We start from the raw sequence: 134654 nt of genomic DNA, 5'->3' as shown, positions 1-134654 counted from the left end.
TCTCTCATGCCGCCATATAAAGAACGCGGTCTGCTTAACACCAAGGGTAACACAATCACCAACTCAGCTTTAATCTCCACATTAACTGAGGCATCCCATTTACCTTGTAAATTAGGAGTCATTCATTGCAGATCCCACCAGAGGGACAATTCCCCAATCACTCGCGGGAATTGTAAGGCTGACCTCGCCGCACGCACTGCGGCATGGCACCCACAGACACAAAACCAACTTCCCATTCTTCCATACGGCTCCCAAGGTTCACAGACACCCTCTCAGCCTCAACCACCTAATGATGATAAGTCCTCTCTCTTTCGCTTGCTCCATGACCTGTTTCACTCTAGCCCCCAAGCTTTATCCCAGTTTTCACAAGCCTTCTTCTCAGTCACCCCATCTGACAAAGCCCTCTTACAAAAAATTTCCTCCTCATGCACAATCTGCCAGCGTACCAATCCTAACACCCCTCTCAAACCTGGGCCATACCCCTCCCACCAGGCCAAAGGTCTCACACTTGCGGCTGACTGGCAAGTCGATTTTACGCACATGCCTTCCGTCTGGCGCCTCAAATACCTCTTGGTGTTTGTTGATACCTTTTCAGGATGGGTAGAGGCATTCCCATCATCCAATAAAAGGGCCTCCACCGTAGCCCAGACTCTCCTTTCCCAAATCATCCCACGATTTGGGATGCCCACTTCCATTCAATCTGACAATGGCCCAGATAATACAAAAACTCTCCCAGTCACTCTCTCTCCCCTGGCACCTACATTGCCCTTACCGACCTCAGGCATCTGGAAAGGTAGAGAGAACCATACTAACTAAATTGTCTCTGGAATTACACCTTGATTGGGTCCGTCTTCTACCTCTCGCTCTACTCAAGACCAGAGCTCTCCCAAAAAAGCCCTCCAATCTTTCCCCTTTTGAAGTCATGTATGGTAGGCCCCTCCTACCCCCCGGGGATCACAGCAACTAAAGGACCCATACCACCCACCATGGCCTTACCCTTGCTCTCCCACCTTCGCACCGAATTATGGAAGTACCAGGACTGGCTACTTCCAGATCCGTCACTTTCCAAAAATAACCTTTCACTCAGATTCTACACTTCCCGGAACACAAAACCCCCCTAACCCCTAACTGGGAAGGCCCATGTCCTGTCATCCTTTGCACTCCAACTGCTGCTAAACTTGCCCTGCCAGGTAATCATGTTACTCCATGGATTCATATTTCCAGGCTGAAGCCTTACACTCAGGATCCGCCCTCGGCCACCAAGAACTCCAATAACAAGCTGCAAAAGAACTTAACACACCATTCTTTTAAGTGTATCCCTCATCCTACCGACCCTTTCAAACTCCGCCTATCCCGGACCTCAGCCTTACCCCCAATTCTGGAGACATGAACCTTCTCCTTGGCCTTCTCCTATTCTTTTCATTTCACCCAGGGAGCTTTCAGGCCCCTCTGCTAGCTCCCCAGGGTCACCCATTTACACCTGGCAACAGATCATTTCTGAAACACTCATCTTTCTCTCTCTCCCGGAAATTGTTTTCTTTCATGCGACCACTCCTGGCGGCCGTCCCCTTAAACGCTTCCCTTCCTCAACCATTTATAACCACACCGTCGCCCCACCAGGCTCTTTCTTCTGGTGCAATGGAACCCTCTCTACCTCCATCCTGCCTAATCTTACTGCCCCATGCCTTCTTGTCACCATCGTCCCTCAACTCACTCTGTACACCAGTTCAGAACTGTTCCATCTTCTTCATCCCCCCTCAAGGCAAAAAAAGGGCCGCCTTCCTCCCAATCATGGTTGGTATTTCCCTAACAACAGCAGCTGTCGGAGCCGGCCTGTCGGGAGGAGCCTTAGGACACAGTTTATGGGCGGTCGAAGACATCAATGCTAAACTTGAAGGGGCTCTGACCTCCACTGCCGAATCTCTTTCCTCTCTACAGAGACAGATCACCTCTTTAGCTCAGGTCACCCTCCAAAACCGTAGCACAACTAGACCTCCTCACCGCGGAAAAAGGAGGTACTTGCATCTTCCTTGGGGAAGAATGCTGTTATTATATCAATGAATCTGGTCTAGAAGAAACAAACATCATCAAACTCACCGACTTGGCTTCCAGCCTACGAACCACATCCAGTTCTTAATCCCTGTCCTAACTTGGATTTGGCCCACTTTGGGACCTCTAATCATTATCCTCATAACCTGCCTTTTCTTGCCCTGCATCATTAGGTTTCTTCAAACCCAAGTGGGAAAAATCTCTAATCAGGCCTTTAACCAGCTTTTGCTTAGAAACTACCAGCTCCTAGATACCGATGAACCCCCCGCCTCATCTCGTGAGCGCCTCAGCTGATGCTGAAGAGACACCACCTTACAGAGGAAATGCATCCTACATGCCCTCGCCACCGACGCCTGGCCGCTCCCTCCAGTCTCCAACTACGAACAATGGAACCGGTGCATGTGCGACTTGTGGCTTCAAGGAACGTTTATGGACTTTTCCCCTTTTGAAATTACTTGTTTCTCCACCCTCCTTTGGGGTTTCATAATGGGTATTTATGTACCTTCCTCCCTTTGCCCCCCCCACAACGCCCCAGTTCAGCAGGAAGTAGCTCGATGACTTCAACGTCCCTTTTCCTAAAACAAGAAAAAGGGAGGAATGTAGGGACCCAAATGCCCCAAGGGATCACACCAAGGAATGTAAGAACCCAAATGCCCCAAGGGATCACACCCCTATCACATAAGCCCTTCTCGGCCACACCCCATCATGGCGCTGGTTGCCCTTCTCTTCCGTATTCTCCTTCCCTCCGGCGCGAATCACACCAATCAGCTCCCCCCAAGCCAATCAGCCTTCCCTAAAAGCCCTATATATATGTGTGTGTGCCGCCTAATAAACGAGCTCTCTCCGGTGGATCCTCAACTGGTGTCGACTCATCCTTTCAGATTCCATTTTGGAAAATATAGAAAATAAGAAAAAAAAAAAAATGAACCGTAAACCCAACACCAGGAGGTTACTACTATTAATGTTTTACCGTATTTCCTTCTAACCTTTTTTCTATGGCTTTAAAAAATACACCTGAGGTCATACTGTATTGCATGTGAAGGTAAGTTAAGTCAGCTGCTGGAAGGAGCTTCCCAGGTATAGAGGAAATAGGCAAGGATTGGGGTGGGCTGGGGCTTCTCTGTGGGACAAATATTTCACAGTGAGAATTTATCCTTATCGGGGGACTGGGCAGAGTCTATCCCTTCAATCCTCAAGGGCTTTCATAAAAATCAAACACACCAAATGGACCTTGAAGTTGGGCAGATAGATAACCCTATTTGGGGGAGGAGGGGTCCCTGGACCTATTCTCACAGTACCAGCTGCTGGGATCATGGCAGAAACCTTGACCGCATTGACTCATTCATTCATTCAGTTAATACTCACCGAGTCTATTAAATGTCAGATACTTGGGATACAAGTGTGGTGAGCTTGTCCCATAGTTGGGAAGGGGTAGATAATCAGATAATAAACAAACATATAATTTCGGTCTGTATGCTCAGGCCAGTGCCAGGCTGTCTACCATCTGTGACTGAATAGACTTATGAATGACAGTTGGTGTGACAGTAGGAGAAGCACCCGGAGGAGATGCCTGAGGGATCTTTTGTGATTTTGACCTTGCTTCAGAGAAGCTAAGGAAAAGAAGGTGGAGATGGAGGAGAATGAAACTGGCATGGTTCTGGGCCTGGAGGAAAAACCCTACCCCAAAGTCCTCCCCACCCCCGACTCCCAGATGCCTTGCTGAACCCGGGTGCTAGGGAATGAAGTTAAAAGTTTTCTTAGGAACTGGACCAAGGTGGTAGGGAATAGGGCTGGGGACAGAATGTAGACCAGCTCAGAGAGGAAGGAAGCTCAATGAGCCAACTAACTAAAGACTAAAGAGCATTCATTGTGACCATTCATTTGCTCGGCATTCACTCTCCAGGTGGTAACTGAGGCTCCCTCTGTGCCAGGCAACTGTGGAGCAGAGTGATCGGCCCCCTGCAGGGAACGTGGGTGCTGATGAGCACCGAGGTGGGACCAAACCCAGTCTGGAAGCCTGGCAGGCCTTCTGGCAGGGGAGACACCAGAGCTGAGGAACCTGAAGAAGAACTGGCTCTCAGTAAAGTGAGGGAGGGTCTGGAAGCTGTGCGTGAGAGAGATAAAGAAGCATTAGCTGGGTATCCACCTTTCTTGGCTGGTCTAGACTCATGAAAAGAATACCTCAGGTTGCAAGAGAGGAGGTGAAGGGTAGATGACGTTTGCGTTCAGAAAAGAAAGAGCCAAAGGGCAGGTTGGGTCCTGGACATGTGGGCCAGATTCAGGGTCTGACCCCACTCCTCTCCAGCCCTGGATGAACCCTCGCATCCACATACTGGGTGCCCTTACTGCGTCCTGGGTCCCGGCCCTTGCACCTGCCTAGAATCACTTGTTCACTCCTAATCTTGTTCCAGCCACCCTCCTTCACCTGGCCAGCCCTCAAGTGCCTTTCAGAACTGGGGTCTGGCTTCACCTCCTACTGATGCTGTCCCTGACACTCCCAGGCTGACTTGGGTGGCAACTTTTCTGCCTCACCATCCCTGTGCTCATCCTACCAGCACTTATCCTATAGACACACCTGTCTATCTACCCCACCAGACAGTAGCTCTGTGATAGCAGGATCTTTTACGTCCCCAGCACCCACCTCAGAGCCTGACATGTGGTTGACTCTAAATGCTTATAGAATGGGGGCTGGCCAGTTATATCAGTTGGTTAGTGCATGGTGCTGATAACAGCAAGGTCCAGGGTTTGATCCCTGTACCAACTGCTGCCAACAAAACCCTGTCAAAATTGTAAATGCTTATAGAATGAATGAAGGGTGGGTGGGCAATCTGTGCAACAGAAACTGCCTAATGCTGGGAGGGAATCATGAAGGAAGAGTGTTGTGAAATAGTGAGATATGAGTTTGAAGTTAGAGACGAGCACCCTTCAGGGACACCTTGTCCTGACTGGCCAGGAGGAAGGCCTGAGACCTGTATGCCCTTCTCTCTCCCTAGCTCACCTCCTCTCCTCTTCAGGATGCTTGGTCCAACTTAGAATATCTGATTCTTCTTGGCACTGTTGCCCCCAATTTGCCCTTTGAAGAAAAAGGGGTCTGGACAGCTCAGAGATGAGTGGGACTCACCAAATCCTAATCTCCACAAAGGGGAAACCACCTTAGAGATGGAACTTGGACTAGAAGAGAATTCCTACTGCATGCAGCCCCAGGCCTTCTTTATTTATTTATTTAATTTAAAAAATGTTTTGGGGGGCTGGTCTGTGGCTCACTCGGGAGAGTGTGGTGCTGATAACCCAAGGTCACGGGTTCAGATCCCATATAGGGATGGCCGGTTAGCTCACTTGGGAGAGTGTGGTGCTGACAACACCAAGTCAAGGGTTAAGATCCCCTTACTGGTCTTCTTTAAAAAAAAAAAAAAATGTCTTTGGCAGCTGGCCAGTACAGAGATCAAACCTTGGACCTTTGTGTTATCAGCACCATGTTCCAACCAACTGAGCTAACCAGCCAGTCCCCCAGTCTCCTTTAGAGAGGTGGGAGTCTCCCCTCCTGCCAATCCCAAAGGAAAAAGAAGTCCTCCAAGTCAGCCACATGGTTCATCTGAGCAGTCCACCTTAGGGGCTATCTTGGATCTCTAGACTGAGCTGTAAATGTCAGAGTTTGATCTGAGAAGCCCCAAAGACCCTCTGTCCAGAAAATCATCTTACCCTCACTGTCTGCTGGAGCCTGCCAGGGAGGCTTAAGTCCTCACCAGTGGTTTCAGTCCTCTGGGATGATTCAGTTCAACCAAAATGAACCCAGTAAAGGGCTTTAGACAACTACTCAGTGGCCACTCAGTTCAGGACAAGTTTCCACTTGGATTCAAGTCCTGCCAGAATTCAGCCTCAACCTCTCTATCCCAATTGTTCCCCTACAGACTGCCCGTAGTTCCCAAACACATTCACAGCTTTCCTAGTTCTAGGGCACCCTCTATTCATTTAACCTTTGCCTAGTTATGAGCCTCTCTGGGACTCAGTTTCCTCATCTTTGAGAACAGAGATCAACACTTACTTCACAGAGAGCTCACCCAACCCTAGGGCTTTAAATGCCATCCGTGTTCATAACTCTAAATGTGTGACTTCATCCCCTGCTTTTCTACTGAGCTGCAGACTCACCCCTCCCTCTGTCTATTTGAGTTCTCCTTCAAGATGTTTCAAACAAGCCCCAAACCAAGCTCCTATGTTCCTCCTCTAGAGTTCCTCATTGAAATAATAGCATCATTATCATCCACCCAAGGGTGCTCAAGCTAGAAACCTAAGTTTCTCCACTCCCCATGTCCCATTCCCTATTGTCACCCCCATGTCCAGGCCACCACCAAGTCCTGCAGACACTATTTTCAAAACATACTTCAAACTGGTCCACTTCTCTCCATCCTCAAGGCACTCACACTAATCCACACCCCCTCACTTCTATCTCCCTCCAATTTATTTTCCACAATGCAGCCCAGGGATGTTGTAAAACTATAAATCAAGTGGGGGAGACTGTGTTTCTGTGGGGGTAGGGAAGTCTATAAGAAATTTCTGTACCTTCTCAATTTTGCTGTGAACCTAAAAACTGCTCAAAAAATAAAGGCTATTTAAAAAAACAAAAAACAAACAAAAAAACCCACCACATAAATCAGGCCATATCACTACTGTCAGGGATCCGAACCTTTGATCCTGGTGTTATAACACCACACTCTAACCAACTGAGCTAACCGGCCAGACCTCTTGTGTGTTTTATTCACTACTATACCTCAGTACTTTTTACAGCACCTGTCAAACAGCAGGTGTTCAATAAATGTTTGTCGAAGAAATAAATGAATATGCATATTATATTATAAACTATGTGAAATGTTTTTAGAAGGAGACTCACAGAGTTGCTAACCAGCACTATGATTATCATTACAGTTACTGGTGTACTTGTCTGCCTGGCAAGATGGTCAGAGAAAGGTACTTAAAAAACATCAGTGAAGGTAATTGAGGTAGGGAATCCCAGGAACTTTGAGAACACAAGATTTAATATCATGAAAGTTAGATTTAAAGAGATGGTTGTATAGCAGCACTGTCTGTTAGAACTTTCCACAATGATGGAAGTGTTCTCTGTCTGTGCTAATACAGTTTCCATTGGCCACATGCAGCTATTGAGCTCTGGAGATGTGGCTAATGAGACTGAGGAACTGAATTTTAAATTTATTTTAATTAAACTGAAGTAGCCATATGTAGCTATGTCAGGAAGACCAGTCAGGAGGGAGTGCTTGGGGCCTGGATGGGTAGTGCGGCAATGGAAAGAGAAAAGGCTGGATCTTTGGCCTTTAGTGCTAAGCTAAGGGGTTTGAACTTTACCTAAGAGCCTTCAATGGGAAGCTTTAAGTAGAATATAGCATTACAAGGAGTTGGCCAGTTAGCTCAGTTGGTTAGAGCGCAGCCTTATAACACCAAGGCTATGGGTTTGGACCCCCTTACCGGCCAGCTGCATTGCTCCCCTCAACCCCCCCAAATAGAGCGTTTCATTCATTCACTCACAAATTTGCTTAATTCACTAATTTTTTTCTTTTTTAACCCTTCATCTCTTTTCCACCCTTCTCCTTCACAGGCAATCATGCTGTTGTATATCTTTTTGTTTTTGTACATTCTGATGATGGGTACTACTGGAGGCAAGGAAACCAAGCAGGCAGGAGGCTGTCTCAGTGATGCTGATGGCATGACCCAGCTGGGGCAGTGGGGATGGGGAGAAGTAAATGGAGGTAAGAATGTAGAAGTGACAGGACCTAGAGATGGTCAGACGCAGGAGGTGAAGGAGGAGAGGCAGGTGTCAAGGAAGATTCACAGGTCTCTGCATCCAGACATGGTGGTGCCCTTCACCGAGACAGGAGACCCTGGAGATCTGCAGCTGGCAGCTGCCTACCTGTATAATTGGTTTCCTGGGGTTTCCATAACAAAGTACCACAAACTTGGTGCTTAAAATAACAGAAATTTATTCTCACAGTTATGGAGGATAGAAATCCGGTATCGAGATGTTGACAGGGCTATTCTCCCTCCGAAACCTCTAGAGAACGATCTTTCCTTGCCTCTTCCAGCTTCTGGTAGCCCCAGGCACTCCTTGGCTTGCAACTGCAGAATTTCAATCTCAGGCTCATGGAGCTCTCCCTGTGCATCTCTGTTTTCACTTGGAGGTTTCCAGTATGACAACAGTCATACTGGATTAAGGGCCCTCCCTGATGACCTCATCTTAACCTGATCACATCTGTGAAGACCCTATTTCCAAATAAGATCACATTCACAGGTACCAGAGGTTAAAGACCTCAACATATATTTTGGGGGGACAAAATCCAACCCATAACAGGTCAATCTGAGGCAGTGAGAGTGGAGGAGGTCCCCAAGAGAGAGGTTATAGAGTTAGAAGAATAGAAGAACTGGATCCCTGTGCTGGCCAGCCACCAAAGGAAAAAAAAAAAAAAAAAAAAGAACTGGTGACTGGCCTTTAGGAAAGGGCGAGTAAAAAACTCAGGAGCCTGTGAAGAAGTCTGAGAAGGAAATGGTCTCCGGTTGCATCTGCCACATAGACAGAGGTGGAGGAACAAGGGCAAAAACGTGTCCATTGAACTAGGTAATGAGGCAGGTATCAGCATCTTCCTGAACGTTGGGGCCAAGGAAAGAAGCAGAGGAGGGGTGATGGCAGACAGTCTTTCAAGACATTTACTTTAGGAGCAAAAGCCTACCATATGGAAAGATCTAGAGGGAATGTGGGGCCAAGGAGTTTTTGGGATGATGACAAAACAGAATCCCAGCACAGTGGAAGGAGGCTGGTGACTCAGAAAATGGGCTCTGGGGTTAGACTGTTTTGCATGTGAGTCCCAGCTTGGCTTGTTCCCAACTGTGACTTTAGGCCTGTTGCTTAATTTCACTATACCTCAGTTTCCTTCTCTGTAAAATGGGGATGATTTTAATAGTATCTTCCTTTCAGGATTGTTGTAGGTTCTAAATGACCTAATGTATCTAAAGCACTTAGCATAGTGTGTTGCACACAGCGAGTGCTCAATAAATATTAATTCTTATTATTACTATGAGATAAAAAGAAAAAGACAATATGGAGGTTTCAAGGAGGAGGTAGTAGGTTATGACATCAGATATAGCAGGTGGTGGGCTGGTGGGTTAGCTCAGTTGGTTCGAGCACCACTTTGTAACATCAAAGTTAAGGGTTCAGATCCCCATGCTAACCAGCTGCAAAAAAAATTAAAAAATAAAAATAAAAAAGATAGCAGATGGGACAAGGAGGCAGAGCGGGAAGAAAAGGTCAAGCAACTGGGCAAAGCGCTAGCAGAGCCTGCAGAGGGAAGGACAGAGGCAAGAGCAGCTAAGGAGTAAATGCAAGAAAAGACAGAGGCTGTAGGTATGGAACACTCTGTAGCAGCTGAGAAATAAGACAGTAGGGGCCGGCCCGTGGCTCACTCGGTAGAGTGCGGTGCTGATAGCGCCAAGGCCCCGGGTTCGGATCCCATATACGGATGGCCGGTTCGCTCACTGGCTGAGCGTGGTGCTGACAACACCAAGTCAAGGGTTAAGATCCCCTTACCGGTCATCTTTAAAAAAAAAAAAAAAAAAAAAAAAAAAAAAAAAAAAAAGAAATAAGACAGTAGTTATTAAAATTAAAGAAAACAAAGGGCCGGCCCATGGCTCACTCAGGAGAGTGTGGGGCTGATAACACCAAGGCCACGGGTTCGGATCCCATATAGGGATGGCCGGTTTGCTCACTGGGAGAATGTGGTGCTGACAACACCAAGTCAAGGGTTAAGATCCCCTTACCGGTCATCTTTATTAAAAAAAAAAAAAAAAAAAAAAAGACAAAGACAGTAGTTATTAGAGGAGAGAAGAGGTAAATTCTGATTTGGGATGCCACAAGGAAGTTGGAGGGGAAAGTTGCTGGGAGCATATGGGGCACTAGGGGACAGAGATGATGCCATCTTTTAAATCTTTCAACTATTATCTCAGTTTGATACCACAATCTTCACCTTTGCTGTGCCAAGCCTGGGCATCCAGGGGAGACTATCCTGCAAATGAGAAACAGGCTAAAGGGTGACTGTGGGCAAGGAGTGATAACTCAGTGAGGAGGGGGGTGGGAAGGAGGAAAAAGAGGAGCTTGGGCTTGTCAAGGTTCAGAAGCTCGAGAAGCAACTGGCTAGAGAGTACGTGACTCAGAGTCTAGTAAAAGCAACACAAGTTTGAGAGCCATCAGAAAGTTGTCACCAGGGCCGGCCCATGGCTCACTCGGGAGAGTGCGGTGCTGATAACACCAAGGCCCCGGGTTCGGATCCCATATACGGATGGCCGGTTCGCTCACTGGCTGAGCGTGGTGCTGACAACACCAAGTCAAGGGTTAAGATCCCCTTACCGGTCATCTTTAAAAAAAAAAAAAAAAAAAGAAAGTTGTCACCAAAGAGAAGCCAGTTAGCTCAGTTGGTTAGAGTGCAGCCTTATAACACCAAGGGCACAGGTTTGGATCCCCATATAGGCCAGCTGCAGAAAAAAAAAAAAAGAAGAAAGTGGTCACCTAAGCGAGGGCAATGAATAAAATGACATACGAAAGGCAGGGGGCAGGAGAACATGGTCTGGAAGATACGGGGTTGGTGGAGAATAAGCCACAAAAAGAGAGGTGTGAGGGGAGAGGGGAAGGTTGGGTTTTGGAAGCGGAGGCAGGAACACTTCACTTGGTAAAGTCAAAAGAGAACCAAAAGCCATCCACTGAATGTCTCGAATAAGAAGGGACAGTGGGCCACTGCAAAGCAGTCTCAGTAGAGTGGTGGCCACAGAAACCAGATTTGGGTTGATGGGGTGTGAAAGAAAGGTGAGGAAGTAGAGACAGCGAAGACTACTTTTGGGAAGTTTGGTATTAAAATAATGGAGATGTACAGTTGCTCCTCAACCTACAGTGGGGTTACTTCCCAATAAACCCATGGTAAGTTGAAAATTTCCTAAGTTGAAAGTGCATTTACTACACGTAACCTACCGAACATCGTAGCTTAGCCTAGCATATCTTAAACGTGCTCAGAACGCTTATATTAGCCTACAGTTGGGAAAAATCATCTAACACAAAGCCTATTTTACAATAAAGTGTTGAATATGTAATTTATTAAATACTGCACTGAAAGTGAAAAACAGAATGGATACTCAAAGGATATTTTCTACTGAATGCATATGGCTTTCAAACGGTCTTGAAGTTGAAAAATTATAAGTTGACCCATCATAAGCCAGGGGCCGTCTGCATAAGGCGAGACTCGAGGAGGCAGGCCTTCTGTTTTTAAATACTGAACAAGACACACAGGTGGGAGACAACTTTGGGTGGGCAGGAGCAAATGTTAAGAGAGTGCCAGAAAAAGGAGGAAGTCTTTTCACTAGAATGCCTGGAGCTCTTGCTATCTAAAGTACTTAAAATATTTAAGTAACCAGAAACTTCCCTGTGCAAACCCTTCACCTGAACAGGGCAATTAATTGCATCTCTCTGTGGCATCTGCTAATTCTTCTCCGTGGGGATAGAGAGCGTGTGACTGTTGTAGGTACAGGTGTTGTTTCATGCCTCCCAGTCGCCTGCCAGGGATACTTTTCCCTGCAACGTCCCCACCCCCGGTCTTCTGAAATTTTCTTACTCTTATTACAAAAAGGCCTCCCTTCTTATGAGCTTCCTCTTATCTCACTGTCTAATCTAACCGGTCCACACCTGAGCTCCCGCTGCTCCTTGCATGTGGTTCTTCTGCTGCCTCGGTCACACCGTCAGGTATCTTGCTTGCCTTCCCCCAGCCTTACTTTCAGGCTTCCTGTGCTCAGGGCTCTCCGCAGGTAAATCGGTCCTTAACAGTCGGGGGGGGGGGGGGAGGGGGGTAAACTCTGTACCCTTCACGGCCTCGCATGGCGATTTAGTTGTTTTCTTTTTTCTTTTTTTTTTCTGTCCACTGTACCCGATGCCCTGGAAATCAGAATCCTGGTATGGGGGACAGAGGGGTGTCGCTCCTGGAAAGACAGCGAGGAAGCCCGACTCGGCGGCCTCTGGGAGCGGCCGGCAGAGGGCGCGCCGGGACCGAGAAAGGCGGCAGCTGCGCCCGCGGGCTGTGGAGGGGACGCGGGGACTGGCACTGGGGAAGCGCACGTGGGGCGGGCCGAGCGGCGCGTGGGGGCATGTGTGCTGCCCCGGGGCGCGCTGTCCTGGCTAAAAATAAGCACTGTCCAGCGCCTCCCGCGTCCTCCCGGGTGAGGGAGGGGGGCCTCCGGAGGGGCAACTTCCGGAGCTTCATTATTCTGGGAGGGAGCTTGTGGCTTCGGGGCTGGACTTCCCGGGCTCTCTGGGACTGGACAAGCCTCGCACCCGGGACAAGCCTCGCACCCGGCCTCAGTCTTCTCATCTGTGGAATAGGGCCCCTTCATTTAGTCAGCGACTACTGAGCGCCTACATTGTGCCAGACAGGCACTGTTCCAAGCGTCAGGCTACAAGGTTCTTATTGCCTAGTGTGCGGGAGAAATAGAAAAAGCAAGCAAATGGTCAAGGTCATTTCATATTTTCAAAAGTGCCGTGAGAAAAATGAGAAACGATGTGATGTTGAGGAGCGATACGTCAGCCGGTACTGGGAGAAGTGAGCCACCCTAGGAGACACGGAGGGCGCGTTCTAGGCCGGGGAAAGTGCATGTGCAAAGGGCTTGAGACCCACCGAGCCTGGCGCCTGGTGGGAGACCACAGCACCCGGCGCGTAGACGTGAGACCCTGAACTAGTCTAGGGTGGCAGACATCGGAACTGCAGTAACCTGTGGGGAGGCTGGGATTGCCTGGAAGAGGCTAGAGGCAACTTCCCGGGGCGAGGGAAAACACCTGGACCGGGGCGTTGGCTACATGGATGGACACCCACCAAAACACCAACAGATGTGCTTCGTTCCATGTGTAAGCTTTGTCCCTGAAACAAGATAAAAGTGAAGGGCCCGGCTTGTGGGCTTGTGAGAGCAACTGAGCTGGGAAAATTGTTCTGCTCCGCTTTCCAGCCTGCCCCGTGGGCAGATCCCGCAGCTCCGGGGTGTGCGGGGCATCCTCCAGGGAGAGGGTACCGAGAGGGATGGTGGCCCGGAGGAGGCGGCTATACCCAGCAGGTCTCGAGGGCGGAGGTGAGCAGTGCCGCTCACTGCCAGGATGGAGAGTGCTGACTCCCGTCCCTCACCCAGGTCGTCAGGGGCAACCTTGGGGCTGCGCCCCGGCCCCGCCCGTCGCGCAGAGGCCAGGTGGCGGTTGGGGCGCGACCAGCCCGTTTGATTTCCCGCGGCCGGTGGAAAGGGGCGGAGGGGGGAGGGGCAAGGGGCCGTCGGCCAATGGGTTGGGCTGGGAGTGGCCACGTGACGGCCTGGGGGCGGGGCCCAGGTGTACTTAGGGGCGCCGCGCGGGGGCCTGGGCCTCGGTGCGAAGTCCGGGAGGCGGGGCCGGCGCGCGGGCCGGGGGGAGCTGTGGGCTTAGGATTGGCCGGTGGCCGGGAGGCGGGGTCTGCGCGCGCTGCTGCAGCGGGCTGCTATTGGCCTCGGCTCAGGGCCCGCTGCCGGCGTGCGGGCGAGGCTCGGGGCGCGAGGACCGAGTCGGGCGAAGGGTTCGCGAGCCGGGGGGAGGGGCCGGGGCGGTGGAGGTGGCGGTGGCGGCGGGGGCCGGTACTGGACCCGGCGGGATGAGCGAGGCGGAGGCGGTAGCGACAGCGGCCCCTGCGGCGACGGCGCCCGCGACGGCGGCAGGGGTGGTAGCGGTGGTGGTGCCGGTGCCCGCGGGGGAGCCGCAGAAAACAGGCGGCGGGGTGGGCGGCTGCGGAGGTGGAGCCGCTTCGGGCCCCGCTGCTGGTACCCCATCAGCGCCGGGCCCCCGCACCCCCGGCAACCCGGCGACGGCGGCCTCAGGGACCCCCGCACCCCCGGCCCGGAGTCAGGCAGACAAGCCGGTGCTGGGTGAGGGGGGGCGCGCGCCAGGGCGGCTCTAAGGGGTCGGAGGGCGGGGGAGGGGCAGCATGGAGCCTGGCAGGGTCTGGAAAGCTGAAGGCAGGCCTGGCCCGGAGGCCCAAAGGACTCACTGGCCTGGGAGCTACGAACCAAAGTGGATTCCCCTGGTGGGAGATCCGGCCGTGCCTTCCAAGGCGGGAAGGCGGGGCCAGCAGGTCCAGCTAAGGCCTTGGGGTGGAGAGAATAAAGCCTCAGGATCCGGCCACGCCCCTGGGGCGGGAGAGTTGGCCTAGTTGACTGGAGTTAGATAAACCTCTGAGCCAGGGAAGCAGGTGCACTGGGGACCCTTTGGGAGGGCTAGAAAAGCCCTCAATTATGACCTGAGGGTGGCGCTTCGTGGACCAGGTGAGTACCCGGTTCCAGGTGTAAGGCCTGGATTTGTAACATGCCTTGGACTTGGAAGGGCTTTAAGAGTCTGAGCCCCTGCCCATCCCCCACCCCCAGTGTGGGTGATAACATTTGGTGGATCTGGGGTTGAGAACATCTTGAAACTACTAGTGAAACCTGGTTGGCTTGAAGGTAAGCCTAACAGGTAATAGGTAGGTAGGTTAGTTTTTGGAGTGTCTCAAAACTGAGTCCAACTCCATCTCTTCCCCCATCTTACTGTCCCCACTGCATCTCTGCCTGGCAGCAATCCAAGTCCTGGGCACTGTCAAATGGTTCAACGTCCGGAATGGTTACGGATTCATCAACAGGTATCCAAGTAACCCAGGGAGGGGTGGAATGGGTGTCTTCCGAACTGGCCTATGGGACTGGACACCTTCCCAACCACATCTCTATCCTGGCCAAGGCACATGGTTGCAATGTCCAGCTGAAGCTGGTTGAAAGTATTTAACAATAGCACAAATGTGTGCTTAGTAGTGGCAAGATGAAGCCACCTCCACATCTTCAAGGGCAGCAGAGGATTAATGATCCAGGAACTTGGCAAACCTGGCTCTGAGTCTCCCAGCTTCTGTCTCACCTTCTGGAATCGCCTCATTATTTTTAGTTTGCCGTGCCTTTGGGGCAGAATGTACAGGGCTCTCTGCTCCTCAGGGCTTGGGGCTGGAATCCTCACTGATTTCCTGTTAAGGGCAGCACTCACAGCACCCTCACAACTCGTCTCCCTGAAAGGGCTGTGACTCATTTGACTCTCCCACCTGATGGGACTGAGGCTGCGGGGAGGGAGGAGGAGCTAGGCCAACCAGAAGCTGCTACTTTCCTTGAGTTGGCAGCCCCACCCCTTCCAGCATTGGGAGAGGCAGTAGTGGTGGATTCTGAGCAGAGCCAGGTCTCCCCCAGTGGGCCCATCCCCAGCCTGGGCACCCTGCCCAGCCTAGCCCTCTTGGAAGGCCTTAGTTCCCTCTTAGCAGGCTGACCTTTGTGCAGATCCAAGTGATTTAAAGCTAGAACGTTTGTTCTGGGGAATGGTCCCTTTCTAGTTCTGCAAACGGTGGAATCCTAGGGGGAGTTCCTCCAGGAAAACTCCCCACCTCCCAGCTCATTGGGGTTCTAGGATAAACCAGGGTGAATAGGCAAGGTAGCGGTAGAGAATGGGTGAGTATTTTCTTCTCTGTCACCCTTGGTGAGGGGGCCTGACCCTGGGTTCATCTCCAGGCTGAGGGTGAGAATAAGGTTCTGTGGCTGTTTGGAACGAATTCCTGATAACTTGTCCCCTTCTCAAGTTTGTCCTGCATCTCTGGCCCCATTCTCACTTTGTCCCTCCTTGAGTGTTAAAGGAAGGAGACAGTGGAATTTTCCAACCCGGATGGGGGTTGAGGGAGGAAGGGGTGTTGGCCAGGGGCAGTTCCACCCAGCACCAGCAGGTTCTAAGGTGCCCCTGGGGTAGAAGGTGGAGCACTCAGCAGGTAAAGGGCTCTCCCAGCTCCTTCAAGGTGCCTTTGCCCTCCTCCTCAGCCCTTTCCTCATGAAGCCCAGGTTTTTCACTAGGGTTTTAGGTGTACTTTTTACACCTGCTTCTGGGGGCCCTGTCTGCCCCCAAGTAACTATGGAATGCTAGAGAGGATGGATCCACTGATCTTAAGAATGGGCAGCTAGGGCGGCCTCGGTGGAGCCAAGCACCTTACCAAAGTCACTTCTTTAACGACCCATCCTGTTCTGCAGGAATGACACCAAGGAGGATGTCTTTGTTCACCAGGTAAGAGCTAGGTTGGCTTTCTGAGGGGAGGGACTGGCCCTTTCTTTGAAGGCCTTTGCCATGATCCTTAGTAGCATGCTCATTTTTCAGCTTTTCCTTCACAATGGCCTGCCCACCAGGAAATAGCTCCCCTCCCCATCTGCTCCAGGTGCCCATATCAACCTCCATTAATCCCACTTATGTTGGGTTACTGAACAGCTGTCAAAATTGTGCAAAGTTGCCTTTTGAGTATGGCACGCTCACTACCTACTGGGACCTGTGAACACTGCAGGAAGGAATCAGGCAGTTTTCAAAGAGAAAGGATGCAGGCTAGAGATACTTGGGTGCAGTGGTTCTCAAAGTGTGGCCCCTGCACCAGCAGTAGCAGCAGCATCACCTGACATCCAAATCCTCAGGCCCCACTCCAGACCTACTGAATCAATCAGACCTGGGGCTGGGGCCCAGCAGTCTGTTTTAACAAGCTCTCCAGGTGATTCTGATGCACGCTACAGTTTGAGAACCACTGCTGTGGTGAAAGAGCTCTCAGTGGGACTGAGGTAAGAGGCACAGTACATTTTACCCACTTTGTAACTTAAGACTGTCTGCTTTTTGTTTTGCTTTTGAGTTCAAATTTCTTTCCTCCCTTTTTAGAAATCCCTGAGGGGTAAAGGTGGGAGGGAGTGTGTCCTGGGGACAGTGTTAACTGCAGCACAGTTGTTCCAGAGGCCCCTAATTTCCCCCACTAAACTTTGACTACCTTCTCCTTGTTCCTTCCTCCAGCCCCAGACCCCAAGTAAAATGTTGAAAAGAATGAGATCGGGTGGCGGCCCCAGCAGGGGTGAGAGACTAATGTCTTGCCACCCTCACCTTTTCATGGCCTTTCCCCCAATCAGACAGCTATTAAAAGAAACAACCCCAGGAAGTTTCTGCGCAGCGTTGGAGATGGAGAGACTGTGGAGTTTGATGTCGTGGAAGGAGAGAAGGTTTGGGGACTGCTGTGGGGTGTAGACTTGGCCAGACTTGTGGGAGAGTGGCCTGGAGATCATCCCAGGCTTTGACCCTCTTGGGGCCAGCTCTGCCTTTGGCCATGGGAATGGGACTGTGTTCTCTCATCCAGATGTCTTCCTTAATGCTAGGGCTGCTCTAAGGGATGTCCTAAAGAACATGTCCTTGTCATCGGTCAGTATCTGAGTTTCTTCTCTGTAGTTCCCTAAGCACTTCCATGTCTGTTCTCCGTATGGGGCCCTGTCCCCAGCAGGAATCTTCTCAGAGTCAGCCCTCTGCCAGACATTCTGCACCCCTCTCCCCACTCTTAAACTCGGGAGGGTGCAGTTATTTCAAAAGGGCAAGTGGTTCCTTCTCAGATGGGTACAAACACTGCCTTTGGGGGAGGGTAAGAAGAAACTGAAGTTAGCAGAGCTAAAGGAAAGCTGGAGAGGGGACTTTAGCTGGAAGAAGGGGAAGACTCCAGTGATTCAAGCCAGGCTGGGAATGCTGTGCATCTATCGTTAGAGCAAGTCATGACTTCCCTCTCCACCTTCCCAGGGCGCAGAAGCTGCTAATGTAACTGGGCCCGGGGGGGTGCCAGTGAAGGGCAGCCGCTATGCCCCCAATCGACGTAGGTTCCGCCGGTTCATCCCCCGGCCTCGCCCGGCCGCCCCACCACCCATGGTGGCTGAGTCTCCCTCGGGTGGGGCAGAACCTGGCAGTGAAGGGGAGCGGGCAGAAGATTCCGGGCAGCGGCCCAGACGACGGCGCCCGCCACCCTTTTTCTACCGTCGGCGGTTTGTGCGAGGCCCTCGGCCCCCCAACCAGCAGCAGCCTATAGAGGTGAGCTTCTGGAAAAGGAAATGGAAGCGAGGGTTGGGAAGAGCTGTGGCAAACCTGGCTCCTGAGCAGTTGGGTTCCCACAGCTCACCCAGGTCTCTGCATGTTCCCAGGGCACTGATGGGGTAGAACCCAAAGAGATAGCCCCATTGGAGGGGGACCAACAGCAGGGAGATGAGCGGGTCCCCCCACCCAGATTCCGGCCCAGGTACCGAAGGTAAGGTTCCCTTTCTAGGGTTCTGTTTTCCCCTTCTCCACCCAGTGTTGGTCCATGGGGAGAGGGCAGGAGGATGGGAAGGGGAAGAGTTGCCTTCTAAGCAGAGCCTGAAGCTGAAGGTGAGAGAGGTGCCTGGAGGGAAGCAGGCACTCATGGGGCTGGAATCCTGGCTCTTGGAGGTGGGGATGGGGAAGCTGTGGGAGTCCTGGGGAGGGAGGGAAGGTGGCAGTTTGTCCTGGGTTCCCTGGCTGCTTCAGGGTCCCTGCTTTTCTCCCTAGGCCTTTCCGTCCCAGGCCACCCCAGCAGCCTACCACAGAAGGTGGGGATGGCGAGACCAAGCCTAGCCAAGGTCCCACCGATGGTTCCCGGCCTGAGCCCCAGCGCCCACGAAACCGCCCCTACTTCCAGCGGCGACGGCAGCAGCCCCCTGGACCCCGGCAGCCCACAGCCCCGGAGGTGAGGACCTTGGTGTAGGATGAAAGATGAGCTTGGGACCGACTTCCTCCTCTCTCTCCTCTCTGTCCTTTTCTTTTCCCTTCCTTTCTTACTCTGTCCCTTTCTTCATCTCCCTCCCCCGGTCCTCCCCCCACCCTTCCCCTATCCATGCAGCCTGCTGGACCCACCCCTGGTAGGCACCCCCATCCACCAGGAAACCCTAGTAGAGGCAATCAAGCCTAGGCCACCCCCTGCAGACTCTCTCAGCTCTGCTTGGGGCCACAGCACCAGCTTGTGGATGTAAATTGGGGGAATTGGTTGGGGAGAGGAAAGGGAAGATAAAAGGTGGAAGATTGAAGCTGTGTGCTCTGAAGACCAAGAGTCTCAATTGGCCACTGCTGCTCTATCTAGACCTCAGCCCCTATCAACAGTGGGGACCCCCCCCTCACCATACTGGAGTGATTCCAACTCAAAAGGACACCCAGAGCTACCATCTGGTGAGTGGCTGCCACACTTAGGCCAGGTGGCCAAGAAGGCAGGGGACTGGGTCATGATGATAAGTTGCTGTATTCATGATTTGTCCGTTTCTTTTTCTCTCCCAGGTATCTGCCAGTTTTTCCAACTGACCTGTACCCTACGCAGCAACCCCCTCCCCCTTAACCATAATTCTTGACATCAAAACACTGGCTTTTCCCCTTTTCCTTGAGACTCAGGAGGGCCAAAGCAACAGCCTTTTGCTTTTTTTCCCTCCCCTACCAAGGGTTGAAGGAAGGGATCAACTTACTGTTCAGAGGCACCAACTCCCTTCCCTAAATCAGGCTGCGAAGGAACCAGCCAGCTCTTACCTCCTCCTGGTTGTTTTTCTTTCCCACCCCAGTTTATTTTTTGTTTCCCCTCGACCCCCTACCTGTGAAGCCATTTCATGAACTGTCATGTGCCACCTGAGCCTCCAGTAAAAAAACAAAAACAGGCTTTCCTGTTGTCTTGGTTTCTACCTCTTTTCTGTTTGGGAGAATGGAGAATGGCTGACAACTCACTGCTGGCCGAGGAGGAGGATGTGGGCAGCCAGTGGGGCCTGGCCCTGAGTCCTTGCTCCAGTGTCTCTAGCTGTGCAGCTCTGAACAAGTGCTTTCATTGCTGGGACTCACGGTCCCCATCTGTAAAATGGGTGATGCTTCCCTTGCAGAGTGTTTTGTAGAGTGCCGAGAGCAGTGTCTGGCACGTGCAGCTATAATTGAGCACTTACTACTTAAAGCAATAAAGAGAAGCGTAAGTTGGGGCATGAGTGACAGCACCCAGAGGATTTTGAGGCCTTGAGTTGAAGCAGGACAAAGGGGGTGATGGGGGAATCATGGTCCCCGTCTCAGCCATTCTTCGAGTGCCTCCATGACAGGACGCTCATTTTCATACGGTGACTTTATAGACGTATCTATATATACACATTTAGTACAACAGACCTTTGCTTTCTCTCTACCCCTTTTTCAAACATATACAAATATATCCCAAGGCTCCTCCCAGCCCAGTGTTTACAGGCAACCTTTCAAACCCCCTTTCCCTTAGTTGGTCAACAGCCTGTGGGGTACAGCACACTTCCAGAATGGGGGAAGAAAGAGCTGGGGTCCCTACTTAGCAGCCTTGGGGAGCAATTGGGGTACGGCCCCAAGTCCTAAGTCTACAGGCAGGAGCCTGCTGTCCCTCTTGCCACATCGGGACACGTACTTTTGTGTTCCCTCTCACCCTGGAAGGCTGAGCCTGCAGTGAGAGAGTTTAGACTTTGGGAGGGTGCGTCCTTTGCCCTGGAGGGGTCGAGACAGAACCCCCTTCACCCAGAGTCTATGTGGCAAGAATTCAGTGGAAGTCCCAGTCCATGGGAGGAGTCCAAGGTGGAGGGAAACTCGATTTCTTGGTTCATATCCTGCTCTCTCCTTCAGTTTGTCCCATTGTAAAAGTTCAGAGCTTTTCCTCCCTCCAATCCCCCTTCTCTAGCAGGAGACAAAAGTATTCTGGAGCTGAGTCGCGGTGGGGGTGGGGAGGAAAGGGTTGGGCTAGGGAGGAAGGAAGGGGGCGGGGGGAATGGCCCACCCTGATGTCCACAGCCTAACCACAGCACATAAATAATCCAAGAGAGTCACACAAGGGGAACGACGGGGTGCTCAGACCACCCTTCCCTCCAGCTTCCCCACTCTGCCAGGCTGCAGGGGTCGTCCCCACCCTGGAAGTAATGGGGAGGAGAGGGCTACAGTGCAGCAGAGGAAAGGAGGGGTCTCTGGGAGGAAGAGAAGCTGGCTCTCCCACCCCTGCTTTGCCCCTCAGTCATTCTCATCTGGCCCTAAGTACTCAAGTTCCGTGCTGGGTTTCACCTCCTGCTCTAAAAGAGAGGGCGTCCGGCGGAAGGTGGCCGAGATCTGGTCGAACGTGCGGCCGCGGGTCTCAGGCACTCTTAAGAAGGTGAAGATGAAGAAGGCCAGCAGGAGGGCCGCAAACAGAAGGAAGACGTAAGGGCCCATGGCGTCCTGGGATGGGTGGAGAAGGCGTGTTGACAGGGCGGGGTGGAGAGGGAAGGGTGGTCTCAGGCAAGCCAGGAACTAAAGACCCTCACAGGGAGCTGGGGATACTGCAGACGGCAGACAGCTCCTTCAAGGAGCAAGGGAAATGACCAGGAACAAGAATTTACACTGAAGAAAGGATTCTCCGAATCCCAACTCTTCTTTAGTTTTCCGCTCTCCTCACCATCCTGAGTTACCGCACTCAGAGGAGATTCCCAGCCATTTGTAGTACTATTTTGAGGTTTATAAGTTGTGCCACTGGTGTGTTTTGAAGACATCTCTGTTGCTATCTGATCTAGTTCAGCTCTTCTTTCCTTTGATTCTGGTGGTCCACCAAAGTGACTCAAAAAGCAATTGTTTCTGTGGCTGGGGTGGGGGGTCCCTGGCGAGTGAGGGAGTAGCCTAGGTGAAGGAGGAGGTTGGGGCAGGGGTGGGGGACCTACCGCAACATACTGGAAACCCATGCCAATGATGAAGTTGCAGGCCCAGTTGCAGAAGCTAGCCACAGCCATGGCTGCTGGGCGAGGACCCTGGTTGAAGAGCTCGGCCACGATGAACCAGGGGATGGGGCCAGGCCCGATCTCAAAGAATGCCACAAAGCCAAAGATGGCCACGATGGAGACATAGCTCATGGCCGGAACCCGCTCCTAAGGGCAGGCAGGGAGGGTGGAGAATCCAGTTCAGGTCTTTCTGCCTCTTCCCTTGCCCTCAACCAGAAGAACTGAAATCTACCTCCTCCTAGCTTGGGGGGGGGGGGGTCTGCCTCCTGGGTTAGAAAAGGCCCCTGAGCATTTCTGAGCACTGACATTCTGCTAGCTGCACCAAGCTTATTCAAGGCAGAGGGAATTTTATGGCCTCTCAGCTCTTATGATGGTCAATCCCCCCTTGGCTCTGAAGCTGGGTTCTTAGCAATGATCATTCATTTGTGAGGCTTGACAGGGGCTCTCTGTCCTGGCTGCCAGAGTTGTGCAACAGCTGCCTCCTGGAGCAGGCCCCAGTGCAGCCTAGGTCCCTGAGGAGCACACACAATAGTCCCAGCAGACTGGAGCCAAGTACCCACAGTGCTGGCACACGGGCTTGCCCCAGGATTAAAGGTGCATATGTTAAGGAGTGGCCCTGGCTGGCCACAGAGGCTCTTGGGCCCGTTCCCGTGGGTTGGGCTGCTGGCCTCCTCCCAGCCCCCAGGCCTCACCAGCAGAAGCAGAGCCACTGTCATCAGGATGGCACAGCCACACATGCCCGCCAGGCCCAGGAGATGGAGTGTCCGACGCCCTGCCCGCTCCACGAAGAACACCTGTGGGGAGAGTCAGGGCTTGGCAAGGGGTCTTCAGAACACAGCAAGTGGGACACCTTGGGTGGGTGTGGGCCATAGCAGAGGCGAGCAGTTACCGAGACCAAGGTGAAGACTGTATTGACCACACCAGCTCCTATGGTCGCATAGGCTGGCTGCCCTACCCCTGCCGTCTCGAAGATGCTGGTCGAATAATAGAAAATCTAGAGACGGGGGAGAAGAAAAGGTGATGGCAGGGATGTCCCTTCCTCCACTCCAGCCACACCAAGCTGGACCGACCCTGAGTTTTAACAGAGGGGCTTGCTCCCTTCTCCCTCCGCTTGGACTGTTGCCTGCCCCATGCCCTGGCTGGAGACTGCTGCGTACGTACAGCATTGATGCCTGAGAGCTGCTGGCTCAGTTGCAGCACAACGGCAATGATCAGGGGCTGCCGGTGGGTATGGCTGCCCAGGAGCTGGAGTAGGGACAGTGGCCGCTCGCGCTCCAGTTTCCGCTTTTCATCCTTCAGCTCAGCCAGTGCTCCAGACACATCAGCCCAGCCTGTCAGGCGTTTCAGACCTGGGGGTGCGGAGGGTCAGGCCTGAGGGGGCCTGAGAGGAGGCCAGGTGCTAGTCCGATGGGATGGAGGCATGGGCCTGGGCTAGACTGCAGGGAGAGAGCTCACTCTTTCTGGCTGGCCCCTCCAAATTCCGGATGATGTAGAGGTAGCGAGGGCTCTCAGGACAGAAGGGCAGCAGGACTAGCTGGAGGAGGGCGGGTAGTACTGTGATGCCCAGGAGCAATGGCCATAGGGTGGCAGTGCCCAGCATGGACTCCAAGCCCAGAACCTATGGGAGAAGGGTGAGAGGAAAGGCAGGTCACTCAGCCCTCCTGCCTTACCCTGGAAGCCCAGCCCGTTTTCCAGAGCCAGATCCCAAACCCTGCTTAGCCTCCCATGAGGCCAGGTGCAGTCACCTGGGCGATCAGGATGCCAGTGACGATGGCCAGTTGGTTGAGTGTCCCCAAAGCACCCCTCAGGTGAGTGGGGGCAATCTCCCCCACATACATGGGCACCAGCCCCGACGTCAGCCCTGGGCAGAGGGAAGAAGAGAGGGCTGAGGGCAGCTGCCCACTTGCATCCGAAAGCCCAGGCATGGCGAAGGAGAGTAGTGCTCTCGGCAGGGCCATGGTGCCTGTGGGTACCTGAGTAGGCGCCAATGAGGAACCGTCCAAGAATGAGCATCTCATAGGAGGCAGCAGCGTTGGCCAGGCCCATGAGGGTGCCCCCCAGTACTGCCAAGGCATTGTTGACCAGCATAGCCCTTTTCCTGGAAGGCAGGCAGAGTGGGGCTGTGACAGTTCAGGCACCCATGCTGTAGCTCCCCTCCTGTTCCCCCACCCCTGCCCTCCAGCTCCATACCTTCCGAGCCACTGAGAGACGATGCCAATGAGGAAGGAGGAAACCATGCCGCCCACAGAAAAGATGGCCACTGAGAGAGCCCAGAGGGTGGTGAGGGTGCCTGGTGGGATGGAGCTGGGTCCCTCAGGCCCCTGCCTCCCCAGCCATGTCTCATTGTAGCTCTGCTCAATCACCTGGGAAGACACAGGAGTGATTCCCTGCAGACCCTTCTCTTTCAACCACCCCTGAGGTCCCCTGTCCTCCTTGTTTGGGCACTCCCACCCTGCCAGCTGCAGGCCCCTCACCTTTTGCGGGGCATTGATGACCCCAATGTTGTAGCCAAACTGCAGGGAGCCAAGCACAGCAGAGAATACAGCGAGGACCAGGGTCCCAGTCACTTGTTGCCGAGGGGGCTCCCCATCCTGCACAGGCAGAAGCAGACGGGGGCATGCCACATGGAACATTTCTTTCCTTCCTCCAGGGGCCCAGGCCCAGCTGGAGTCTGAAGATGCTGGGTTCCATCCAACATGTTGGGTGAGGGAAACTGGACCATATTAGGAACTGCACAGAGTTCTCAATATAAACAGGAGTACACAGAATCCAACAGCAACGGGGCATGGAGAACAAACTGGATGTTTGAGTCCACAAGGCAGAGAAATGTTTGAGGACCTAAGACTCATAATACGTCTGTGACCTTGGGACTGGCTTGACCTTAAGAGCTCAGATTTGTGTGACCTTGGGCGAGTCACTTCCCCACTCTGAACCTAGGTTTCCTCTTCAGTGAGATGGAGGTGATGTTGCCTGCCTTGCCTACCTATCAGTGAAAGTGTTGTGAAAATCAAAATCAAGTTTTAGCGGTTTCCCTGACAGTGCTGGTTTTATAAACTGACAAGTGCATTGTTATCATCAACCACTGTCCTCTTCCCTCCCCTCTGGGTTTCTCTCAGCCAGCGCCAGGAGTCCCTCACCAGGCCCAAGAAGTGCAATTTCTAAAAGGACGACCAGGTCATTCCTCTGGGGGTGGCCTTCTGTCTCCGCTCGGCCTCCCTTCCCCCTCTAAGCTCCAACCAAGGGCGGGGGGCAGTGCCGGGTTTTGCCTGGGAGAGCCATGCCCAGGGGAGGAGGGTGGGAAGGTGGTGTGAGGGGCGGTGGCAGTGGTGGCCGCTCGCTGGCGGCACAGACTGTCTCCAAACGGAAACCTGAGCTGGGGGAGAGGGGGGGCTGACGCTCCCCTCTGTCCGTCCACCAACCGTGGGGACAAGGGAAAGTTCAGAGTCTGGAGGGCAGCCAGGTTTGGGGGTGGGGGCCATGGAGAGTCTCCGGTCCTCGAAACACTGCCCATGAGCCGGACAGACAGACAGCTCCCTGAGGGCAAGACCCGTCTGGATCTGCTTTCCCAAGACGGATAAAGGCCAAAGTATTCCCAATTCCGGCATAACTCGCGTCGTGCTAGGGAAGGGGACGAACCCTGGACTCGCAGAATCCAGCTGTGTCCTGCGCCCCGGAAACGTCCTCCAGACCCACTCTGCCTCTAGGCGGGACTGGAATCCGACAGTCATGGGTTATCCAGGCCGGGTATAAATAGCCAGGCCCCCACCTCCACCCCCTGCGCCACCTCCACCGCCCCCTAGATGACCCCAACCGCGACCCCAGCCCTGGAAAAGCGGGACTTGTGCCCCCGCCCTGCTCCGCCCCCGCACGCTGAACCCTACTTCGGAGCAGATCTGTTGGAAGCCCGACGGCATGTCGTCTTAGAAGAGCTGGAGATGCAGCGGCAGCAGTGACGAGAGAGGCGACTGGGGGGCTGTGGCCCCGGCCTGGTGGGCAGAGGGTGCGGGGCCCACGGAGGTCTCGGAGCGATGTGCGGAGGGCGGGCCTGGTGGGACCCACAGCCACAAGCCAAGGAGCCAGAGAGCAGCGGGGCTCCCGGGGATCTGCAGAAGCCCGGCTGGGAAAAAAGACGCGAGGAGACCCCCCGCGGCTCACTCCCGCCTGCCCGCGGGCCACGCCCCTCACAACACCCATTGGCCAGGAGCCCGCACACCCCAGAAGGCCACGCCCCCTTCCTAAACCGGGGCTTAGAGTTTGGCCAGAGTGAGTGGGGCTGGCAAGGGAGGCCACGCGGTTCGGCCCGGCCAGCGAGACACGCCCCTCGGCTGGCAGTGCTGAGAAGAGGGTCCTTGGAACAGAAGGCCCCGCCCACCCACGTGTCAGGACTCCTCCCACCAGCCGAGATCTGGCTGGAGAAGATCCTTAAAGTCTAGCGCCGCGGGTCTGGACAGTGGGGTCCGAGAGGAGGGAATGGGGCAGGTATGCTTGGCCGGGGGGACCTCCAGCGCTGGGAGACAGAGCGCACTGGCGCATGGGGTAGATGAGGAGCAATGTCCCCAAGTAACCCGAAGCAGCTATTTTTAGCTCCCACGTCTGGAGCCGCCAAATGTCAGGTCCCGGGTGTCCCGACCTCTCCCGGGCGGGGGAGGGCAGTGAGATAGAACCTTAAAGAGTCCGCGACACCCTTCCCACGCGGGGTGGCCCTGGGGGCAGGAAATTCCGTTCCTAGCGGGTCCGGTGGCCGGGCTCTGTGGTCCTGTCTCTCCTTACATCCCTCCTCCGAACACTGCCTGTCCGGCCCTTTCCCTACACACATTTCCCACGTTTGTTCCTGGAGGCGGCCCGAGGGACAGGTGGTCACGCCGACCACGCCACCAGCTCTGAGGTCCCGGAGCCGCCACGCATGAGCTGGGCGCGTGGACCCTGCGCTGTCCGGAGGCTGCCCCCGGTGTGGATCACCAGCTGAATCCTGCCCAGCCGCGAGGGAGCGACCTGAGGTCGGCGCGTCCAGAGACGAAAGCGGGACACCTCGAGAGCTTAGGGAGCGCGCGGCGCTGGAAACCGGGCTGGAAACTTCAGACGTGCGGGGCTGCAGTGCCACCTGGAGGGAGGGCGAGGAGCCGCAGCGGACTGGACCGGGGTGGTCTCCAGCCCGCCGTCCCTAGCCATTCTACCTCCCTGAAAGCTTCAGTTGCATCCAACCCACGCCTCTCTCTGGAGCTCCACGTCCGGGTGTCCAGTTACAACCTGCATGGGAAAGCTCACAGATCAGCATGTCCGAACCTGCTCCTGTTCCTAACTTCCTTATTCTAGTGAATTAGCCACCCAGTCACCCCTATGGCGGAAGTCATGCATGCTTGATGCCTCCTGTCCTGCACCGTCCCCGCCCACCCTTATCCAGTTAGTTACCAACACTGCTGTTTTGACCTCCTAAACTCTCTCACGTTCATCTGCTTTTCTCCACCCGTACTGCTGCCACTTTAGTCCAGACCACCATCACACTGACTGGTCTTCCTGCTCCTCCTCTTCCCTTAAAAGGAGGGCAGAGTACAATTTTCAAAAGTCCAACTTCATCACTCTCGCCCAAAACGTCACTGACTCTTTGTGCCACCCCTGTCAAGTTCAAACACGCTTTCAGAGTGAGCAAAGCCCCCTGCCTTTCCTCTCCATCTCTGCCTTATCTGTCTTCCTTGCCTCACCTTCTATACTTGTCCTAGGTGTTCCAGTAAATGCCTAACTACTTTTTGTACCCAGAACACACTGTGCTGTCTCACCCCTTCTTGGTGCCTTTGCTACACTAATCCTCACAGCCTGGAATGCCAGAGGACTCCTATTCATCCTCCCCCCAAAATCTCCCCCCTCTGTGGAGCTTTTCTCCAGAAAGCCATGTGTCCTTATACATAGTATATCATTATGATTTCTTCTCCTCTCTGTATTCCAGCCTCAAGGGCAGAAGGTCATCTTGTCTACCTCTGTGTCCCCAGCACCTGGACTGGGACCAGGCACTCAGTAAATGTTTGTCGAATAAATGAAATGAGGGTCTGCTGCTTATGGCTGAGAACACAGACTGGGGAGCAATAAAACAAAACAAAAAACGAGGGAACCATTTAGTGGCTGGTTCCACCGACCTGTCTAATGGGGCGTAGATGAAGAAGTAAGGTCTGAATGTTGAGAAGAAACAATTGTTTAGAAGCAGAATGGGAGAGAAGAGATTGATGCGAGCAGAGAAGGACTGCTCAGGAAGGTAAAAGGACAAGGGATGTTGGAGTACTACAAAGGGAGAAGGGCAGGGAGAAGGGGAAAGAGCAGAGAAAAATGCCAAGAGGGAAAAGGGAACAGGAGGGAGGCACAGGTTGGGGGCAGATGAACAGGCAGCGCGCTAGGCAGCGTGCATGGCGAGGGCCCAGTGGCCTGGCTTCTGTCCTGCCGCTTGTGGCAAGGCACATTCCTGCTCTCCTTAGGATGCTTCTTTTCTGGTGCTTCTCAGGGACCCTTCTAGGTGTTTGAGCCCCAGTGAAAGTGGAATGGGAAGAGCAAGTCAGGGCTAGATATAGGAGAGAGGGTAGGTTAAAAAGTGTGGAGAAAGTGACGGGGAAGTAGAAGAGGAGACATGAAAGGAGAGAGAGAGTTGGGAGGGAGAGAGAAAAAATGGCAGGGAAGGTGGGAGAAAGAGGTGGTAGAGGTTGAAAAGGAAGGAGAGAGACACATGGCTCAAGGAGCTTTGCATTGGAGCGTGTGCATGTGTTTGTTGATGTTGTACAGTTGGCCCTCCCTATCTGCGGATTCCACATTCACGGAGTCAACCAACTGCTGTTCAAAAATATTCAGGAAAGCAACAATATAAAATAACATTACAACAATAGAAAATATAAATTTAAAAAACATTATAGTGTAACAACTATTAGCACAGCATTTACATTGTATTAGGTATTACAAGTAATCTAGAGATGGTTTAAAGTATAAGGGAGGATATGTGTAGGTTATATTTTGCCTCTGCAGATTTTGGTATTGGAGGAATGGGAGGGCTGGGGTGGGGAGGTTTCTTAGAACCCAAAGCCGCTGCACATAATGAGGCAGGACTATACAGTGATCCTTGGTGCATTTGGTCTTAGAACAAATTGTAACCTTTCTTAAACTCTGCCCTGTATGTTGGGGAGCTAATCCCTGCAGACTTTTATTTTCTCAGCTCCTGTGACTACTGGCTTCTGGTAGGTAAGGGATCGGAAGGTAGGAGAAAGCCGGGATATTGCCCCCTCACCCCCCACCCCCAGCTCCTGCTCTACAGTCCACTTTGCTTCTAGCTTCTGTGGGAACTTTCACCCCTGAGTTCCAGCAACTCTATCTATCTCCTCCCTTTGTCCTTTCCCTGTATTTTTGCTTATATATTTGGGTCTCAGTTGCAGAAGATTGAATTAATGACACAGTTCTTAGCATATTGTCTTCATTGAGCTAAGTCTTATTTTTATTTTTTAAATTATTTACATACCCATCTCTCATTTTTCTTCCTTCAAAAAGCAACCATTCCAATGTGTTTAATGTTCATTTTTTTATTTGTGCTGTTGCAAAATATGAGTAGTTTTGTGTGCAAACATTTATTTTTGTTTTTGGTGGCTGGCCAGTACAGGGATTGCAAACATTTAAAATTTATGTTAATAGCATTTTGTAACAGATTTCATTCTGATCTTACTGTAAAATGAGAAGGGAGATAATAATAGTATTTACATCTTAGGGTTTTACTGAAGGTGAATAATATAATATTCATAGGGTACTTAGAATTGTATAAAGTTTTTTGTTTTTGTTTTTTAAACAACTTTATGAGGTGTAATTGACATACAATAAACAACACATATTTAAAGCATACAGTGTGATGAGTTTTGACATATGTAAACACCTGTGAAACCATCCACACAATCAAGATAATGAGCGTATCCAACACCCCAAAGGTTTCCTTCTACCCCTTCATAATCCTTCCCTCTGGCCCTTTCCCCTACAGCCTAGGTAAGCACTGATCCACTTTCTGTCATTATAGACTAGTTTGCATTTTCTAGAATTTTATGTAAAAGGAATCAAACAGAATGTACTTTTTGTCCAGCTTCTTTCACTTCACATAATAATTTTGAGATTCATCTAAGATGTTGCCTGTATGGAGAGTTCATTCCAAGGTGCTGGCCTGTTAGATCCTAGAGTATGGTGTTATAACACCAAGGTCAAAGGTTCGGATCCCTGGAACTGGCCAACTGCCAAAAAAAAAAGAAAAAAGAAAAAAGAATTCATTCCTTTTTATTGTTGAATAATCTTCCATTGTATGACTATACCACAGTTTGTTTATCCATTTACCTGTTGGTGGACATTTGGGTTATTTCTAGTTTTGGGCTTTACAAATAAAGCTGCTAAGAACATTCATATGTAAGTCTTTGTATGGATGTATGCTTTCATTTCTCTTGGAAAATATCTGGGAGTGGAATGACTGGATTATGTGATAGATGTATGTGAAACTTTTTATGAAACTGCCAAACTGTTTTCCACAGTGGTTGTACATTTTACATTCCCACCATCAGTGTATGAGAGTTCCAGTTTCTCCACACTCAGTGGGTCAGTCTTTTAAATTTTAGCCAGAATGGTCTAAATGAGATTATATTTTTAAAAATAAGAAATTGTTTGGATTTCTTTTTTTTTTTTTAAAGATGACTGGTAAGGGAATCTTAATCCTTGGCTTTGTGTTGTCAGCACCATGGTCTCCTAACCGGCCATCCCTATACAGGATCCGAACCCAAGGCCTGAGTGTTATCAGCACCACACTCTCCCAAGTGAGCCATGGGCTGGCCCTGAAATTGTTTGGATTTTTTTTTTTTTTTTTTAAAAGATGACCGGTAAGGGGATCTTAACCCTTGACTTGGTGTTGTCAGCACCATGCTCACCAGTGAGCTAACCAGCCATCCCTGTATGGGATCCGAACCCGTGGCATTGGTGTTATCAACACCATATTCTCCCGAGTGACCCACGGGCCGGTCCCGAAATTGTTTGGATTTCTAATACTTGTCAGTACAATAGGTGAAGGGTGATATCTTACTGGAATTTTCTCCTAATAAGTGATTGCTTACTTAATTGGAGTAATTGGAGTAATTACTTAGTTGGAGAAAACTGAGAGAACTTAATTGGAGAAATAAAATTGGAGTATCCATTTAAACACTTGTTAGCAATTGGCTTCCTTTTTTTTCTATAAATTTCCTTCTTATATTCTTTGCCTGTTTGCTCTTGGAGTATTTTTCTCGCTGATTGGCAAGACTTTTTAAAAAATTATATCAGTTCCTTATCATACTTGGACATTGTAAATATTTTCTCCCACCATGTCATCTGCCTATTAATTTTTCCTTGGTGAATTTCATTGAATAGAAATACTTAATTTGGGTGTAATGAAAATGACTATTTTTCTCCCCATGGTTTGGTATTTTGAAAATTTGTATATATTCGTTTTCCATCTCTGCACCACAAAAATATTCTTTTACATTTTCTTCCAGAAACTTTATGGTTTTTCTTTTCACCTTTAGGTCTTTTTTGATCCCGTTAGACTTCATTTTTGTTTTGGGTGTTCGGGAATCCAATTTATTTTTCTCTTTAGTGAACCACATTTACCATGTATCAAATTCTAATATATACAGGTGTCTGCCTCTGAGCTTGTCTTCTGTTCCATTGGTGTATTTGTCTGTTCCTGCATGAATACTACACTGTTGTTGATGCTTTGTAGCAAGTTAAAACTTCTGCAAGGGTGAGACCCTTCTTTGTTACTCTTCCATTTTCTTGTCAATTTAACATTTGTGGTCTTCCACTGCTCCTTAAAAACTTGGGGATAAACTTATCAAGATCTGTAAAAAACAAAACATCAGTTGGATTTTTATTGGTAATATTGCAAATTATAGATAATTCTGGGGACAATATCTTTATAATATTAAGACGTCCCACTCAAGAGCATGGACTATTTCTCTGTTTATTCAGGTTATCTTCTATATCCTTTGTAAGAATTAAAATTTTTTTCCCACTGAGATCTTATAAATACTTGGTTAATTCCTAGATACTTTATAGTTTTGGTCCCTGATGCAAATTGAATGCTATTTTTATTACTTCTTTTTAAAAATTTTGTAAAGTTTATTGGGAGCCAAATGTGAGGACTGACCCAGGAAACACCATCCAACAGAGTCAGAGAAGTGCTTCCTATTTTTACCACATTTTCTAGTTGGTTATCGTTGGTGTAGTAAAATACTAAAGATTTTTTGTTTTTGTTTTTGTTTTTTGGTAGGTTGATCTTGTGTATAGCAACCTTGCTGCACACCCTTGCTGGTTCTGATAGTTTTTCTGTTGATTCTATTGTTTTTTTCTAAGTAGATAATTATTATCACCTGTGAATAATCAGTTTTATTTTGTCTCTTCCATTCTTTGCACTACTTATTTCTTTTGCTTCCTTTTAGAATTGGTCAAGACTTCCAGGACTTTTTCGAACAAGAGTGGTAAACAGTGGACATCTTTGTCCTTTTCCCAGTCACAAAAGATATGAGCCTAACATTTCTTCATCAAGTATAAGAATTTTCTTTCTAATCTTTGTTTGCTAAGAGTTCTTACCATAAGCATTTTGAACCATATCAAATGCTTTTTAAAATTATCCATTGTGGGCCAGCCCCGTGGCTCACTTGGGAGAGTGTGGTGCTGATAACACCAAGGCCACGGGTTCGGATCCCGTATAGGGATGGCCGGTTTGCTCACTGGGTGAGCGTGGTGCTGACAACACCAAGTCAAGGGTTAAGATCCCCTTACCGGTCATCTTTTTAAAAAAATAAATAAAAAATAAAAAAATAAAATTATCCATTGTGAGCTGGCTAGTTAGCTCAGTTGGTTACAGCACAGCGTTATAGCACCAAGGTCAGGGGTTTGGATCCTCATACCAGCCAGCCACCAAGAAAGAAAAAAACTTATCAATTGAGGTAGCAACATAATTTTTTCTTTAGTCTATTAATGTGATGGATTACATTGGTGGATTTTGTAATATTGAAACACCTGAGATAAACTGTCCTTGTTTGTACTGTGATGTATGACTCCTTAAATACACTTTTACATTTGGTTAAGTAATACTTTATTAAGGATTTTTGCATCTATATTTACAGACGAAATGGTTGTACAATACTTTTCTTGTATTATCCTTGGCTGATTTCAGAGGCAAGATTACTCCAGCCTCATAAAATGAGCTGGTCACTTTTTCACTCCTTCATTCCAAATCTATACCTCAAATATTCACTCCAGAATAAACCACAGGGCTCAGCCTCTAGTTTCCTAAGCAGACAAAAATATTATCATTCCTATTTTATAGATGAGACAATTGAAGCCCAAGAATGAAATCGTAAATGAGATGTAATTAGAACCTGAAATATTCTATCTGCCTTGAGTCTGGCCAGTATGATAATCAGTGACCAATTAGTTTATAAATAATACTGCATAATATTAAAATAATACTGCAAGTTTCCACAGTTCATTTATGTATCAGTTTTTCAGAACTCAGAACATTTTCCCATAGAAACAAAAAAGTTAATTGGGTTCCTATACCAGATTGTTTAACTCATAATATCATCATCTGTCATCCCCGTACTGTGGTGTATATCCGCTAATCTGACCCAATCTTCCAACCAGACTTGATCTTTCAAATTCTTCCACTGTGACCTCTGGACTCAATGTCTGTCATCATCCTTATACGCCCAGCCGCTTCTCTGAACGTTCCTTTCTTAGGCCTTACTGAAACTGGCTTTCTGGAGGATGCACTTCCCTGGCACTCCTCCTTATAGAGCTTGTTTGTTAATCTTCACACACCTCGGAGTCTGGAGTTGGGAGTATTGCTCCTCAATGCTACATCTAGACTATTATTCTTCCTTCATCCTTCAAAATCCCTGCACCTTTGAAGTTCATGTTTTGAAGTATATCCACTACTTGTTGCTACGGTCTTCAAGCCTGGTCATTCACCCATATTCACTGATAACTGTAGCTGATAAACTGATTCCTCTTTACACCTGCTTTCCTATCATCATTGTTTTTGACTTCAAAATCCACCAGGGTAATCCATCTACTTGAAGCCTCTCAGCTCCTCAGTCTCATTTTCAGTGATCTTTCTCTTCAACCCATCCTCAGGCCCCTACTCTAGGCTTTATCTCCCAAAACAACCTCTTCCAATTTATTGAATTCATGCCGCCCACATCTCATGATCACTTGCTAGACTTCCAGTTCATTTACTTATGGATCCCCACTCCTTTCACCTCAGGACCTCGAAACCACTGGCCCTACCAGTTTTTCACTATCCACCAATCCCCTTTTGTGCTTACTCCCCTTCTTACACAATTTATATGCATGATATAACACATAATCAGTCTTGTGCAAATACTCCAAAACTGCTTTTCTCTCTTTTTAGCAAAACCCCAACCCTGCTTAATTTCAACCATCCATCTACTTGGGTCGTTGCACCCAACTGTTTACTTCAAGGCTATCAGAGAAAAAATCACAGTGCTGCTCACTGGTCATGTTTTAAATCAGTGGTTCTTAGCTGGGACTGATTTTGTCTCTCCCCTCCCTGGAACATTTGGCAATGCCAAGAGACATTTTGATTGTCACACTGAGGTGCAGGGGAGGGTTCTACTGGCATCTGATCGATAAAAATCAGGGATGCTGCTAAATATCCTGTAATGCACAAGACAACAAAGAACTATCTTGCACCAAATGTCAATAGTGCCAAGGGTGAGAAATCCTGCTATAAATAAATGGGTACAAAGCTGGCTGGTTAGTTTAGTTGATTAGTGTGGTGCTGATAATGCCAAGGTCTGGGTCTGATCCATATACTGGCCAGCCACCAAAAGGTAAAAACATGATTACAAGTCTCAAGGGGGCAATGGACACGGGGCCTTTGCACTTGCTTTTCCTTCTGCCTCCTCAGAAAGCTCTCCTTGAACTCACGCTGTAGTGGACCCAACCTCATCACATTACCCTGTTTTATTGTCTACAAAACATGCACCATTTCGTGTCTTAGTTGCCTGCTTCCTCTCTCTAGAAAATATGAGGATACTTCAAATAGTTCATGGGAAAATAGAATTGGAAGATAATACAAATATTTCCATGAACTTTTTGAAGTACTCTTGTAAGTGACATGAGCATAGTGTCCTTATCTGTTTTGTTCACTGCTATATCTCCAGGGTCAAGTACAGTAGCTGGCATGTTATAGACACTCAGAAAATATTTGTTGAACAGTGGATGAAAATATGGTTTGGGGGGCTGGTTAGCTCACTTGGCTAGAGCATGGTGCTGATAACACCAAGGTCAAGGGTTCAGATCCCTGCACTGGCCAGCTGCCAAAAAAATACCACCACCACCACAACAAAGAACGGAAAACAACAACAACCCCCACCCCCCAAAAAACAAAATATTGTTTACTTATAATTTATTCATTCACTCACTAATATTTATTGGTGATAAAACCCAGACACATCTCTTCCCACTTGGAACTTATAGTACAATGGGAAGACTGATATTGAATAAATAACCACACAAAGTAAACAGTTTCAAACTGTGATAAAAGCTTTGAAAGAACAATACAAAAAATGATCTGACTCAGTCTGTGGTAAGGTGGTCAGGCCAGGCTTTAGAAGAAGTGATAGCTGAGCTGATAGTTTACTGAGTGATGAGTAGGTTAGCTGGGTAGAGGAAGGTGGGTGGGGGAGCTAGGGAAGAGCATCCAGGCATGGAGAACAGAGTGTGCAAAGGCATGTGAGTGGGAAGAAATGTAGTATGTTTCATGAACAGAGAGAAGGCCAGTGTGGCTGAGGCACAGAGAATCAGGAAAGCCACGGTATGGCATTTACCTGCAGTAGCACAAGAGAGCCAGTGAAAGATTTTCAGCAGGAAATGACAAGATCTATGTTTGGAAAAAGAGGTCACTCCAGAGAATGGATTTAGAGGGACAAGGGTGGAAGCAGGGAGATTGGTTTGGAGGTAGTGTCAGTGTCCAGGCAGGAGATGATGATGGCTTGGTTTGAAGGATGGCAGTGGGCTTGGAGAGAAGTTGGATATACTTAAGTAAGGAAACATTGAATTTTAGAGCTGGAAGGCACCTTTTTAAAAATTGTCACCATTAATCCAAAAGTACAACAATAAAAATGAATAACAAAGAGTTTATTGAAGTCTGTATTTTATGCAAAAGCAGGTTAATTAGCTTAGCATGAGGGGCTTTCAATGTGTTTACTGAATAATGGGGGCTGGCCCGTGGCTCACTTGGGTGAGTGTGGTGCTGATACCACCAAGTCAAGGGTTAAGATCCCCTTACTGGTCATCTTGAAAAAAAAAACATGTTTACCAAGTAAATGAAGAAAAGATGTACAGAGAATGTTTGAGAGGGAAGACTAAAGACGGGAAATGTGAGAGTTGAGGAAAAAAATGAAGAGAGGAAAATGAAATGAGAGAGCCAGAGTAAGAAAGATGTGTGAATCTGAGAGGAGTGAAGCGGGTAGAGGAGAGGGGCAAGAAGGGGGGCAGTGACGTGCACCCGTGGAAGATGAAGGCAGTGAAGCTGGGCTCCAAGGGGGCTGGAAATAGGGTACAAAGGTAGACTAAAAGAGAGGGAGTGCAATAGGAAGCTACAAAGCGGAAAAGGCAGGACGGGAAGATGCTCAAAGACAAGGGAGGAATGAGCAGACGGATGCTTGGAAAACATGCGGAGGAAAGATGTGGCAAGCTTGGGAAGACAGGAATGTGAGGGTGAGGTGGGAGTCAGGGCCGAATCAGAGGCCACCTTGGAGAGCCAGATGTGCCAGATGTTCGGGAGGACAGAACGGTGAGGGGACCAGGACGGAACAGCGAACACACATAGGCCAGGCCAGACTCAGAGTGAGGGGAAGAGAAATGTGTGTGGCTGGGGGAGGGTGTGGGAAAAGTGGTGGGTGGGTTTGAAAAGACTGGAAGGGAAAGGGAGGGGAATGACGGGTGTGGCCAAGACTGCCCTAGGCCTTACCCTGCTCCCCACCCTCTGCTGGCTTCTAGCCTCAGTGGTTTCTTCCCTCTGCTAGAGGGATCCTTGATGCTGGAGGTGATAGTGACAGGCAGGGAGGTAGGGTGTGAGGAACGCAGGCATTAAATCACGCCAGGGATTGGCACGGGGGCCCAGAAGATGGCAGTTGTTGGGGAGCCAGGCCCAGAAGCCCGGTGTCTGTTGGAGAGCAGAACCCGAGACCCTAGACAGTGAAGGAGTTAGGGTGCTGGGAAGGTGTTTCTTGGAGTGGAAACTCCAAGAGGGCTGCTGAAAGGGATGACTCTCAGGGATTGGGCCAGAGCCCCTGAGCGTGGGATCGGCTAGGGTAGGAGACAGAAGAGAAACGGCAGAGGAAGGGGGCGAAAGTAGAGCCGGACAAAGAGCACTTAGGTCAGAAACTGTCGAGGGCAGGGCGGCGCCCAGGCCGGGTAGGGGCTTTTCCCATCTCTGGCTCTGCAGCGTCCCAGGCGCACCTGTTGGGAAGAGAGGAAGGGGCACCCTGGTGCCCGGGGGAAGTCCAGTCCGGAGGGGCTGACTCAGAGTTTGGGACTCCTCCCTACCGGCGGTCAAAATCGGGAAAGTAAGGGGTGTGACCCTGGTGCTCAGGTTTCTTCCTCTTCACCTGGGCAAGGAGGGGTGGGGGCCAGGACTTCCGGTTCAGGTGAGTGTCCCTTCGGTGACGTCAGGTCACCTTCGGCCGCCTCTCCGGTCCCGCCCTCCTTCCCGCGCTCCCGTTGCCCGCGGGGGAGGGGGCGCGCCCCCGACGCCCTACATATATACTCAGGTGCGCTGCACCTGTCCGCCCGCACCTGCCGGCTCACCGCCCAGCAACCTCTCCCGCACACCGCAGCCTCGGGCCGACAGGACCGCGCCCCTTCGGCCCCCCCACCTTTTGTGGGGGTAGGGTCGCGGAAAGCGCGGGGGTAACCGCCCGGCCTTCGGGGACCGCTTTTGTTGGAAGCCCTCCTCCGGGCGTAGCTGTTCTCTGCTGTGAGGCCATCGCTCGCTCCACCGGAGGGGTCGATTTGTGTTAGTTATTTCGGGTGACAAGAAGATTTGCAGTCACCTGTCCAAAAACTTTTTTGGGGGGGTGATTTAAAACTCCACTCCAAGTTGTTTTCGTGGGTCTGACCCCCAAGTTTTGTTTGCTCTACTGTAGGGTCGCCCGCCCGGCGCCCCCAGTCTTTTCTGAGGGCGGAAATGGCCAATTCGGGCTTGCAGTTGCTGGGCTTTGCCATGGCTGTGCTGGGCTGGGTGGGCCTGATAGCCTGCACCGCCATCCCGCAGTGGCAGATGAGCTCGTACGCGGGCGACAACATCATCACGGCCCAGGCGATGTACAAGGGGCTGTGGATGGACTGCGTCACGCAGAGCACGGGCATGATGAGCTGCAAGACGTACGACTCGGTGCTCTCCTTGTCCGGTAAGGCCGCGGGACCGACGGGGCGGACGCGCCCCAGGCCAAGGTGGCGGGCCGGGGTGAGGGGCCGGGCCAAGGGGGGCGCCCTGAGTGGCCGGGGAGCAGGAGGAAGCGGAAGCGGTCGGGCCGGGGCAGAGGGGCCGGGGTTCTGGCGGCTGCACGCGGGCCCGCACCCCGGCCGCCTGAGCTCCTCTTTCGCCCGCAGCCGAGCCTCCTCTGGAGCTTGGGGAAGCCGAGTCCTAGGCCGGGGTCGTCCCCTCCCCCACCGCCCTGTGCTTGAATGGCCTCCGTCATCTCCCGCCCTTTTCTCTCGACAAAAGGGGGCGCGGGGCAGAGGAGGCGCCGAGGACCTTTGGGCCGTGCCGTCTGTCAGACGTGGGTCGCCGCCTGCGGCCTCTAATCTTATCGGCCGATTAGCCGAAGCCACAAACCCCGTGGCCTCGATAGCGGAGTCAGCGCTGGGACGCGGGCCGGGATGTGCGGCCAGTCCGGGGACTCCGGCCGCTGCCTCCGCGCCTCTTCGCGGCCCCCTTTCACCCTTCCCCCGCTTCGGGACAGTTTCATCGAAACCCTGGCGCCCCGGGCGGGTCCTTGAGCAGAGGGCGGGGCGGGAGCAGGACGGCCGCGGTGTCGCGAGGGGCGGGAACTGCCGCCTCAGGGCCGGGCCTTGGACACACAGGGGGCCCCAGGCCGATCGCGCAGCCCAGCGCCCGGCAGACGAGGGTCCGGGGGGTTAATGGGCGCGGCCGGCGGCGCGAAGGCTAAAGCAATGACGGCGTCCTTTCCCCTTCCCCGCAGCGGCCTTGCAGGCCACTCGAGCCCTCATGGTGATATCCCTGGTGCTGGGCTTCCTGGCTATGTTTGTGGCCACGATGGGCATGAAGTGCACGCGCTGTGGGGGAGACGACAAAGTGAAGAAGGCCCGTATAGCCATGACCGGGGGCATCATTTTCATCGTAGCAGGTGAGCCACAGGTCCAAGGCGGGACCGGAGGCTCTCCTCTCCTACCCCAGAGTGAAGGTGGGCAAGGTGCTGGTTGGGGGGCTCACAATATTGGAATCCTTACTCTCTCTCCAGGTCTTGCTGCCTTGATAGCTTGCTCCTGGTATGGGAATCAGATTGTCACAGACTTTTATAGCTCCTCCGTCCCCACAAATTTGAAGTAAGTCTGGGAGTCTTGCCTCCTGAGGGAACAGGTCTGGAGTCCTGGAATAGGGAGGAGGTAGCGGCAGACCAGCATTTCTGACCCCAATCCCTTCTCTCCACAGGTACGAGTTTGGTCCTGCCATCTTTATTGGCTGGGCAGGGTCTGCTCTGGTCCTCCTGGGAGGTGCATTGCTGTCTTGGTCCTGTCCTGGCACTGAGAGCAAAGCTGGGTACCGTGCACCCCGCTCCTACCCTAAGCCCAACTCTGCCAAGGAGTATGTGTGATCTGGGACCCACTTGCCTCAGCCTGACAGGTTAAAGGTGTGCTCAGATGCCTGAAAGGACCTGGGGCCGAGAACTCAGCCTAAGGGTGTGATGCAGGACAAAGGCCTCCTGTACACTCTATCCCTGAACACCATGTACAGTTCTCTGGGTTGTTGGGTGGGGGAAACAAAAAGAAAGGGTGTGCTTTTTGTATAGTAATAAAAAACAACTTTTGGAAGGTAGGTTTTTTCTTCCCTTCAGGGCCTCTGCTTGCTTTCTGTTCAAATCCTTGCAGGGAATTTGAAAACTAAAGTGTACCTACTTCAGTTCAGGAAACACAGAGCACCAGTGGTTTGCACAGCCGTCCCTGCCCATTTCATTTTGTTATTCAGGCCCCAACACCTTAACTCTAAAAGACTCAGGTGCTTGGCCTCCCTCATCCATTGTAAGCCCCCCCCCCCATTTAAATAGCTACCAGGTTTTTTTTTTTTTAATAAAAAAATAAGCATTTTATTTGGCACGAGTGGGGTTCTATTCTCTTACCTTACCCTATGCCCTCACCCCACTTTGTTCTGAACAGCTGCTGCACAATAGCTCCCAAGGCAGGGTCTCCATAGACACAGGGAACAAAGGAGGGGCAGGGACAAGGTAAGGCTAATACAAATAACAGATGGATGTGCCCAAGGTCTTCCCCCTCCCCTCTAATTATAGTCCAGTCACATCTGGCCAGTCAAATATCTAGGTCATCATCTGGGTCTTCTTGGTCCAGGTCATCGTAAGCATCTGGCTCATAGAAGATGTGGCTGGTAGCCTGGCCTGGCCTAGAGTGCAGGAGAGCCTGCTGTCTGAGGGGGGAAGAATTGGTGCTGGTGAGGGTGGTTAACGGGTCAGGTTTGGATACCCTGTTCCAAGTGACTGTGTCATTCAGCAATTTCTCTTAGAACTCTGTGTCACTTTCTTTGTCCAAGTCCCTTTCTTTGACCTCCATGTTTAGTTAGTGCTGAAGCACCATCTCGTACTGGGAAAGATACTTTTGTATTGCTCTCCTAACAATACCATAAGTTCTTAGCAGCTCGAGGGCAAAGATCTTGCTGTAGTCTTGCTTCAACCACCCACACACTGGCACAGAACACCAGGCACCTAAGCCCTGTTAAACAGCCTTTGCCACGCCTTTATAGCTTCCTGTCCTACCACTGTTGCCTGGAGATAGGGTCACCTCCCCAGGGTCTGGTCTGGCTAAGTCCAGGCCCAGAGTTCTCTGGGGACAAGCACAGAGCTGGGACTCCAGGCTTTAATGGAGAGAAAGAAACATAAAGGCCCTCTGCCACTGGGGGGGTGGGGGGTTACGGGTAAGTAGAGAACCACTCCCTGGATTTGTTTCTGGAGGTGGACTTCAGCCCCTATAAAGTCTGAGAGGTTAATCAATAACCTGCTGTCGCCCCACCTCTCTATGGCCCAGGTACTGGGCTCTACTCAAGGATCCAAGCACATACACCCCAACCTTACTTTTCAGAGCTGAATTGGAAGGGCAAGGTCAGGCTATCTCTGGCTTCTCTTTCTTTCTTGGACAGGTGAAGGTTAAAGGTCAAATGACTTGTAGGGTCCACCTGTAAGTACAAAGGATGCTGCTGCTCTGCCCCATCCATCCATGGAATCCCCAGCCCCACCCTCAACCTCTGCAGTTTTTATTCTTTCTCTTTTTTTTTTTCATTCTTTCTCCTTTTGCCAGACCCTAAGCTCTGTTCCCTTGTCCTGGCTCTGCTACTCTTAGATACCAGAGATGTGTGAGGATCTGGGTTGGCCTTGAGCTCTAGGGGAGGCCCCTCTTGAAGAACCAGGCTGAAGTCAGGAAGGATGGAGAACCAATGAGTCTGGGGAGAAGAAGCAGAATTAAAAAGGTTTTTTCCACCTTACTGAATAAACCATAGAGAATTCAGGACCTCACAACCTCAGCCCACAATCACCTATGTAACTGGCTGCTTTCAGCTCTTGCCCTCAACTTCTAACCCCTCCTTTAAAGTTTTTCTACATGGGCTTGTTCCTTCTTCTCCCTAGTAACCACACCCAGTCTTTTCAAAATTCTTTTCCATTTCCGGGAAGACAGTATCTTTCATTGTTTTTTTTTTTTTTTTTTTTTTGTCTTTTTTTCGTGACCGGCACTCAGCCAGTGAGTGCACCGGCCAGTCCTATGTAGGATCCGAACCCGCGGCGGGAGCGTCGCCGCGCTCCCAGAGCTGCACTCTCGCGAGTGCGCCATGGGCTCGGCCCAGTATCTTTCATTGTTTAAGCTCACAGGTTAAGCTCTATGTCAGGCAATCTTGAATTCATACCACCTCTACCACTTACTCTTTATAACCTTGGGTAAGTAACTTAAATTCAAACCTCCCTAAACTTGGTTCCCAGTCTGCAAAATGGGAATAATAAAACAATAAAACAGGGTAGCTGTGAAGATGAAATGAGGTAAGTAACAGAAAACACAGGGAAGTACTCAAACATATCAGCTTTTTTATTGCTCTTCCCATCATGCTACACCTCTCTTTGACCCCAATCTCCAGTCCTCCCCCATTGCTTCTCCTGACCTGATGAGTTGGACATTGTTGAGGCCTCCGACAGAGGATGTGGGCTGAGGCCCGGTCCATTGCACCGCCCAGGGTCACCTCAGTCTGAGCAAGGCTGCTCAGTGCTCCAACAGGGCCTGGGCCATGAAGTTCTTCATGTAGCAGACCCAACACATGCACCTGCCCCACTGGGGAGCTGTCACCTGGAGAGGGACAAGAAATGTAGGGCACAAAGGACAGTAGGAAGCATTCAGGGTGGAGGCCTGGGAGCAAAAAGTAAAGAGGAGAAAGGGAAGAAGAGGCTCCCATTCCATCACAGCTTTGTCACAATCCTGGCTTACCTCGGCCAATCTCACTGCCCTGCTCTGAGCCTCTTCTAGCCCACACCTTAATACACTTTATTATTCCAATGTAAATCTTTTTTTTTTAAAAAAGATGACCAGTAAGGGGATCTTAAGCCTTGACTTGGTGTTGTCAGCACCATGCTTTCCCAAGTGAGCAACCGGCCATCCCAATATAGGGATCCAAACCCGCAGCTTTGGTGTTATCAGCACCACACTCTCCCAAGTGAGCCATGGGCTGGCCCCCTCCAATGTAAATCTGACCAAGGCACCACTCTGACTTCAATCCTTCAGAAGCTCCTCAAAGCCTTCAGGATGAAATAAACACTTTCAGCATCTGGTGTCCACTTAGTTTTCAGCCACATCTCTTACACACTGAACTACCTGCAGATTTTGGAACTTGCCAAGATCTCAATCAGTGTCTTTAATTCCCTCCCTTTCTCCTTCTCTTTTTGGGAGCATTTACAGAGTGTCAGGCACTAAACACTTTTACATGACATTTTAATCCTTATAAAGGTCAGTATTTTTATGTCAAAGCATTGAAATTACTGATATTTGACAATTTTTAATCTACAAAAGTGGCAATTTTAAGTGGCTCATCCTAATACTATCACCAACACCCCTCCCCTTTTTTTGGCAGCTGGCTGGTACAGGGATAGAACCCTGAACCTTGGTGTTAGCACCATGCTCTAACCAACTGAACTAAACCAGCCAGATCCCCTCACCCCACTTTTTTTTTTTTTTTAACAGAGGAAACTGAAGCACTGAGAGATCAAGCACCTTAACATAAAGCAGGGTGTGTCTGACTCCAAAGCCATTCTGGTATCCACAGTGCACCTCAGGGCTAGTCCCATTGCCCCTGCCTGGGACAAATTTGCCTGGCTGACCCCTTGCTCTTCAAAACAGTTCCTTCCTTAAGGTACCCTATGCATATTCCTATATATTCATGGCCTGTTTGCCTGTATCTTTTATGGACTTTTAGATCCTGAGAGCAGGAACCTAACTACAAAGTTAGTCTTTATTTTTCCATTATCTAGAATAGTATCTGACACACTGTATGTATTTAATGTTTGTTGAATGAATGAATGAATCAAATGAGTGAGTAAAAAAGAAATTGGGGAATAAAAAAAGCCATCATAGACGGCATTAAGGAGAAGTCAAAAACCAGAAAATATAAGTCAAAGAGATGAGAGAAGGTCTGACTGGAGATTCTTGATGTTTCTTCTTAGGGTAGAAAGAAAACGGGACACATCCCTTGGCAGGGGGAGATGTATGAGGGGAAGTAACAAAGGAGGGGTCTCACCCAGGCAGGAGTCCTGATGGCTCAGAGCATGCAGGGTCTGGCAGAGTGTGGTGCAGGGAAGGTGAAGCAACAGCCAGCTGAGTGAATCGAGAGCAATGGTGACAGGACCAGGATCTGTCCTCCTACACATGGCTCTCAAGGCTCCCAGGGGTCCCCCAGGATGGGCCTCCCCAGTTTTTGACCAGTTGAGAGGGTCTCTGAAGAGGTCATGATAAACAAGCCTGCAAAAAGAAAATAGAAGACATCATAATATTGCCCTTTCCCTGCAATATCAACTTCCTCTGATTTTTGTGGCTATGTTTTCTCCATTTTCATTAATATCCTAAATATTAGTGAAAGGTTATTACTCAGAGATAGCATACAATGACTGAGAGCACAAACATTGTTTTCAAACAGCCTGAGCTCCAAGCTTGGCTTTGCTCCTTGCCCAAGGTCACCTAAATGGTAAATTACTTAATCTCTCTAAGACTCAGTTTCTCCATTCCAGAAATGGGATGCTAATCTCTTGGCCTTTAGCACAGTCCTTGACATACTAAATCATTCTCCGGATGGATAAGGAGAAAGTAATAGACATGAGACTGATTCCTGTCTATAGAACAGCTTAGAGAAAGTGAAGAATCAAGTCATGGGGTACTAACTACAGATAAAAATAACAGCTCAGGAAATGTAGATAAGCACGGGCTAGAAACCCTGGAAAAGCTTTATTGTAGAACTTTTCCCCAGACACCTCCTTTCTATCTTTGATTCTCTTGTGAATGAGATCTTAACACATGCACCACCCCCATCACAATGGCTGATACAAAATTAGAGCTCAACAGACAGATACAAACTATCATCTCCTGGGCTGCCCAGACCAGGAAGTAGAAAGCATTCTATTAATGGTTCTCAATCTATCCTGACCACGCACATAGGTGGGTTCAGGGACTTCTTTATCTGGATACTTTCCTCTACTCCATATCAGTCAATAAGTCTTGAGAATTCTACTCACTAAAATCTTTTCACATTTGTTTTATTATTTTTTTCTCTTACGATTTAAACTGTCCATCCCTACTGCGGCTGCCTTAAGCCAGGCCTCTGCCACCTCCTACCATTATTCTCTAAGATTCTTTAGGGCAGGAAACAGGTCTGTCTTACTCACTGCTGTGTCTGCAGTGCCTAGCACAGCACCTGGTTTATGGTTGGTGCTCACTACATACACACCCAATGAGTGAAACTGGATTACTATCATAGCCTTCCCACCTAGTCTGCCTGTCTCCAGGCTGTCCCCTTCCAATCTGCTCTCTAGAGGGCGGTCACTGGACTAGTGTTTCTAACAGATGATGTTATCCCTCTCTTCCTAAATTTTCAAATGACTCCCCACTGCACCTAAACTCCTTTTCATGCTCCGTAAGACCTTTTACAATCAGGTATCTCTTTATTTACCTGATTTCAGGTATTGCAGGAAGCTCCACTTCCCATGAACAGATATGCTTTATCACACCTCCTTAATTTTGCACATGCTGTTCTCTTTATCTCTAGGACAAATCCCTCAGTAGTTTGCAGTCAGTATTGATGCAAGTTTGGAATCCACGCGTGAATTAAGTACCACCAGATTCTCAATAACTCAAAGAGCAGAGCATGTTTATTCTCATCCTCCAGTACTGCCTCTAGTGCTAAATTGTACTATCTGCCTTTTATTACATTTCTTTCTCAACTTCTAAGGTCTCTGCTTCAGGTTCCCCAAATACCATTCCTCATCATTCCTCTTACTAATTCTTAGCTCCTGGAAGACCCATATCCATTCCTTCAATGAATATTTAAGTAACTGGTACTACATACCAGATTCTACGCTTGTCGTTGTAAAGGAAGTCTCTTAGCAACAGAGGTCAGAGAAAGAAAAGTGACTTAGACCAATCTAAGGAACACGAGGTTTGCTAAAACAGGCACGGAGATCAGCATGAGGCTTCAGTCACGTCTCCTTCACATTTGTCTGAGCACACATACAGAGAATTTTTCTAAAAAGCACATTCTGGCAGCGATTTCCAGGCCAGGTGCCACCACCAACAAGTATACATGTTAGCACTAGTTGTACAGTATAACCCTCACTTTCTTGTTGCAATGTTCCTGGAATTTATGATACACAGAGCCATGTATAGGCAATTAGTAGCTCATGTTATTTTAGTGGAGCAATGTAAATTCTTGGCAAACAACTTTAGAACTGACCCTTAACTTCTCCCTTTAAAATCTGTTATTGTTGCCAGTGGAGCACATATCCAAGGCAGCTGGGATTTGTGTTTCCCAGGCTGCAGACTTCAACCTTGGCCCAAATAAGCACAGTGTCTTATAATTTTTGTCACGGTTTCTTCTTTTAGGTTGATAGGTCCCACATCTAATGAAGTCCGTTCCAATTTGTACTCACCGGCTGTTAATATAAGAATCAAAGCCTTCACGAAACTCTTCCTCGCTCACTTCACAGCTCAGGATGTGGACTTGCTCCCCACTGAGGCAGAGATGAGGAAGGAATATCAAAGAGTGAGGCACAGGGCAGGACCAGGAGACGCTGCAGGATACTCACCACAGTGCAGATTTCTTGATAAGCGCCTTCAGGAGGCTGCGCCCCTCCCACTCCACGGAATCTGGGGACAAACAGTGTGAGAGCACTGAGGCTTCCCCATCACAAACCCGTCGCAACTTCCAGCCCTAGCCTGTGACCCATGGCCCTTCCTCCCTCCGTGAGCCAGGCCCGGAACCCCATGTGCCTCTAGCCCTCACCCCGAAGCAGCACCAGGCCGCCAAGGGCCAACAGCGACTCTAACATCTCCGACTCGAGTCCCAACCCTCCTCCGGCGCCTTCTGATGGCGTCACAGTCCACTGCCAGCTCCCTCCGGGCGAAAGGGGCGGGGTATTTATGATTCCTCCCACTAAGACCAGGCAGTCTGGAATGAGAGGTGATTAAGTTCAGTATTCCCAGGGGAGCTCATGCGCAGGAGCCCCTCCAGAGATCCAGTGCACAGACGTAGGGATGATGCCCCCGTATCTGCCTTTTCACCGTGGCTGGGGCGGGAAGAGCCGTTGGGGTACTCGTCGCTGGGAGGGGGAGGAGGCCGCGCGAGCCCCCTTACCGGACTAGCTACGGAGGAAACGACGTCATTCCGTCCCGCTTACGCCGTCCGAGGCGGGGCCTGCTACGGCCAAGACCCGGTCCCGCAGTCACCTTCCGCGCGTGCGTGATTGTGCAGCCTTATTCGGCGCACTCTCGGCTTTCCTTATCCCTACCCCCATAGACCGAGTAGGGGAACATTAGTGCCGGTTACGTGAACACACGTCACTACCGGAAGTAGTGTCAGAGGGGAAGAGGAGGGAGGAAGAGAGGAGGAGGGAGCCCTCTGGGCGGTAAAATGGCGCCTGTCAGAGTGGGAAATCCAGCTGCAGAGGCTGCAACCCCGCTCCCCAGCGGCTAGGGACCCCCCGACTTCGGGGAGGGGGAGGCCGCTCCAGCTCAGCGCTCTGCACCCTTCGGCTCCCCCTCCCCTTCCCCTCTCTTTCGCTTAGCCGGCGTCTTCGCCGCCACAGCCCTTCGCGCGCTGCTGCCCCCGCCCGCCCCTTCCCCGCGGGCAGCCCCCTAGCGCGCCTGCGCAGCAGGTCACTCTCTGCTTCCCCCCTTCCCCTCCCCCTCCCTTCTCCCTCCCTCCCTTTCCCTAGCCCCCTCCCCCACTACCCCTCCCCCAATTCTCCATCCCTTTCCCTCCGGGTCTCGGAGGACCCCGTCCTAGGCCGACCTGTCTCGGCCCACAACCTCCGCGAAACGGTCGGTGCCACTCCCCGCCCATGTGGGCCCCTGCGGGCTGCCCACGCCTGTCCCCCAGCTCCCCGTTCCGCTGGGCTTTCCCCTTGCCGGGGGTGGCTTTTTGAGCTGCCTGCTCCGTCCCCCTCTCTGCAGTTTTTCCTACCACTCGGGGCCCCCGTTCCCCCTCCCGGAGGCGGGGGGCTGCCCCCGGGGGGCTGGCGGAGCTGGGCCGCGGGGGCCCCGGGGCCGGCGGTGCCGGGGTCATCGGGATGATGCGGACGCAGTGTCTGCTGGGGCTGCGCACGTTCGTGGCCTTCGCCGCCAAGCTCTGGAGCTTCTTCATTTACCTTTTGCGGAGGCAGATCCGCACGGTGAGATTGGTGGGCGCTGGCGGTGGTGGGGACCACTGGCCGCGATGCTCACGGGTTTTTGGAAAGTGTTGGGCCTCTGTTTGTGTCTAGGAAGGAAGTCCTGGTGGGGGCTTTTCCTGATAGAGTTAGGACACCCTGAACGAGGCGTGGGGTGGGGAGGAGGGAGACCCTTGGAGTAGAGCCGAGATCTGGGGGGTTTTGATGGGCCTAGATGAGCTAGGATTTGGCAACTCTTGGGGGCTGGGTGGTGGGTGGGCGCTCTTCGAGAAAGCTGGAGTTGCTAAAGAAACCGAGAGGCAGGAGACACCTGTTTGATGGCAGCCAGATCTGTTGGTGTTGATTATGAAAGACCCTCTTATTGGAACCTCTGTATGTGTTTGGTGCCATAACAAGGGAGAGACACACTTATGTGTCAAGGGTGGGGGGTGAGTGGGAGGACAAATGTGAGAAACAAGTATGGGAACTTGGGAAAAGCCCTGGATGTGAAGGAGAAACCCCTGTGGTTCGCTTTAAGGGAACTCCTCCAAAAAGGCCCTGAAAACTTATTTCTTAGTGTGAGTGTGGGTAGCTGGATTTATTGAGACCCTGGGACTAAAAAATATGCTTTTATGATGGGCTTCTCTACTTGTGGGAGGGAGCACATTAAAGTTCGAGTGTCCCTGTCGGAAGATGGCTCTGATCAGTTGCAGGGCATTAATCTGAGGGCACACTTGTTTCCCTAGGAGACTCTAGCATTGTGAGGAATATTGTGGGGAACAGAGACTGTGGATGTACCTGAGCATCTCTGGGTTTCCTCCCCCATAGCTTTTCTACAAGTCAAAGCTACTTTAGCTAACATAGTTTAATGAACGTCCCCCTGTGTTATCACCACTGAGGAGAATCCTCTGAAGGAGTCTGGGAAGAATTCAGTGACCTAGGATACAGAGGTTCTCCAGTCTGTACTCTGCATATCTCAATAAAATTTGAAAGAATAAAACAAGGTAGAGGCAGCCTAGGTCAAGGGAATTTCCAGAAAGCCCTGGGTTGTAATGATGGTTGACCTAATGGATTTGGGGGAATGGTCCTGGCCTTGGATTCATTCTCTCCTTTTTCAGTCTACTCCTTCCACTTCCTGATTCAGGGTGAGGACTGTTCTGGATGGTTGTGGTTGTAGGCAGGTCTATACCCCTGAGACAAGAGCTAGGAGCCAAGAAAAATTTGGGGTCAGAGATGCTGAGACGTGTGGGGCTATCTCCTGGGGTTTTCTTTATGTGTTGACTGCCCTTGTTCTGAGCATATGCCCTAACACATCAGTTTTGCGAGTGTACTTCCAAAATTGCTCTCCTTTGGGTAGCACTGACCCCACAGCCTTTTATCCTCCCTTCCCTACCAATCTGTTTTTTTTCCCCCGTCGGCTTCTGGCAGATGCTTGGAGCATTCCCTACATGCCCAGCATGTGCAACCTGAGATAGCAGGACAGGACACCCGAGCTGTTTCAGCCCTCAGCACGACCCAGGGAGAAAAGAAGGGCAGATGCCTTGGGATTAGGGGGAGAGGGCCCTTTGGTTGCAGGCAGGGAGCCTGGTTCTGGTGTGGCTTGGGGCCTAGGGATGGACTGAAGTGCGTTTGTGCCTTAGAAGAAAAGAGCAGAAGAGGGAATTGCCAGATTTTGCTTGGGAAGATCTGAGTATTAAGAAATAGAAGCCTCTAGGGAAAGCCTGAAGAAGCAGAGTTGGAAGGCTTAGGTGGTGACGTCCTTGTCCCTTCTTCACCTCTCACTCACAGCCCTTACTTCACTCTGAATTTCTCCATGCCCTGTCAGTCAGCCTGGCAGGTGGGGCTTTCCAGTGTTCTCTGCCTTGCCCTGGGTACCAGGATAAGGAGCCTGTTCAGAGGGCTGAGGTCTCTGCAACTTGTGACTTGGCTAGTAGAGACAGAAGTGGACAGGTGGTTGGTTAAAATAGGCCTGGTGGCCCCCAGCCAGAGGAACTTAGCTGACCTGACAACCTCTGGATTCCCTCCTCTAATCTCCTTAATAACCCGAGGACCTCCTCTCCTGATGCCTACTCCTTGTCCACTGAGGAATCAGGCTCTCAGTTCCCGGTGTGAGATGATGGGAGTTGCCTCAGAATAATCTGTTTATTTTTAAAATTTATTTTTTATTGGAACATAGTTGATTGTACATACCTGTGGGGTACAGCATCGAACATCAATACCTGTAATATGTGATGTCCAAATCAAGATAATTGGTCTGTTCTTATATGTCTCAAAGTATTCTTGGGATGAAGGTGGGGGCCCATGTGTTTCTTTGCTCAGTTTAGCAGGATGATGTCTTGGTTAAGAGCGCAGGTTCTTGGGTCAGACTCGATGGGGGCAATCCTGGTTCCACTGCTTCATTGATTCTACTAATATTAACTGACCACCCTTGCTACAGTGTTCTAGGCACTGGGAATACAGCCGTGATCGAGACAAAATCCATGTTCTCATGGAGTTTTCATTCTAATTGGGGAGGCAAATAAGATAATTCCTAGCTACGTGGCCTCAGGCAAGGTATTTAATCTCTCCAAACCTCAGTTTTTTTCATCCTTAAAACAGGGATAGTAATATTATTAGGGTTGTTTTGAGGTTTAGATGAAATAATCATAAATCACATACATGTGCATATGGTAAATTTTCAATACGTGTTATCTGTTACTGGGGAAGATTTTCTTATCAAGGGTTCTAATCCACTCTCTTCCTATTCTTAGATAATTCAGTACCAAACTGTGCGATATGATATCCTTCCCTTATCTCCTGTGTCCCGGAATCGGCTAGGTGAGTATGCGGCTGGGAAGACTCCTTTAAAGTGAAGTAGGGTTCCATCTCTGGGCTGGAATCAGTTGGTGTTATTCCTTCCCATTGTGGTTCAGCCCAGGTGAAGAGGAAGATCCTGGTGCTGGATCTGGATGAGACACTTATTCATTCCCACCATGATGGGGTCCTGAGGCCCACAGTCCGGCCTGGAACGCCTCCTGACTTCATCCTCAAGGTGTGTGGGGGTGGGGAGTGATGAAATGGTTACATCTGTTTCTCTGCCCAGACCTGGACTCCCTTTTCCAGTCCATAGCATCTAGTCCCCATCCCTTGGCCCCAGTGTCAGCCTGAAGTAGGGAAGCAGGTGGTGGGAGGTGGGTGGGTGGGGTGTCTTCTAGGCCTGTGTTACGTTGCTAAGGACTTCCCCCAGCCCTTCCCTGTTCCTCTACAGGTGGTAATAGACAAACATCCTGTCCGGTTTTTTGTACATAAAAGGCCCCATGTGGATTTCTTCTTAGAAGTGGTGAGTTTGCGGGAGCTAAAGGGAGCTCTGTGATGAAGGAATGGTTTTAGGGCCCTGGGAAGTTAGGGGATTTGGAAGAAGGGGTGAGGAGAATGGATGAGGGCAGTTTTGGAGAGGGGAGGCTACAGGATGGTAGGAGAATGGTTTTTAGGAGTTGAAGTTCATTTGTTGTACTGATGTAATTCTTTTTTTGGGGGGTGAGGGGTAGCTGGCCAGTGCTGGGGTCTGAACCCTTGACCTTGGTGTTACTGTTATCAGTGTATTCTTCCACAGGCATCCAGCTCTTTTGTTTTTGCATCTCTGAATCTTAAGGGTGTAGGGTGTCTCAGACGCTGAGTTTGGAGGTTTGGGGAGGTTCAGAATTGTGTTCCCAGAGACATTTGATGTTGCTGGAAGGCCTGAAGGACAGGCTGGGTTCGTAGTGAAAGAGAACTGAATGTCTAAATGTATGATCACCTCGTGTGACACTTCCTTCTCCCCCAATCTAATTTCAGGTAAGCCAGTGGTACGAGCTGGTGGTATTTACAGCAAGCATGGAGATTTATGGCTCTGCTGTGGCAGATAAACTGGATAATAGCAGAAGCATTCTCAAGAGGAGATACTACAGACAGGTAAGAGCCTAGAATCCAGGCATGGGAGGCTTGGGAGGCAGACCATCAGGGAGGGAGCTGCGTTTGAGGCAATTGCCCCAGAAGGGGTGTGGGGGAGGTATACTGCATAATCCCCTGCCTTTCAGCACTGCACTTTGGAGTTGGGCAGCTACATCAAGGACCTTTCTGTGGTCCACAGTGACCTCTCCAGCATTGTGATCCTGGATAACTCACCAGGGGCTTACAGGAGCCATCCAGGTATGGGGGAAGGTATGGGGGAAGGTGGTGAGTCTGGCAGGACCAGGACATGGTCCTGAGAAAGTATTTTTTTGTTTGTTTGTTTTTTTTTGTTTTTGTTTTTGTCTTTTTCGTGACCGGCACTCAGCCAGTGAGTGCACCGGCCATTCCTATATAGGATCTGAACCCGTGGCGGGAGCGTCGCCGCGCTCCCAGCGCCGCACTCTCCCGAGTGCGCCACGGGCTCGGCCTCTGAGAAAGTATTTTGAAAGTAGGGAACTAGGAGGCAGGAGATCTGGGCCTTGGTCCTTGAGAGCTGGGATTCCCTGGTTTACTTTAGGTCCAAATGCAAAACATTCTCCACCCTATATGTCCATTTCATAAATCAGATTTTTCATATCAAATTTTTTTCAAGTGATGCACAATGGCAATGACTTTGACTAGAAGCTCCATACTAATATGAAACCTGGTGATTAAATTTTATTTGAGGATAAATCAGGAAGGTTTTACTTAGCTTGTTGACTTTGGGCTGGGGGAGGTGATATTTTTAAGTAATAATTCCTGCTCCATTTCCCCAGTAACGGAAAAGCACCCAATATCTCTTGAATTATTTGTTTCTTCTCATGTGCATTTTTCCCACCCTAGACAATGCCATCCCCATCAAATCCTGGTTCAGTGACCCCAGTGACACAGCCCTTCTCAACCTGCTCCCCATGCTGGATGCCCTCAGGTAAGGAAAGTGGGCTCTAGACACTCAGATTTCTTTTTCTTTTTATGGCAGCTGGTGGGTAGGGGATCTGAACTCTTGATTTTGGTTATCAACACTGTGCTGTGACCAACTGACCTAACCGGCCAGCCTAGACACTTGCATTTCTGAGGAAAGGAGATGGGGAATCCCAAGAGGGAATAAAAAAAGTTGGTCCTGTTGTACTTACTTATCTCTTCTCTTAAGAACTTAGCATGCATTTGGACTCAGATATCCTTACTCCAGAGCTCATCACTTTTAGGCATTGGGTTTTGGGCAAATTGAATCTGTCTCAGCATATGAAAATGGTGATAATTTCTGCCTCATATCTCTAGTTAGGAAACTTAACACTAGTGTTGTGAGGATATCAACTATAAGGTACCCTACCAATGCAAGTTATTGTCATCCCAGGTTCACCGCTGATGTTCGTTCCGTGCTGAGCCGAAACCTTCACCAACATAGGCTCTGGTGACAGCCGCTCCCCCTCCACCTGAGTTGGGGTGGGGGGGAAAGGGAGGGCAAGGCCTTGGGATGCCATCTTATGCCCTGTCCAATGTGAGGACTGCCTGGGCAGGGGCTGCCCCTCCCACCCCTCTCTGCCCTGGGAGCCCTACACTCCACTTGGAGTCTGGATGGACACATGGGTCAGACTCTGAAGCAGCCTCACTTTAACTTCGTGTTCACACTCCATGGAAACTGGGACACAAACGGAGGCCTAGGAGAGCTGAAACAGTGTCTGTGGTGGAGAGGCAAGACTGGCCAGAGGGAGACAGACAGATGTACGGTGATCTGGAAGGCTCAAAGAGAAGCCAAGTCAGCTTTGTTGTGATTTGATTTTTTTAAAAAACTCTTGTACAAAACAGATCTAATTCTTCACTCCTGCTCCATGGGCTGGGCTGTGGGTGGGAGACTGGGATTTTGGGCCACCGGATTTTCCCTTAACTTGTTCCCTCCCCTTACTTTCCCTCTATTTTTCTCTCCCTAGATTCCCTCAGACCTGTAACGAGCTTTCTCTCCTTTTTTTCTTTTCCTCTTTTAAACCATGTATTATAACTTTGAAACCAAAGCTGTCCTAGGTCCTTCTCTGGGGTTTTGGGAAATGAAGGGAAGGGACTTTGTTCACGTCCATCCTGTCCCCGAGGCAGAGGGGGAAGAGACTGCTGTTGGGCCTGAGTGGTAGGGCGAAAAGTGGTGATGAGTATGGGGGTAGGGTAGTGAACGTCATCAAAGCCAGATGCTTTGGCGGGAAGGGTCTGAGTGAGAGGATGGGCGCCGTGGCGGGGAGTGAAAGGACAGATTCAGAGCAGTAGGATACGGGAGGATGAAAAGAGAAACTCGGACTCCCGAAAGGGCCTGTAGGTGGAGGAGGCTGGGCTTCGCCTGGGGGACTGACATGGACGGGCTGAGCGGGCACTGCCCCCAGGCGGCTGGCGCCCAGGACTCGGCTGTCCCGGGCGGGGCCGGCCTCCCGCTCTCGCCCGGGCGGGCTCCACCTCCCAGCGCCCTCTTTCCCGCAGCCGGCGCTACTTCCTCGCACCCGCCACGTGACGCTCCGCCCTCTGAGTCACAGGATCTCGCAGAAACCTTAGAAGTGTTCCTCCGCGCCAGCGGAGGCCCTGCCTTTTGGATCGTCTCAAGTCCGTATTGGTCCCCTCATTCCTGGAACATAAACGTTCTGTACGTCTCTCCAAACATCTTCTTGTCTTTTTTACCTCTTTCTGGAGACAGTTTCCGCCACTTGGGTACTACTTTGTTTTGGTGTCAGCGGCCGCCTTCAACGTAGCAACACATTTCGTGAATAGCTATCTTTGTAATTGTCTCGGCTCTTCCTCTGTTATTTCCGAAAGTAACTTTTGGAGAACCAATCTTCATATTATGATTACTATCTCCTACTCCTTTTCATATCCAACTTCGTGAGGGAGGGTGGGGAAAGTCGGAAAATTGGTTTTTAGTTGTTTTCGACGATAGCGAAACCTAACAACCTTTGATAGGTCGTCTGCGTAGCCCATAAATTGATTCCAAAGCGATTACGCCGGTGGCGTGAGGGGGGCGGTCAGTGGGTGGTGCTGCGCTAGTGGCGTTAGCGCCGCTGAGCTAGTGGCGTATGTCAGCAGGCGCAGCAGCCCTCGAAGGTCGGGGGCGGGGTTGGTGAATAGGGAAGTGGCGCAAATTCGTGGATCGCTCCGCTGAATCCGCCTGCGCGTCGCTACCGTCGCCGCCGCCGCCCCCTGTCCCGGCCCCCCCGGGTTACCTCAGCCCAGCCCGGTCCAGCCCGGTTCCCGGGAGGATGAAGTTCGTGTACAAAGAGGAGCATCCGTTCGAGAAGCGCCGCTCTGAGGGCGAGAAGATCCGAAAGAAATATCCAGACCGGGTCCCGGTGAGGACAGTAGCCAGGGCCGAGGGCGCGGGCGCTGACGCCACAGCCTGGGCTTGGGTCTGGGACCGGCAGCACGGGGATCAGGCTGCCTCCTATAGCAGGGTTGGGAGCGAACCTGAAACTACTGACCATAGGACCATAGGACCAGAGGTGAAAGGACTGGGGTAGCGGTGGAGCTGAGGGTGAGGGTATGTGGACGGGAGAGAGAAACCTTGGCATTCGTGTGCGTGGAGGCCTTAGGGAGTTTGACAGCCTGAATTTCACATGGTCATCCCCCTAGCCAGCTAGGTTTGCGAGACTGAAGCTCCAGGGCCCAGACAGTCGTCCCTGTCTGATTAAGACAGTTTTTTATTAGTACACCCTATTCAGGGATCAATCTTGGATACTTAGATGAGCTCTAGTCATTTGGGTCAGGATTTCTGGACTCAGTCAGTGCTGCACCGCGTGTGCAGACAAAGAGAAGTGAGTCTGGGGTAGGTTTAAGTGCTAGGAATATTGTCGTTTGAGTTCTTGACAAGTGGAACTATAGGGCTGTGTTCCTTATGTTTCCTGATTTTAATCTTCCCTTTATCAGGTGATAGTAGAAAAAGCTCCCAAAGCTCGGATAGGAGACCTGGACAAAAAGAAATACCTGGTGCCTTCTGATCTCACAGGTAGGAACCTGACCCAAGACCTAGGTATGCTTCCTGTGGGTGGGAGTATAATCTCTGTGGGAGTAGGCTTCATCTAGCAGCTGTTCTTGAGGGCATTTATGACCTCTGTGACTTTTTTGCACCTTGTATCTTTGGCAGTTGGTCAGTTCTACTTCTTGATCCGGAAGCGAATTCATCTCCGAGCTGAGGATGCCTTGTTTTTCTTTGTCAACAATGTCATTCCACCCACCAGTGCCACGATGGGTCAACTGTACCAGGTATAGCGATTGGGAAGCAGTGGAGGCTTTGGAGAGGAGTCTAGGAAAAGCTTGAGGGGAAGAAAGTATTAGGTCATCAGTTCTTGGACTACTTGGCTTGTTTCCCTTGAATTTCATGATAGTCCTGGGTGGGGGTTTTGATGGAGCAGTGTGAGTTAGAGAGAAGGAAAGAGAACAGTGAGTTGGACAAACTGTTTCTGATTGGGACTCTCCCTAGTCCACCTCCCCATTCCAAGGCAGCAGAGAATAGTTTGAGATCTTTTTGCCCAGGATTGTTGAAGGTATGATATTGTTGGAATCAATACCAGAGAGAGGTGGAGAGAGTTTTGTGAGTCTTCAAAAAGAATGGTTCTCGGGCCGGCCTGTGGCTCACTTGGGAGAGTGTGGTGCTGACAACACCAAGTCAAGGGTTGAGATCTCCTTACAGGTCATCTTTTAAAAGAAAAAAAAAAAAAACCAAAAAGAATGGTTCTTGAAGGATGTATTTGGGTGGTGGGCAGTTCAAGTAACTGAGTCCACGTTTCTGCTTTCACCTCAGGAACACCACGAAGAAGACTTCTTTCTATACATTGCCTACAGTGATGAAAGTGTCTACGGTCTGTGAAGCTGCTGCCCCTGAGGTGGGGGGGAGGGTCTCATTCTACGAAGAGAGAGGTGGCCCCCTTCCTTGACTTCCTCCTCCTCCTTCAGGCTCAGATACCACCTCCCTTCTTCAGGACCTACACTTCTTAATGTTTGAGGTTTTCTCCCAGCCCCTCTTAGCAGGACGGGTGATGGTGGAAATGGCCTCTTATATCTCTCCTTTCTCCTTTCTTCCCCTTTCTCTGCTGGCCTTTCCCACTCTGCTTTAGACTTCTTGATTGTCAATCTTGGTCACATCCAGTGATTGTTTTGGTTTCTGTTCCCTTTCTAATTGCCCAAGGGGCTCAGAACCCCAACAATCCCTTCCTTTCACTACCTTCTTTTTTGGGGGTAGATGGAAGAGACTGAAATTGTGGGGGGAAGGTAGGAGGCACATCAATAAAGAGGAAACCACCAAGCTGAACTGAATTTTGCTTTGTGTTGCTCCCCTTCCCTTTTTGTTGTTTAGTCTTTCCAAGGCGTCATGGGCTTCAGCGGTGGGGAAAGGGGAATGGGTACAGGTTGGAGGAACAGAAGTTTATTTTGGTTTATTCTGTTGATGTTGGTCTTTTCCTTGCTTGCATAAAGAGCCTGCTTTTGTTGTGATGGAATGGAATACTCATGAAACATGTATATGAAATTAAGTATAAAAAATACCGTTTCGTACTATGGGTTCTTGTGGGGAAAGTTTGAAAGTACCTGCATTAGATAAACACATCCAAATTTTTTACATTCTGGATTAAGGAAGAAGAGATTTTCGTGTGTGAGAACTGGTAAAAGGAACTGTCCTCAGTTGCATGTCACTTGGCTAGACTTTGGGCCAGTGTGTTGGATCCAGGGAGTGGAATCCGAGGGACGGAGAACACTGGGAGGAGGGAACCATTATGACCAGGAGAACTTCATCTCCCAGCAGTCATTTCTCCGCCTGGCCGGAAGTGGGGCGGTTCCTGGTGGGATAAAGAAGTTGCAGAATGAGGCAGTATGGTGGCCGAGAGTTCTAATCCCTTCTTCCTCTTTTTTCTCGGTCCTTGAAAGCCTACATTTCCCAGGAGCCTGCGCGCGCTCTTCCGCTCTACCTTCTTGCTCCCAATCTCCCCGCCACTCCCGGGGGAGGGGAGCAACTTAGTGCGCCTGCGCTAGCCCATGGCTTGCTGGGAATTGAAGTTCTGGATGCTCATGCAGTCCCCTTTCCGCTGCCCAAGAACGGACTACAAGCCCCTTGGTGCATTGCGCTTCGGCGCCGGCGGAGGGAGGAGGAGGGAGGGAGAAGAGAGGAGGAGGAGGGAGCAGGCGGCCGGCGGCGCGGGGGGAGGGGGCCCGGTCCGGGAGTGCGGGAGGCAGTGGTAAAGGGAGGTGGCGGCAGCGGCTAGCGGACTCGAGTCTCAACGGGGCGAGGCGGACACTTCTGCGCAGCGAAGCAGTAGGAGCACCGAGCACCAGAGGCGGCACCGGGATCCCCGGCTCAGGGGAGGGGGGCGCCGGGCCGGGAGGAGGGGAGGGGGCGATGCTGGAAGCCATGGCGGAGCCCAGTCCCGAAGGTGAGCTCTCGACCAGCACTGAGCGCTGAGCCGGCGGGGGGCGGGCGAGGAATCAATTGGCAAACTTGGAGGTCGAGCCCGAGAGCCCGGCGGGGGAGTGCGGGGAGGGGGTCGGGGGCCTGGCTCTGGAGGTGGGGAGGGCGATGAGTTGAGACACCTTGGAGAAAGAGTGGGAGACTGGGCTGGGGTAGTTGGAGACCGGACTGTGTGTGTGTGTGTGGCGGGGGAAGGTGGAGGAGCGGGAGCTAGGAGCTGGGAACCCCGAGCTTCGGGGGTTCGGGGCCGAAAGGGCCAGCGGCAGGTTGGGGCCTCGGAGCTGGGAGGCTGAGGGAGTGTGGGGGCCGGGGAGTTGTAGGACTGAGCGAGGGGCCCGGTGGCTCGCCGGGGTGGGGGAGTTTGTGGCGGTGGTGCTGGAGCTCCTAGTAGTTGCTGCCGGAGAAAGCCCGGTGATTGTTGGAGGGGGGGCAGGTAGTTGTGGGGAGAAGAGGGGTCTGGGTATTGTCTGCGGTAGAGAGGTCTGTGCCGGGGGTGTAGTTGTTGGGAGAGAGTCGGGAAGCGAGGCGAGCTGGGTAGTTGTGGGGAGCGGTGGGGCGGGGTGGGGGGGTCAGGACCGGCCACTTGGGGGGGTGGTGGTCGGCGAGGGTTACAGCCTGGGAGCTGCAGAGGGTGAGGGGAGCAGTGGCGGCAGCCGCGGGGACTGCTGTGGAGAGGGAGAGAGTAGCTGGTTGGGGGAAGGGGCTAGAGTTTAAGGGTCCGGAGCGTAATGACTTGATGGTGAGTACGGGGGCGGGGGGGGGCGGCGGCCGGAGAGAGCTCGGAACAGGGCCCGGGGGCCCGGCAGGGAGCCCGAGGAGCTCGAGACGGGGAGGGGCCAAAGCCCCGGATGGGGGCGGAGGGACGGCGAAATTGTGGGGAGCGCGGTATGGAGGGGCAGGTGGGGCCGCGTCCGGGCTAGAGCTCTGGTCTGTCCCGGACACCAAGTAGCGTCGGACGTGTGTGCCTGTGTGTGTTTGCGGCGGGGCTGAGGGGCGCGCCGGGCCTCGTGCTCGAGTAGAAGGGGCCGGAGGGCGGGGAGCGGTTCAGCGTGGTCATCCTGGACCCTGGGTGCCGGCAGGCGGCGTGTGTGCGTTCTTGGAGGGCCTGGGAAGGTAGAGCACGGCCGGGTAGGAACTCGGGGCTTTGGGCGCGTGTGAAGGCCGGAGGCGGGCGGCGGCCCGGGCTCGGCCCCGGGAGCGGTACGGCGGGGTGGGGCGCTGAGAGAGCCGAGTAGACCTAGGCAAACCGTGAGGGGGGGCGGGGCGCCTGGCCTCCGGTTGGGGGGAGGGGGAGCGGTATAGCGAGGCTGGAGAGGTGCCGCGCCCAGGCTCCGCCCCTCGTGGGGCGGAAGGGGGAGCAGAGGTGGGTCCAGCACAGCTGGGGGCCTGCTGGTCTGGCCGAGGGACCTGGCCCAGGAGGGGATTCGCTTGGGTCCTCCAGGGTTTTTAGAGGTGAAGTTTTACACAGACGGTTTCTTAGTACCTTGACTCAGCTTTCATTGCCTCTACAGATCCACCTCCAACTCTTAAGCCAGAGACTCAGGTGAGGTTTCCCTTACCTTTGCAGCCTAATATCACTGCCTAACAACGACCTCCCACCCCCCACTTTTCTAAATTCCGCACTTTAGGGACTGTGGCTTTGGGAATGCCCTTAAACTCGTCTGGCTTCATGTGATCCATTTCCTTCCTTTCAGCCACCAGAAAAACGGCGGAGAACAATTGAGGATTTCAACAAATTCTGCAGTTTTGTCTTGGCGTATGCTGGTTACATCCCGCCCAGCAAAGAGGTAGGGACAGGGGAACAAGTGACTTGAGGCTGGTATCCCACGACTGTTGTGCATATGGGACTGTATTATTTCATAAGAGGAGCCTACCAGAAATCAAATGATGTAAAACTAGGAAAATTGAAAACCCTTTTGGCTGGGATGGGAAACGAGTGTGGAAAGGGGCTTAATAGAGATGGCTGGTCTAAGCAGCAGTGAGTGAGAGAGAGGATTTGGAGGCATGGTTCAAGGTTTTGGAATGGTTTTAGGGTTCTGTTAATGGAAGGTGTTCTTGGATAAGTTTTAGGGAACTGAAAATGGGAACAAAAAAGGCTGTACAGAAACAGCTAAAAAAAAATGTCTCTGGTCTGGGCGATACAGTGTTCCAAAGGCCCGGGGCAGGAGGCAGTGGGGAAATGGCTAAAACCTGAAGACAAAGATAACATGGAAGTAGTCAAGAGGAGATTCTGATGGGAATTGAAGTGGGGATAAGTTTTCTGAGTATAGTGTGAAATTTGGTGGTTGGGGTAGGATATTTGGGAGTAGATCTAAGTTCCTGGTTTTCAGGCTGGATTTGTAGAGGGGCTGAGATGACACTCAGCTCTTGCTGACCCTGGACTTTTCCCCTTTTTAAGGAAAACGACTGGCCAGCTTCCGGCTCCAGCTCTCCATTGAGAGGTGAGAGTGCTGCAGACAGTGATGGCTGGGACTCAGCTCCCTCAGATCTTCGAACCATTCAGACGTTTGTTAAGAAAGCAAAGTCATCCAAGAGAAGGGCGGCTCAGGCAGCTCCTACCCAGCCAGGACCCCCAAGGTCCACTTTCTCTCGTCTGCAGGCCCCTGACAGTGCTACCTTGCTTGAGAAGATGAAACTCAAGGACTCTCTTTTTGATCTGGATGGGCCCAAAATGGCGTCTCCACTGTCCCCCGCATCCCTGACACATACCTCCCGGCCTCCTGCTGCTCTCACTCCCATGACCCTTTCCCAGGGTGACCTCTCCCAGCCTCCTCGAAAGAAGGACCGAAAGAACCGAAAATTGGGACCAGGAGGTGGGGCTGGCTTTGGGGTGCTTCGGCGGCCTCGGCCAGCTCCTGGGGATGGGGAAAAGAGGTCTCGAATCAAGAAGAGCAAGAAGCGGAAGTTGAAAAAGGCAGAGCGGGGGGATAGACTCCCACCCCCTGGTCCTCCCCGGGCACCCCCCAGTGACACAGACTCTGAAGAGGAGGAAGAGGAAGAGGAAGAGGAGGAGGAGGAAGACATGGCAGCAGTGGTAGGGGGTGAAGTCCCAGCCCCTGTTCTCCCAACACCCCCTGAGGCTCCTAGGCCTCCTGCCTTGGTGCACCCTGAAGGAGTCCCTCCCACTGACAGTGAAAGTAAGGAGGTAGGAAGCACTGAAACAAGCCAGGATGGAGATGCCAGCTCCAGTGAAGGCGAGACGCGGGTCATGGATGAGGACATCATGGTAGAATCAGGTGAGAGGTTTGGGACTGCCCAGGGGCACCTGGGATGATGGGTTTGGGGGTGTTGTGGATCTAAGAGCTCAGGCAGAACACCAAACAAACCTTCTTTTCCCCAGGTGATGACTCATGGGATCTGATCACGTGTTACTGTCGAAAGCCCTTTGCAGGGCGGCCCATGATTGAGTGCAGCTTGTGTGGGACATGGATCCACCTCTCCTGTGCTAAGATTAAGAAGACCAATGTCCCTGACATCTTTTATTGCCAGAAATGCAAGGAACTGCGGCCAGAGGCCCGGCGGTTAGGAGGGCCTCCCAAATCTGGAGAGCCCTGACATCACCAACTCTAGGCTGGAACTTCCAAATGACAACATGACTTGGGAACTGAGTCTCAGGGCCCTCAGCCTATCCTCTGGAGCTTGGATACTGTCTCTACTGCAAGGCAGGAATTCCCAAGGGAGACTTGTTTGGAATTGAGTGTCTCACGTTCCTATCCTATCCTTCCTCCCCACTCTCTGGACTTGAAATTGGACCCCTTACAGTTGGGAGTGGGAGGATGTCTGGGTCCCTAGACACACAATCTATCCCTTGGACTTGCCACTCCTCACTTTCTGGGCCAGGGTTGGAATTGGGATGGAACGGGACAGTTGTCTATAAAACTCTAGTGTAAATATAGCACTCCCCTCATCCCCCATCTTTTCTTCTATTTCACTCCCTGTTTATTTTCTTCTACACCGGTTGTATTTTTAATTTTGGACTTCCCCTTTTGGGCATGGCAGCTCAAAGGTGGAGTACCAGAGCCTAGCTGAGCGAGGAAGGAAAGCAGAAAGGTGACGATTCTCACTCACGTCTTTTGTTTTTAATAATATTGGCCAGCTGTTTGTACAGACAGCCTGCGTGTTGTAAATAAAGCAGAGTGGGCTCTTTTGTGTTCATAGCCCTCACTGACTGTCGTGCTTCTGAGGGAGGCTTTGGAAAAGCTATCAGAACACTGACCGGAGATGGGACTGACACCCACCTTTCCAACTCCAATCCGAAGATGACCTGGCCTTTCTGACCCCAGGATGCCAACCAACCCTGTTACCTCAATTGGCTTTGCCCCGCCCCATCCCACACTAGGACTTCCACAGTCTCCACCCTCACTCCCTGCATGCGCACTGTCGCGGGTCTGAGTTGCTTCGCGCTCCCCACCTGGCTGGGGTGAAGCGGGGTGGGAGTCAGTCGCCTGCTTCCTGAGGGGAGAGGCCAGCTTAGCCAGGATGCCTGGAGGACGCGGGTGAGGACACATTTGGGGGCGGGACTATTTAGGGTTGGGAGACCGTTGCCAAAGTCTAGTCACGTGGCGGGGGTTGGGCGGAACCCACCCGTCACGTGAGTAGGGGTCACGTGATGGGACCTTGTGTGGAGCGCGGGGGCGGTCCGGCATAGGTCACGTGACATGGGGAGAGGTGGGCGGGGATCCGGAGAGCGCTCCAGACGTCGGCGGCGGTGGCGCGCGGCACTGGCAGCGGCCGAGTCCTCGCCTTCGGGTCGCGCTCCACCGCCCGTTCCCCCCCCCCCCTCCACCGCCGCCACCCTCTGACTCCCGCCTTCGTCCCTTTGCACCTCTCCCGCACTGGGCTGGCCCTATCGGAGCTCGCGCGTCTGTGTGCGAGTGTGCGCAGGCGCGGGTTGGGGGGAGGCGATTAGCACTGTTAGGTGGGCGGCGGAGCCCGGGAGCGCGCGGGCGAGACCATGGCGGGCAGCAGCACGGGGGGCGGTGGTATCGGGGAGACGAAGGTGATTTACCACCTGGATGAAGAGGAGACTCCTTACCTGGTGAAGATCCCCGTCCCCGCCGAGCGCATCACCCTCGGCGATTTCAAGAGCGTTCTGCAGCGGCCCGCGGGCGCTAAGTACTTTTTCAAGTCTATGGATCAGGATTTCGGGTGAGCGCGAGGCCTAGATTATGCTAGAGTAGATTGGGCGTTATTAAGGGGTGTAGATCTGTCCTGGGCCACAGTGGGATTTTCTGGCCTACAGGGGAGCAGACTGTACTATGTTGAGGTAGATTGGCTGTCTCCGGACGGACAAGGTTATGCTTGGACAGATTGAGGCACACGAGCTGTAGGAGGACAGACTGGGCGTACCAGAGCACCTCAGGGAAAATTAGGCTATGCTGGAATAGAGGGGGGCACACTGGTTTATTTTGGGATATTCTGGACTGTACTGAGGTAGATCTATCTTCTGGTAGTTTAGTATGTTCTGAGCAGTCCTGTAACGCACAGGATATGTAGGGATATTCTGGAATCTCCTGATATAGATTGGGCTATACATGGAAACTTGGGACATTTTGGCTTGTACTAGGGTAAACTTGTTTTGGGACTTTCTAAGTCTGTACTAATGTGAAGAGTGCTGTGTTGGGATGTTCTATGCTGCGGTGAAGTTGATTTTCCTGGAGAAACTTGGTCCATTCTGGACTCTACTGGGTTGTATTGGTTGATACTAGTTTCTCTTGGGGCCAGATATTTATTGGGGTACTTAATTCAGGGGCCTATGCCTGTACAGACAGCTTTATTGGGATAGTCTAGTCTGTGTTGATACAGACAGCTGCATGTGGGGCCATTGTAGGCTGTGCTAGAATAGATTGGGCTAGGGGTAATTTGGGACACTCTGGGCTATCCTGGGCCTGTAGGTAATGTAGGATAAACCTTTTTGTGTTTATAGTTTTTAGTATTGAACCCTGGGTCCTCAACTTCAGCTTTTTTGAAGGCAGGCTAGATTAAGTTGGGATAGCCTGGATTCTAGGAGATCTGAACAAACTGGACTCTACCTAGAAACATTGTTCAACATTGGGAGAGAGATGCTGTCTTGGGAGTTTTGTTTGGTTTAAATCAAGGTTCTTCTATTTGTCAGCAGTGTAATCCTGGGCAATTTAACTCTTGTGCCTTATCTTCTCATCTGTGACATGAAGATAATCACGGAGTAAAATGCTTAGTTCAGGTGCACCGTATATGGTAAATTATTGCTGAGTGGTAATTGTCATTATTAGTATTGAGGCTAACTAATCAATAACAAGGTTATGGGATACAGAATAACTTGTCTTAATAACTTGGAGTAGGTTGAGCTATGCTGAGGTTGGGTTATGTTGGGAAGAGTAGTACATTATGTTGAGATAGACTGGTAGTGACTGGGTTGTGTTGTCACATTGATAGCAAATGGATAAAGTTGGCATATGTCCAGGTCCCCAGAACCATAGTAGGCTAAAGGGTTAATCAGACAGGATGCCCTAATTTGGGGGTATGGGTGTGTGTGAGAGAGAGAAAGAGGAGGAGAGAGAGAAGGAACCAGAGCAGAGCCTTGTGGTTTGTGTGTTTATGCATTCAGTCAGCAAATATTTGTTAAAATGCCTGTCAAGTGTCAGGTACTGTGCTGTGTGTACAGGACAGGGTATTGGACAGAGCAGGTGTTAATGATTTGATGTGGTTGAGTAGAAGGGGCAAGTCCAGTCAGCCCAAGGAACCCATGGGAGAGATGATCCCTAAGGCTGGGATTTGGGATCTGTCAGGCCAAGCAGATTGCTTGGTGCAGAGTTTGGTGTCAGGTGAGACACGGGGCAATGGAAAGCCAGGCTTCCCTCCTCCTTGGGAGCTCTCAGCCTAATGATGAGGTACCATTCTTTGATCTAATGGGTGTTTTTACCCAGGCAAAGAAAACAAATTTGGACAGTTCTGGAAGTGAATTAGAACTAAGAATTAAAACTAAAGGAAAGTGTAAGAATAGATAGAGACTTAGATAAGGACCAGAGCCTTTTTGGGGAGGGTGGTATAAGGTACAGGGATGGGATTGGGGGAGGCTGCCAGCAAGGCTCCTAAGTAGATGGATATTTTTGGCAGCTGGGTAACTGTAGAATACGGCCTTTGAAATTGGACTGAGAGGTTTGAATCAGACTCTACAAAGTCTTTGGAGCAGCATTATGCCCCTGAGGATGAGCTGGGGAGAAAAGGAGAAATAAGGAAAGGGAATTAAGTTTGGAGACTTCCTAGATGGAAGAGCAAGTTGTTTCACCGTAAGAGAAGAGGACTTGGACAGGGCAGGAGAAAGTCAGCATCCTTGAGCTGGATGAAGATCCGGAGAAGCTTTGGATGGGGATGGGGGTGGGGTGGCTAGTCCAGCCTCACTGACCTCTATCTGTCCTGTCTCTTGGTAGGGTGGTGAAGGAAGAAATTTCAGATGACAATGCCCGTCTCCCCTGCTTCAATGGAAGGGTGGTATCCTGGGTAAGTGGCCCTAACTTTGAGGGCACAGGTCCCTCTGCATTGCCAGGCTCCTCCACGCCTCAGTTTGTTTATTCAGCCTTCCCCCCACCCAGTCATTGGAGGCCCTGGCTCATTACCTCCCTCCCTGTTTGGAGAGCAAGGGGAGCCCCTTAACTTTCTCCTCTGGAGCTTCTAAACTTGCCCTGCTCTTTAGGGTTCTTCTCCAGCCTTTTTCAGACCCTGTCTCTTTTCTAATCCTTTCTCTTACTCCCATCTCTTATACCAAAGCTCCCAGTTCAGTCACTTTTTATCCTTTGCACTCTTCTAGCTAGTGTCATCAGATAACCCCCAGCCTGAGGTGGCTCCCCCAGCCCATGAGCCTCGGACAGAACTGGCACCTCCACCCCCACCATTACCCCCTTTGCCACCGGAGAGGACCAGCGGCATTGGGGACTCAAGGCCTCCCTCCTTCCAGTGAGTCCTTGGGATTCTTGAGTCCAGGGGAGGGAGGACAGGAGGGAATTGAAGCCCCTTGGGAGGGGAGACTGAGGATTTCAAGCCCTGTTCTGATGTGGGTTGGAAACTATCTCTGCCCATCTAGCCCTAATGTGTCCAGCAGCCATGAAAATCTGGAGCCTGAGACAGAAACCGAGTCAGTAGTGTCCCTGAGGCGGGAGCGGCCTCGCAGGAGAGATAGCAGTGAGCATGGTGGTGAGGGGCAGGCCTTGGGGGCCGGGAGGGCTGGGCCAGGTCCTGACCATTGAGGGAGGCCTGGCACCTGAGCTTCCTGTTCCTATGCAGCTGGGGGCCACAGGCCCAGCGGCCCCTCAAGGCTGGAGCGCCACCTGGCTGGGTACGAGAGCTCCTCTACTCTCATGACCAGTGAGCTGGAGAGTACCAGCCTGGGGGACTCAGATGAAGACGACGCCATGAGCAGGTGGGGCTCCGCACGTTCCCCCAGGGCTTCTAGCCCATCTCTTCCCTCCTCCCAGTCAGTCCTCTTATCCTTTCTGTTGGCCTCATGACCACTTTGGCCTACAAGTGCTCCCCTTCTCGACCTCTTGACAGGTTCAGCAGCTCCACAGAGCAGAGCAGCGCCTCCCGACTCCTCAAGCGCCACCGGCGGCGGAGGAAACAGCGGCCACCCCGCCTGGAGAGGGTGAGGCGTGCTCATGGGACAGCTGAGGCTTGGAGAAGTTGGGGGCATGGGTGTTGGTTTAGGTGGTTCTGGGACACAGACAGAACCCCAGGGCTTATCCCTGGGTTGTTGAAGGGCAGTCCACCTCCTTCCACTTTTCCCACCGCAGACCTCATCCTTCAGCAGCGTCACGGATTCCACAATGTCTCTCAACATCATCACAGTCACACTCAACATGGGTATGAAGGGAGTCTGAGGCTGGGGGTAATGGAGAAGATCTGCTCTCCAGCGTTCCTGGGGGTCACATGACTGGGCTTCCCCTCCTCACATGGACTCCCTCCACAGAGAAGTACAACTTCCTGGGCATCTCCATTGTGGGCCAAAGCAATGAGCGGGGAGATGGAGGCATCTACATTGGTTCCATTATGAAGGGTGGTGCCGTGGCAGCTGACGGGCGCATCGAGCCAGGGGACATGCTTTTGCAGGTGTGCTGGGGCGAGGTTGCCGAGCCGCCTCGGGCAGGGGCTCTCAGTCTCTCTCTTCCAGCCTGTGACCCATTTCCCCTCACTTCCAGGTGAATGACATGAACTTTGAGAACATGAGCAATGATGATGCTGTGCGGGTGCTGAGGGACATTGTGCACAAGCCTGGGTGAGCCTCTGAGCTGGTTTCAGGTCTTCAGTTCTCTAGTTTTTGCTCTTTCATCTTTTATTTGCAATTTTAAAAAGTGATGAGGCATAACATTCAAAATGAGTAAAGCAAAAACGTGGAACATAATTCTAGTGAATAATCCATGTCACTACCACCTAGATCGTGAAGTAGAAGATTGCCAGTACTCCAGAAATCCCTGTCCCCCAAGTGTTCCTTCTCACCACAACTTCCTCACACCCCACCCCAGGGTAATCACTCCCCTGACTTTTTGGTCATAACCATGACAAAGAAATTCTTTGCTTTCCCACCCGAGCATGTATCCTTGAACAACAGGGTTTAGTTTTACCTGTTTTTGAACTTTTTGTGAATGGACAGTGCAGTATGCACTCTCATTTCACTCAGCCGTGTGTTTTTAAAAGTTATCCATGTCAGTGAGTCATCCACACTGGAGCCTTCCTCCCTCACCTTCTCTGGCCTAGCTGTGTATGTGTTCTTTTCTTCTTTCCCTCTTTCTGTCCCTCAGTCCATCCTCGTCCCAGACCTCTCCCCATCCCTCCTTGACTGGCCTGCTCTTTCCCACAGCCCCATTGTGCTGACTGTGGCCAAGTGCTGGGATCCCTCTCCCCAGGCCTATTTCACCCTCCCCCGAAGTAAGTTATGCTCAGGGAGGGGCCTAAAGCTGAGAGAACTGGGATGGAGTGGTAGGGGGTCGTGTCCTGGAGGCTGGGGCTGGGCCTGGGCCTCTAGGCTGCAGGGAATGGGTGGAGGGGGGTCCAGTTAGAGGCAAAACAGGAGTCTGAGTCAGGGAGGGACAGGGCTAGCTTTCGGGGATGTAGAAGTGATCAACCAAGTGGCATTCTTTGTTCTAGATGAGCCCATCCAGCCAATTGACCCTGCTGCCTGGGTGTCGCACTCTGCTGCGCTGACTGGCACCTTCCCAGCCTATCCAGGCTCCTCGTCTATGAGCACCATTACATCTGGATCCTCTCTGCCTGATGGTGAGCCTGCCAGCCCACTCCATCCCACCCTGCCAGAAGGCTGTTCGGCAGTGGTATGACCGGCCGCCCCCGTGGGAGTGGGCTCTACCCCTGATTCCCCATTGTGTCCTGTCAGGCTGTGAGAGCCGTGGTCTCTCCATCCATACTGACATGGCATCTGTGACCAAGGCCATGGCAGCTCCAGAGTCTGGGCTGGAAGTCCGGGACCGCATGTGGCTTAAGATCACCATCCCTAATGCCTTTCTGGGTATGGCTGGGCCCTGGGCTGGTGGCATGGGAAGGGGAGGAGGAGGAGACCAAAGGTGGGAACGGCACAAGCGGGCGAGGGCAGGAGTCGGGAGGAGAACCTGAGGCCTTTTCCCCCTGTGGGCCATCTCAGGCTCAGACGTGGTTGACTGGCTCTACCATCACGTGGAGGGCTTTCCTGAGCGGCGGGAAGCCCGGAAGTATGCCAGCGGGCTGCTAAAGGCAGGCTTGATCCGACACACCGTGAACAAGATCACCTTCTCTGAGCAGTGCTATTATGTCTTTGGAGACCTCAGTGGCGGCTGTGAGAGCTGTGAGTTCCCCTGTCCTGGCCCTGGGAGAGTCGCTCTGCCTGCCTTGTCCTGCCTCTCCAACCCCCAGACCTGGCCCACAAATACAGCCTCTGTGGGTGGTCGAGCAGTATGTGTCCTGCACCAGGTCCGGCACTGGCTGAGGGGTTGGGGCTGACATCCACCCGTGTTCTGCTGGACAAGTCATGTACTGGGTTTAGGGCTATGTCAGCCAGGGGAAGGGGCGCCTCTTCCTGAGTCCCACAAAATCATACAGGCTAGTGGTAACCCTGACTGTGCCCTTGCCTTGATAACAGTAGCAGGTGGGGAATTTTTTTGTAACTCTCTATTCTAACACCCATCATGGGTGGTTCTGGGGAAATGGTTTCCAGTCCCTCTCCATTCAGTATGTTAGGGTCATGGCCTTTTGAAGGAACTTCTTTTTTCTTGCTTTCCAGACCTAGTCAACCTGTCCTTGAATGACAATGATGGCTCCAGTGGGGCTTCAGACCAGGACACCCTGGCTCCACTGCCTGGGGCCACCCCCTGGCCCCTGCTGCCCACCTTCTCCTACCAATACCCAGCCCCACATCCCTACAGCCCCCAGCCCCCACCATACCATGAGCTTTCATCCTATACCTACGGCGGGGGCAGTGCCAGCAGCCAGCACAGTGAGGGTAAGTCACCCCCAGATGGTGATACAGCCAGGGTCTGAGGGCAGAGCACAGGGGAACCAGGGAGGAGAGCCTGGAGCAGGGACTGGGAAAGCCAAAGGACCCTGGGCTCAGGTATCCTATTCCCTCTCCTCCCACAGGGAGCCGGAGCAGTGGGTCAACACGAAGCGATGGGGGGGCAGGGCGTACAGGGAGGCCTGAGGAGCGGGCCCCTGAGTCCAAGTCTGGCAGCGGCAGTGAGTCTGAGCCCTCCAGTCGAGGGGGCAGCCTTCGGCGGGGCGGGGAACCTGGTGGGATTGGCGAAGGGGGCCCTCCACCATCCAGGGGCACAACAGGGGGTGCTCCCAATCTCCGAGCCCATCCAGGGCTCCATCCCTATGGACCACCCCCTGGCATGGCCCTTCCCTATAACCCCATGATGGTGGTCATGATGCCCCCACCCCCACCCCCTGTCCCTCCAGCAGTGCAGCCCCCAGGGGCCCCTCCAGTCAGAGACCTGGGCTCAGTGCCCCCAGAACTGACAGCCAGCCGCCAAAGCTTCCACATGGCCATGGGCAACCCGAGTGAGTTCTTTGTAGATGTAATGTAGAGCCCATTGTGGGGCCATGTTGGCTGTCCATCCTTGGCCTGTCCAGTCCTGTGCTGGTGCTCCTGTTCTGTGACTGGTTGGCTCATCAGTCATGTGCTCATTACTCCTCATGGTGCCCAGGCTCAGCCTGTCAGCTGCTGCCTGCTGTGACTCTCACCAGCAGTGCCTGTTCCTCCCGCTTCCCTTAGTTGGGTAGACAAGGGACCTTTGATTATTTTTAGCTTTATTATTTTTTTTATAAGCTTTTATGGGGTTAAAATAGATTTTCGTACATTTTGGGACTATTTTTTTAATAGACATTTTCTCTTTTGTATGAAGAATCCCCATCTCCTGGGCCCTTTCTTCCAACCCCAGAATGTGACCTCCTCTTCTAGTCACCCAGTCAGCTCTGCCCTGCGCAGGGTGGGGGGTGGTCAGTGGTACCCTGGAAGGAGGAAAGGGGTTGGGCACCCTAGACAGCAGTGCAAGAAAGCTGGGGTATTTGGCATTTGGAGGCCGTGTAGCTGCCTTTGTTACTCTATTTATTTTAGTTACTTGTATAAAACACCAAATAAAGCAATAGAGGCAAATTCCCCACACCTCTGGCTCCTTTCTTTGGGAGGGAGGCAGGCAGCAGAGGGAAAGTAGTGAGACACAGCAACAAAGTGTGACTTATTAGAAACTTTATTATCTGTAAGGCAGTAAGTGCTCCTGAGAGCAGGCACAGTCCTGGGAACACCAGGCTCCTCCAGGGCAAACCAGGGCCCCCTAGAAAGGGGCCTGGGCTTTGGCTTGATTGAGAAGGCACGTAACCAGGCCAGGCCCTGGTTGGGTGTATTCAGAAGCCAAGGGGGTTGCTGGTGACCATGCCACCCCGCTCCACCAAGGCATTGGAGATGCTTTTGAAGTTACGGAAGAGCTCCTGCTGCTGGGGGTCAGACTGCAGAGCAGCCATGTTCTCCCGGATCCGGGCTGCAGCCTGGAGAGGGAGAGAAGGAGGTGTTTAGGCCTGTGCCTCAAGCCCTCCACCTGCCCTTGGTAGCCCTGAGTCTCACCTCAATACACCAGCTGTCACAGAGCATTTTCTCATGCTGGGCTGTGGGGTGGCCCTCACTCAGGGATCTTGAGGCCCTGGTGGGAAGCAGAAGAAAATAAATCTAGGTTGTGACCGTGGCCCAGGCGTCGCTGCGGCCCAGGCTTCACACACTGCCTCCTCACCTTGAGAGAACCACCACCATGGCATAGAGGTCGATGGCCCCATCTGCGAGACGCTGCAGCAGAAACTGTTCATCTGTCAGGTAGATGGACGGGGGTGGGGGCATTAGTGTGAGGGAGAACAGGGACGGGGTGGGAATGGGATAGTTTACTCACTGACAATCTCCTTCTTGTGTTTGATCAGCTTGGCCTCTACCACGGTGGCAAACTGCTCCAGAGCCTTCACCGCCTGAAGAGATGGGGAAGGTACGCAGTGCTCCGAGGGGCCATCCCCAGCAGCCTTGGACGCAGGCTCCCCGTCATCCACCCTTGACTCCTTACCAGCTCACCACTCCGACTCAAATCCTGGTGGACGATTCCACTGAGACTCAGGCCACTGCCTAGCCCCGCTCGCCTTCGAGGAAGGGGGAGGATAGTTAGTTGCCATGCACCACCTGGTCCTCCCCAGGCCCTGGCCTTAAGCTTACCGCCTCAGCTGCTTGCCTGCCTCTCCTAGCAGGAGGCCAGCATTCCCAAAAGGATTCTTTAGAGCATTGCCAAGCCCAGAGAGTTCCTTCCCTTTGTCCTGTGGGAGAGGAGGTCCCAACAGTCAGGACTCACTGTCCTCCCCTACCTCCTCCCGCCAAATTTCCTCCCTCTTACCATACAGCCCTGCAGAGCCACAAACAGCCGGAGAATGTCATTTGTCCCCTCAAAGATCCGGAAGATGCGAAGATCGCGGAGCACACGCTCTACCCCAGGCTCCTACCACCGGGAAGAGAGATCACAAGTCCCTGAGATGTGCCTACCTGCTCCACCCAGTCCGATGGAGACTACCCTGTACAAATGACCTTCCCATACCTTCATGAAGCCCATGCCCCCCATGATTTGGATGCATTCATCTGTCACCTTCCAGGCTGCCTCCTAGGGACAAAGAACCAGATGAGATTGATTTTGGAGCTGAGTTCCCAAACTGGACTTTTCCTTCCCAGCATGCCTAGGACCTCACCGAGCTAAAGATTTTGCTGATGGCGGCCTCTATCTGGAAGTCCGTGGATCCCTGGTCCATGTTGGCACTCACCATGTAAGCCATAGACTGAAGTTGCATGGTTGGGACATGGGAAGGGAAATTGAAAAGGGCTGGGTCAGACTCAACCTGATCACCTACATCTCTAAGACCAGGTCTGACCTAGCTCTCCGTGGCCCTTGCATTTGCCTTACTAATTCTATGGTCAGATCAGGCACATGTAAATATTTGGTCCCCTGAGTCATTTCATCAGGGGCTTCCAGGCATTTGACTTCTTGAAAGGGGTGGAGATGGAGGTAGATTTAATTTCTGGTACTTTTGGGAAGCACCTCAGCAGAACAACATTGGTCTCCCCCTTCTGCAGAAGCTGAGCTGACTATGCCTCTCCGCATCCCCTAGGGCATTGGTGTAAAGCTGGAGACCCACTGCCCCAGGTGCTGCTGGGGGTTGTAGTCTGACCCGACTGGGAAGAAAGCTACAGGGCTCCAGGGAGGTCTTCACCTCAGTCACATACTGCAGCATGGCCATCTGGGCCAGCTTCTCCTGGATCAGTCCAAAGTTGTGAATTTTTTCCCCGAACTGGACACGGTTAGCAGCATGATCCACCTGGAAGAGGGCACACATGTCCTATTGTGGTTCACTGTGGTTCTATAGTCTCCCCAGGAGAGGGGCTGGGCTTGGGCTGGAGAGATGGGCTTTGGCCACAACCAAGAGTTCGGCCTGCCCTGGATGGAGACCTAAACTAGCAGGTCTGCAGCTGCCAGTTGGGGAGGGGTCTCTGGTGTAGGGAGTGCCTGCAAGGCAAGAGGGACACATAGAAAGGAGGAGACTGACTCAGTTTCAGGCTAGCTAGAGATTTAGGCAGGGTACTCACAGCTTTAGCAATGATGCCTCTCATGGTGCCTGCAAGGGCCGCAGCCATGCCAAACCTTCCGTTGTTGAGGATGTGCATGGCGACCTTGAAGCCACTGCCCACCTCTCCCAGCACGTTCTCCACCGGCACCCGTACTCCATCAAAGTACACCTCTGCTGTGTTTGAGGCCTTGATGCCCATCTTTTTCTCAGGTGGCCCACTGACAGGGCAGGGTGGGAAAGCAGAGTGTGCTCAACAGGTTGCCCCTGGGGGGAAAACTGCCCCTTCACTCCCTATGAGCCAGGGAGGAACTACAATTCTGACAATGTAAGAGGGTACACTAAGAGGGTAAAACTTCCCCACATGCCCTGAGTGCTGAGGAGTCCTGGCCATGTCCTGCCACTGTGTGTTGGACTTGGTTGCTAGAGCCAAAGCTTTAGATCAGTTCCTACATGTTAGTCCCAAAGGGAACATGCCATCCACCTGCTTTGACTTCTCCACACATCCCAGGATGATCTGTAACAACCCTCTGCCCTAGAGCCCAGGAGTGCCCCCTCCTTGGTTCTACTTCTTCCTCCCCAAACCCACTCACTGGGTAACACCCCCAAAGCTCTTCTCCACCACAAAAGCTGTGATCTTCTCCTTCACGGTCCCTGTGGCTGCATCTGTAATTGGTGTCTTGGCAAAGACAGTGAAGATTTCTGCCAGGCCCCCGTTACTGTGGAAGAATGAGGGGGCAGTAAGGGCATGGAGGATGGGGAGCAAGGGGGCCTGGAATTGGGCAGAGGGGGAGGTGAAGGGAGAAATGAGAGGAACATTGCCTGATCCAAATCTTGCTTCCATTGAGGGTATAATATTTCCCACAGGGGCTGGGCACAGCTGAGGTTCGGATGGAGGCTGCATCTGACCCACTTGAGGGCTCGGTTAGACAGAAAGCAGCCAAAGTCTCCCCTGTTAGGGAGAAAGCTCCTTTACCATGAGGCCAGATGGGCATCAAAGTCCCCTCAGCCCTCTTCCCCATCCCCCGAGGCAGTTCCCCCTAATTACTCTGGCATTGCATCCCCCCACCAGCAAACTATGGTGCCTCCCCAGAATCTTCCCCCAACTGACATGCCCAGCTATGCAGTGATCTAAGTAGGTGGTGGCCTAATATGTGCCAAGCCCAGGACAGCTCTAATCCCTGAGTCTCCTAGGATTGCCTCACCAGATGCCAGTTTGGGGAGGTATTTTTCTTTCTGGGCCTTCGTGCCAAAGAGCAGGATGCCTTTGAAACCAATGCTCTGATGGGCACCCAGGGTTATGCCCACTCCAAGGTCATGCATGCCCACGATCTCCACCAGGCGGGCGTACTGGAAGGGAAGCAGACACATGGGGCTATAACTGGCTGAATGGGGGCCTGCCCTTAGCAAGAATGTTGGCAACAGGGCAGGATCTGACTTGAGCCATCCCCAAGAGTGAGTGGAGAGAGGAAGCAGGACTGTAAAAAGGGTACAGGAGAGGATGTTGGTCTGTCCTGTCTTAGTGGGAGGGAGACTTCCTACTGTGTTGTCCAGCAGTCCCCAACTTAGAGATTTATAAGGACTTGGGAACCAAGGTGAGGCCCATGGCCCTAGGGGACTGCATATACCTGTTAGGTGGCAGGGGTGTGTGGGGGGTATGTTGCAGGGAGAGTCAATGTCCCACGGGCCTCCAGGGCAGACGTTTGGAAGAAACTTTAGCCCTGCTAAATCTGCCAAGCTGGAGTAGGATGGGATACAGGAAGTGAAGAGGGGATTTCCCTCACCTGGGTGTTGCAGAGGCCCACACCACCCAGCTCACTGGGCACTTGCAGACCAAAGGCCCCCAGCTCTTTGAGGCCTTGCAAAGTGGTCTCCTCCAGTAGCTCCAGAGCATCGTTCTTAGCAGGATCGTTCACCTCCTGGAGAAAGTACAGGATCCCACATCTAGGCTCCTTTTAAGCTCCTTAACATCTCTGTCCACCCCATCAGGCAGCAAGCTGCAGTCATTCCTCACCTCAAAGAAACGGGACACAGGCCCCACCAGCTCCTTGAGAAACTGTGTCTGCTCCTCGTTGAGCACTGTGGCGGGTGAGGGGAAGAGACAGGCTGGTTAAACAAGGCCATCAGAGGAAACCTCCCTGTCCCCACCCAGCTCTGACTACCCCTGCCCTTACCAGATGGGAACGGGAACACCTGACTGGTAGTGAGCTGGCCCTTGAAAATCCCCACAGCGAAGGACTTAGATTCCTGGGTGGGGAGATGGGGGTTTCAGGGAGCTAGCTGGGGTGGGTCTGCCCCTGGCTTAGGTCTACCCGGCCTCAGGGACACGTACCGCGCTGGCCCGTTTTTCCCTGGTTGAAGCATCAGAGGAGAGAGAATCTGACTTGTCCATAACCGCCTAGGGAAACATGGTTGGCGAGGCCTGGAAAGGGACTTCGGTGTGCCAAGGCGAGCACAGGACCAGGGCTGGGTGTGGGGGGTTGGGCGGATCCAGTAACCTTTCCCCTAGTTTTACCCCAGGGCACCGTGGCTTGCCCTTTCCCCTACTTTCGGCACCAGAGCAGTCTGAAGGTGACTGGGACGAATAGGGAGACCCCTGCCGGCGGTGGGGAGGTGGGAGCCGAGGCAGATCCCCTACTCCCACACCCGCTCCCAAGGCTGCCGTCGCTTACCTGAGCGGCCCCACTGGCATAGGGTCGCCGGGTAGAACCAGGCCGGGGCTGCCCCAGGAGCGCAGTGGACCGCGAGCTGTAGGGAGTGGGGGTTCAGTTCTGGTCCGGTCCCCAGGCCCGCTGCCCCCATCCCTCTGTCATACGCGGACCTTCCGCCCCCCAGCCTCATCAGCTGCCGCCCCACGCTCGGGGCCATCCGGGCTGCCTGCATCTTCCGGCTGCACGGGCCGACACTGCCTGGAGCGTTGACCCAGCGCTCGCGTCCCGCCTGCCCAAGTCGGGCGCCCCCAGCCCTGACTCATCCTCCACAATGCACCGGGCGGCGGGCGGGCGGGGCTTCCGGGCGCCGGGGCATGCTGGGAGCTGTAGTTCCGAGCGCCCGCGGCCCCCTCATTTCTGGCTGATCGAGAGTGATCGTCAACTGTCCCTGGTCTCCCCCAAACTCCTTCATCCCGCCTGTCCGAACTGGACTCTAGTCCTCTGAAGGGGTGATGGGATAGATGGGAAGGAAGAGGGAGGAGCTTAGACGACTGCGGCCAGAGAGATGGAGGTAGACTGAAGGGAGAACTTCCCAGGTGAAGTTAGAAGGGAAAAGTGGGAAGAGAGAAGTGTAAGGTAGATGCCAGAGGCAGAGGCGTGGAAAGACCACTCTTTGGGGTTCCTTGTGAAATCCGTCTCCACCAACACAAAAGGGAGGGGAGTAGTTGGGTGGGGGACTCAAGCTGGGGTGTCAGTGTCCCAAGCATATTCTGATACCTAGGAGGTGTCACTAACTCTTGAAACACCTAAGATTTCATAGTAGGAGGGACCCCCGGGTTCACTGCCTCTCTCTGAAGGCCTCGGAGACCTTTCTGAGCATCTGTCTCTCTTTGCCCCTCTGTTCCTTCCAGAGACCATGTGCCCAGGCTGAACCTCTGGGCAGATGGATTCTTCCCAGGCCTGAGAGGAACTGTAGGAATTCTCATGTCCCCTTTTTCTCCCACACTTCTCTAGCCCTGTGTCAAGAAGTCCCAAGCAATTTATACCCCTCTTTCTGCAATTCCCACTGGGCTCAAGCCCAGGAGGAGAGAGAGCTGGCCTCAGCTTCCTTTCTTTTTGAGCTACCAAAGCCTCCGTGGGAGAGACTGTCCTCCCCGGTTTCTCAGGAAACTGTGGCTAAATTATGCCTGGCTTTGGGTAGAGGGGGCCAGGGTGTGTGGAGTAAGGTGGGGTGATGGTGCCTGGGACTTAGACAAGAATGGGATAGTGGTTGGTTCAGAGACTGCCTACTTTACTTAACAGCTAGAATTGGGTGAGGAGAAGGCAGCTCAACTCCAATCCTAGCGGATTAGGGAGATTAAAGTGAGAGAAGAGAAAGATGTCCCAGAGACCAAGAGGTAAAAAACAGGGGTCCTTGTGGAGGGAAGGCCTGGGAGCAAAGTAGGGGGCTGGGACTCGGGGATCCCTCTCCTTGAATCTTTCTTTAGGGTCTGGGGTAAAAGGACAAAGGCTGGGGAAGATGAGGTGACTGAGTATGTTAGTCTCTGTGTTTGTCTCTTCATGTCCCAATCCTCCGTCACTCGCATTTTGACAGCTCCCAGGTCAGCCCTCTGGCTCCTTGCGCCCCCACTATTGCGGTGGGCACCCCCCCTCCTCACAGTGCTGCACAGTGACCTTTTCCAGGCCTTGCTGGGTGAGTAGTCCCAGTTTTCTGAGGGGCAGTGGTGGAAAGGGCTGCCTTGGGCATGTGAAGGCAATTGCTTAACTTCAGAGCTGGTTGGGAGCCTGGAGATTATTTGGTCCAAACTGAAGCCCCACGCAAGGTCATCCCCACAGTGTCCTCCATCAGAGTCCGACCAGCTTTGGCTGGAGGAGCTCCTCCCTTACCAGACAGACAGCAGAGATGATGGCAGGGTGGCCGGAGAGGCCTAGGGTGGGGGAGGGTAACTCAGTTCTGTTCCTGTGACAGACATCCTGGACTATTATGAGGCCTCCATCTCAGAGAGTCAGGTAAGGAGGTGGGAGTGGGTTCTTCCTGAGGGAGCAGGCAGGGCTGGAGGGGTGAACAAAGTGTTGCTAATATTAAACTGAGACTTGGGGGCCCTGGGGACAAAATCCTGAGTCAGTGGCCCAAGGGCTTGGGGGCACTGAGAATGCACTGTCTCTGGTCCTGTGGCCCCTTCTCCCTCTTTCTTCCCCCTTTGCCTGCCCCAATTTCAGGCACTAAAGAGTCCAGGACATGATTACTTTTCAGGCTTCCTCCTGTGATTCCTGGGGGAGAACTACACCCTCAGGGATTCCCCCTGCCAGCCCCTCCCTCACACCTACCCCCTACCATGGCCTCCCTCCAGTAGTTAAACAACAGTGGATGCTCCCAGCCCAACTATGGGTTCATCCTCCTCTGAGAAACGAAATCCATGCTCATCATCTTTGCTGTTGTCGCTGGTGGCTGGCCAAGTCTCCATATTTGCCACAGGACCTCTCCGTTTCTGCTTCTATCTCCTTTCCCATTATCCGGGCTCCTGCCGGCACGGAAGGAGTTAACTCTGCCAAGGCACCCCCCATTCTGGCTCCTAGCTCCCTCCCTCCTCCCCCTGCTTCCTCTCTCCTCCTCTCTCCCCTTCCCTCCTCGGCTCCACGGCTCCCTCGGCCTCTGCTGTCTCCAACCCCCCCACCCCACTCCCCCCGCCACGGCCCCTAGCCCCTGGCTGTTTGGCAAGACCCCCCCCTACCCCGGGACTCCCCGAAATCCAGTTTCCCTCCCCCAACCCAGCTCATGCCCCAGCCCCCAAACTCAGGGGCTGTCAGCCCCCGGTGCCCCCGCCCTGCCTGAGAATTGGGGTGTGCTCCTCAAGCCCCCTCCCTTTCATTGGGGAACCCCTTTTAGGGCCCCCTTCCCGTCCCTCCCACGCTCCCCTACCCTTCCCTTCTCCAACCCCCTCCTTCCCCTCTCACCCCTCCCCCCATCCTGGCCCCCCCTGCAAAAGTGGGGTGCGGAGGGGGGAGGGGTGAGAACCCACGGAGGGGAGGAACGAAACTCCGATGAAGTCAGAGCCCCTTACCCGCCGCTGCGGCCAGGCCCCCCAACATGGACTGTCTCTGTATAGTGACAACCAAGGTAAGCATGATGGGGGGGCTATAAGGTGGGGATAGGGTATGAGTTTATGAGATCAGGCAGGCCTTATCTGGGGCTGGGGGCCCTGGAATTAGATCATCAGAAGTAAGATGTAATTTGGGGGTCATAATTTAGTTTTGGGGTTCACATCTGAGAAAATGCTGGATTTGGCCACAGGTGCCCCCTGGAGTGATCCCTTTGTACCTTGTAGACAAATGGAAAATTGGGGTATTTTGTGGTTTGGGGGGCCTTGTGGGTTTTGGGGTTCAACAACGATGTTTGAGAGAGACTTGGCTCACATGGGAGTCCTGCTTGTGTATGTGGGAAGGTGGGCTATGTTTGGGGGTCCTCTTCCTCCTGGGGAGAAAAGCTGGCTTCCAGGTGCCTTGTCCAGTTTTGGGGGGCTTCTGGCATGGGGGTAAAGGTTATTGGTTGTGAGTGCCTGACTGGTCTGGGGGTGTCAGGTGGCAGGGAAGGGGTGGGCCTTCAGGCGATAGAACAAGCGTCTGGTGGTAGATACATCTGGGGATGCTGTCTCAATTTGAGGGAACTGCTAATTTGGGGTTCAGTCATATGCAATGAAGATAGTTGGGAGTTGTCAAGAGGGCTGGGGCCTGACACAGGATCACCTGAGGGAATGGATGAGGTGAGGTTAGGATTTCGGGTGCTCCCATGGGAGGTAGAAGGTTGCAGCAGCTGAGATTGCCAGCTCCTGAAGAGGAAGATGAGAGGTTTTAGGGGAGAGGGGATTTGAGGAGGGGAACCAGGTGGGTGGTGCAAAATTTGGGGGTGGCCCAGGCAGGTGCCCAATAACCCCATCTCCTCCCACACTGCATCTAGTCCTGGTCGAGACAGAAGAAGAAGAGCAGATAAAGGGGGCTGTTCCAGTTCCCCCTGACACTTGGGATCAAGGTGGGGGAGGACACCTGGATTTAAAGGTCCCTAAGGATTTATGACTGAGGTTAATGGGGTGAAAAGGCGTAGGAGGAGGGCAGGGCTGGCAGCACTAGGTATCTATCTGTACGAGGATGTCTCTGTGGTCAGAGCCTGGAAAGGGCAGGAGATCTTGGATGGGCAGCGCAAGCAAGCTCCTGGTGGGATACAGAATACCTAGGTCTTTGCTTCCAGACTCGGACTAGAAAGCGAGATGCCTGATGTGTGGAGAGAGGCTTGGGAGGGTGGCAGGCAGCTGGGGGTTGGGAGGTGGGACAGGAAGTGGGGGCTGGGGGAGGCGGGGTCCGGGTGAGTCACAGCCTGGGGAGGGGGTTATATTTAGTGGGAACTGCAGTTTCTCATGGGAGGGAGCTGAGGACACACATGTTCCCTGCCACAAACTCACACATGTGTGTACACATGCGTTGTGCACGTGTGAGCATGGTTGGAAGGGATTGGGGGCTGAGGACCTGTATGTAGGTTTGGAGTCTCGACCCCCTTTCCACCAGGGCTACTTGCTTGTTCTCCATTCTGTGGGCTTTGGGCTTTCTCCCAGGCTGCTTCTTCCCCCCATCCCTTGTAGTTTCAATTTTTGTGCCTCAGTTTCTCTGGCCCGGTTTCCTTTAGGGTCTGCTTGTTCCTCTGCTCCTCCTGTCTCCTGCGCTTAGGCCTGCCTTTTGCCTTAGTCTCCCTGGCTGTGGTCCCCAGCATACAGGTGTACACAGAAAGCCCATTGGAGTGTGCGGGCTCTCACTCCAACACTGGGACACAGGCATGCGAGTGAGGGTGAGGGGCTTGCCTGCACTGGCAGCTATTGAGGGTGAGGAGAGGGGGACTTATCCATTACCACCTCCAGACTCCTACTTCTTCGACGGAGTCCAGGGATGGGCATCCCTGAAGGAAGGAGGCTTGCAGAGAAGATTATGTATTTGGGGTTTTACCGAGGTGTGGAGACCCTGGCCTGCCACATTCCTTAGTCAGAAAACTTGTCAGCCTCGGGATGCGGAGACTTCAACTCCCATAAGGCCCTGAGGCACAAGATCTCTCAGTGTTAGAGGGTTGCTGCCCACAGCACTGTTGGGAGTTGTGGTTCGAGTCTATCCAGGGCAGCGGACGGTAGCCCAGGAGAAGCCAGTAAGGGGCACATGGCCGTGTCCCCCCCCAGTTCTGGGTGGGGTAGGGAGCTTTGTGGTCGTTGAGCTCCTCAGCTCCGTCTGAGAGCCCTCCATCTTTCATTGCCTATATTTAGACTCCTGCCGCAGTAATTTAAGGAACGTTTATTGAATGCCTACTATGTGCTAGGCCCTGTGCTGTGTGCAAACTCTGCTTCACAGCTATCAGTTTGTCTTACTCGGTTCCTACACGTATCTCTGCTAGTATCTCGCTGTCTCTGAGCATCTTTCTCCCACTCCACCCCCGTCCCTCCCCTTTCTCCCCGCGCTGCTGCCGCCGTTGCCATAGTAACCGGCGACGACTGAAGTTGCGTGGCGGACTTGAGGGCCGGGCGAGGGTGGCGGAGGGCGGAGCAGAACAAGTGGGGGTGGGGGTAAAGTGGGGAAAAGACGGGGTTATTTGGCCAGAGCCCGGAGGCGAAGTGGTTAAACCCTCCGGGTGGTCCTTATTGGGCAAAGCTAAGATGCCGGGGGCGGGGCAGTGTGGCTAACGGCCTCATTCATTGGCGGGCAGGGGCGTGGCGGAGGGACCGTGTGGGCGATGCCGGGGGAGCAAATGGGATGCAAGTGGACGGGGGCGTGGCCTCCTGGAGGCAGGTGGGCGGGGCCTGGCGTACTCTATCGAGGGAGGCGGGTAACAACCCTCGGAAGGGGAGGGGCTTTGGGGCTGGGTTACCTGACTGAAATGAGGGCGGGGCTGACCCAGGAGGGGCGTGGCGCGGTCCCCTTGTGCGGAAAGGGGCTGCAGTCCCAGGAACTGCGGAGCGTGGGGTCTTTGGACAGGAGAATCCGGGGGTTGGGAGATCTGACGTCTCAATCTTCCTAAGATGGAGGCCTGTTCAGATTTCATCAGAGCAGAGCACCCCTCCTACCTCAGTTTTGTGTTCCAGGGAGACGGTTGCTAGGCGACAGCAAAGTCCTTGATTGCTGTGTTGCCAGGCAACGGGGAAACGGAAAATGGAGGGAAAAAGGAAATAGGGGAGGGGGGAGGGTCTTAGTGGGCCATAGCGCCCACTGGTGGAGAAGCAGGGCCTGTGCATTTTCTATTCTAGAAGGAATTTTGAATCCAGCCCCTTCCGCTCTTGGTCCCTCTGAGGATCCGAGCATTCTATTTGGATATGAAATTAGGACATTGGGGGTCATCTGAGGGGCGCATCTAACAGATGCTCATCAACGGGGTCAATCTCGTATAGGCGAGATTCTAGGGAAGTCATCCTTTCTGCCATGTGTAGGCATTTTATAGAAGGCAGACAGCTGATTTGAGGAAACCCCTTACTGGGTTTTAAGAGCTAGAAAGGTGGGCGTTCAATGGGAGAGTATTTGGAAGAGAGGCTTTCAGGTTCAGTTGTTTGGGAGGAAATGGAAGCCTCTGAAGAGATCTGAGGCAGTCGGTTTGGTGTGTTCTGGAAGATTTATAGGTCAATGCAAATTGCAGGCCAGATCTTACTTCGGTGAATATTTTTTGAGGCTTGAGTGTTGGGAAGATATATTTGGGAGCAATCTTCCAGTAAAGTTGGAATTCAGAATCATGGAGGGGATGTTGAGATGTAGGGAGGGCAGCCAGAAAAGGGAATAATCTATGAACTCGAGGAGTAAAGAAAAGGATAGGGAAATAACTCTTAATACAAGGGTTTGGGAATAAATCGAAGAAGTTACAATTGAATTTGGAGGGTCTGCTTTAAGGTAGATTAAAAATTCCCTGAAATTGGGTTCTGGTGGTGTACTGGGGACTGATATATTAGAAAGGCATGAGCGCCTCATTAAATTCAGGGATGTGGACAGGGGACCCCAAACAAATTTGAGATCTCTCATTTGGATGTTTATACTAGAGCAAGAATAATATTTGCATCAATTTCAGGGGCTCTGTTAAGTGGATTGAGGAATAGATATGACTTAGAAAGGGATGATTTAAGACCCCTTATTAATTTGAGGGCACACAAGGATCAGTGTTCCTTTAAACTCTTGCAGAAGCATTGTCTGGCTACCAGGTGGAGCTGGATGGCAGGGGGGACTGTGCTGGTTAGAACAGATGTCTTGGAATCTGAGGGGATGCTCCATATTAACACTCTTTGTGGCGGGCTGGTGGGAGAGGCAGTTTAGATCCCTTGGAGGTTCTTGTAAGTGAGGGAGAGTTGCTCTTGCTTCACTGTTCCTGAGATTCCAGTAGTGATGAGATGTCCAGTAAGGTTTTGGAATGGGTAGGGGCCTAGAGATTTTGGGAGTGAGGGATTAGGTGGAATAAGGGGTCCCTGAAAACCAGAGAGATAAATTGGTAAAATTTAAGAGTGTCTCTATTTGTAGAGGGGTGGGAATAGGAGTATACTGTGGAAGGTGAAGTACACAGAGAAACGGCTGGAGCCGGGGAAGTTGATGGCTAAGAGGGTCTCCCCTCACCCCTCTCTCCCATCGTGACGCTCTCCCGTACTGCGCAGGCGCTGCCCGCCCCCCCCCCCCCCCCCCCCCCCGGCCGCAGCCTGGAGTCGCCGCGGTCGCCGCAGCCCCCGCCCCTCTGCCCCTCCCCTCCCCCAACCCTGGGACCCTTGCTATTCCACCCACCCCCTTCCCTCAGTACCCCCCCTTCTCCATGTCGTCTCGGAACAGATTCGCCTCCATGTGTCTCTGCGTGGTACGTGCCGCGGTACGGGCTTCGGTCCCGCTCTCCTCCTCCCGGACCCCCCAAAATCTCAGGGTGCAAGCCTCATGTGCTGTCGCTCTTCCCTCTCCTTGGCGCGGGGTCTTTGGGTTGCAACTTCTCGCAGACAGGCGCAATGGGTCGCCCCTCTGCACTTTGACTCACACCCCTCTGTTCTGGGGATGCAAGCATCAGTTCCAGGTCATTCCGTGCAACTGGGGCTCCGGTGAGGAGGGGGCCAAGGGGGATGGCACAGCAGCGACCCCGTCGTGTCCCCCTAGGCCTTTTACTTGTCTCAAGTCCTAATATATTGGGGTTGCAGACTTGCCCCAATAGCACAGTGCTGTCGCGGGTCAGTGCCCTGAGTCCCAGTGGGGTAAAGGGGGGGTGGGCCTCCTTTCCCGAGCGGCTTTACTTGCCCTGTAATCCGGGACTGAGAGGTGTTGACACCCCCACCCCCCAGTTTGCAGTTTCAGAATTACTCTTCCCTACCCCCACCACTCCAGGCGTTTTTTTTTTTTTTATCCCCCCTCCCCCTTGCTACATGTACAGTCGAAAATTTCCAGTGACTGAACATAGGCCCTAACCTCCTCCCGTCACATTCTGGGAATTTCGGTACCTGTCCCTTGTTCCCCATTTCCCTCACTGTGTCTCCCAATCCGGAGGAGCCTTTTCCTCAGTGCCAGACACTCCCCCCCATGGGGGCGGGGCAGAGAGAGGTGTTTGGGGTCTCATGAATGAAGTTTACCTTCGTTTCCCCTTTAGAATAAATAATCAAATGTCCCTCTTCATGTTTCCATTTTGAGTGCACTCTGACATTTCTTCATCAGATTCAGGAATTTTCTCTGTGAGGTGGGGTGAAGATGGAGGGGCGTTGGGCTCAATCCTCCCCCAGACCCCAAAACTTGGGAGCTACATGTTCTGGCCCTCTCTAATTTACTGTGCAGGGCATTGGGGGCCATGTAAAGTGAGAAGGAGAGCTGCTTCCTCTCTCTCCCCCTGGACCCCCCAATTCTGGGTCATTGTCCCTCAGCTGGTGCACTGTCCAGGCAAAGACCATCTTCTCAGGATGTGGAATGAACAGTCTCTTTCAGTTCATAGAACTTTGTTGTCCAAGGCAGCTCAGCCTTTACAAAGGGCCATTTTGCCTCTACCCCCCCTGCTTTCCTTCTTTTCTGCTTTTTGTGCCCGTGGTATTGCAACCTGGAGTTCAGGATTCTCCAAGTTGTGGCCCAGAGAATAGACTCCATCTTGATTAGCCCCTATTTTCCGTCTTTAAGGCTCTTTAAATGCATCAGGGTGCTTCTTGATTCTAGTTGTCTCTGTATCCTGGTTTGAGGGTCTTCATGTTGACAGGACCATTTCCCTTTTGCCATTCTCTTAGTGAACCCTTAGTCTACACCCAAAGTTGTGTTACATCCTCAGCCTGGATTCATCATCTTCATAATTTTCAGACTCATACTCTAGTATCAGGCATTGACCTTGATAAGCTTCCTCCCATTTGATCTTGCAGCTGTTGCCGTCCAAATGTTGGGGTACTCTCAGCTTCTCAGAAACTTTTGGGAGGGAAGTTCTGCTTTCTCTTTTTACCTGTGTGTACCAGGGAGTGGTACACATTCTGTCTTCCCTGCTCCCTGAGGGAGCCCTGCATGTGGAACCCTCCTCCTCCCCTGGGCCTGGAGTTTGGGAGGGTCTCCTCCCGTGAAGGCCAGCCACCTCCTGAGGAGAGGAGCCCGTGAGGGCAGAGGCAGATGTGGAAGGGCCTAGGCAGAGCTGCTGCCCTTCACCACTGTCTCCATCTGCCCTTTTCCTCTCTCAGGCCCCCAGTTAATCTCATTTACTGGTGTCCCCACTAAGCTAGCATGGGAGGCCTTTGAGATGACAGCTGGTTAATTGGGTAGGGAGTCAGGGTCACGTTGGGCCTTTCACCCCAAAAGGCCAGAAGGAGACCAGGAATTTACTCTGAGGCTCTATACGCTACCTTCTTCCCCAATCAGGGAACCTGGCACCCATTCCTGAACCCCTGCTGAGGGGCCTCCCTACTGCCTCCATCCCCTCCTTCCTCCCTCACCCCATCGCCTTCTAGTATATCCGGATTAGCTGGCTGGGCTGTGGGCTTTTGTAGGGGTGGGGCTAGACTCCTGGGGCCCCTTTGCTGACTACTCGGGAGCCATTGAGTCCAGTGAAGGAAGAGCTGGGCAGGATCAGCCTTGTCCTGCCTGGGGTGCTGATGCCAAGTTGAAGGGCTCCAACTTTAGTCCCTGCCTCGGGCAGGCAAGGTGCTGGAGAGCCAATGGCTCATGGGGTAGAGGCTGCTGTGGGGAGACTGAGGCAATGAATGTGGGATGGGGGTGGGACAGAATGCAGAGAAGGTGCAGCAAGTGGAGTATGGGAAGGGAGTCTAGAATATGGGGAATGGGATTAAGATGATGAGGGAAGTAAAGAAAATGGGAATGAGATGTAGAGAATGGGGGTACAAGTGTTGGGCTGGAGTTCCAAAAGGGTGGAGAGACTTGAGGATGAAGGCCTGGAGAAGGGGTAAAGACTACAGATGCCAGAGTAGGGGGTAGGTTGGGTAGAAGGCCAGGGTCCTGGGATGTGAGAGGGATGGGGCTGGGACTTGTGGAGAGGTGAGAGGTGCTGAGACCCTGGCGGGAGAGGGGGCTGTTGGGAGCGTGGAGAGAGGGGAACCAATGGGCTAGAGGAGAGGGAGGGGAGGAGCTGGTCAGGCCCCAGGGCCTTCCACACTGCACTGGCTGGGGGAAGAGGAGGCGGCAGCGGGGCGGACAGCCTGGAGCCTGAGGCACTGGGCTGGCCCCTGTGACGCCTCTGTCCCCATCTCCAGAAATACCGCTACCAAGATGAAGACACGCCCCCTCTGGAGCACAGCCCGGCCCACCTCCCGAACCAGGTAAACGCCCCCGAGCTGGTGCACGTGGCGGAGAGGAACTTGTCCCACCTCGAGGCTGTCCACGGGGTCGTGGGCCACGCCCACCTCTCCCCCCTCAAGGTAGGAGACCCTGGTGGCCCCCTTCCTAGTGCGGCCCTCGGAGCCTCGGAGCTGCAGCAACCCCCAAGGGCCGGTAGGGTGAGAGCCAGAGAGCCGTGGAGGGGAAAGCCGGGACTGGAAGGGTTCTGGGGTTTGGGGGCTGGAAGCACCTTGGTCCCTCAGAGGAGAAACAGACCAGGCAAGTGGGAGTGGATGCAGAGCCCAAAGTCCGAATGTGTGTGTGTGTGCGCGCACGCATGCACACATCTGTGTCCGCGCTCGCGTGCATGTGTGTTGAGATGTGTGCGTCCCCTAGAAGGGCCCCCAGGCCCGCACGGCCCTCTTCCTTCCTTCACACCCCCAACCTCTGTTTCTGTTTTCTGTGTTCCAAGTGCCCGCTGCCCTCATTTGCTCTTGTCCCTTCCTTGCCTTCTCCCCCACCTCCGCCTCTGGGACTGGCTCTCCCCGTCCCTGAGTCTCCAGCCCTTTCCATCTGTCTGACCTGAGGCATCACATCTTGGGGCCTTTCTGCCCGGTCCCCTGCCCCAGCCTTTGCCCTCCTCCTGTGCTCACCCCCCCCCCCCCCCCCCGCAGCCTGTCCCTCCCTGCTGGCAGGCTGGCTGGATCTCGATGCTGTCTCTCTCTTCCTCCCACGCATTCTCCTTTTCCTCTCCCTGATCCCCAGCTCAGGCCTGTATGGCCTGACCAGTCCTCTCCCTGGTCAGCCAGCTCCCCCTTTTGCAGTTTCCCCCTTTCCTGTTCGTCTCTGTCTTCTGTCCTTGCCTCCTCTCATCCTCTAGGATTCTCACCTCCACCCATATATTCTTTCTGTCCCCGTCCCCCCATTATTATTCACCACCACCTGTTTCCCTTCCTCTTCCTTCTCTGTGCTCATGGTGTTTTCCCTTTTCCAGCCCTGGGGAGGCCTTGTTTCTGAGACCTTCCATTCTCCAGTCCACTGTCCATCTTCTTCCCCCTCAAGTCTTCTCTTCTAGGGACACAGGATGGGGAGGAATGAAGAGCACCAGGCAAGCTGTGAGATTGAGGGGGACACTGTGGGGTCAGGGTGGGGACTGTAGGATGTTGTGGGATGCCTTGGGAAGGAGAAGGTCACTGACATTTTACCAAGAACATGGAGAGGAGGTTTCTGAGCCTAGGGTGAGGCGGGGAGGGGGCAGCAAAGGGTCTGGGGTGAGAAGTGGCAGGAGAGGAGTTGGAGGGGAGTAGGAAGGGTAAGAGGTCCTGGGCAGGGGACAGACAGGAGTAAGACTGTGGAGGACGGAAAGTAAGGTCCTGGAGATGGGGATGGTGTGGAGTATTTATGTGAAGCTCTGTGGCTGCAGGGAGTGAGGGAAGGAAGACTAGAGCCGCTTTTTGCACTGCGGGGCCATTAAGTCACTGGGAAGGGGGAAGATGAGAAGGGGAGGCTTGAGGGGTGGTACGGGTACAGTGCTGGCTGGGGTCAGAGGTCAGGAAGCACAGGGAAGTGGAGGGCGAGCACTGCTGGAGGCCACAGCAAGCCAAGGAGGGCTCAGCTGGGGGACAGGAGAAGCCCCAATTTTCAGAGGAGGGGAGGAGTGGGTTGAGAAGTGAAGGACTGGGATTTGGGGATAGAGTCTCGAGGGACTGAAGATGGGATAATGGAGAATTGTGATGATCTCTCTGGGGAATTAGAAATTGGGATGGATGGGCTGGCCGGTTAGCTCCGTTGGTTAGAGTGCAGCCTTGTAACACCAAGGACACAGGTTTAGATTCCTGTACAGGCCAGCCGCCAAAAAAGAAAGGAAAAAAAAAAAAAAAAAAAAAAAGAAGAAGAAGAAATTAAGATGGAGGACGAGGACAGGAGATTAGTTGGGGATGGGGCAGGGAAGCGGATGGAGAATGGAGGTTGAGGTTGGGAGATGGAAATTGAAGGGTGGGGATGGAGGGTGTAGGATAGGGATAGAGATTTGAATGTGGGAAGCAGGGTCTAGGATGGGTATGGGACTGACGATGGGGTATGATTTTGGCAGTCGGTGGCTATTGACTGGACAACAGCGTTTACTGAGATTTGAAGGGGTGGAGGATGGTGTTAATGGATTTATGGGTATTAAATCTATTACAGAGCTTGAAAATGGTCGGTAGTTTGTAGGACTGAGAAATAGCAGTAGGAGAGAAGAGGGAACCCTTTGCAGGGAGAGAGCGGGAAGGAGACCGGGCGGATCTTCGCGTTCGGTCGGCTCCAAGTAGGTATCTGTTTAAGGAGGAAATAGGTTGGAGACCCCGGAAGGAGGTTCTTGGCGGCCTCCCCTCCATTGCCATAGAGACGTGGCTTCTGTTGCCTTGGCAACTGGGGAAGCCCCTAGGACTGGCCTAAAGCGGGCTCCGCCGGGGAGTCTAGAGACCAGGCGCGACTGACGTCAGGGGCCTGGGCACGCCCCTCTTTAACCCTTTCCTGAATGGAGTAGCGGGAGGGAGTGGAGGAGCAGGCTAGGACCCGGATGCCTTTCACCACGCCCCCTTCCTGACGTCGGTCACCACCCCCTAGGGTGAGGGGCCGGGGGGAGCGAGGAAGGCAGGTTTCCAGGATGCGCTGCGCACGCTCACCTCTTCAGCCTGCCCTCCTCGCGGCCGGGCTAGTGGGGGGCGGGGCCCAGGGCCGGCCAGGCGGGGCTAGCGGGCCCCTTCTGCGCTGTTCGGGAGTCTGGTGGACCCCAGGCCACGCCCCATCCCCTGCCTGTTGTCCTGACGACAGGGCCTCCAGGAGGTGGGTCTCCCCAGGTCTTGGCTGGTCTTAGATACCGTTGCTAGGCAACACGGTCCCTGGAGGACCGTGGGGTGGATTGGATGGCGGGCGGGTGAGAGGGAGGGAGGGGCCTGAAGCTGGGGGAACCCTGGATTCCTAGGGTGCAAGGTTTAGGGCAAATGTGTGTGAAGGTGAGGGAGAAATCTTGGGGGAGGGTTATGGAGATATCTGGGTATATGTGTGAGGATAGGGATAGGGACAGAGACGGGGGCAGAAAGCGGGGAGTAAGACCCGGTGGACATGAGCCCTGGGGTGTTCGTGTGTAGCACATAAGGCATGTAATACCCTGTGGTGTTACATCCGGTGAGAAGCTTCCCCCCAGCCTGCCCCCCCCCCCCCCCCCCCCCCGCTCCCCACTCTTTACCATCTGCTGCTCCCCTCTCCGTCTGGCTGTCTCTCCCTTCCTGTTTCTCATATACCTCCTTCCACATGCAGGGGGCCTAGGCTGGGCAGAGTTAGACCCATGCACGTGTGCATCTGTATGTATGTGTGTGTAGTGCGGATCGAGGCTGGGCCCTTGAGGAGCTCTAAGGGTGGCAGAGTGGGCTTGGCTAAGAGGCTGAAAGGGTAGCCAGGCTGGCCGGACTCTCGGTTATGGATTCCCTCTTGAGCCAAGGCTCAGGCAGCTTTTCATCTTTGTTTCCCCTCACAGGCCAATTCTCCCCCTGTGATTGTCAACACAGACACCCTAGAAGCCCCAGGATATGTGAGTTGTTTAGATTTTGGGGCTGGGGCCATTGCAGAAGGAAGGGGAGGGGAGTGGGCCACAACAGAAGGGGAGGGGCAGGTTCTCAGGCAGGAATGTCTGTTTCACTGTTTTTGTGTTTCTGTCCCATGCTGGAGTTGCAGGTGAACGGGACCGAGGGGGAGATGGAATACGAGGAGATCACATTGGAAAGGGTGAGCAGGCTCCTCCATCTGAGGCCCCCTTGGCTCCCTGTCCATGCTTTCCTCTGTGCCCATCTTTTCTTTTCTTTTTTATTTTAAAAGATGACCGGTAAGGGGATCTTAACCCTTGACTTGGTGTTGTTAGCACCATGCTCTCCAAGTGAGCCATGGGATGGCCCTGTGCCCATCTTTTCTAGGTGGCCAACCTCTCACCTGTTCCTTCCTGCTCTGGCTGTACCTCTCTAACCCATTCCCTTCCCCACTCACCTTGCCAAAATTGGGCATTGAGGGGAGCTGACCCTCTTCCTCTCCTGCCCAGGGTAACTCAGGTCTGGGCTTCAGCATCGCAGGTGGCACTGACAACCCACACATCGGGGATGACCCATCCATTTTCATCACCAAGATCATTCCTGGCGGGGCTGCTGCCCAGGATGGCCGCCTCAGGTGCGGAGAGGAGACGGGGTTTAGGATGCTGGCTCCCTTGAAAGGGAGGGCCAGGGAAGCAGGAAGCTCCTGGCTCAGGCCCACCTTGCTGCTCCCAGGGTCAACGACAGCATCCTGTTTGTAAATGAAGTGGACGTGCGGGAGGTGACTCACTCAGCGGCGGTGGAGGCCCTCAAAGAGGCAGGCTCCATCGTCCGTCTCTATGTCATGCGCCGGAAGCCCCCAGCTGAGAAGATCATGGAGATCAAGCTCATCAAGGGGCCTAAAGGTAGTAACCTGTCTTGTCCCTGTTCCTGTCCCAACTGTCCTGTGCCCCAAGTTCTGCTTCCCAGGCACCTGGACATCCACCTCTGCCTTCCCCTCCACCTAGGTCTTGGCTTCAGCATCGCAGGGGGCGTGGGAAACCAGCACATCCCAGGCGATAATAGCATCTATGTAACAAAGATCATTGAAGGGGGTGCTGCCCACAAGGATGGGAGGTTGCAGATTGGAGACAAGATTTTGGCGGTAAGGACCCCCATCACTTTTTCTGGACCAGACCTGGGTCTTACCTACTGGCCCTTGGAAGGCCCAGGTGGTTCCTTATCACTTCGCCCCAGTGCGTCTGCCTTGGGACCATTTCCGCCTGTGTCTGAGCTTTGCTTCCTTGACCCCAGGTCAACAGTGTGGGGCTAGAGGATGTCATGCATGAGGATGCTGTGGCAGCCCTGAAGAACACGTATGACGTTGTCTACCTAAAGGTGGCCAAGCCCAGCAATGCCTACCTGAGTGACAGCTATGCTCCCCCAGACATCACAACCTGTGAGAGCCCTACAAACGCCAAAGCTCCCCGTGACCCATCCCAGTTACCCCCATGACCCATCCCAGTTACCTCCATGACGTGCAGTCCGTGACCTCCCCCGTGGCGGTTCCTCTTCAGATAGTCCCCTGCAATAGCCACAACCTCTGGTACCTGCTGGGGTTGGAGAAGAGATGAAAATCAGTCACTGTAGAAGAACAAGAAAAGATTGTCAACAATCTCTCCCCTGGAAGGCACAAGGCCCAGTTAGTTGGTTTTATGGATAATTTTATCAAATCTTCAAGGAACAGATAATTCTTATGCTCTTTGAGAGTATAGGAGAAGATAAAAGGTTTTACATTTCATTTTATAAGGCCAGTTCAAATGGTCACAAAGTTAATACAAAAGTAGGAAAGTATAGACCAATTTTGCTTCTGAATAGAGCAGAAGTTAATAACAACATAGTAGCAAACCCAACACAGCAGCCTATTAAGAGAATAACATTGTCACAGTGGTGTTATAACACCAAGGTCAAGAGTTTGGATCCCTGTGTTGGTCAGCTACCAAAAAAAAAAAAGCATTTTTTTTTAAAGAAAACTAAAGGTAGTTCAATATTAGGAAATCATTATTAGGAAATCTCTTAATATGGCTCATTATATTAAGTTAAGGGAGAAAAACTATTAGATCATCTCAAATAGGTATGGGAAAGGCATTTAATGAAATTCAACATCTATTTTCAGATGAAAATTTGTAGTAAACTAGGAACAGGGGAATTTTTCTTAACATGATGAAGAGTAGTTATCAGAAACCAACAACAAACATTTCATAATGATAAAATCTTAGGGGCTGGCCCGTGGCTCACTCGGGAGAGTGTGGTGCTGATAACACCAAGGCCACGGGTTCGGATCCCATGTAGGGATGGCCGGTTAGCTCACTGGCTGAGCCTGGTGCTGACAACACCAAGTCAAGGGTTAAGATCCCCTTACCGGTCATCTTTTAGAAAAAAAAAAAAAAATCTTAGCAGTGTGTCCACTCATTTAAAGGATGCCTCTTATCATTGCTATTACTATTCGTTGCTTTACAGCAGAGTTTCTCAACGTTGGTGCCATAGACGTTTTTGGACTTGATAACGCTTTGTTGTGGGGGGTTGTCCTGTGCATTGTAAGATATTTAACAGCATCCCTGGCCTCTTTCTATTAGATGACAATTGTATTCCTGCCCCCAAAACAAAAATGTTATGACAAAATTGCCCCAGCAAACTTACCCTGGTTGAGAATCACTCAGCTCAATCTGGTTGAGATTTCAGACAGTGTAGCAAGACAACAAATAAGCAGATGTTACATTTGGAAAGGGAGAAACAAAATTATTCTTATTTGTAAATTATACTATTGTCCATCTAGCTTAAAATCTAAGTGAATTAATGGGAATACTTAGAAATAATATGGGAGGTTAAAAATGTGGCCTTCAGTTGGTTAGAGTGTGGTGCTATAACACCAAGGTCAAGGGTTCAGGTCCTCATACTGGCCAGCTGCCAAAAAACAAAATAATGTGTGTGGCCATATGTAAGATAAATAACAAGAATTAGTAACTTCTCATTGATAAGAAGATGTAGTGGGTAACAAGATCCCTTTTTCTATAGAAAAAAAATTCTACAGAATTTTCTGAAATATAAGCTTGACAAGAAATGTAAGATTTATATGAAGAAAATGATGAAACTTTATGGAAGGACATAAAACAAGACTGGAAAGAATGAAGTCTCACACCATGTTTCTGGATGAAAAATCTTAGTATGCTGAAGATCTCAACCCTCTCCAAATTAATCTATACATTTTATGCAATCCTAATCAGAATTTTAATGTTTTTCCCCCTGGGAAGTTAGCAGGTTGATTCTAAAGTTCGACTGGAAAAATATGTGTGGGAGAATAGCTGAGACATTTTTGGAAAGGAATACTGAGGTGTGACTGCCCCTATCAAACATGAAGTCATACTGTAAAACCATATTAAAGTAACATGGCCCTATTTCTAAGTACTATATCCAACCAAAAGGAATCTGGGCTCCTTGGAAAAAGGGCCAATACCAAATCTTGGGCAAGAATTTTTTTTTTTTTTTTTTTTTTTTTTGGTGACTGGCCAGTGCAGGGATCTGAACCCTTGACCTAGGTATTTCAAGGCAGTGCTCTAACCAACTGAGCTAACCAGCCAGTCCTTTGGGCAAGAAATGTTCAAGGTGAGCTTGTAACATATTTCATACTAGAAAGCAAGGAAGGTATCCAAGACTGCTAGGGTCATTTCAAAGACACAGGTGCCAAATTGATGGGGTTCCTACTGGCCATTCAGTCAAAACTCATTAAATATATTAAAGTCCATGAGGTCATAATAATACTTAAAAATAATTGGGTACCTTTGGAGGATGCTAGGGAACTCATTCATTCTGAAAACTGATCATTAAAGGGAGAGAGTCAAGCATTTATTCTCCCTTTCTTGCACAAACTGCACTTCAGAGTAACCAAAAGGTTGACATAGGACAGTTTTTCTTGATAAAAGAATTGCCACTAATAAATGCTCCCCAGTCCCTGATAGATATTAGAACTGGGCAGCAATCTTCGATGGCAGCTAAAACTTAGGTGAAAGGCTGACGAGACACTTTATAATGGATGGACGAGGCTGATAACACCTGAACTTACAGATTGATCTTACCTAGAAGAAAGACAACCAGGTGTTGCCGTATCCTGTGGTGATGCAGTAGGAAGTACACAGCACCACCTCTGAAGTGTACTTCCTCAAAAATTGATCTTGAATCTGACCGAGCCTCTAGAACGAACTACCAGTTCACATGAGATCCAAGGGTAGAGGCACAGGTTAAACAGCACCATGGGAATGGAAGCAATCCTTTCTTTCCCTGTTAGAATTTCCCTCATAGAATGTGTGTAATTCCTTCAGACAGTGACCTAGGTTTTTCAATAAGTGAGTGGCCAAGAGAAGAAGGAAAAAAAAGGGGGGGGTGAGGGTGGCAAAGAATTTTCTGGATTAAGAGATTTGAGAGACACAGCAACCAAAAGAAAATTCAAAAAGCATGGTGTTAATATTCTTTTATTTCACCATCCCTGGCACACTGAGGACACATAACCTTCAAATCTTTGTCCCCTAGGAGAACCAGCTTCTGATGTCACCCATATGTTCCTGACCCCTGATGTCACTGTGATCTGATGTCCACTTTCCCGCCAACCTTAGTATCTCTGGCAGAATAACTTCCCTTTCACCTGCATCTGGCTTTCCTGGTTCCCTAGGGAGAAGGTGGGGTGGTGGGTGCTGTTTCCCTCCTTGTGTTTTCATCTCATCCTCCTGCCATGTCTTCCCCCAGCTTATTCCCAGCATCTGGACAACGAGATCAGTCACAGCAGCTACCTGGGCACCGACTACCCCACAGCCATGACCCCCACTTCTCCGCGGCGTTACTCCCCAGTGGCCAAGGACCTACTGGGGGAGGAAGACATTCCCCGAGAACCGAGGCGAATTGTGATCCACCGGGGCTCCACAGGCCTGGGCTTCAACATCGTGGGTGGCGAGGACGGTGAAGGCATCTTCATCTCCTTTATCCTGGCCGGGGGCCCTGCAGACCTCAGTGGGGAGCTGCGGAAGGGGGACCAGATCCTGTCGGTGAGGGAAGGCCTGCCCCTGCCTTCGTAGCCCCACCTCTCAGGGCAGAGCCCAGAGCTCATGGGGGGCTTGGGTGGGCTGAAGCCTGGTCCTCATGCTGGACTACTCCCTGCTCCACCTGGACCTGAGAAATGCTGCCTCCCTGTCTGCAGTGACTCAGCCTTTCCTCCTGTCTCTAGGTCAATGGCGTTGACCTCCGCAATGCCAGCCACGAGCAGGCTGCCATTGCCCTGAAGAATGCGGGTCAGACAGTCACAATCATCGCTCAGTATAAACCAGAAGGTACCAGGCCTGAAGTTTCCTGTCTGTGCACTGAGATGGTCACCAGAACTCTGCCTCCTCAGCTGATGTCTTCAGCGGGGGCAGAGGGGGTGGCAGTAGGATGGGGCCAGAGCTCAGGAACCTTCTTGTTCTTTCTCAGAGTACAGCCGATTTGAGGCCAAGATCCACGACCTTCGGGAACAGCTCATGAACAGCAGCCTGGGCTCAGGGACAGCCTCCCTGAGGAGCAATCCCAAAAGGGGTTTCTACATCAGGTGAGCGGCTTCCCAGCTGGGCTCCTCAGGCCCCTGCAAGTTCTTTGTTCTCTGCTTGGCCCCTGTCCTCATCCACCTCTTTCCCTAGACCCTCCCTGGCTCCAGCTCCCCCACCTAGGCCTGGCACCCAGCTGGTGTTCATGGGCTTGCTACACAGGTTAACATTTGTGAATACTCCATGTCTGTTTGAAAACAGCCTCTGCCCCAAATATACCAATTGCCTTCTAGCCCCTGGTTACCCCAGCACTTCCCCAAGGACTTCCAGACTGCCCGATAATTTGGCACCTAAAACGTTAATGCCTGGCTTAGCAGGGGGCCTCTAGGATAGCCTGTCTCCTGTCTCTTCGGTGGTATTTTGCTCCCTTCCTGGGGCTCCTCTTCCCATGGCTTCCTCTTTCCCACCCTGCCCCAGTGCAGACACTGTGGCTCAGGTTTCTGCCACACCCTCTTCTCTTCTTCCTCTCTAATCCTGTCTACTCACATGGCCCCTTCTGCTGCTCCACTCTGCAGGTGTCTCTGCGCTGGTAGCCTTGGTAGCCTGACTTCTTCCCAGAGGTCCAGGCCTGTAATTCTGGCCATCTGCTTTCTGGCCGTGTCCACTGGGATGTCCCACAGGCATCTCAAACTCAGTGTGTTCCAAACTGAGCTCTTTGTCTTTCTTCTGTGCACTTGGATTCTCTGTTTTGCCGAATCAGGGTTTTCTCTCATGCTGAATCCACCACTATGCACCGAGATACCTGGCTCAAACCTGAGTCTGCGCTTGGCCCTGTCCTCCCTGCTGGGGTCCAGTTGGTTCCCAAGGTCATTCAGTTCTGAAGCCCAGATGACAACAAGTGATTTGTGGGGTCCCTTCTCTTCTTTCCAGTCCATCGTTTTACTCTGCCTCTTTGCTTTCATCAGAGAGAGCGGTTGTTCCTTCTCTTGTCCTGAACTCAGGGGTTGTGACTTATTTATAGGAATTTGATACTGATAAGGGTAACCAAAATTTGCAAATGATGGACCTTTTTTTTTCTTATGAATTTGAGCAGATTCTGGGTTACCCATGTGACTTTGTGACATGCACACATATTGCAAACTGCTTTCTTGAGAGGGTGGAGTTCTAGCTCTCCCTCTGGAACTTGCACACAGCATGGACTGAATCATGGGGAATAGTTGTGGTGATTATGAGTTACAGTAAAGTTTTTGGTCCCCACACAGTTCTTGGGTTCCTCAGAGTCCACAGCCCCCTTGGGAGTGCCATCAGCAGCATGCACTTTGCTGCAGACGCCTTGTCCAGCACCTCTGCTGGGTCTCAGGGTGGCTGGGGCCTCCTTCCTGGAGTCCTCAGTCAGGCTCTGACCAATAGCCACTTGCCCTCCAGGGCCCTGTTTGATTATGACAAGACCAAGGACTGCGGCTTCCTGAGTCAGGCCCTGAGCTTCCGCTTTGGGGATGTTCTGCATGTAATCGATGCTAGTGATGAGGAGTGGTGGCAGGCGCGGCGGGTCCACTCTGACAGTGAGACTGATGACATTGGCTTCATCCCCAGTAAACGGCGGTGAGTCTCCTGGGACATGGTCTTCCTACCCAGGCTCTGAAGTTCCCAAGGTCCCCCAGGGTGGGCAGCCAGTAGAGGATGGGTCTGCCCTCTGATCTCTTTGGGGTCTGTCTGCTGGGCCCTCCTGGGGACTATGGGTCTCATGAGCCTTTGGGACAGGCAACTCCTCACTGAAAAGCACAGGGCCCATGGGCAGCTGGGAGATGTGGTTATCAGCTGGTCCAGCTGGACCATAGGGCCCCTCACTGGGCATTTCCCTACCCTCCCCACTCAATATATTCCACAGGGTCGAGCGACGGGAGTGGTCAAGGTTAAAGGCCAAGGTAGGTGGAGGAGAGTTGAGCATGGGTGGAGAGTCAGGGACTCACAGAACCGAACAAGTAACCAACCATGTGGCCTGCTTTTTCCTCCTAGGATTGGGGCTCCAGCTCTGGATCACAGGGTAGGTAGGGTCAGTGTGGGAAGACGGGGTAAGAGGAGTGCTGAGCTGCTCTTCACATCCTTAGGAAGACAAGACAGGGTCTCTGGGTCCCCTATCTCAGAGCCCTTTACAGACACCCTACCTCCCACCAGGTCGAGAAGATTCAGTGCTGAGCTATGAGACAGTGACACAGATGGAAGGTGAGCCCTAGCCCTGCCTTGGCCCAGTCCCTCCTGCTTCCCTGCTCTGCTCGCCACCTAAGCTGCCCTCTCTCCTCAGTGCACTATGCCCGCCCCATCATCATCCTTGGGCCCACCAAGGACCGCGCCAATGATGATCTTCTCTCCGAGTTCCCGGACAAGTTTGGATCCTGTGTTCCCCGTGAGTGCTGGGGCCTCGGGTGGAGGTGGAGTGGGGGTAGGGATGGAAGTGGGGGTTGGGGCAGGGTGGGGAAGGGTACAGAAGCCCCAGGGCTGGGGACCACATGCAGTGCCGCCTGTGGGCAGGGTTCCTCAGAGAAGGGGTGCTGCTCAGCCACCCTCATGTCCCCCAGGCCAGAGGCTCGGAGGCCCCAGAGGGTGCTGGGAGAGGTGGTTCTGTCCTTCCTCAGTCTTGGTTGTCTTCCTCAGCAACCCCCTTCCACCAAAGGACCAGCTGAGCACTATGGGGGTTTCATTGATGTAGGCAGGTCTTTAGCTAGAGGGATGGTGGTTAGATCTTTGTGGGGGTGGGGTGACATCCTGGCAGATACAACACGGCCCAAGCGGGAGTATGAGATAGATGGCCGGGATTACCACTTTGTGTCGTCTCGGGAGAAAATGGAGAAGGACATTCAGGCACACAAGTTCATCGAGGCCGGCCAGTACAACAGCCACCTCTATGGGACCAGCGTCCAGTCCGTGCGAGAGGTGGCGGAGCAGGTAGGAGCCCGCGGGCCCTGTCCTCTTCCTTCTGCCCTCCCCACCCCACTGCCTCCCTCCAGCTCTCTCTAACTCTCTTCTCTCTGTCTCTTTCCCTGCTGGGTCTCTACTCCGCTGCTCCACCTCCTTCTCCTCTTGGGCCACCCTGTCTGACCACCTGCTCTCTTGTGCCCTGCTCCCCGCCTCCCTCGCTTCCTGACCCCAAACTCCCCACCGCTATCTGTCCCCTTTTTCTCCTCCCCTGCTCTCCTCCTTGCCCCATTTCTTCTCTTTTCCCATGGCCTTGTCTTTGGTGGCTTGGCCTCCCCCAACTTGGCCCCTCCCTTGTCCCTGATTCCCCTGTCCCTCACCTTTTCCTGGGGTCCCCACCCCCTCTCCAAACGCTCTGCTAACTCCCTGTCCCTGCTGCTCCCCACCCGCCTGCCCTCCACGGCTCCTTTCTCCATCTGCCTCCCCTCCCTCCCATCTGTCTCCCCTTGTTCCTTCCATCTGTCTGTCCTCTGTCCGTCCTCCCCATCCTCCTCCCTCTATCCTACTTCCTTTCTCCTTTCCCTTTGCTTTTGCTCCCAACCTGTCCCATTTCTGCCTTCCACACCCCACCCACTGCTGCCCCTCTTGTCCCTCCTCCCTGCCTGCTTCTCCTCCCTTCCGTCCCTCCCTCCCTCCCTCCCCCCTCCCCCTCCCTCCCCCTCCCTCCCCCTCCCTCCCCCTCCCTCCTTCCCCTACCCCCTCCCTCCCTCCCCCCCCTCCCGTGCTTGGCTTCTTCCCTGCCTTCCGTCTTCCCCTTTCCTTTTTCTCTCTGTCTTTCACTCTGCCCATACTCCCTTCCCACCCTGACTCTCTCTGCCCACGTGTCTTTCGACATCCATGTCACTCGCCCTTTGGCCAACCTCCGGTTCCCCACCTTTCCATGTCCTGTGTCCCATTCTGGCACCCCGTCTGTCCTTTTCTGTCACTTGCTGGTCCCCCTCCGCCCACCTTGCCTGCCCCCAGGGGAAGCACTGCATCCTCGATGTCTCGGCCAATGCCGTGCGGCGGCTGCAGGCGGCCCACTTGCACCCTATCGCCATCTTCATCCGCCCCCGTTCCCTGGAGAATGTGCTGTGAGTATGGTCCCCGGGGCCTCCCCTCCCCCGCACCTGTGGCCCTGGGCCTCACAAGGCCTCTGCGTTGAACTCTCCCCTCAGAACCCTGGACAGCCCTTGAGGGGGATCTGCACGGAGAGCTGGAACCCAGAGGATGCAGGGAGTCCCAGGCCTTCCCCCTCCTCGCCTGCCTTGGGCTAGGCAGGACTACAACTCCCAGTAGCCCCTGGGGCACCTGACAGCTGGGGCAAGCCAGGGCCTCAGGGGCTGTTGGGAGTTAGAGTCTGAATCCCTTCTGTGGGGCTGAAGGCTGGAAGAGTGAAGCTCTGGAGAGGGCCCTGGAGTAGCCACATCTGGCTGGGGTGGGTCGTGGGGTGGGGGTGGGGTGCTCATATGTGGCCCCAGAGGATATTGGGACTTATATTTTTTTGCTACGTGCTCCAAATAAGAAAATGCCGGTTGCAACTCAACATCCGTGGATGGAGGAGGTAAAAGGCAAGGTGGGGCCCACGCAGACATCTCTCTCCCTTTTCACAGAGAAATTAACAAGCGGATCACAGAGGAGCAAGCCCGCAAAGCCTTCGACAGAGCCACCAAGCTGGAGCAGGAGTTCACAGAGTGCTTCTCAGGTGAGGCTGCAGCGAGGCCGTCGCCAGCACGTAGGGCACCTTAGCCTGGATTCCAAAGAACTGCCCCTACTGCATGGACAGCTTAGAAAGAGGTGTCCCCTGGGGGTGGTGCAGCCCCATGGCCCATGGTTTGGAGAGTTAGAAAAGGTGCCACTTCCTCTGTGCTGGTGCCACCCCCCTCGACCAGGCCCTTGGCCTCACTCCCTGCTCCACCCCACTCCCAGCCATCGTGGAGGGTGACAGCTTTGAGGAGATCTACCACAAGGTGAAGCGCGTCATCGAGGACCTCTCAGGCCCCTACATCTGGGTCCCAGCCCGAGAGAGACTCTGATTCCTGCCCTGGCTTGGCCTGGACTCGCCCTGCCTCCATCACCCGGGCCCTTGGTCTGGACTGAATTGCCCAAGCCCTTTGCACCCCCTGGCCTCCCTCCCACTCCTTCTTATTTATTTCCTTTCTAACCGGATCCAGCCCATTGGAGGGGGGACACTCCTCTGCATGTATCCCTGCACCCCAGACCTGGGCTTCTGAACCCCAGGAACCTGGAGTCTGGGGGGGGAGCTGGGCTCCTGGTTCCGAGCCTTGCTCCTTAGGACCCCTACTCCTGCCCGCCCCCAATGCACACAGACCTACCGGGGGCCACCCGCCCTCTCCCATCTTCTCCCACACACATTCCAGAAGTCAGGGCCCCCCTCAAGGAGCACCCGCTGCAGGGATGCAGGGCCACAGGCCTCCGCTCTCTCCTGAGGCAGGGGCTGGGGTCACTCCTGCCACCATCATGACTCCCCATGCCCCTTGATTTCTCATTTATTTTTTCCATTTTTTTCCTTCTCAAAGGTGGTTTTTGGGGGGATATGTAGGGGGACTCCACTGTGGGCCCCCTGCCTTCCACATGCTCCCCACCTTTTTTCTTTGCTGGTTTGCATGAGTGGAAGGTTTAACTGTGGCTTTTTTTTTCCTGGGATTTTTTTTTTGGGGGAAAGGGGAGGGATGGGTCTAGGGAGTGGGGAATGTGGGAGGGAGGGTGGGGGGGCAGGGGTCGGGGTGTCCGGGAGCCAGGGGAAGACTGGAAATGCTGCCGCCTTCTGCAATTTATTTATTTATTTTTTCTTTTGAGAGAGTGAAAGGAAGAGACAGATACTTGAAACTCGGTGTGTGGCCTGGTTATTTGGGACCCAGGTGTGGAGGGAGACAGGTTGGGGGCACAGGGATGAATAGGTCTGGCCAAGTCAGATCCTTCCTCACCCCAATCCAGAGAGAATAGAGAGGCCAAAAAAAGGGGACTTGGAGGGAACCAGCAAATCAAGGAAGCAGAATTGGTGAAGAATGGGCCTGGAAAGGCTGGAGCTCTGTCCAAAGTCACTGACAGACCCAGATGTGCTCGCTTTGGCAGCACATGTACTAAAATTGGAATGATATAGACCCAGAAAGGGGAGACCTGACTTGCATGGGACCCTGAAAATTCAGTCCAGCCCTGAGCACTCCCCTGGGCTGTCTCAGTCCTGTTGGGCAGCACAATAGTCCCTAGAGGGACATATTGAGGAAACTTTCTTCATTTGTGTTTGTGGAGTTGTGGATGGAGCTGGGCTCTGGAGATGATCTTTACAGAGGTTTGCTGATAAGAAATGCTATGTGAATATTTTTCATTAGCTTTCTTTATGCCCCATCTCTACAGGAAAGATTTGAAGCAGCTTTGCAAATAATGAGGGTAGGAAAATAGAACATCGATAACCCAGGATAAAATAGGAGAAACAGATACACTAGCAATGAGGGTAAATGTGATCTCCAAGTTTCCTGATGGCCAGAGCAAAAGGAAAATGGTCCATTACCTAGTCATAAAGGAGAAAGAATTTTAGTTCTTGTAGGGAGTCAGATTTTCCTGCTCCTAAGTTCTGACTGAAATGTCCAAGATGCTGCTTTCTGAAATAGTGATACTCAACCTTCCTTTGGCCTCTGTTCACGTGCTTGACAAGCTCCTGTCTGAGCCGTGGTGTAGGTAAGACATTGCTGACACCAGCTGTGATATCACCTCCTTCCTCTGCTTTTCAGGGGCCCCAGAGGGGAAGACTAAGGTAGAGAGCCTAAAGCTGTGGTGGTTAAATCCTGAACAGTGCAAGAGGGCAGTTTTTGTAGCCACCCCTAGTTGAGAGGTGGATGCAAAAGACTGACCCAGGGGCAGTGATTCTGGGGAGGGCGTGGCTGCCACAGCCTAACCTGATCCAATGATAAAGGCAGACATTCCTGATGGGGTGTCACTAGAACTGGTGGTCCCCTCCATGTGCAGAATTTTCAGTGCAGCACCCTGTCCAGCAGAATCTAACCTACTCAATCCTGAGAGTAGGATCCAGGGTCTGCATTTCAGGAAACTGCCCGGGTGAATCGATGTCTTGCTGGGCGGAGACGCACTGCTTCAGAGGACATTTTTCAAATAATCCTACTAGCTTGGTTCTGCGAAGGAGCAGGTGGGTTGAAGCTGTGCTGTTCTGTACCATGGGCTGAAGGGAGGAATCTGGGAGCTGAGGAAGGTGTGTGCAGGTAACACGTTTGGATCTAAGGAGTTAAGGATAGTTTACCTGGAAGGGGTAGAATCACCTAATTCTACATGCATTATTTTCTAAATTATAAAAGTAATACATGCACCTGACAAATTTAAGTAAATATAGAAATACATATGGTTAAAAAAAAAGTTCCTTCCCTGTTTCATTCCATATACTCATAAGCTTGGTTGCAGTTTAGGATGTATTATTCCAAGTCTGCAGAGAACTCTTTCCTGACCGCTTACGAAGGCAGTATACTTTAGTGGACAAGAGCACGGGGCTTCCAAACAGACTTGGGTTCAAATCCTGGTCCCCCTTTCCCAAACCCTCTTTAATTCTTTCAGCAAATACTTATTTGGATTTTCCTTGGTGTCAGGCAGTGTTCTAAATGCTGGGATGGCAATGTCCTTGTCCTCAGGGAACTTTGGGTCCATCCAATGGGGATGACAGACAGTAGGTAATAAACTATCTCCAAATGTATCATTACCTGACAAATATTATTTAATGAATGTATCATTATTTAAATATTAAATAATGAATGTATCATTATTTGACAAATATTATTTAGTGAATGTATCACTATCTGACAAATATTGTTTAATGATATATGCCGTTAAATAGAGTGACTGGTGAGCACGTGTCCTTGCTAGTTGAGACAGGATGATGAGGGAGGCCTCTTCTTGGAGCAGCGTTTGGGTGGAGGCTGAATGATTACAAAGACTGGGATTGAGGAGAGTTTGCCAAGTGGAGGAGTAGCAGGGCAGGAATGTCTGAAAGGTTGGATGACAGGAGGTCACTGAGATGGAGCAAGGTGGCGGGTGGGAGATGGGTCGGAGAAGTAAGCGAGGCCTGACATGTAGGACTTTAGGAGGATTTTACTCAAAGTGCCTTCAAAAGCTTTGGAGGGCTGTAAGGCCGGAGCCACAGGGTTTCTGTTTCAGCAGGGCGGCTGCATGTGCTGAAGAACGCACAGTAGAGGGCGATAGAGAGCCAGGTGGCTGTGGCTGAGGCTGAGGTGAGAGATGGTGGTGTCCCTGCACTTTGGGCAAAGAGCTTAACCTCTCTGAGCCTCAGTTTTACTTGCTGTAAAATGGAAGTAATAACTACTTACCTCACTGTTCCTGTGAGGAATAAAGGAATAAAGATAATACATGTAAAGCCCTTAGCACAGTGCCTGGCACACGGTAGACATTGGTAACAGGCAGGGCTGGCTGGTTAGCTCAGGTGGTTAGAGCATGGTGATGGTAACACCACGGTCCGGGGTTCGATCCCTGCACCAGCCAGCTGCCAAAAAAAAAAAAAAAAAGAAAAAGAAAACATTGCTATTGGCCTCTTGGTCTATTTTCAGTCACTGTGTAAAGCTGAAAGTTAAATAAAACCTGGAAACATTTGGAATTTTAGAATTTTCTAAAATTTTGGGCCGGCCTGTGGCTCACTCGGGAGAGTGCTGTGCTGATAACACCAAGGCCCTGGGTTTGGATCCCATATACGGATGGCCGGTTCGCTCACTGGCTGAGTGTGGTGCTGACAACACCAAGCCAAGGGTTGAGATCCCCTTACCGGTCATCTTTTAAAAAAAAAAAAAAAAAAAGAATTTTCTAAAATTTTCACCCTCCAAAAGTAGGAAGGAGGCACAGAGGAGATCCTGGTCACAGATCCTTGGCTTTCCCGGGCAGAAAAGTTGGGGTGTGGCTGGGGTGGAGAGAGTGGAGTCGGGAGGAGAGAGCCGGGACAGAGAGAGAGACCCCTGTCCCCACAGAGATGGGGAGCTGAAGCCCTTGGCGTGGGTTGTGTCAGTTCAGATTTTGAACTCGTGTGCAGAGAGCCATTTCCTCCTTCCAGCCCCAGCCATCCCTCTCTTCCCTTGCCTCTACCCCTAGTGCTGGGTCCTCCAGCCTGAATGCGGTCCCTTAGCCTCTCCTGCTTCATCTCAACCTAAGCCCTGCTCAGCCTCTCCTAGATGTGGGGAACCTCTGGCCACCCTCTTTGTAAGGTCAGCACTGAGCCTTCGCTTTACCCTCCTGCCCACTCATTCAGTCATCTCTTCTCGAGATCTGCTGTGCCAGACTCTCTGTAGGACTGGGATGCCAAGAGGCACGAGATGTAGCCCAACCTTCTGGGTCCGGGGCAAGAGCAAGGTAGGCCCATCCCAAACATGAGGTTGGAAGTGCTCTGAGAGGGATGGGCAAGGGCTGAGGGAGCTCAGAGCCCAGGTCCCCTTCTCCATAGAAGGGGAGGGGCTGCCCTAAGTCAAATACCTCCTGGGGCCCCAGCTGTCCCAGCGAAGTTGCTAACCATCCTCTGGGGTATGGGGGGAGACATCCTCTGCTGTCCTGATCCCACTTTCACACACACTCAAAGAGGTCCCCAAGGTCTAACTCAACTCTTGGCTGTGCTGCTAGTGAGAGTAATAAAAATAACAATAGCTAGCATGTGCTGGCACTGTGCTAAATGCTTTTCACTCATTATCTCATTTAACCTTGACAATAACTCTCTGAGTGGGCATTAAGCCCACTTTCTCTCCCTGGCAGTCTTCTTTTTTTGGTGGCTGGCTGGTATGGGGATCCAAATCCTTGATCTCTGTGTCGCAAGGCTGCACTCTAACCAACTGAACTATCCTGCAGTCTTTAACCTGGCACCTGGGGTCCCCAGAGCTGGCCTGAAGGTCACCGGCACTTCTGGGCTTATATGGCTGGCAGTCCTGGGGCTCTGTCTTCTCTTCACCCACTGGTAGGGACTCTGTTCTGGGCTGCTTTCTCTCCACTAAGGCCTCTCACAGAGTGGACGCATCACAGGGCTCTTTGCCACACCTGGGCCACCCCCAGGACTCTGCCCTCAGGTCTTTCTGCAGACTCCAGACCCATCTCTAGCAGCCGTCTGGACCCTGGCCAGGTGTGCTGCTGCCCATCCCCCTCTCCCCAGTTCCTTCCCTCACTGCACATTCAGCAGCCACCAGGTCCACTCATTCCTCTGCTAAAGTTCTGCCCCTGTGGCCCTCTCTCTTTGGCCTCGAGCCTCACAGTTTCTCACTGGGACCAATACAGCAGCCTCCTGACTGATCTTCCTGCCTCTGGGCCTCCCACCTCTGACCCAGCACCCACACCAAGGCCAGACCATTATGCAACTTATAGATCTGACCTCACCACTGCCCTGCCTGCAACTCTTCATGGGCCCCCATAGTCTATAGTCACAATTTTAAGTTTGTTGATCATGTGCCCCCACCAGTAAAATGTTTTTGAGCATGTGTCTCCCCAATGTATGCTCATCTATTCTATACGTGTGGTGGTAGCCAGCCTTCAAGACGGCCCCCAGTGATTCTCACCTCCTGGTGCTCACACCCCTGTGTAGCTCTCCCACGCTGAGCAGGGCTGACCACTGTGACCAATAGGAGAGTGTGGAAATGATGGACTGTTACTTCTGTGCTGGGCCATAAAAGAAGTTGTGCTCTTGGATCACTTGCTGGGGTCAGGGGTGGGGAGCCAGCTGCCATGTTGTGAGGACACCCAAGCAGCCCTGTGGAGAGGCCATGTGAAGAACTGAGGCCCCTTGTCAACAACCAGCACCAGCTTGTTCGCCATGTGAGAGAGTCACTTTGGCAGTTGATCTTCCAGTCTTGGTCAGGTCTTTGAAAGAACGTGGCACTGGCTGACATCTTGACTGCACCCTTGTGAGAAGCCCTGAGCCAGAACCAATTGGCTAAACTGCACCCAGATTCCTGACCCTCGTAAACTGAGTGAGGTCGTCAATATTCATTGCTTTAAGTTGCTAAGTTCTGGAGTAACTATTTTGCAGCAATAGATAAATAATACACACATATAGCTGTACAAATCTATTACATACATTATAAAACATATCCCAAATAGAAACCTAGAGAAAAGGGATTAAAAAATATGTATATCTATGTCTTAATATTTTCTTCCCACATTCCTAATGGATGATCTTGTGACCTCCTAGGGGGCATGTCCCCTACTTTGGAGACCTCTGTGCTTCTGAATGACATTCCAAATGCCTCTCCCTGGGATTTAAGGCCCTCCTCAGGGTGGCCCAAGCTACCTCTCTGGCTCAGTTTCTGACTTTCTCATTTCTCTTCTGCTTCTATTCCCTCTACCCAGGGTCACCTGCTTATTACCACTGATAAAATCCTGCCTGTTGTTCTAGGCCCACATTATAGACGTCCTTTAGGGAGCCTTTCTTGATTGCCCTGGAGGTGGGATTCCCAGGTTCTAAGCCTAGCTTGCCATGTTTGAATTGCTCTTGGACGTGTGTGCATTCCAGAAGGAATCATGCTGAGAGGGGGACAGGGTGGTTGTTTGTGTGAAGTGTGGTAGGCAGAGTTCTAAAAGCAGCCCCCCAAGCTTCCACACCGAATCCCTGGAACCCATGACTATGATGAGCTGTCATTCTCATGCTTATTTATAGTTGACCTTATATATAGATGAAACCACATATACCCCGTATATGTATATATGTTATATACAAAATTGACCTTATGATGGGAAGATTATCCAGGTGGGCCTAATCTAATCACACAGCCTCTTTAAAAGCACAGAGGAAGTCAGAGAGATGTGAGGCATGAGAAAGATTCCATGCACTGTTGATGACTTTGAGGATGGAGGGGCCATGCGACAAGGAATGTGGGTGGCCTTTAGAAACAGAGAGCGGCCTCTGGCTGACAGCCAGCAAGGAAATGGGGACCTCAGACCTACAGCTGCAGGAACTGGATTATGTCAGCAGCCTGAGTGAACCTGGAAGTGGATTCTTCTCCTTAGCCTCCTGAAAGGAATACAGTCCTGCCAGCACCTTGATCTTGACTCAGCGAGCCTGAGTACAGAACCCAGTTGGACTTCTGCCCTACAGACTGTGAGCTAATAAATGGGTACTGTCTTAAGCCACTACATTTGTGGTATTTTGTTACTCAGCAGTATAAAGTTAATACATGAGGCTTTTCCCTGAAGATCTTGCAAAACTCAAGGTATAAATGCTTTTTTTTTTTTTTTGGTGGGTGGCCAGTATGTAGATCTGAACCCTTGGCCTTGGTGTTATAACACTGAGCTAACTGTCCAGCCCTAAGATATATATTCTTTATTTTTATTTTTATTTTATTTTTTATTAAGATGACAGGTAAGGGTATCTTAACCCTTGACTTGGTGTTATCAGCCCCACATTCTCCCAAGTGACCCAAATGGCCATCCCTATGTAGAGATCCGAACCCTTGGCCTTGGTGTTATCAGCACCACACTCTCCCAAGTGAGCTATGGGCTGGCCCAAGATATATATTCTTAAAGGAATAAATGTAAAGGGTGGATGAGTTCTCAGAGTGCATAAATCTATCACCATTGTGGCATAGTTTTGCTTTTCAGCTACTTTTTGGTTTTTCAGTATGGATTATCTCTGGTATTTTGCAGAAGGCTTGCTTGTAAATGAGTGGCCTGGCACATCATGGTATTTATCTGTCTGTGTCTTATCACTTCTGATTTCCACTCTAAAGTTATTGGCTTTGGAGGGTGTTTTTTAGCACTGGTCCAAGCACTGCTCTTTAGTCACTGAGTCTGGGGAAGGAGGTTGTAGGGTAGACACCAGATTTCAAAACATTGTATTCCAGTACAACATACAAACAGAAGAATGCACAGACCATAAACCTACAGCTTTCTGCAGTTTAACAAACTGAACACCACCATGTGACCAGCATCCAGACCAGGAAGCTAAACATTTCCATCTCCCCTCGGCCACCCAGTCCTCCCTTCCAATCACTACTTCTGCGAGGCTAGCTGCTATTCTGACCAAAACAGCGTAGGTTCGTTAGCCTGAATAAAGCAGACTGTAAGTGATAGTATCAGAGAATGCTAAATTAACAGCCGATAGTCACCAAAATCACTGGCTACAGTCCCAGTGCCTGTAAACAACGTGGGATTTCAGGACACAGACAAATGAGGGCACACACAGAGCTGTCAATGTTATTCAGGGGATGTGTTCCTGAACATCTCCTAGAATTTAAAGCTCCCATAACTCAAGCCTAGTTTTCTCATTGAAATAACTGTGAAGTAGGATTTGTATGACTTCACATTTGGGATCTAAGGCAAGACTTACTAGCATCTTTAGTATTGCCCAGTTTCCAAGTTAGCATAATTTGAATTCATACAACTCTCTCTGAAGCCCCTGTGAGGCCCTGAGGGACCATGTCTTGGCATCTCTGGGACCCTGGGGCCCAGCCCTGTCTACAGGATGTCTGAGGGTGGTTCTGGGGGTGGCACGTGGGCCTGGAGTCAGGCTGCCCAAGCTCCAGTCCTACCCTGCAGCTTCCTTGCAGTGATCCTGGACAAGTTTTTACCTTCCAGGGCCTCAGCTTTCTCAGCTGAGGATGTGCTATGGGATGTCCTCTGGGGATTAGGAGAGAAGTTAGTGAATGAAAAGTTTTGAGCGGGGGTGGTGGGGAGCACACAGCACAGCAGGGGTCTGTGGAGGTTTGTTGTCAGCAGTCCCAGCTGAGGCTCTCCTGCCTGTCCCCACACCGCCCCCCCTGCCTGTCCCCACACGCAGCGTGTGAGGACTTTACTCCCCAGGAGGGTGAGGTGAGCTGGGCAGTCTCGTGGCGGAGCCCACAGAAAGCTAGGACCTGCAGCTCAGATACCAGATTGGGCAAGAGCAGAGAACCTGTCCCTCTGATCCTGGTCAGGGATATTTGGGGACAGTAATTATTCTGGAAAATTCCGAGGCTGGAAGTGAAGGGGGAGGGACAGAGTGGAACCAGCAGGCTGCTCCCCAGCCTGTCCTGGCCTGGCTCCCCTTCCCAAATGGTGTGTGAGGAGTGAGGTGACCGGCATGTGGGGGTGGGGGAGACAGACCAGGAGACTCTCCCTTGCTGGGGATGAGAAGAAATGCAACCCATCCCCCATTCCCCCCTCCATGCTCCAAATCTATTTCCACCTTTGTTTACTGTTCAAAGTCCTGGGCACTGGAGATACCAGGTTCGGATACGCAGACACACAGACGAATTGGGCTCAGGGTCCTCGTATGGACCCTGCCCCCACCTCTCCCATCATCCAGGTCTGTCACCCATCCCAATTCTCCAGGCTTCAGCCCTCCCTCCTAAGCCTGGGATCTGCACAGCACTGAGGGACCTGGGAGTCAGATCTTGAAACCTTCAGCAAGTAAAACGGGAAGAAAGGCAGGTGGACTGGCTGAGGGGGACAGTGGGGAGGGGAGCCGGTGTGTGTGGGGGTGTGTGGAGGCTGGGTAGAAAAATGTCAGAGGATAGATTTTGGATATCAGGCTTGGGAGGGGATAGTGGAAAGAATAAAGGTCTCCATGGAGCCACGAAGCAGACTTAGAAAGGGATCAGACTCCACACTCCAGCTCCAGCTCCGTGCAGCCCCGACTTCAGCCCTAACCTCAGCCTTGACTCAGTCCCAGGTCCACCACCAGCCCTATGATGACAAAGGAATATCGAGACCTTCAGCATATGGACAATGAGGAGAACGACCATCATCAGCTCAGGACAGGTGAGGGATGAGGGCCGGCCCGTGGCTCACTTGGGAGAGTGTGGTGCTGGTAACACCAAGGCCACGGGTTCGGATCCCTATATAGGGATGGCCGGTTCGCTCACTTGGGAGAGCGTGGTGCTGACAACACCAAGTCAAGGGTTAAGATCCCCTTACCGGTCATCTTTAAAAACAAACAAACAAACAGGTGAGGGATGCCTTTTCCCCATATCTGAAAGGTGAGCATTTGGTGGCTGTCACTGCCCCCACCCCCAGCCTCAGCTCCAGCTTTTTCCCACCACCCCTGGCTCTATCTCTGGGTCTGTCCCACTTGCACAAAGAATGGTGTCTGAGTCGCCTCTCTTAGAGGAGGTGCAGGGTGTGGGGGTGGGTCCCTTTCTTGGTGACAGGTGCCCAAGACTTCTGTATGCCTCCTGACCCCGGAGGTGGACACGTGTATGGAAACAACTGGAAGCCGAAGAGATGAGGTTATTATCTGTTTCTTATGAAGAAATTAGGTCCCCTCTTCCTTTCCTCTTCCAGTACCCGGGGAGCTCTGGCTGCACGCGCTCTCGTGTGTGTGTGTGTGTGTGTGTGTGTGTGTGTGTGTGTGTGCGTGCGTGTGCGCGTGTGCGTGTGTGTATGTGTGTGTGTGTGTGTGTGTGACTTCTTGAAGAGGCTGAGGATGTTTGTGAGGGAGGCCAGGGGGTCTCTGATCATGGGGCCCTTCAGCATCAAAAACAAGCCCCCTTCAAACCACTTCTTTATCCTCTGAGCAAGGAGTGTTGTTTAGGCTGAGCAAGGAGGAAGTTCTTGGGGAATGGGTTGGGCAGTGCCCTTTGACGGGGAAGGGGACCGCACACTCCAGCTCACAGGGGACAGGGCTAGAGTGTTCTCTTTTCCTTGGGTGGGAGCGACATGAGGGGGTCTGAAGTCTGGCTACTCCGCCTTCTCTCCCTGCACGCAGCTAAAGACGGGTGGGATGCATGGAGAGAGAAAGCAAGCTCTTCTTCCCACCTTCAGGGTGGGGCAGCGGCTCCGCAGACCGCGGGGCCACTCCGTCAGCCGCGGCTCAGGCCCGCAGGGACTGATGTTTATCGGCTGCAGTGACGCAGTCTTGCCACTAGGTGTCAGCAAAGACTCAGGGCTTGGGCGGGCTCAGGAAAGGCCAAACTTTTGCCCCACTCCTGAGCCCTCTTTCCTTCCCCACTCCCGGTTGCCTCTGGCCCCGCAGGGTCGCCTACTGCCCAGATTTCTTTTCCTTTTGTTTTATATTAAAAAGATGACCGGTAAGGGGATCTTAACCCTTGACCTGGTGTTGTCAGCACCACACTCTCCCGAGTGAGCCACAGGCCGGCCCTCTGCCCAGATTTCTTAATCGATATGATTCCTCCCAGTCTATTGGAGGAGCCTTAGCATGCTCCCCTCCTGGACCCTGGAGCTGCTCCAAGCTCCCCCCTCTCTCTCTGTCCCTGAGCTCCTGACACCCTCTCCTCTTGCAGGGCCACCTCCTCCCCAGCCCCTCTTGCAGCGTCTCTGCTCAGGACCCCGCCTCCTCCTGCTGTCCCTGGGCCTCAGCCTCCTGTTGCTGGTGGTTGTCTGTGTGATCGGATCCCAAAGTGGGTGCCCCAGGGGTGGGCAGGGATGGAGGCAATATGGGGTGGGGTGGGGAGCACGGATGTGGGACAGTGGTGAGGGGAGTGAGGGGTGCAGTGGTGGTGGACACAACTCCTTCAGTTTGTCCCGTCCACATCCTGTCCTGTCCAGATGCCCAGCTGCAGAAGGAGCTGCGGGCCCTGAGAGAGACATTCAGCAACTTCACAGTGAGCACTGAGGCCGACGTCAAGGCCCTGAGCACCCAGGGTGAGGGGGGCTGGGCTGGGACTGGGGAGCTGTGGGATGGTGAAGAGTCAGGACACTGAGCAAGTCTCTCCCCAGGAGGCAGTGTTGGAAGAAAGATGAAGTCGCTGGAGTCCCAGCTGGAGAAACAGCAGCAGGACCTGAGTGAAGGTCAGAGAGGGAGTGTGCGCGTGCGTGTGCGCGCGCGTTCGTGTGCGCGCGTGCGTGTGTGTGTGTGCGCATGCGTGTGTGCGCATGGAGGGCATAGGGGATCTTTCAGGTCAAACTAAGGCGTCTTGTGGCAGGGGAATCTGTGATTAGTCTTTGGGTCCCAGGGCAAAGATGACAGACTCCTCCAGCCACTGTTCACACTGGCCTCATTTCCCTGCCTCCACGCCCATCATCCCCACTCCCTCTGTCCTCTGTCTCTCAGATCACTCCAGCTTGCTGCTGCACGTGAAGCAGTTTGTGTCTGACCTGCGCAGCCTGAGCTGTCAGATGGCCGTCCTCCAGGGCAATGGTGAGGAGGTGGGGGCGCCCGTTCCCACTTTCCTTCCCACCTCCCCTCAGGGAGGGCCTCGGCCTTCTCACCCTTCCTCTGTCCCCTCAGGCTCCGAAAGGACCTGCTGCCCGGTTAACTGGGTGGAGCACGAGGGCAGCTGCTACTGGTTCTCTCGCTCTGAGAAGCCCTGGTCCGAGGCTGAGAGGTACTGCCAGCTGGAGAACGCCCACCTGGTGGTGGTTACCTCCGGGGACGAACAGGTGAGGCCCCAGAGGGCTCGAGTGGGAGGCTGGCTGGTCTAAGGGAGAGGCGATCGCCACCCTCCTCTCCCCCAGAAATTTGTACAGCATCACATAGGCCGTGTGAACACCTGGATGGGCCTCTCAGACCAAAATGGGCCATGGAAATGGGTGGATGGGACAGACTACGAGACAGGCTTCAAGTGAGTGTGTGTCCTCCAGAAGCTCGGCTCCCTCTGACCCTCCCGCTGCCTTCCCAGCCTGTGGCCCCACGTGGGAGGGGCCTCCTGGGGACTTGGCTAAACGTCCTTCCTTCGGGGGCCACAGCTCTGTCATGTCTGCAGGAACTGGAAACCACAGCAGCCTGACGACTGGCATGGGCACGGGCTGGGAGGAGGCGAGGACTGTGCCCACTTCACTGAGGATGGTCGCTGGAACGATGAAGTCTGCCAGAGAGCCTACCACTGGGTCTGCGAGACAGAGCTGGGCAAGGCTGCATAGGGGCCTTCTCTCCCCCTAATTTATTTCCTCAATGCCTTGACCTCCGAAGGGTCAGGGATTGGGAATCCTTTTATCTGGAGGCCTCCTCCGCCTTCTCAAGGATTTTCATCTATGATTTTAAGGGAAGTGTAAAGGGTGATGCCTGAGGAAATGCTGGGCAATGCTTGGAGGGGTGGGGAGATTGAAACCCATATCACTTTCTGCAGTGTGCAGATTATTATTGTCAACTCTTTTTAGAGTAAAAAGAAGATGTAATTCTTCTGGAGTAAATTCTAGAGTAAAAAGAATGTAATTCTAGAGTAAAAAGAAATGTAAATTCTATGAGTTGTCTGCTTATTGGGGGTTAGGAACCAGGAGTGGGCTGGCTGGCATGAGGAAGCCTTGGGGAGGCAGCTTGGCACCATGAGAAGGGTCTGAGCTTTGGGTCACATGGCCTGGGTTAAGAGCCCAACTTTATTAATTACAGGTATATGAGTTTGGGCAAGTTATTCTATTCTCTGAGTCTCAGTGTGAAATAGTATTGTTACTGGAGACCATACTACTTGCAGCAATACCTCCCAGGAATGGAACTGCCCCAGTTTGTTCAGTGCTTCAAAAACTTTGAATACAACTCCCTGCTATCTGTTGCATTCATTACAGTAAACAGAAGCAGCATTCACAGACAGGTAACAAATATGATGACTACACAACCAGGAGTCACCAAACATAGGAGGAAGACCAGTCACATGGAAGAGTAGCACCAAATTAACAGAATCGACAACCAATGATGGGAGTTAGGACAAAATGATTAAGAACTTACAAATACTCATGTAATTATCAACAACAACAAAAAAATGACAAAGTATTTGCCCCTAAATAAGACCTCAGCTAATTCCAAGAAGGAGCCATGCTCTAACCACAATAAAATAGAGAAATGAGCACAAAAGTACAGCCAAAAAAAGATCTGTCATATATAACTTTCTCACCATCTTTCTAAATAATTTTGAGTTCAAGAGAAAATCAAAATGAAAAAGTCAAGTGATTTAGAAATGAACATTGAGAGCATTACATACTGAAACCGTGGGGTCGAAAGCAGTTCCTCAGGAGGAAATCTATATAGGGATAAGTGCATTTATTAAAAAATGAGAAAGGCTGAATTGATATAAGCTAAGTTTTAACTCAAAAAGCTGGAAAAGATTAACAAAATAAATCCCCCAAAATAGAAGGAAGGAACTTACAAAAATACAAGCAAAACTTAATGCACTAGAGAATAAAAATGTAGATATGATGAATAAAAGAAAAACCTGATTTGGAAAAGGTGAATAAAATAAATATGAAAGAGGAAAAAAGGAGATCGACACAACTTTAAAAAGAAGAAAAGTTGTATAAGTACAGACGTAGATGATATATAACACGTCTGGATTTAAAACAGCAAAGTAGAAACAGTATTTTCTCTATTGTTGTTGTAATTTTCAGGCAAATCCCTTAGAAGCAGAGATTATAACTTCCACATTTATAAACAGGAAAAATGAAGAAAAAATATTTATCTAAAAGAAGGTTGGAAAGATTAAAAACCTCAGAACAGGTCGATAAGAAGGAGCACTAGATAAAAGGTTAGTTATGAATTAAAATATGTTGCTGATTATATTAAATGCAAAAGACTAAGTTATCTTGTGAAAAGACAAAAAAACTTCCAGACAGAATAAAAATAAAATTTAATTATGTGCCCAAAGACACAACTGAAACAGAGAATTTGAAAGCAAAGGTATAAAAAAGGCATATGTACTGGGCAAATTATAACCAAAATAATTATCAAATAAAATACCCCTTATAACAAAAAGTATTATTAGAGATAAAAAGGATCACTTCCTAATGATAAAAGGTTCAATCTGACAGGAAGATATGTCAATGTTAAGTATGTATGCACTGAATAACGTAACCACAAAATAAACGAATTGAAAATTTTAGAAGTATGAGGGGAAAAAAAGCAAATTTACATTTATAGTAGAAGATTGTAAAACATTTCTCTCAGACAAAAAAAAAAAAAAATCAATAAGGAGACAGATGTTTTGAATCCCAGATTGAACTATGAGTGTTATGACCTAATGGGCATATTTAGTACACTACATTCATCAAGTGCAGAATGCCCATTCTTTTCAAGTACAGTGAGACATTTTCAAATAATTGAGCAAATACTGGGCCGTAAAGCAAGTCTTAACAAATTTCAAATGGAGAATGTTCACTATAATGACCAGAAATGTAAAACTCTTATATCAAATATTAGCTAAATAAATCAAACTGTATTAAATGAGATAAAATGTTCAAATAGGATATGTAAGAAGAATTCAAAGATAGTTTAACACCAGCAAGATCTATTAATATAAAAAATGTAGGGGGGCTGGCCTGTGGCTCACTTGGGAGAGTGCGGTGCTGATAGCACCAAGGCCACGGGTTCGGATCCCTATATAGGGATGGCCGGTTCGCTCACTTGGAGAGTGTGGTGCTGACAACACCAAGTCAAGGGTTAAGATCCCCTTACTGGTCATCTTAAAAAAAAAAAAAAAAAAAAGTAGGGATCACAGAATAATATATTAAGGGAATACAAAACTTAAAAAAAAATGACACAATAGAGAAAAAGCACTTGGCAAAAATTCAACTCCTACTTATGAGGAAAACTTTCAGAACTTTGGCTGCTTCTATCTTGTTGCTCCACTGTCCTCACCAAATGGCTTCTGTCACGTGTTCCAAAATGTCTGCCCCACTCTAGTCATAACACATTTCAGACAAGAGAAAGGAGAAAAGAGGAAGAGAACTGCACATTCTCTGTCTCTCTGTTATGAGGACACTTCTGGAAGTTGTATGCACCACTTCAGCTTTCCTCTGCTTGATCAAAACTAGTCCCAGGGTCACAGTTAGCTATGAATGGGTCTGAGAAGTACACTCTTATTCCACGAGGCCAAATTTTAGCTAAAAAACCGGGGATTTTATTACTGTGGAGCAGGAGTCACCAAACATTAGCCCTCACCTGTTTTTGTAAATAAAGTTTTATTGAAACACAGCCATGCTCATTTGTTTACATATTATTTATGACAGCTTTCATGTTACAACAGCAGAGTTGAGTGTTATAATAAAGACAGTATGGCCCAGAATGCCTAAAATATTTTCTATCTGGCCCTTTACAGAAAATGCTGACCCCTGGTGTAAAGAAAAGGGGAGAATCAATATTAGGGGTCAGCTAGAAGTCTCTGTCATACTGCTGTTATTGCTGCTGTTTAATATCATCCTGGGTGTACTGGCCAGACCGCACAAGACTAGAAAAGCCATTTAAGTTGTGAAGATTGGAAAGGAGGAGATAAAACAATATAATCATCTATACAGAAAACCAGCACCATCTACAAATAATTAGACCTAATAAGAGGATTTTGCAGGTATATTAGTTGGCTATTACCACAATAATGTATGAAGCATATACAAGAAAAAAATTAAAATTCTTTCTAAATTAATCTATAAATTCAATGAAATGAGAATAAAAATTTGAGCTGGATTTTTAAAAGCAACTCAGCAACCTTTAAAAAAATACATATGGCAAGATAGAAGTCAATTTGGGAAAAAAAAGAGCAAAAGTTGGGGTAAGGGGAACAAGCCTTATTAGACATTAAGATATATTACAAAGCCATAGTAATAAAAAACAGCATGGTAATAATACAAGAACAGACAGATAGACCAATGCTATGGAATAAAGAGCTCAGAGACGGAATTATGCATAAGTGGGAACTTAATATACAATAAAAGGGGAATCTCAAATTGGAGGAAAAAAGACATTACTGGGAAAACTGACTCTCTATATGAAGACAAATAAAACTGGGTTCGTACTTAGCCTCACAGACAAAGGTGGATGCTGAGTAGATTGAATACCTAAACACAAAAGGTAAAGCTACAAAATTAATGGCAAAAAATAAGGAAGGAAATCTATTCTCCTAGGAGTATAGAAGGACTTCTTAAATAAGGCCTCCAAAACTCACACCAAAATGTCAAATAAATTTAGTGAAAATGCATGAAAATTAGAGATTTCAGTTCAATGACAATGTCACTCCCAGCAAGCGACACATGGCATACTCAAAATGGGTAACTGGAGGATGTCTTAACAAAGGGACTATTTACAAAGGTGTGAGCAGGATTATGGAAGCCACAAGGAATGGGGCAGGAGCCCAGGTATCCAGCGTGGGGAGCTGTTACCACCGCAAAGATCCAGGAAGAGGCCCCGCAACTGGAGCTGGACTTTTGGCTGCAGGAGGCAGCAGGCTCACAGCAACCCTGCAGGGAGGGAGCTGGGGGGTCAACATCCTCACATCCCTCTCCTCCTTCCCTCTCATTTCCTGCTAGGGCTGGAAGCCTGAGAGAAGGACTTGAAGGAGGTACTTTTCTTGGGAAATGATCCCAGAAAGTAGGAATGAAGGAGAGGAGGGTGTGGGATTGGGGACAAGCGGGTGGAAGGAGAAAGGACCAGTAGGGGGGCATTACCAAGGCTGCCACATGCTTTGGGGATAGGGGCTCACCAGCATCTCCTAAGTATGCAGAATAGTTGGCCTAAAGGAGGGGCGTCTGGAGGATTTACCCCCCAGCTCCTGCTCCACATGGGTGTTCACTCCCTGCAGTTCTGGGCTGTGCTTATGCTGGCTGAGCAGGATCCTACTGGCCTTAGAGGAAGTTCCCTGGGGCGGGAAGCAAGGCTCCTGCTGGAGGTGGGAGTTTGTCAGCAAAAGGAGCTATTTGGGCTCACATGGAACTGTCCACCTCTGTTGTGGCTGAAATCAGTGGGTCAAGGGGACATGAGGAAGGGCACCAGAGGTGTCCATATGCAAGGCCTCATATCCAAACTCCGGTAAGAATGATGGGGATGCACAATAACAACCAAAACATAAAATAGCTAAGAATGAACAAGATGTGTATGAAAACAACTGTAAAACTCTAGTGAAGGTCATAAGCACACTTGAACATAACCAACTTATTCTTGGCTAGGGAGTCTCAATGTCGCTACGATGTCAATTTTCCCTAGATTAATCTATAAATTCAAGGTTATACAAATCAAAATTTCTGGTGAATGTTTTTTTGGGATTTGACAAAACTAATCTAAATTTATCTGGAAGAATAAACATGTGAGGATAGCCAGCAGAAAAATTTTAAAAGAACAATAATTAGGAGACTTGCCCTATCAGATATTAAAGTATATTATAAAGCTACATAATTAAAACAGAATGGGTAGGTGAGTCAAAGACATGGAATAGGCTCCAGAAATGGATCCAGAGAATTAGAGGGGGCTGTTTTGGTTGTGACAGAAACCCAGTGGGAACCAGCTTGAGTAAACAAGGGAGTTTATCAGGAGGACAGTGGAATATCTCAGGGGATCTCTGGGCAGGGGTGCAGCTGGGCCTGTGACAAAAGGGCGACTTGTGTGCTGTAGGGGACCCAGTAGGTTCTCTTTGTGAATGAGCTCTACGCCTTTCACAGCATCTGCCTCTTTCTTTCCTCTTAGTGAGGATCGACTTCTCTGTTCTCAGTTCACATCCTCACAACACTCCCGTGTTTTATAGCTTGCATACCTACCCTCTCTCCCCTCTCTCTCTCACTTTCTCTGTCTCTCTGTGTTCCTCTCTCCAAACTCCTTGGGAAGGCACTGATTGGCTGGGTCAGTGACTAACACTGTATTAATAAACTGGAGCCAAGGGTCACATTATGGCGGTCACGACAGTGACCATATGTCAAGGAGGGGGAGAGGGAAGGTTCACAGAAATGTGGAGGTACAGATGGGGGGTTGGATTTGGGGGCGGGCAAACCAAGCAATAGATTTTGACTATATCCCAGTACATATAGAAATTTAGCAGATAAGCAAGGGGGACTTTCAAGTCAGAGGAGAAAAGGTGCAGTAAATGGTGGTGGGACGGTTGTTATCCAATCCACTGATCCCATCACTTTTTTTCTTACATTTGTTGGTGGTAATAATTTATTTCTAATGTGCTATCTTTCTGAATAATTCTATCTTTTATTTTTTTTGGTGGCTGGCCAGTACAGGGAACCAAATCCTTGACTTTGCTGTTATAAGGCTGCTCTCTAACCTACTGAGCTAACCAGCCAGCCATTTCTGAATAATTCTAAATGCCTGGAATAACACTTCTCAAAAATTCTGGCTTAAATGTTATATTTCATACTAACTGGATAAAGAAATAGTAGAATAAGTCCAAAGGAGCTATGGCTCTTTTTCTATGAAATAAGAACCCAAGAATTTCTTCCCTCCCACCTAAAGTCACTTGTTTTACCATAAATAAACTCATTAAAACAGCCACTGAATACATAACCTGTAATGTGGAAAACATCCCATGGACAATATCTTAATTCCTCTTAATGATTTGCTAACTCTGACCATTCCATGATGTATTCCTATCAGCTGGTTTCCTAAAGATCTTGTCGCCAAATACAATACCTTCAGCGCGACACCTACCTTTAGTACAAATTCATTCTACGTTCAGATTTTTCTATTATAGTGCTCATGCTGCCATTTTCGTCAGGGTAATTATAATAGGTATAAATAGCTCTCTTTCTGTGATTTAAAACCAACTAAAAAAGAAAGTAGACACCAAGATACCAAAATATTTCATACCTAGCCAAATGCATTTAGTTCTTTTCCACGTAGCATGTAATAACGGGGTACCTATGCACTTGCTATTTGTTTTCCAAATCAACAGTTTAGGATGAACTTTGAGGATCCTCTCATCCTCCACTGCAAGTCATCTTGCAACGTGTCCTGATGAGCATCTTGTGCAGGGGGAGAAGAAATGTTCTTGCTGACCTACAGATTAGCCAAGTGAAGACTGTTGTGGGAGAAGGGCAGAATGTGTACCAGCTCTTCTACCGTGATCAGGCTACTGTTCGAGCTGTATGAGTTAACTTCTACCAACAGATCCCTATTGAAAGCCATTCAGATTTTCCACTGCAAGGAGGAAGGCACAGGAGAAGAGGAGGAGGAGAGACTTGACGTCTTATGATGTGGTGTGGAGAGGATGCTTGCTGGAAAATGAAAACAGCTGATGCATTCTGATGGAAGATGGAAGGAAAGCAAAATCCAAACAAAGCAGGGATAATGGAAGTGAAGTCCCTCTTCAGGATGGCACACCAAAAAATCCTCCAATTACCAGAACGTGCCTCCTCAGACATGATGCTTCCTCCTCAGCTTTGCTTTTGACTTTAGTAGGAATCTGGCTGCTATTAGGGATTTTCCATGGGTTCTTGGCTTTTTTCATGTCCTCTGTACTTGCTGCCGGTCAACTTTCATGTACTCACTGTGGTATGCATACTGAAGCAGGAAAAAAATCTACCTCCCACAGCTGTTGCAAACAACTCTCCAACTGTTCCTTTGCCCCCGGTGGATTTGTCACCCCACTTCCCCTGGGTGATGGAGATGCAAAGGATTACTCAAAGCCCATCTCTTCTGAGCAGTGAGAAGCCCCAAAGTGGTTAATCTCCCGCTGGAACCCTCAAGTGAGAGGCATCCCTTCCTTGGGAAATTAACCCAGGATTGGGGTCTCTTCCTGCATTTATTTTCCAGACCAGAAAGAGACATAGGTGGGGTTATAGTTTAACAATATAGGCTGGTAACTTTCAGTGAAACAAGTCAGATGACATTCCATTAGACAATTAAGTGATCTTACAGCAATTTCTCAGTATCTTTAAATAACAATCAGTAACTAGTTTGTCCTTGAGCCAGCAACCTGCTGTGCCACAAATCTTTATCTTACACCAGAGACTTTATAGCCTGAGGAAAATTTCCAGTCCTCCACAAGGTCAATAATTGAAACTGCAAGGTTTTGGAAAACTAGGCCCTGTGAAGTACATTTGCTTTAAGAATCTCCTACATCCAACCTCCTGGAATATGAAGCCTGTGCACCACTGGGGACACCTCCATCAACCCCTGGGGTGGCCAGGCTGGACTTCTCAGCAGAGGGCCTGGCTTCCTGCCTGAACACGGCTGCTTTTTAGCAAATTCTGCAAAGTCCTGTGACTCAAAAGTTTCTCTGTTTCCCCGACTGGACACGGCCATTTCGTTGAGCTTGTCTCTAGGGGCTCCACGTGGCCCTTTCCCAATGTCCTCCCCTCGCTGGGCTCTCATTGCCCTTCTCTGTGAACTCGAGGTCGTGGTGCAGACTCAGTTATTCCTGCTGTACTCTGAATTCCCCTGCTCCCCTTTCCCACAGTCCTTCTCTCCAGCTAAAACCCCAACCACGGTTAAACTCTTTCCTCTTACTCTATTCCTGCCCTGAGTGGCTGAACATGGCTATAAATACCACCACCACCACCACACGACAGCCTGTCTGACTTCCGAATTGCGGCTAAGTCCAGTGACTCCTCAGCGCCACCCGGCATCCCTCCAGGCTCTGCTGGTGGATTCACTCTCCCTCTCTCCGAGATCATTGTTTCCCCTTTCTTCCCCTTGCTTGGATGCTTCCTGCTGGGCCAGCAGTACTGGGAGGACCGGAAAGCAGCAACAAAGTAGCGAGGGAGCCTCCATCTTGTTAAACTCCACCCTCTTCCCTCTCCCCCCTTCCTCCCCAAGGCAGGAACCGGAAACTGAACCCTGCTCAATTCCTTACCATATATGGGCAAAAACCCCACCAGCAGCCCTCCCCTATTAATACCCGCTTGTATCCACCCTGGATGTGACTCCCCGGCCTCACTCCCTTGTGGGTACATGGGACCTCCCCCAGAGCCACCCCGTTAAAGCCTACCCTAAATTTACTATCTGGCTCCTGGTTTTCTTTGCTCCAGTTCGAGACTAAAACCTTCAAGATTCAAACCTAACACTTCCTTGCTCTCTGCTGAAGACTTTGCCTCTTACTTCACTGGGAAGATGGCAGCAGTCAGCCGAACTCCGCCTCAGGCTCTGTGTTGGGACATACGGGGACCTCATTTCCCGGCCTCCCCTGCGCCCACCGCTTCTGAAGCAGGAGGTGTGTGAGCCCCGGCCACGAGGTGCTGTGCCTGGGCCTTCTCACACTTTGTCTTCTCCTCAGCTGGCCGGGTGAAAGGGAACAGGGAAGCCTATGAGGAGGTCCTCTTGGACAGCAAGGCCAGGGAAGGGGAGCCTGGATCCCTGAGTGACTCCAGGGAGGAGCCTGGATTTGCTGGACTGTAATGTGAGTGACAAACACGTGTTTGTGAATCGCTCCCGGGAGCTCACAGACAGGCTGTCATCACCCCCACAGTCTGTTGACGACAGCACTTCCACTGCAACGAGTGCCCTAGTTCTTTGCTTCCCTTTCAAGCAAACTCTGTGTTATCCTTTTTGCTGTTTTCACTTCCTCACCTCCTATTATTTTTTAATTAAAAAATAAATATGAGATATTTCAAACCTACAGAAAAATGTAGGAAAAAAAAGATAAAAAAATGATAAGTCATATATTCAGCATCTAGCTTTCATAGGTCTTAATATTTGGTCACATGTATTTCTGACATATTTTGAAAGAGATGCCCATACGTTAGGGCCACCAGTGCATCTCGCTCCAGGCCCGTCCCCTGCCCTTTCTCTCGTGGGTAACAACCACCCTGAAGTTGCTGTGTATGGCTCTCAAGTTTTTGTATTTTAATCTTTTATATATGTACCGATTACCAATGCATAGCATTGTTTTTTGTGTTTGTGAACTTTAATAAATAACATTCTATAGATTGCTTTTATTCACCAGCGTTTTGTTTTTGGGACTTATCCACGTTAATGTCTGCATATGCATTATCACTTCAATATGAAACAAGAAGGCTGTTCCATTGTTTGTCTATACTGTACTCCCCACCACCTCAACTTTCCATTTGCTTCTCATTTAGGTTGTTTTCAGCTTTTGCTATCATAGATTTAGAGATCTCTCTTTCTTATTGAGTAATTTTTGGAAATTTATTTTTTTTCTAGTTTTTAAAAAAATTTTATTTATGTTGGCAAATATATTGGCCAAATGTTTATGTATTTTATTTTCTTTTCAATCTTTGCTGCATCTGGTGTTATGTCTCCTTTTTAATTCCGTTTTTTTCCTTGATCAGTGTTTTTAGATTATGTCAATTTCAAAGAAATAGCTTTTGATCATTTCCATTGTGTCTTTGTTTTCTATGTAATTAACTTGAGTTCTCAACTTTCTTCTCATCTTGCCCCTTCCTTTGGTTTTTCTGTTCCTTTTCTAATGTTTTAAGAAAGTTATCGGGTCTATATGCTTTTCTAATATAAACACGTAAAAATATAAATTTTCTCCTGTGTTCTGCTTTTGCTGCATCCCATAAGTTTTGATGTGTAGTATTTTCAATATTGTTCAATTCTCAATATTTTATTATGGTTTTTTTCTTTGCTCTAAAAGATGTTAGAAGTGGGTCTTTAAAATTTTCAAATGTACAGAAATGTTTAAATTTCTGTTTGTTAATGGCTTCTTGCTAATTGCATTTTATTTTATTTTATTTATTTATTTATTTTTTTTCTTTTTCGTGACCGGCACTCAGCCAGTGAGTGTACCGGCCATTCCTATATAGGATCCGAACCTGCGGCCGCTGGGAGCATCGCCGCGCTCCCAGCGCAGCACCCTCCCGAGTGCGCCACAGGCTCGGCCCGCTAATTGCATTTTAGAAAGAGGTGTATATGACAGTCCTTCCCTAAAATTTGTTGAGACTTGCTTTATAGCACATTACTTGGTCTATTTACTATGTATCGCAAGTGTGCTTGAGTTGAATGTGTAATCTTGGATCTTTAATTATTTGGAGCAGGGTTTTATTTATTTATGTATTATTTTTTATTGATTATATATATTTGTGGGACACAGAATCTAATATCAATACATGTGTGCAATACGTGGTGATCAAATCGGGGTAATTAGTATACTCATGTTTACAAAATGTAATCAATCTTTGTGACCCTTAACTAGTTTCTCACCAAACTCCCTCTCCCTCCCACTTTCCCACCTCTAATAACCATCGTTCTGTTCTCTCGTTTTTTGTTTTTTGAAAGTTTAATGTATTATTGTGAATGTTTGTCTTACTTTCTTTCTTTTAGCTCCCACTATGAGTGAGGACATGTGGTATTTCTCTTTCTGTGCCTGGCTTATTTCACTTAACATAATTTTCTCTAAGTTCATCCATGTTGCTGTGAATGGCAGAATTTCATTCTTTTTTAATGGTACAGTAGTATCTGATCGAATGTACCACATTTTCCTTATCCAGTCATCTGTCAATGGACATTTAGGTTGCTTCCAACTCTTGGCTATTGTAAATAGAGCTGCAATAAACATGGGAGTGCAGGGATCCTTTGGACATGATGATTTCCATTCCTTTGTGTATATACCCAGCAGTGGGATTGCTGGGTCCTGTAGCAGTTCTATGTATAGTTGTTTGAGGAAACTTCATACTGTTTTCCTAATGGTTGCACTAATTTACAGTCCCACCAACAGTGTAGGAGGGTTCCCCTTCTCCCCACATCCTCGCTTACATTTGTTATTCTCTGTCTTTTTGATAATAACCAGTCTAACTGGGGTGAGAGGGTATCTCAGTGTGGTTTTGATTTGCGTTTCCCTGATGCTGAGTGATGTTGAGCATTTTTTACTTTTAATTTATCAATATACAATGTAGTTGATTTTTGTGTTCTTTTACCAATTCCTCCTTTCCCCCCGCCACTCTCTCCTCCCCCCATCAACATCATATCTGTTCACTTGTCTTAATAAGTTCAAGGAATTGTTGTGAGTGTTGTGTCTTCTTCCCCCTTCCCGTTTGTTTGTTTGTTATTTATTTTTAGCTCCTACAAATAAGTGAGAGCATGCGGTATTTCTCTTTCTGTGCCTGGTTTATTTCACTTAATATAATTTTCTCTAAGTCCATCCATGTTGCTGCAAATGGCAGTATTTCATTTTTTTTTATAGCAGAGTAGTATTCCATTGTGTAGATGTACCACATTTTCCTTATCCATTCATCTGATGATGGACATTTGAGCTGGTTCCAACTTTTGGCTATTGTAAATAGAGCTGCAATGAACATGGGAGTACAGGAATCCCTTTGACATGATGATTTCCATTCTTCTAGGTATATTCCCAGCAGTGGAATAGCTGGGTCATATGGTAGATCTATCTGTAATTGTGAGGAACCACCATACCATTTTCCGTAAAGCCTGCACCATATGTTGAGCATTTTTTCATGTGTTGTTGGCCATTTGTATATCTTCATATGAGAAATGTCTATTCAGTTGAGCAGGGTTTTTTTTTTTTTTAAAGATGACCGGTAAGGGGATCTTAACCCTTGACTTGGTGTTGTCAGCACCACGCTCACCCAATGAGCTAACAGGCCATCCCTATAAGGGATCTGAACCCGGGGCCTTGGTGTTATCAGGACCACACTCTCCCAAGTGAGCCACAGGCCAGCCTGGAGCAGGGTTTTATATATATGATTAACTCAAGCTTTTAAATAGTGTTTTTCAAATCTTTGTTATATATTTGTGTGTGTGTGTGTGAGTGTGTGTATTTGTTTTTATTTTTTTTGGTTGATCTCAATAATTGCAAGAGGCAGTTTAAATCTTTCACTCTAACAGTGTATTTGTCAGTTTCTCTCTGTAGTTCTAACAAGCTTTTCCTTTATATTTGTTGAGGTTATTTCATTGAATTCATATAATTTTGTGGGCCGGCCTGTGGCTCACTCGGGAGAGTGCGGTGCTGATAACACCAAGGCCACGGGTTCCGATCCCATATAGGGATGGCCGGTTTGCTCACTGGGTGAGTGTGGTGCTGACATATAATTTTGTAATTGTTATATATTCTAGGTGAATTGAATCTTTCATTACGTTATAAACCCCTCTATTCTTAAAATGCCTTTTTGTGGGTCCAGTACCACTGGCCAATGCGCCACTCCGGGAGCTGGGAGTCAGTCTTAGGAGCAGCAGCCAGGCCTGGCAGTGATGTCCCAGGCAGATTGGGAATGCAGAGCAGAGAACACGGTGGGGTAAAGGGAACATGACCTTGGCATGCTGGATGAGGAGGCAAGACGTAAGGGTTCAAATGGGTTAACCAGTTCTCACATCCTAGCATCTGTGATGCCAGTCCGCAGCAGGGGACCTATTTTCTGCTCCTAATGTGGGACAACCACCGCATTGTGTTACGTGTCAGGCTGGGGCAGCCGGACTGTGGTGCTGGCTGGACAAACCAAGCACACAAGGCAGGATTACCAGAGAGCGGCCACTTCCTGCATTAGTCAGAACTCCCTGTTTAGAAGCTACAGAAATAAGAATTTATTCACCCATAAAACCAAACTTTGTAGAGGACAGAGGCAGAGCTAATCTTTGAGATTCCTGGAGGGAACCCAAATGCTGTTAGGACTCTCTCGCATGGTGGCATCGTCCTCTCAGGCCCACTTCTCCACGAGGCCATCACCATGGTTGCTGGCAATTCTGTTTTAACATCCTCGCCTCTCCAGAAGGGACTTCCAATATGAACATGTCTTCGTAAATCAGCTTTACACTCTTTTCTTGACAATCATAGGAAAGAATTAAGGAGAATAAAGAAACCATGGGAAATTACATTTTCAGCAAAACTAGATAATAGACATGTCCACAGACTCCAAAACCCCAGCTGTGAACAGGCAGGAACTGTGAGTAGGAGGAGGCAAGTGGGGAACACGACAAGAGGGTGAAGGGGCTGCTGCTTTCTGAAAGCCTAAGTGAAAACACCCTTCCTGAGGGTGAGAGGACCACTCCGGTGCATGCTCTGCCATACCAGCAAGTAGCAGGAACCAAAAGGAGCAAGGCTGGAGGCATATTCTGTTCACTGTCTGCCTAGTGAAGTGGAGGAATTAGAGCCCCAGAAAGAATCCCACAGTTGAGACTTATTTAGAGACAGTAGCCCATCCCTTTCACAACCAAGGCGAGAGCCTTCGATGCTGGGAAGGCCACATACAAATAATTCTCCCAGGAAAATCCAATGCATTCAACGATGACTCTAAAAAAGTAATTGGCATAACATGGATAAGATATAGCAGAAGAAAATAATTGTGGAACAGCAGTAAAATTCACCAATATATGAAGAATGCTCACCAGAAAAAATTTTGCCATGGAGCAGTTGAAAACTATGACAAACTTTTTTTGCTATAAATTAAAAAAATTAATTAAGCAGTCATCCTGATAAAGAAAAAGAATAAGGCAGAAATGCAAGAGCTCAGGAAAGAGATTGTGGGACAACAGGAGCAGATGAAATGGGAGCTGAATTTCAGAAAGAAATGGAAGAAAACCACAAACACTAGAGAAATGAAAATAAAATTGAAAGGAGCATAAAGAAGAACAGACACAACAGAAAACACTGTAAAGCACATCATAAAGAACAGAAATGAGAAAAGTGAACCTATGAAATGGAAATAAAGATGGAGTTAAAAGAATATGAGGGAAGTTTTATGTATATATATATATATATATAAAACATGCAAAGAAATTCAATATATGCATAGTTGGAATCTCCGAAGAAGGAAACCAAAACAAAAGCTGTTGCATTGTGTTGCTTAACCCCCCACGGATTTGTCACTCCACTTCCCCTGGGTGATGGAGATGCAAAGGATTACTCACAGTCCATCTCTTCTGAGCAGTGAGAAGCCCCGAAGTGGTTAACTTCCCTGGGACCCTCCAGTTAATTTCCTTCCTCAAGAAATTAATCCCAAATTGGGGTTCTCTTCCTGAATTGTTTTCCAGACCAGGAAGTTACAGGAAGAGAACAAAGGTGGGGTTATAGTTTAACAATATAGGCTGGTAACTTTCAGTGAAACAAGCCAGATGACATTCCATTAGATAATTAAGTGATCTTACAGCAATTTCTCAGTATCTTTACATAACAATCAGTAACTAGTCTGTCTTTGAGCCAGCAACCTGCTGTGCCACAATTCTTATCTTGCAACAAAGACTCACTAGCCTGAGGAAAATTTCCTGCAAGACTTTGGAAAACCAGGCCCTGTGAAGTACATATGCTTTATAGTATATTCCACAAAACCTATGACATACATTTAAAGATATAATTCGAGAAAGTGTTCCTGAAATAAGAGACTTGAATCTATATGTTGAAAGAAAAAGCTATATGCCAGGGAACACTGATCAAGAATGTTTGTCGCTGAGACCTTTCCTAGTAAAGGATAACAGTTATTTTAATTTTAAATTTCCTACTGACGTATGATGTTGAGCATCTTTTCATATGCCTATTTGCCATATGTGTGTCTTCTCTGCTGAGGTGTCTGTTCAGATGTTTTGCCCATTTTTTGATTGGGTAGTTTGTTTTCTTACTGTTGAGTTTTAAAAGTTCTTTGTAAATTTTGGATACAAGTGTTTTAACAGATATATGTTTTGCAAATATTTTTCTCAGTCTGTGGCTTGTCTTTTTATATTCTAAACCATAGACGATTTTAAGACTGCATGATCTCAGGAAATATAGTTCTCATGAATCCTTCCTGAAGAAATTACTAGAGGATGAACTCGAGTCAACTAAGTGATAACTGAGTAAATTTTAGCAAAAAGAAGGCAGTGAATGTTTAATATATTCAACATAGAACCAAGATTAAAACAAAAGTTTGGTGGTAGGATTGAGATGAAAGGGCTGGCCCTGTGGCTCACTCTGGAGAGTGTGGCGCTGGTAGCACCAAGGCCGCAGGTTTGGATCCCTATATAGGGATGTCCAGTTAGCTCACCTGGAGAGCGTGGTGTTGACAACACCAAGTCAAGGGTTAAGATCCCTTTATTGGTCATCTTTGAAAAAAAAAAAAGTTAATCACCACCAACACCCTTTGTATAAAATAGGATGGAAAAGGGGAAAAAAAGAAATAATTGGTTAATATATACAAATCTGTAACAAGCAAAGAAAGATATGCATGTCTGCTATAGCTGTTATTTCTGCCGTGGTTGCAAAGCTGTAGTTGATAGAACTTCCTGCTTCCACTAGCCGTTGAATGCTCTCTCTGACTTCAGCCAGCACCTTAGCAGATAGGGAGTCTTTTTCTGTTGGGGAAACACAAACCATTCCTGAAGGGACTGAATCCCTGGCTTTTCTGCCTTTATTGAGTTATTATAGTTTTCCATGCAATTTTACTATAAGGCCTGGAGGCACCAAGGGGTGCCCAGGAGTCCCCTGAGTTCCAGATGTACTCTTCCTGCCCCCACCGTGTAGCAGAAACCCTTCCCACTTTGCTGACCAGGATCAATCATTCAGACAGTATGGTAACCTCTCTTTGCCTGTTTGTTACACTCTCTTCCTCTGGGTGATGGAAACACAAAGGATTACTCAAAGCCCATTTCTTCTGAGCAGTGAGAAGCCCTGAAGGGGTTAATTTTCCAGGAACCCTCAAGAGAGAGGCATTCCTCCTTGGAAAAATAACACCAGACTGGGGTCTTCTCCCAGTATTTATTTTCCAGGGTAGGAGGTTACAGAAAAGGAATTTAGGTGGAGTTATGGCTAAGTATAGTTTAACAATAGAAGCTGGTAATATCACTGAAATAACAAAGTGACATTCCATAATGCAATTTGCAAAAGGTTAAGTCGATCCATCAACGAAAGTTGTTCTTAGCAAATACTATCTTTTCCTACAGCAATTTCCTTAGTATTTTTACACAACAATAAAGCAACTTTCTTAACATATCAATCAGTAGATTAACCTGCTCCAAGAGCATCTGTCCTTGAGCCAACAACTTTGCTGTGTTAGAATTCTTTATCTACAACAGAGACTTTAGCCTGAGAAAAGTTTCCTGTCTTTTGCAAGCTTAACATTTCTATATGTAATTTTAAAAAGTTAAGCTAAACCTTAAACTACAGGGCTTTGGAGGCTAGGCCCTGTGAGATATATTTGCTTTATTTACGTTAGTGCTCTCTACACCTGTTGTTCAGTGGTAGGAGGGCCCCCAAAAGGCTACAGGGAAGTCTCAATTTCCAGCTTGGTGGAACCAACTGTGTTTCTGGTGGAAGCATTTCACCCTTGGGAATTAAAGTTCGCAGAGCTGAAGCCAAACATAGGTGAGTTATTGAATGTGATAGGGAGAAGAACATGTTGATTTTTGGACCTGTGAATTCTGGCTATGGGAGGAGCTGTTCAGAATCTATAGAGCATCCTGTGGGCTATCACTCCCATCTTTCAGGGTGTTGTCTACCACTAGCACAGCTATGGAGTGTTGACTAGGTCATCCCAACACTGTATCAGGGGAGCTGCTTCTGGGTATTGGGGTATGTGGTAAGATCAGTGAATTCCATGGGCTTAAGCCAAATTTTGCACCTCTTTTGCTGTAAAATAAGTTGCTTGCTTTGGAGTATGCTGTGTATCCCATGACAGTGAATAAGACTTTCTTTTTTTTTTTTTTTTCAAAAGATGATTGGTAAGGGGATCTTAACTCTTGACTTGGTGTTGTCAGCACCATGCTCACCCAAGCGAGCTAACCAGCCATCCCTATATAGGGATCCGAACCTGCAGCCTTGGTGTTATCAGCACCACACTCTCCTGAGTGAGCCACAGGCTGGCCCTGAATAAGACTTTCTGAAAGGCCATGGAGGATGGTGCTGGCAGAATCAATGCAGGCAGGGAAGGCAAATTTATATGCTGAATAATGAATATCCCCCGTGACGTCCAGCCTCGGATCCTTTCTTCTGTATTATACCAGGGAAGTTTGGGATCATCTTGCTCTCAACCAGCAGAGACCACCATTGAGGTCACCAGATTTCAATTGACCAACCAAGCAAACTAGGTGGCATATAGACCAGTTTCTCTAATCTGATGGCTCCATACAGGCAATGGTTAGTCTCAAATACATTATCAAAGGCAGCCTGGCCAGATCTTGCACATGGAATTTCAGCCTTGATCAGACTAGGGGCAGCTGCACAGTCAGATGCTTTGGCTGTGTGTTACACCAGAATGCCTCAGGGTCTCCTGGGAGGAGAGAAGCCATACACAGAATTCCACAGAGGGACAGATATATACCATGGATGCCAAGAGAAGCTTGGGCAGGTGGGGAATAGCCAGGTATGCATCTCTCAGGAACAGTAGGAGGAACCTGTGGATTGCAGAGCTCTCCTATCCCATGTATTAGTCCATTTCTGTTGCTTATAACAAAATACCTGAAACTGGGTGACTTATAAAGAAAAATGAAACTTATTGCTTATAGTTGCTGAGGCTGGGAAATCCAAAGTCCATCTGGTGTTGGTGACAGTGACCCAGGGGTCCCACATTACAAGGTGGTGGAAGCAGAGAGAGCGGAGTGAGCAAGAGACAGAATCTCCTCTTCTTTTAAAGCCCTCGGAACCATGCCCCTGACCACCATTTTTAATCCATTCACTACTGCACGGTCCTGCAATCTAATCACCTCTTCAAGGCTCCACCTTTCAATTACCATGATAGGATTTCCCATCCTGTTAACAGTCATAGTGGGGGTTAAGTTTCTGATACATAAACTTGGGGGACACAATTCAAGCTTCAATGAGTTTTGGGGGGGTATAATTGAATCCACTACACCCAGTGTGGACATGTATGTTCAGAGACATTAGGACTTGCCTCCCTAGGCTGCAAGGAGCCACCTTATTCAAGGGCCCAAGAGGTCAAATGTCAGTATTACAACAATCAGTGAGAGCGCAGTCACCTTTTTTTGGAGGGGTAGTGTTTGGGGTAAAAAGCACAGAAGGAACAGCGCGTTCACTGAGGCCAGGCTGTATGTGTATACAGGCACAGAAGTAGTTTCTGAATGACAGACTTTGTTCGTCCAGGAAGCAAATCTTTGTGCTGGCTGTCAGAATCTGTGCTCATACACTTTGCATCCCTTCCTGTATGGGGGCACATAAGACATATGGTCGTCTTAAAAATCTGTACTGTGATAAAATAACCAAATCTACCAATAAAAATGTCTCTCCATGTGAGGGTACTTCAACAAGTTTATGGAAAGATTTGTATATTTTTTCCACAAACTTTTGTAGCCTTGTACAAATTAGGATTATTCTATAATAAAGTCCCACAAGTGAGGAATGCATGCAGCAAGATTTGTACTGATAAATTCCTATTTTGGAATTTCAGTTTGGTGGATTAAATTTCTCATTTGCAAGATTTTAAAGTTGGCAGATAAAGCCAGTGTAAGACGGTACTACTGCTCTCAATAGTGACACCTGTTTGGAATGTTAGTAATGAAGTTTGTCCCCTTCTTCTTTTAGGACCCCCTCTGGTTCACTCCCATGGCTACTTTGAGGCACTTGATCCAGCAACCCTGTATTTTTCCTGCAGTTTCTAGTCCACTCATGGAGGAAATTCCTTCTTTCCTCTGGACAAATTCCTCCAATTTAAGCTCCCATCGTCATAGCGATCTGCATTCCATCATCTAGAAGGCAAAGGTGAACCTTTGCTGTTGAACAAGCTTTAGATGTATTTTTAGTGGTTTGTTTTTCTGTAGAGGAATTGCTGGAGCGGAAGGAGCAAAAGCTAAGCAGGTGGCTTTGAACTTGGATTTAGATTTTGAGGTTCTTCTTTTCTCACTCCCTCTTTCTTCCCTGGAGTGGAAGGCTTTATGGCCAAGGGTGACCATTCTCTCCCCCACCATATCCACAGCAGTGTTGCACTTCCCGCTTTTGTGGAGGAAAGGAGAGCAACGTACACACCTAAAATGCAAAATTAATTCTGAGAAAGGTAGTCCAATGTTCCTCAACAGAGAACATTTCTCAGTTGAACAATATAGTGTGTTGTTCCAGTGAGCTGCCAAATCCTTAAACACTCGCTTAGGAACACTGTTTAGTTATATTTTTATTGCAAACATTTAATGACCTTGGAAAAAGAGGATAATATTCCCACTGGTGAAATAAAAACTTAGACTTGTTTTAGGAACAAATGAACTCTTCATTATTGATGGATTTTGGATGTGGCCGGTGCCATTGTGCACACAATAAGCACCAGCACAAAATAGCCGCCAGTCTCATCTTCCACTCCAGCACCAAGCCCCTCTCCCCTTCCCTGTATGAGAAGCCTCCTGACTTAGAAACAACTTTCTGGCTTCTGCATCGGCGTAGTTCTCCACCCAGTTACCTTAACCTAATGGTCCCTCACCCTGTACATTTCTCACCCAAAATCTAATATAAACTCTCGCAAACCCATTGTTGGGGCTGTCCCCCATTTTCAGGGCAGCCCTGGGCTGTCTTCCATTTTGAGTACAGCCCGGCGGATTTCTTTCTTTAATAAAGCTTGAACAGTACCCGGCATCTCGGCTCACTTTCTTTCAATTATCAGCACTTTCTGGGATTGGAGAGTGCTGGGAGCATGTCTAAAAACAAATGAACCTATTATAAATATTTAAAACATAAATTTCATACCAGAGGTACAGCCCATGAAGACAAACATGAAAGACAAATCTACAGGGGAGGTGATGGATGTGTGGGGCAGGGGGCATATGGGAAATCTGCGCCTTCTGCTCCATTTTGGTGTGAACCTGAAACTGCTCTAAAAATAAAAGTCTATTTAAAACAAAAATAAAAACGAAATTCACATCTATCATGGTTTCCAAGGTGGAGATTTGTATTTTTAATCAAGTAATTTAGCTGTTTGTTTAAGGAAAAGGTCATTTCCTCAAATAAACTAAGACTTTTTAAAGACTGTGGATACCTCAGTGGTAGCAAAGCGGGCCAGAGCAAGGCCAGGAAACTGACTAGGGTTTCCCAGGGAGGATCCGAGGTCGGAGTGGGACACCCCGGGGTGAGTGTAGGGTTCTGGGGCTGAGAAGGCACAGGCCCCACCTGTTGCAGGTGTGGATGAGAAGCAGCCAAGATGGAGCAAGAAGCAGCAGAGCCATATAGCTGGCAGAGGCAGCCGCATAGCCGCGCCAGGCAGAAGTGACAGGACATGCTGTCTTGGGTAGTGAGCCCCCATGAAAAGAGCCCAGCTTGTCTCAGCAGCTGGCTCTGCACACCAAGGCCTGTGGAGAAGGGCAGTGTCGCCTAAGTCACTGGAAAAGTCCTGCCTCCCCTCCCCTGGGGCAGGCAGCTGCTGGCTTCCTACTTAAGCAGCTA

At 50.7% G+C, this 134654-nt stretch overlaps 11 protein-coding genes across 20 annotated transcripts; 8 read left to right on the top strand and 3 right to left on the bottom strand.

The window, feature by feature from the left end:
• The first annotated feature begins 12992 nt into the window (after positions 1–12992).
• Positions 12993–19628, top strand: YBX2 (Y-box binding protein 2). 2 transcript variants are annotated; one of them, XM_063109025.1, is made up of 9 exons: positions 12993–13200; positions 14699–14762; positions 16171–16204; positions 17077–17166; positions 17729–18013; positions 18124–18227; positions 18506–18683; positions 19074–19159; positions 19265–19628. In XM_063109025.1, the coding sequence occupies exons 1-8, from the start codon at positions 13152–13154 to the stop codon at positions 19122–19124; spliced, it is 855 nt and encodes a 284-aa protein (XP_062965095.1). In that variant the 5' UTR covers positions 12993–13151; the 3' UTR covers positions 19125–19159; positions 19265–19628. The 2 variants fall into 2 exon arrangements, with proteins under 2 accessions (XP_062965095.1, XP_062965093.1); XM_063109023.1 differs by lacking the exon at positions 12993–13200 and adding an exon at positions 13746–14016.
• A 435-nt stretch (positions 19629–20063) lies between these two features.
• SLC2A4 (solute carrier family 2 member 4) lies at positions 20064–25873 on the bottom strand. The gene is made up of 11 exons (XM_063109022.1): positions 25590–25873; positions 24183–24299; positions 23899–24071; positions 23682–23806; positions 23454–23569; positions 23164–23326; positions 22870–23057; positions 22598–22702; positions 22401–22502; positions 21652–21855; positions 20064–21175 (listed from the first exon to the last, which is right to left on the bottom strand). The coding sequence occupies exons 1-11, from the start codon at positions 25620–25622 to the stop codon at positions 20972–20974; spliced, it is 1530 nt and encodes a 509-aa protein (XP_062965092.1). The 5' UTR covers positions 25623–25873; the 3' UTR covers positions 20064–20971.
• A 12081-nt stretch (positions 25874–37954) lies between these two features.
• On the top strand, positions 37955–39981 carry CLDN7 (claudin 7). 2 transcript variants are annotated; one of them, XM_063112355.1, is made up of 4 exons: positions 37955–38177; positions 38973–39137; positions 39252–39336; positions 39443–39981. In XM_063112355.1, exons 1-4 carry the CDS (start codon positions 37955–37957, stop codon positions 39603–39605), a joined length of 636 nt encoding a protein of 211 aa, XP_062968425.1. In that variant the 3' UTR covers positions 39606–39981. The 2 variants fall into 2 exon arrangements, with proteins under 2 accessions (XP_062968425.1, XP_062968426.1); XM_063112356.1 differs by lacking the exon at positions 39252–39336.
• Positions 39982–40094: 113 nt separating this feature from the next.
• On the bottom strand, positions 40095–47083 carry ELP5 (elongator acetyltransferase complex subunit 5). 2 transcript variants are annotated; one of them, XM_063109155.1, is made up of 9 exons: positions 46889–47083; positions 46538–46702; positions 46341–46401; positions 46185–46265; positions 43787–44007; positions 42164–42345; positions 41360–41455; positions 41091–41191; positions 40095–40429 (listed from the first exon to the last, which is right to left on the bottom strand). In XM_063109155.1, exons 2-9 carry the CDS (start codon positions 46581–46583, stop codon positions 40315–40317), a joined length of 903 nt encoding a protein of 300 aa, XP_062965225.1. In that variant the 5' UTR covers positions 46584–46702; positions 46889–47083; the 3' UTR covers positions 40095–40314. The 2 variants fall into 2 exon arrangements, with proteins under 2 accessions (XP_062965225.1, XP_062965226.1); XM_063109156.1 differs by having other exon boundaries at positions 46816–46896.
• Positions 47084–47096: 13 nt separating this feature from the next.
• Positions 47097–53857, top strand: CTDNEP1 (CTD nuclear envelope phosphatase 1). The gene is made up of 8 exons (XM_063109158.1): positions 47097–47924; positions 50651–50717; positions 50813–50931; positions 51148–51219; positions 51714–51830; positions 51956–52067; positions 52692–52776; positions 53203–53857. Exons 1-8 carry the CDS (start codon positions 47823–47825, stop codon positions 53261–53263), a joined length of 735 nt encoding a protein of 244 aa, XP_062965228.1. The 5' UTR covers positions 47097–47822; the 3' UTR covers positions 53264–53857.
• Positions 53858–54989: 1132 nt separating this feature from the next.
• Positions 54990–57123, top strand: GABARAP (GABA type A receptor-associated protein). The gene is made up of 4 exons (XM_063109159.1): positions 54990–55168; positions 55743–55821; positions 55960–56078; positions 56617–57123. The coding sequence occupies exons 1-4, from the start codon at positions 55079–55081 to the stop codon at positions 56680–56682; spliced, it is 354 nt and encodes a 117-aa protein (XP_062965229.1). The 5' UTR covers positions 54990–55078; the 3' UTR covers positions 56683–57123.
• Positions 57124–58031: 908 nt separating this feature from the next.
• On the top strand, positions 58032–62429 carry PHF23 (PHD finger protein 23). Its single transcript, XM_063111307.1, has 5 exons — positions 58032–58237; positions 59784–59815; positions 59967–60059; positions 60671–61508; positions 61613–62429. The coding sequence occupies exons 1-5, from the start codon at positions 58204–58206 to the stop codon at positions 61825–61827; spliced, it is 1212 nt and encodes a 403-aa protein (XP_062967377.1). The 5' UTR covers positions 58032–58203; the 3' UTR covers positions 61828–62429.
• A 746-nt stretch (positions 62430–63175) lies between these two features.
• DVL2 (dishevelled segment polarity protein 2) lies at positions 63176–70876 on the top strand. 2 transcript variants are annotated; one of them, XM_063110598.1, is made up of 15 exons: positions 63176–63420; positions 65682–65751; positions 66059–66204; positions 66332–66429; positions 66532–66667; positions 66799–66889; positions 67038–67107; positions 67214–67353; positions 67443–67519; positions 68102–68169; positions 68389–68517; positions 68633–68764; positions 68897–69076; positions 69512–69730; positions 69868–70876. In XM_063110598.1, exons 1-15 carry the CDS (start codon positions 63227–63229, stop codon positions 70314–70316), a joined length of 2199 nt encoding a protein of 732 aa, XP_062966668.1. In that variant the 5' UTR covers positions 63176–63226; the 3' UTR covers positions 70317–70876. The 2 variants fall into 2 exon arrangements, with proteins under 2 accessions (XP_062966668.1, XP_062966667.1); XM_063110597.1 differs by having other exon boundaries at positions 66332–66441.
• An 85-nt stretch (positions 70877–70961) lies between these two features.
• Positions 70962–76352, bottom strand: ACADVL (acyl-CoA dehydrogenase very long chain). Of its 2 annotated transcripts, XM_063111760.1 has the most exons (20): positions 76190–76352; positions 76041–76116; positions 75701–75766; positions 75543–75615; positions 75383–75447; positions 75153–75287; positions 74574–74718; positions 74191–74320; positions 73962–74087; positions 73391–73589; positions 73018–73122; positions 72499–72585; positions 72351–72413; positions 72153–72254; positions 71978–72075; positions 71832–71904; positions 71667–71739; positions 71514–71586; positions 71351–71426; positions 70962–71274 (listed from the first exon to the last, which is right to left on the bottom strand). In XM_063111760.1, exons 1-20 carry the CDS (start codon positions 76249–76251, stop codon positions 71134–71136), a joined length of 1968 nt encoding a protein of 655 aa, XP_062967830.1. In that variant the 5' UTR covers positions 76252–76352; the 3' UTR covers positions 70962–71133. The 2 variants fall into 2 exon arrangements, with proteins under 2 accessions (XP_062967830.1, XP_062967831.1); XM_063111761.1 differs by lacking the exon at positions 72499–72585.
• Positions 76353–77375: 1023 nt separating this feature from the next.
• DLG4 (discs large MAGUK scaffold protein 4) lies at positions 77376–101495 on the top strand. Of its 4 annotated transcripts, XM_063111759.1 has the most exons (22): positions 77376–77416; positions 77614–77712; positions 77989–78029; positions 86717–86782; positions 90298–90351; positions 90495–90545; positions 90853–90977; positions 91076–91245; positions 91348–91484; positions 91634–91778; positions 95117–95412; positions 95592–95694; positions 95834–95948; positions 97309–97485; positions 97772–97808; positions 97900–97927; positions 98059–98106; positions 98186–98287; positions 98654–98826; positions 99820–99929; positions 100449–100540; positions 100765–101495. In XM_063111759.1, exons 1-22 carry the CDS (start codon positions 77398–77400, stop codon positions 100869–100871), a joined length of 2295 nt encoding a protein of 764 aa, XP_062967829.1. In that variant the 5' UTR covers positions 77376–77397; the 3' UTR covers positions 100872–101495. The 4 variants fall into 4 exon arrangements, with proteins under 4 accessions (XP_062967829.1, XP_062967827.1, XP_062967826.1 ...); XM_063111757.1 differs by lacking the exons at positions 77376–77416; positions 77614–77712; positions 77989–78029 and adding an exon at positions 79051–79137; XM_063111756.1 differs by lacking the exons at positions 77376–77416; positions 77614–77712; positions 77989–78029 and adding an exon at positions 79051–79137 and having other exon boundaries at positions 90298–90352; positions 90487–90545.
• A 9009-nt stretch (positions 101496–110504) lies between these two features.
• Positions 110505–113634, top strand: LOC134388848 (asialoglycoprotein receptor 1). Of its 2 annotated transcripts, XM_063112170.1 has the most exons (8): positions 110505–110574; positions 112056–112172; positions 112321–112416; positions 112492–112563; positions 112826–112912; positions 113003–113154; positions 113230–113336; positions 113478–113634. In XM_063112170.1, the coding sequence occupies exons 1-8, from the start codon at positions 110505–110507 to the stop codon at positions 113632–113634; spliced, it is 858 nt and encodes a 285-aa protein (XP_062968240.1). The 2 variants fall into 2 exon arrangements, with proteins under 2 accessions (XP_062968240.1, XP_062968241.1); XM_063112171.1 differs by lacking the exon at positions 112056–112172.
• The last annotated feature ends 21020 nt before the right edge of the window (positions 113635–134654 follow it).

Source organism: Cynocephalus volans, chromosome 10, assembly GCF_027409185.1.
Source record: "Cynocephalus volans isolate mCynVol1 chromosome 10, mCynVol1.pri, whole genome shotgun sequence".
NCBI lineage: Eukaryota > Metazoa > Chordata > Mammalia > Dermoptera > Cynocephalidae > Cynocephalus > Cynocephalus volans.
Note: the sequence above shows the minus strand (reverse complement) of the source record. Positions and strands in the feature narration are given on the sequence as shown.

Excerpts from the sequence above, each read along its gene's own strand:
- YBX2 (XM_063109023.1), top strand. The coding sequence starts at position 13,746 with ATGAGCGAGGCGGAGGCGGTAGCGACAGCGGCCCCTGCGGCGACGGCG. Across the intron at positions 17,167-17,728 it reads ATGTCGTGGAAGGAGAGAAG|GGCGCAGAAGCTGCTAATGT; the intron begins GTTTGGGGACTG and ends CCACCTTCCCAG. Across the intron at positions 18,228-18,505 it reads TTCCGGCCCAGGTACCGAAG|GCCTTTCCGTCCCAGGCCAC; the intron begins GTAAGGTTCCCT and ends TTTTCTCCCTAG.
- SLC2A4 (XM_063109022.1), bottom strand. The coding sequence starts at position 25,622 with ATGCCGTCGGGCTTCCAACAGATCTGCTCCGAA. Across the intron at positions 24,072-24,182 it reads TCATCAATGCCCCGCAAAAG|GTGATTGAGCAGAGCTACAA; the intron begins GTGAGGGGCCTG and ends GTGTCTTCCCAG. Across the intron at positions 23,807-23,898 it reads GTCTCTCAGTGGCTCGGAAG|GAAAAGGGCTATGCTGGTCA; the intron begins GTATGGAGCTGG and ends CCTGCCTTCCAG.
- CLDN7 (XM_063112355.1), top strand. The coding sequence starts at position 37,955 with ATGGCCAATTCGGGCTTGCAGTTGCTGGGCTTTGCCATGGCTGTGCTG. Across the intron at positions 38,178-38,972 it reads CTCGGTGCTCTCCTTGTCCG|CGGCCTTGCAGGCCACTCGA; the intron begins GTAAGGCCGCGG and ends CCTTCCCCGCAG. Across the intron at positions 39,337-39,442 it reads TCCGTCCCCACAAATTTGAA|GTACGAGTTTGGTCCTGCCA; the intron begins GTAAGTCTGGGA and ends TTCTCTCCACAG.
- ELP5 (XM_063109155.1), bottom strand. The coding sequence starts at position 46,583 with ATGTTAGAGTCGCTGTTGGCCCTTGGCGGCCTGGTGCTGCTTCGGG. Across the intron at positions 46,402-46,537 it reads CGGCCTGGTGCTGCTTCGGG|ATTCCGTGGAGTGGGAGGGG; the intron begins GTGAGGGCTAGA and ends GTTTGTCCCCAG. Across the intron at positions 40,430-41,090 it reads TTCCAATTCAGCTCTGAAAA|ACAGCAGGCTCTCCTGCACT; the intron begins GTAAGGTTGGGG and ends TTCCCCCCTCAG.
- CTDNEP1 (XM_063109158.1), top strand. The coding sequence starts at position 47,823 with ATGATGCGGACGCAGTGTCTGCTGGGGCTGCGCACGTTCGTGGCCTTC. Across the intron at positions 51,831-51,955 it reads AGAGGAGATACTACAGACAG|CACTGCACTTTGGAGTTGGG; the intron begins GTAAGAGCCTAG and ends CCTGCCTTTCAG. Across the intron at positions 52,068-52,691 it reads GGCTTACAGGAGCCATCCAG|ACAATGCCATCCCCATCAAA; the intron begins GTATGGGGGAAG and ends TTCCCACCCTAG.
- GABARAP (XM_063109159.1), top strand. The coding sequence starts at position 55,079 with ATGAAGTTCGTGTACAAAGAGGAGCATCCGTTCGAGAAGCGCCGCTCT. Across the intron at positions 55,169-55,742 it reads AATATCCAGACCGGGTCCCG|GTGATAGTAGAAAAAGCTCC; the intron begins GTGAGGACAGTA and ends TCCCTTTATCAG. Across the intron at positions 55,822-55,959 it reads GGTGCCTTCTGATCTCACAG|TTGGTCAGTTCTACTTCTTG; the intron begins GTAGGAACCTGA and ends TATCTTTGGCAG.
- PHF23 (XM_063111307.1), top strand. The coding sequence starts at position 58,204 with ATGCTGGAAGCCATGGCGGAGCCCAGTCCCGAAG. Across the intron at positions 59,816-59,966 it reads CTCTTAAGCCAGAGACTCAG|CCACCAGAAAAACGGCGGAG; the intron begins GTGAGGTTTCCC and ends CCTTCCTTTCAG. Across the intron at positions 60,060-60,670 it reads ACATCCCGCCCAGCAAAGAG|GAAAACGACTGGCCAGCTTC; the intron begins GTAGGGACAGGG and ends CCCCTTTTTAAG.
- DVL2 (XM_063110597.1), top strand. The coding sequence starts at position 63,227 with ATGGCGGGCAGCAGCACGGGGGGCGGTGGTATCGGGGAGACGAAGGTG. Across the intron at positions 66,890-67,037 it reads GGCCACCCCGCCTGGAGAGG|ACCTCATCCTTCAGCAGCGT; the intron begins GTGAGGCGTGCT and ends TTCCCACCGCAG. Across the intron at positions 69,731-69,867 it reads CAGCAGCCAGCACAGTGAGG|GGAGCCGGAGCAGTGGGTCA; the intron begins GTAAGTCACCCC and ends CTCCTCCCACAG.
- ACADVL (XM_063111760.1), bottom strand. The coding sequence starts at position 76,251 with ATGCAGGCAGCCCGGATGGCCCCGAGCGTGGGGCGGCAGCTGATGAGG. Across the intron at positions 76,117-76,189 it reads ATGAGGCTGGGGGGCGGAAG|CTCGCGGTCCACTGCGCTCC; the intron begins GTCCGCGTATGA and ends CACTCCCTACAG. Across the intron at positions 74,321-74,573 it reads CCTCCCCAAACTGGCATCTG|GGGAGACTTTGGCTGCTTTC; the intron begins GTGAGGCAATCC and ends TCTCCCTAACAG.
- DLG4 (XM_063111759.1), top strand. Across the intron at positions 77,713-77,988 it reads CCTTTTCCAGGCCTTGCTGG|ACATCCTGGACTATTATGAG; the intron begins GTGAGTAGTCCC and ends TTCCTGTGACAG. Across the intron at positions 90,352-90,494 it reads CCCTAGAAGCCCCAGGATAT|GTGAACGGGACCGAGGGGGA; the intron begins GTGAGTTGTTTA and ends CTGGAGTTGCAG.
- LOC134388848 (XM_063112170.1), top strand. The coding sequence starts at position 110,505 with ATGACAAAGGAATATCGAGACCTTCAGCATATGGACAATGAGGAGAAC. Across the intron at positions 110,575-112,055 it reads CCATCATCAGCTCAGGACAG|GGCCACCTCCTCCCCAGCCC; the intron begins GTGAGGGATGAG and ends CTCCTCTTGCAG. Across the intron at positions 113,337-113,477 it reads GACTACGAGACAGGCTTCAA|GAACTGGAAACCACAGCAGC; the intron begins GTGAGTGTGTGT and ends TCATGTCTGCAG.